Source organism: Trichomycterus rosablanca, chromosome 12, assembly GCF_030014385.1.
Source record: "Trichomycterus rosablanca isolate fTriRos1 chromosome 12, fTriRos1.hap1, whole genome shotgun sequence".
In the NCBI taxonomy this organism is placed as follows: Eukaryota; Metazoa; Chordata; class Actinopteri; order Siluriformes; family Trichomycteridae; genus Trichomycterus; species Trichomycterus rosablanca.
Window position 1 is genome coordinate 28,196,969 of NC_085999.1, and position 144,179 is coordinate 28,341,147.

Sequence of the window (144,179 nt, forward strand, 5' to 3'; positions counted from 1 at the left end):
CAGTATCTAGTATGCAGTATTAAGTATGCAGTACTAAGTCATACTGTAGAAATTCCGACCAAGAAATATATCATAATAAATATCATATTAATATCATATTAATATATTAATTAATCATATTAATATCATATTAAATATCATATTAAATATATCATAATATATCATATCGACCGAGAGGGATCGATAATGAAACATCAAAGGGATCCCGTGAAGTGTTTCTATGGAAACAGTTGTTGTTAATCCGAACTCTGCCTGTTAGCTTGTGGAGCCGCTGAGCTAACCGATATTCCTGAATACACAGTAGTTATTCTAACTACAATATCAGGACGCCGTGTTTAAACTACGTCCCAGGTAAATAACGGTTTTATTAAAATAATTCAGTTTTACTCTTTAGCTAACTCACAGAACGAGAATTTAAGAACGAGAATAACGTTAGCTGCTTCAAGTTCCACCGGTTCAATCCCAAACGACTCCTATTTCCATACATAAGGGCACTATGTAGGGGATTAAGTACTGGCTTTAGAAGTCTATATAGTGCACTTATTGTTCAGTGTGGTGTGATTTGTAATTCGGCGATTATTTTGCGCCAAGCTGCTAGGAAAAGCAGTACAAGATTTTAAATGTGGTTAGTGATGTACAGTAAAGCTTGACTTGACATAAATTACCTGCATGTTGGATTTTCTCTTCTCTTGTCTAAACAAATGACCTTAAAGCCTTATAAGCTTAATAAAATGAGCATGTTTAATGTACAAGTCAAACACTGGAGCTCAATGCAGTTGATGTCTGGTAAAGATTAGTGTTTCTCTATTCCATTCCTGGAGTTTAAAGTTCCCTGTCCTCCCAAGCTGGGTTCGAATCCCTGTCACTGCTGGTCCCTAAAACAATGCCTCTATTTCAGCTCCAGGAGAGGGGTATGCGAAGAAGAAAATCATTTTACTGTACACTTGCGGTGGCTCGGTGGGTAGCACTGTCACCTCAGGGCAAGAAGGTCCTGGGTTCGATCCCCAGGCGGGGCGGTTCCGGTCCTTTCTGTGTGGAGTTTGCATGTTCTCCCCGGTTTCCTCCGGGAGCTCCGGTTTCCTTCCACAGTCCAAAAACATGCAGTAAGGTTAATTGGAGACACTGAATTGCCTTATAGGTGAATGGGTGTGTGTGTGTGTATGTGTGTCTGCCCTGCGATGGACTGGTGCCCCGTCCAGGGTGTTACTGTGTCCCTTGCACCCATTGAAAATCTGGGATAGGCTCCAGCACCTTAATTGGATAAGCGGTTAAGTGAGTGAGTGAGTGAGTGTACACTTGCATAACGATAGAGAGATAACAATAAAGCGACCATTTATACTTCTTCTATCAAGCACTTAATAAATTGGATTAAAGGTCTGGACCAGGGAAAACTTAAAACTCTGCAGAGCAGTACACCTTCAGGACCAGAGCAGAGAAACCTTGGTGTATAAGTTACCTCTTTTAATGTCACGTTGTTGTTTTTCCTGTATATGTTTGTTGTGTTGGATCAAACTTAACCTATTTGTATCTCATTATTAGATTGTGACCTCAGTGCTGGAGCCAGTGAACTGTTGGCAAAGGGAGCATGTCTGGGGACCTGGTTGGGGTTTGGGACGTAGCCTTAAGTGATGGAGTCCACAGGATTGAATTCGAACATGGCACAACTACTGGAAAGCGAGTTATCTGTGTTGATGGCAAGGTAGGAATACTTATACCCGACACAGACTCATATGAGCTGATTTAGCTTTCTTATTTACATTGACTGGTACCTTTTACAGTGTATTAATGAAATTTTGCATTTGAATCCCAACTCAGCTCAGCATGGGTTCGAATGTCAGCTGTGAGATTTAGATATTGACTGGTTGAGTGCCCACTCACGCCCAGTAATCTGTGCCTTTGTGGGAGGTAAAAGGTTAAAGGTTCACTGGCACACTTGAGTCACAGCCAGGATGCCTGCACTAGCAATGTATGGCCTGGAGAGCTTAGTTAGTTTCTTATAAAGCAATGCAGCTCTCTCTGAGACTTCATTGCGGGCAGCGGTGACTACATGCGTGTTGGAGGGGGAGCGTCTTACCCCCCTTGGTCAGCACCATATGAATCCAATAGGAGGGATTGGGAAAAAGCAGAAACAAAAAATGAAGAAACTATGATGCTACTATTCAAAAACTAGGTTTTGTTATTAAATATAATAACAATATTATAACAATATTATATTAAGGGCCGCAGCGGTAAAGTACGCTAGCGCACCAGAGTTGGGGTTTCGAATACATCGTATCGAATCTCAGCTCTGCCTTTCCGCCTGGGCTGGGTGGCATGAACAACGATTGGCTGTTGTTCAGGGTTAGAGGGTAAGAAAGTCGGATCATAGGTCCTCATAACTGGTGCGACTGCGGCCCCTGCTGGCTGACTGATGGCGCCTGCACAGGGCTGAGGAATAATGCTGATAGGGGTGTGGCCCTCCGTGCACAGTGCCCGTCAAGTGTATGAACTCGACTCGTGCAGGTGAAAAATGCAGTCTGTACTGACTGTACGTGCCGGAGGGGGCGCATGTCAGTTGAGAGGCATCCTCAGTCAGCGGTGAAGGGTCGAATCAGTATAGAGGACGCAATCAGGGTAACTGGACACGACTAGATTAGGGGAGAAAAATTGGGGGGAAAAGTGGGGAAAAATAGAAAAATTCTAACAATTTTATATTAATAAATAAATTAACTATATTATAAATATATTACATTTATGATATATTAAATATATAAATATATTATATTTATACCATATTGTATTATAAATATAATAACAATATTATATTATATTAATATTATATTTTGCCATTAAATATAATATGTACAAATTTATATTTAAGTTAAAAGAATGTTCATCCACAATGTTTTTCTTGTAACCCAATATGCATCCTGGCATGAATGCAAAAGTTTGTCCTGGTAATTTTAAAGGACAAACAAATCAACTATGCATAACTTTAGGATTGACACCAAACACCCCTAAATTGTATTATTATTCTCTAGAGATGCATGAGTACCGATACTGGTATCGGGTATTTGCCCGATACCGCGCTCATTAACTTGTACTCGTACTCGCAAACGAGGCTCCGATACTAAACATCCGATACCGTGTTCCTAGTGCACGTTGCTGCGTTATGCCTGGTTCACACTACACGACTTTTGCCCTGATTTCCGCTCGGTGACTGGTTAGATTTGCCGGCTCGGGAGCAACTTGGCGTTCACTCGGCGATCAAAACTCGGCTCTCGATCGCTAAGTGTGAACTACCCAACAACTCGATCCGACCGGCTCACCGAGCGCTCGGCTACCGGATCGGGATTTCTAGCATGTCAGATATCTGAGATGTGCGACTGGGAATGAGTGACATGTCGAACAGCCAATGAGAACGCAGGATACGGTGTGAGGGGAAACGCAGGAGAGGAGTGTAAACAGGTGGGACAGGGGGATAATATAGTTTATATCAGAATACATCAGCACTCACACGTTTTACAGTATTTCTGACCTGATCGTTCTCTCCAAAACATAACAACAAAACACCAACATTGCAAAAATATTTATTAACCTCCAACTCACTACAGAACAAGCCATGCTATACGTGTTGCCAGATTCATTTATTTTTCCTCCTTGATTTCATCACGACAGCGCACAAACACTTTGATCACTCGCTACTTGTTGACGTGCATTTTTGGACGAGGTATCATTAAACTTCTCGTCACTTCTCACGTGTGTTTTTGTTTAAAAAAAAAAACGGTATTCTAAATAGGTATTGGTATCGGTATCGGCAAGTACAAAAATACTTGTACTCGTACTCAGTTGGGAAAAAATGGTATTGATGCATCCCTAATATTCTCATTTGCTCACTAGGAGGTCCTGAGGAGAGACTGGATGTTTAAACTGGTGGGAAAAGAGACATTTCATGTAGGAAACACGGACACGAAAGCGACTATCAACATTGATGCTGTGAGCGGCTTTGCCTACGAATACACTTTGGAAATCAACGGCCAGAGCCTGAGAAAATACATGGAGAACCGATCCAAGGTGACGAGCACCTGGCTGCTCAACCTAGATGGCGTAGACTGCAGAGTAGTCCTGGGTAAGTAGTTCCTATCTGTAAATTAAGAGTGAGAGTTTTTGAGTTTGCTTACCAACTTCTTAGGAGCTTTTTAGTGATGTGGGTTCCCTTTCTGTGGCAGTGATGCCTAGTCTGGTACACAAAGGTGATTTGGGTGCTGGTTTTCATAGCAGCCATCTACATGTACATTCAAGTTAAAAATCACTCCTGTGCACAATTCTGATACATGACAGTCGTTCAATACAGTTTTATGGAAGAAAGTATGTACTATATTCTTTTATTTATGTATGTATTAAGATTTTAACGTCATGTTTTACACACTTTGGCTACATTCATGACAGGACAGGTAATTACTGGTTACACAAGATTCATCAGTTCAAGTCCTTTAATGTTAAACACGGTCACGGACAATTTTGTATCTCCAATTCACTTCACTTGCATGTCTTTGGACTGTGGGAGGAAACCGGAGCTCCCGGAGGAAACCCACTCAGACACGGGAAGAACATCAAACTCCACACAGAAAGGACCCAGACCGCTCCATCTGGGAATCGAACCCAGGACCTTCTGGCTCTGAGAATTTGCCACTCAGGTGGCGCAGCAGTAAAAACACACGCTGGAACCAGAGCTGGGATCTCGAATACGTCGTATCGAGTCTCAGCTCTGCCTGCCGGCTGGGCTGAGCAGCCGCAGGAAAAACAATTGACCTGTTGTTCAGATAGGGGTGGGATATTAAAAGCCGGATAGGGTCTCTCTCATAACTAATGCAATTACGACCTCTGCTGGCTGATCGATGGCGCCTGCACAGAGACGGGAAAAGAGTGCTGTCAGGGTGTGTCTCTCCGTACACAGTGCTGATCCGCACTGCACTCGTCAAAAAGTGTAGGTGACAACATGCATACGGCTGCTGCCCACGTGTCAGAGGGGGCGTGGGTTAGCTTCGTTCTCCTCAATCAGAGTGGGGATCGGCATTGGTGGAGAGGAAGCATGACACAATCGGGCAGTTGGACGCACTAATAGGGAGAAAAAGGGGAGAAAATGCTATAAATATAACATCTGTCAGAAAAAAAACCCCCAAAAAACACTACAACCCTTTTCATCATACCACTTATCCACTAATCCCTTGACCTGTTTCAATCTGAACTGGTTGAGATCTTAAACAAAAACTCTCAAGCTAAAACCATTGTGTTATGCATTAGGCCTGAGACATTGTTGGACGTAATTGCACGTCTTTGTACTCTTGCTGCCTTTTTAGGGGTTGGCCTATAAACTAGTTGCAAACTTTCAAGCCTGACCAGCAAAACAGGAAATGCGGAGATGCTTTTATCTGCTTGCAAGGTGGTTTCCAGGACAAAGAATGTGGACAGATTTAACTGGTTACAAATCATCTCAGTTGTAAAGTAAAGGAGAATGCCACAGAAGTTAATGGAAGGTTGAGTTCTTTTTTTTTTGACAGATCACATTACCAGGCAATAATAAACCTAATAATACATTTAATAGAGACACTCGGGTAGTGCAGCAATTCTTTAATCTAGCCAGTTTCATGTATTATGAGAGAGAAACTGAAGTGTAAGATTAAATATAAAGTACAGTAAAGCAATCCATTTATGAGTGCCTGCATATGTGGCTACAATTTATCATCCTGTTTATCTTTACAACCGTCCTGACCTCATTTAATATGCTCTCCTCCTGAACAGAGAAAGATACCATGGACATTTGGTGCAACGGGCAGAAAATGGAGACGGCTGTAAGTATGCAGAAATAGTTCTGGGTTAAAAGTGATTGCAAGTCAGAGGTTGTTTACTTAGTAATAGTAGGCACCACTGAAGTTGAATTGCTAGAGGTAGGAATGCATGTAAAAATGCATGAAGTTTCCCTTCAGCCAGGGGTTCAGTTCTATATTTTTATTTTTCACAAGAATGGATAAGAAACATGAACATGTGAAAAGCCAAAGGTCCTATAGGGAGTCAAATTATTTGTCTTTAAAATAAATGAAAAACGCCGCTCAGGTGGCGCAGCGGTAAAAACACGCGCTGCAACCAGAGCTGGGTTCTCGAATACATCGTATCGTATCGAGTGGCTGCATGAACAACGATTGGCCGGTTGTTCAGATGGGCGGGAAAGCCGGATATGGGTCTCTCTCTGTCAGACTGGTGCAATTACGACCTCTGCTGGCTGATTAGAGGCGCCTGCACAGAGATGAGGAAAGAGTGCTCTTAGGGTGGGTCTCTCCGTACACAACGCAAGGTGGCACAACACTCGTCAATGTGTGGGTGATAAGATGCATACGGCTTGCTGCCCACGTGTCGGAGGGGGCGTGGGTTGGCTTCGATCTCCTCAGTCAGAGTTGGGATTGGCATAGGCAGAGAGGAAGCATGATGCAATTGGGCAATTGGACGCCCTAAAGAGGGAGAAAAAGGGGAGAAAATGCATTAAAAAATGCATTAATAAATGCATTAATCAATACTTGTAATAAAGCAGCACCTTTGCGTGAAAACACTTACAGTGCATTAATACTGTGCATATTTTATTTATTTAAATATTTATTTGTTTATCTTATTTATGTTCAGCCAAGACTGCTCGCCATGACTTTATATCTGAAATCCGTCTGACGTTGTATGCAGCCATCCATGCAGCCTCAAAATTATTTAAATCAGAATCAAAATATCTTTATTGTCATTATACCAGGTATAACGAAATTAATGGCGAAGAAAAATGTTTACCTTTGTCAGTATATTCCAAAATTATGAAGGAAAACAGGATATTTTAAATGGTTGTTTTAAGCTAAAAAGACTGGACAGGGAGTTTCATCAAAATAAGGATCACAAATCATGTTTAATTAAGCTGGTTAACGAAGCATAAACATATGTATAACTTCTATGTTATGGCTTAGCGGCACAAGTTTTCAGCAGTTTAGTAATCTATCAGCTGGGCACCTACACAGACGCATGATTGGCTGTGTGTCTGTAGGGCAGGGGTATTCAACTAAAATTTAAAGAGGTCCAGCTAGAGAAAATTTCTTAAAGCAAAGGTCCGGAATGTTTAACTATATATATATATATATATATATATATTGATATATATATAACATATATATTGATATATATTATATATAAATAGCCTAGTAGTTGTATCAACATCTGCATGTAATCAATAACTGACTGTCAAATCAGATGTGTCTTTGTTTATTAGGATTTTAACGTCGTGTTTTACACTTTGGTTACATCATGACAGGAACGGTAGTTACTCATTACACAAGGTTCATCAGGTCACAAGTTTATATCGAATACAGTCATGGACAATTTAGTATCTCCAATTCACCTCACTTGCACGTCTTTGTACTGTGGGAGGAAACCGGAGCACCTGGAGTAAACCCATGCGAACACGGGGAGAACATGCAAACTCCACACAGAGAGGACCCGGGCCGCCCCACCTTATCAAACCTTTCTCTTATCAAATTAGGAGAAAATAAAAATAAATTTTTTATTGATGCTCCAGTCTGAAGTAAGAACAGAAATGAGTCTCTCCATCACGGATTAAATGCTGTATTTTTGCTGTACACGTTTCTTTTTTGGAGAGCGCTATTTGTCTCCTGTCTCACTCGTCTTTTTCTCAACTTTCTCCTGCACAGTCGTCTGTATCTCTCCCTTCGTTTTTTCTACGTTCGCTATCTTTCTTTTTCTTTCCACCGTCTTTCCACATGTAACTCGCCTCTAACTCTCTCATCTGTCTGCACTGTAGAGTCGCAGTGTTTACCGGCTGGAATGCACAGACTTGATTGGCTGAGTGGTGTCACGTGATTGGTCTGTGCGTTTTCTCATCCGCTAAACCGCTACCGTAAAGACTACAAAAGCTGCGCCGGTTAAAATAGAAGCGCTCCGTCAGGTGTCAAATAATAACTGTTTTGGCTGTAGGTCCGGGTCCGTATGGGACAGCTTCTGGATCCGGACCGCGGTCCGCCTGTTAGTGACCTCTGCTGTAGGGGGAGGGACAATAGCTGAAATAGGGGTTTTCGTCGCTGGTCCAAAACCAAGGCAAAAAAAAGCTATCAGTAGCTGTGCGCATGTCGGAAAAGGCGTGAGAGCCTCGGCCCTCCTCGATCGGGGCTGGGAATAGCGGCAGCAACGAGAGAGATAAGTTCCAATTAGCCACAACTAGATAGGGTAGACTAATAATAAAAGAAAAATAGTAATAAAAGATAGGATAAAAATAATACAGAATCAATCAAAAAAGAAGTTTATTAAACTTTTGTGTATTTTTTTTATTGAACAGTCACATTTGGCTATTTGTAACAGCAAAACAGACAAATGGCGAAGAAAACAGAATCAATGACATGACAGGTTCTATAATATGCAAGGAGAAAAGGTCTCTCGACTCAGCTCTCAGTAATCAATTTTGTGGCTTTAACTAGGTTTATCGGTCTTAGCCTGTATGATACAGTATTACAATGTTAATGTCTTTTACTCTTTAATATAAAAAATTATGGTAATCCGGTTTAAATATGTTTTTTTTTTCTATTTTGCGTCTTACCTCTTTTTTTTCCCAATGTAGCGTATGTATGTACAGTGTATCACAAAAGTGAGTACACCCCTCTCATTTCTGCAGATATTTAAGTATATCTTTTCATGGGACAACACTGACAAAATGACACTTTGACACAATGAAAAGTAGTCTGTGTGCAGCTTATATAACAGTGTAAATTTATTCTTCCCTCAAAATAACTCAATATACAGCCATTAATGTCTAAACCACCGGCAACAAAAGTGAGTACACCCCTAAGAGACTACACCCCTAAATGTCCAAATTGAGCACTGCTTGTCATTTTCCCTCCAAAATGTCATGTGATTTGTTAGTGTTACTAGGTCTCAGGTGTGCATAGGGAGCAGGTGTGTTCAATTTAGTAGTACAGCTCTCACACTCTCTCATACTGGTCACTGAAAGTTCCAACATGGCACCTCATGGCAAAGAACTCTCTGAGGATCTTAAAAGACGAATTGTTGCGCTACATGAAGATGGCCAAGGCTACAAGAAGATTGCCAACACCCTGAAACTGAGCTGCAGCACAGTGGCCAAGATCATCCAGCGTTTTAAAAGAGCAGGGTCCACTCAGAACAGACCTCGCGTTGGTCGTCCAAAGAAGCTGAGTGCACGTGCTCAGCGTCACATCCAACTGCTGTCTTTGAAAGATAGGCGCAGGAGTGCTGTCAGCATTGCTGCAGAGATTGAAAAGGTGGGGGGTCAGCCTGTCAGTGCTCAGACCATACGCCGCACACTACATCAAATTGGTCTGCATGGCTGTCACCCCAGAAGGAAGCCTCTTCTGAAGTCTCTACACAAGAAAGCCCGCAAACAGTTTGCTGAAGACATGTCAACAAAGGACATGGATTACTGGAACCATGTCCTATGGTCTGATGAGACCAAGATTAATTTGTTTGGTTCAGATGGTCTCAAGCATGTGTGGCGGCAATCAGGTGAGGAGTACAAAGATAAGTGTGTCATGCCTACAGTCAAGCATGGTGGTGGGAATGCCATGGTCTGGGGCTGCATGAGTGCAGCAGGTGTTGGGGAGTTACATTTCATTGAGGGACACATGAACTCCAATATGTACTGTGAAATACTGAAGCAGAGCATGATCCCCTCCCTCCGGAAACTGGGTCGCAGGGCAGTGTTCCAGCATGATAATGACCCCAAACACACCTCTAAGACGACCACTGCTTTATTGAAGAGGCTGAGGGTAAAGGTGATGGACTGGCCAAGCATGTCTCCAGACCTAAACCCAATAGAACATCTTTGGGGCATCCTCAAGCGGAAGGTGGAGGAGCGCAAAGTCTCGAATATCCGCCAGCTCCGTGATGTCGTCATGGAGGAGTGGAAAAGCATTCCAGTGGCAACCTGTGAAGCTCTGGTAAACTCCATGCCCAGGAGAGTTAAGGCAGTTCTGGGAAATAATTGTGGCCACACAAAATATTGACACTTCAGGAACTTTCACTAAGGGGTGTACTCACTTTTGTTGCCGGTGGTTTAGACATTAATGGCTGTATATTGAGTTATTTTGAGGGAAGAACAAATTTACACTGTTATATAAGCTGCACACAGACTACTTTTCATTGTGTCAAAGTGTCATTTTGTCAGTGTTGTCCCATGAAAAGATATACTTAAATATCTGCAGAAATGTGAGGGGTGTACTCACTTTTGTGATACACTGTATGTAGCAAACGTAGCAATGTTCCCAAATCTGCTGCTGGGGACCCCTAGTGGTGCCAAGGAAGGGGGTGACTTGACTGACACACACTCCCTCCGATGTGTGCAATCTACTGATCCCTTCTTATACATTGACACCTCGGTGGATTTGTGTGTGAGGCCAGCTTTGTGAAAAGAGAGCCACGCCCCAATCTCTGCGCTCCTTCAACGCTGTGCAGGCACCCTGGGAAACCAGGTTCCTTTCACAGCCTCATCCTTCTGTTAAACTGGAGGCCAATTTGTCTGCTGCAGGCATTAGCCAGTTATGCCTGCTAAAGGGCGCCCAGCCGACCGGTAGCAGAGCCGAGACTTGAACCTGGGAGTTCAGAATCTCGGAGCTGGTGTGCTAGTTACTTATCACGCTGCACCACCTAAGCGCTTAAATATGAATTTTAAAAGCAAAAGTACGAGATATATGCAAATACTTTATATATTTATTATGCAAATATTTATTTGATTATTTATTTATTTAACAAAGCTGTGCAAATATTACCTTTGGCCACTGCAATAAAACAAAAATCTATTTCATTTTACTTCACATATACAGGAACAGGGTGATGGAAGTTCATGAATTCATACAGCACACAATAGTCACCTTCCGTCTGCACATATTTGAACCGTTCTGATGAACTCATGACTTGCAGTAGTCATAGATACTAACGAATACATTACATTTGTTTACTTGTGTCAATCTCAATCCAGGGGGAGTTTGTGGACGATGGCACAGAGACACACTTCACTCTGGGTGACCACGACTGCTGCATTAAGGCAGTGAGCAGCGGAAGGAGAAGAGACGGTATCATCCACACGCTCCTGGTGGACGGAAACGAGATGGTCGAGGCCAACGAATGAGCATTTCTGGATCCCGAAATCTGTGATAGTGGAAGTTGCCATAGTAACCCTTAAATTCCCCTCCCTGCAGCAATGGCTGTCACATCGTCTCAGGCTGTGTGTTTAGATTTTAAAGCAATAGAGTTGTTACATTCCATTAATACTCTGTATCTTATCTTTAAGTCTCTCAATTCCTGGCATTAACATACAGACTTATGGAAATAGACACACACAAGCTCCGGCAGGTGTGTGTACGCACAGGTAGCGGTGGAAGAAGCAGTGGTTCTCAGCCTGTTAGGTAAACTGGGCCAGAATTAAAAAGTTCAGCAGGCCACACTAATTATACACTGATCAGCCATAACTTAAAACCACCTCCTTGTTTCTACACTTACTGTCCATTTTATCAGCTCCACTTACCATATAGGAGCACTTTGTAGTTCTACAATTACTGACTGTTGTCCATCTGTTTCTCTGCATGCTTTTTTTAGCCTGCTTTCACCCTGTTCTTCGATAATCAGGACCACCACAGAGCAGGTATTATTTAGGTGGTGGATCATTCTCAGCACTGCAGTGACACTGACATGGTGGTGGTGTGTTAGTGTGTGTTGTGCTGTTATGAGTGGATCAGACACAGCAGCGCTGCTGGAGTTTTATATACCGTGTCCACTCACTGTCCACTCTATTAGACACTCCTACCTAGTTGGTCCACCTTGTAGATGTAAAGTCAGAGACGATCGCTCATCTGTTGCTGCTGTTTGAGTTGGTCATCTTCTAGACCTTCATCAGTGGTCACAGGACGCTGCCCACGGGGCGCTGTTGGCTGGATATTTTTGATTGGTGGACTTATCCACTCATACCAGCATAACACACACTAACACACCACCACCATGGCAGTGTCACTGCAGTGCTGAGAATGATCCACCACCCAAATAATAATAATGTATATGTATAATGTAGTGGTCCTTTGGGGGTCCTGACCATTGAAGAACATGGTGAAAGCAGGCTAAAAAAGTATGTAGAGAAACAGCTCTATATGTGCTTCTGTATGGTAAGTGGAGCTGATAAAATGGACAGTGAGTGTATAAACAAGGAGGTGGTTTTAATGTTATGCCTGATCGGTGTATAAGAATCAAGCTCATCTCAGTCCGACCAATATGGGTTTACATTTGATATTTATAATAATGCAGCCTCAAAGGCAGCTGTCGATAGCTTAAAGCTATCAAGTTTCCTTTAACGGAGCAAAGATACAACCAAGGCATTTGTCACTAGCCCTAGTAATAATAAACTATGATGATCATGAATAGTGAAGATGAATGAATGCTACCGAATGCTGATTAAATGGCTTCAATGATTCATCAAAGCCTAGCTGTTTCTGAAACAAATGTGAAGTGCTTACAGATGTTAGAACATTCCTTAAGGAACCTTATCAGTTCCAGCCTCCATCACAATGGATGGCAGTTACATTCCTATAGAATAGGACTTAGTGTTATTAATCTAAATGATTATTAGCAGTGTTTATATGCTCTGTATTTTTAAAGAGAATTCTCTTGCCAAATGAAAACAAATTTAGCTAACTGGTTTCTAAGTTTCTAAATCGTTTCCTGATCAGAGATTAAATGTAAAGGATTATGTAATGCGATACTTATTACAAGTTGATAACGTTGTCATACCACTCAGTATTGTTTTGTAGAAAACCCCTTGGACAGTGTATTCTTGTATTAAAATGTACAGTAGGTGCTCAAATGTAATGTTAACTCTGCTGTACTGTACAGTATTTGGATTATCAAATTAAATATTTATCTCAGATCTGATTCGTTTTGCCTGCTCATTTAAAACAGTTTGTCATGTGAATAAAGGGTAATAAGAAATCACACGCAGTAGAAATGAAATTTACTACATTTTATTGCATTGATTACCAGAAGAACAGAGTACAGCATACAACCAGGTTATTATTATAAACTATAATATAACATCATCACCCTTGGTACTTAAAACTAAAGCTTACAGTTGTCTTTCTTAACAGCATTTAGCAGACACCTTTATCCAAAAGGACTTAGAAATTAAGGGTCTTGCCCAACAGTGGCAACTTGATGGTAGGTCTTCAACCAACACCCTTGTGTTTACCCTAATCACTGAGCTACCACTGCCCTACTTAACTATTACACAACAGATTACAAACAAACTGGTTTAAATATCAGTGTGCATACACTCTAATGTTCTAAAATCTACACCTACTGATAAAGCCTTCATTTAAAAGTCAGTAAACTTCAATATACATAAGCAAGCCCAAAGCAATCTAAAATAAACAGCCCTGACAGATTAGTGTAACCCAACAGCATAAATCACCTGCACATATAAGCCTATTTATACACATTATGACCAAAAGCATGTGAACACCTCATAAATGTTAAGATCAGATGTTTCAGCCACTCCCATTACTAACATGTATGTGCATATCAATACTAAAAAAATGACAATTATATTTTTCCAAATTTGTGGTGAGAGTGTAAAGATGTTTCCTGCACTACTGTGCCCCTGTGCCCAGAGCTTTGGCCTCACAATCTCTGAAAACCTTTAGGATGCATTGAAACGTTCGTCCAACATCAGTACCTGTCATCACAAATGCTCTTTGACAAAATGGGCACAAATTCAGCTTTTGTAGAAAGGATCTCCACAAGAGTGGAATGGTTTGGGAATAATACGTCCAATAAAGTCAAATGTCCACATACTTTTGGCCATATAGTGCACATTTTTCCCAGTACATAAATTCATTCAGTTTCATTTAAATCTATAAAAATGTGTTTTGTTTTGCATCCTAATGGTGCATCAGTAAGTTTAAAGGGAAACAAGCAAAATTATGTATTGTTTCTGATAAAATACATAGGAAGTACAGAGAGTTATATTTGCCATATGTAATGTATGACCCTGTATAACCTGTATCTAGCTTTGGCCTCAAAATCTTTGAAAACCTCTGGGATGAATTGGAACGTTAGTCTAACATCAGTGCCTGCATCAGTACCCGACATCACAAATGCTTTTTTTGACTGAATGGGCACAAATTCAGCTTTCGTGGAAAAGCTTTTCAAAAGAGTGGAGGCTGTTATAGTTGCAAAGGCAGGCCAATTCCATGTGTCCGTGGTTTTGGAATAATACGTCCAATAAAGTCAAATGTCCACATACTTCTGGCCATATAGTGCACATATTTAATCCAAGAACTTAAATTGATTTCAGTTTCATTTAAATCTATAAAATGCGTTTTGTTTTGCATCCTAATGGTGCATCAGTATGTTTAAAGGTAAATTATTTTATGTGTATGACCCTGTATAACCTCAAATGAATGAAATTACCTGTCTGTATGTATTTATGTGAGCTCATGGAATGACTCAGATTTGAATGCCATGAGTGGCCTTGAGCTAAACACCAGTAGACCGGCTTCGTTTGCATGTGATGATGAACTTAGGGAGAGCCAGTTGGCCATTGAATATAACAAAGATGTCTTTTATAATATTGTTCACACTATCATGACGATGTAGCGGGTCATTTCCAATTGGAGGAGGTAAAATCAAACCTGATGAGCCAGATGTACTTTTGCCAGTGAGCACCTGAGCTACAATGATGTAGACGTACACTTCTTCACTGTCTGGCCACAAGTATTTTGCCTTGCTCAAATCTGTAGTGAAGTAGATTCCAGCTCCATACTTTTGCTCTGAAGGTAAAAGAGGAAGTGTTACGTGGCTATTAAAAATGATGTAAACATTCAATGTGCATTGGTTAATGTTTTATTGCTCTTACTATCATACACAAGTTGAAATTTCTTGAAAATGGCAATCAAATGGCACAGTTGTAAATTACGCTACTGCAATTAGCGCACTACATACAGACATGATTGGATTGACGTCCTGTCCATTGTGCTGTACTGTATTGCGCCCAGTGATGCCTGGAAACCAAACTCACTGTGACTCTGACCAGGATAAAGCAGTGGTAATACATGAAAATGAAGCGAATATTCTAGAATATAACTTTCTCACACATTGCCATATGGCCCATTCATGCTAGGTAAAGTTAAGCAACAATCTGGGCCATATGGGTACTTGTTTAGGTTTCCCTGGAATCACTGGGCACAATGCTGTAACATGATAGCACCACTGGGGATTCGAACCCGTGATTCCAGCGGTAGAGGGCTAGTGTAATGTACCACTGAGCCACCCAAGTGCCACAAGTTTTTTAGGCATGTTCAGTTTCCACCTCATTATAGCAAAGTTACAATTTAACTTGTGCACTATTGGCATCTTTAAGCCCAGGTTTACATCAAATATCCATTATAGGGTGACAAATAGTATTGAACAAATGAAATTTTTCATTCTATGTTTGACATTTTGTTTTGATGTATTTTGTACATTCATTTTGTAAATCCAAAAAAAAAGTTACAGTGCAACACAAATGTTTATAAATTTCAGGTTCAACTACCAGACCATTAGAATCGCCGGTGCTGTACAGTACATGCAGTTTACCTGTAGGTGGTGCATACTCCCTCTGAAAGCCCACCTTGCAGATCAGATTACAGAACTGTGCATTCACACGCTGGTACAGTGTCTTGCCTTCAGAACCTATTCGCTTTTTGTTCAACTCAAAGATCTTTGTTAGGCAAGGGTTGTTTATTTCCTCCACCTACAGCAACCAATACAAACAAAAAAAGCACACACTCCATCTGTTAATTTATTACATAACAAGTTACATGAGAGAACAACACAGGTTTACATGTGGAGGCAGATACATGCTGTACAAAAGGTTATAACCACTAAGGTGATTCATTGATAGGCCTAATTTTTACTGGACAATGAGATTTTTTCAAATGCATTTTGTCCCGTTTTCTCCCGATTTTAGCACGTCCAATTTTTTTTACCCAATTGTGTTATGCTTCCTCTCTACTGCAGCTGACCCCCGCCCCGATTGAGGAGAGCGAGACTGACACACGCCCTCTCCGACACATGTGCAGTAGCCGACTGCACCTTTTCACCTGCACAAGGCGAGTTCATATGTGGATCAGCTTTGAGCACGGAGAGCCACACCCTGGGATCAGCATTATTCCTCGACTCTGTGTGTTTCCACCGCCTTAACCAAACAGTAGGTGTTGCTGTAGAGCACCCAACCAGCTACTACTTCAACTCGGGTCGTTAGAAAGGTGGGCCAAGCACCCTATCAGTTTTAAAGTTTGCTTTTATATCATATTTCATTTTTACAATCAGTATTTTGAAAAAATAGACAAAGTTTTATTTATTTATTTATTTAATAAGAAATAGGACAGTAGTGATGAAGCTCACAGCTTACCTTCTCAACATACAGGCCTGTTTTTTCTAATTTGTCCACTATTTTTGTGCACTCTTGGCTGCTACGATCTTTAGGTCTTCTCTCAATTGATCCTGCTTTGAAACCAGGAATATTATACCAGTGGTTCATTTCTCTTTCTTCTGTTGCAGCAAATTGCTCTTGGGTCTTACACAGCAATGCTTCCACCTCCACTGCTGCCTGACTGACACTCACAGGCTCCCCATTAATGATAATTTCACATCTGCCCTCCTTGAAGAGCTCTTTGATGGTTACATTAAATGTGGCCTGGATTTTTGTGAGATTTGCATGATCGTCCTGGTCCAAGTGCGCAACGTGGTTGTTACTGATTGCCACTTTGTGTGATGATATGCCTAGGATGTTGAGAGACCATTGTTTTGCCTCTTTTAATGCCTCTGTTGAGTTTCCAAATAACATGATGCAAGGTCTTTTTTCTTCCACACTGCTATGAGAGACCTGGCCTGTCAGAAACAAAAGATAAAAGGATAGTTTTTTTTTCTCTGTGATCACAGACACGATATAATCTTCCTATTTAGATCACCGTATGCTCTTACTTTTGCTATTGGTGTGGCTTAACACTCCAGGATCAAGTCGTTGCTGAGTAAAAGCCATTTCTTTTTCAAAAGCCTGAAATGCATATAACTGGTTAACAGTGTTTAACCACAAATAACAGGTTGGCATTTCATGAAATACATTTAATAAACAATTAAACAAATAAACAAATGATAAACAAATAATAAAGTCTTACCCTTATTGTCTCAATGTCCTTTGGAAAAATTACAAAGCATACGTTCAATTTCCAATCACAAAATGGTGCAAAATCTGTTACGGCTTTGATCATTATTTGAGCTACTTCATCTCTCCTAAGCCCAAGGTTTCCAGTGCCAATCGCAGGGAAAGATATAGATGAAATCATTTTAGCGCTTGCTTTTTCGAGACATTTTTGTACCACATTATTAAGAATCTAGAAAACAAAATGTTTCATGAAGTTGGAATAAACTTAGCTTCAAATAGTAAACCACAAGGCTAATCAATATTAGTTTTAGTAAAATGTTTCAGTAAGTGATTATACATTAAGAAATCCAACCTGATTGGCATGAGTGTTATCTTTTGGAGCACAGACAGTGTGGAATACTGTCTTACAGTTAAGAGCATAGCCACTGGTTTCAAAAACTTCTCCCACAGGAACATTGGAATGCCAGGACTTAAATTGCTTTATTTCTTTTTGAAGACTGTTTCCAGCTTTTCCCAGTAAAGCAACCGATACCAACCCTTTTGATAAATCAAGGTCGGTGCCTGTCGTGTTTACAATGACATCTGTCTAATAATACAAATATATAAAATCAAACAACAGTAGAGGTAAATTATTGTTTATCTTGAAATCAAGCATTCAAAGAATATATACATTTCCAGAAAAGATGGCACACTTTATAAACTTTTATTTAACAAATAACCAAGTACAAAGAAAACTTTGTTAGAGTTTTCACTGAAAAACCTAATTGTATTTTGTAAATAAGTAAGTATTTTGTAAGTAAGTAAAAAACAATGACACCTGCAACACACTTAAAGAAAGTTGGGACAGAGGTAAAAATAAGACTAAGGTTATACAAGTGACACTGTAATGGAAAGTTATACAATAAGAAGTTTAACTGGTGACATGTAAGGTTATCAGGATTAAGTATAAAATGAGTCTTTGCAAGCAAGGATTGTTCACTTTGTTAGAGAACTGACAGTCAGTTGTGCTGTTTCTCAGCACAAGATTACAAAGAAATTGGGTCTTTTACCATCTACAGTTCATAATATCATAAAAAGATTTTAGGAAGTCATGGTAAATCTCAGTGCATTTAGGCCAAAAGCGTAAACCACTACTGGTCCTCAGGTGGTTACGTTTGAAAGAAATGGTTACTTAAAAAGAAATGCAACCTGAAACTGTGTTATGCAAAGAGGAAGTATATATATACTGATCAGCCATAACATTAAAACCTCCTCCTTGTTTCTACACTCACTGTTCATTTTATTAGCTCCACTTACCATATAGAAGCAATTTGTAGTTCTACAATTACTGACTGTACTCCATCTGTTTCTCTACATACTTTTTTAGCCTGCTTTCACTCTGTTCTTCAATGCACAGGAATTACCACAGAGCAGGTATTATTTAGGTGGTGGATCATTCTCAGCACTGAAAGGGGGCTAACAAAGCATGCAGTAAATATGGTAAGTGGAGCTGATAAAATGAACAGTGAGTGTAGAAACAAGGAGGGGGTTTTAATGTTATGGCTGATCAGTGTATAAGTACAATATTATTTATTTTACCCTTGTTAAAGTCAACACCAACACTCACACAGTAGAGAACAAATACATTACACACTAATTTAATCAATACAAAATAAAAAAGTATTTTTGTTTTTTAAACTTACTCTTTCATCCTCAATGGCCCCCTTTTTAAGGACAAGTGTCACATTTCCAAGCACCAGACTTGAGAGCACAGACTGTGTTGATTCCTGCCTCTGCCTTTGCACTGCACCACTCATATGTGGGGAGTCAGATGGCCCGAAAACTGCATTGCAGGCCCTCTCCATCTCGCAAACTGATGGATCATCGTTATTCACCAGACGGACGTCCATCCCACTGTGTCCTGATTTCTTTGCATAACTGTATGCCTTCACAGTGTTTACAATGATTTTTGCACAAAGGTGCAGTGGAAAGTTATAAATGCCTGAGCTAATCGCTGGAATCGCAACAGACTGCAGGTTACTGCGATCAGTTATCTCTAAGATGCGCCGAATTGCTTTCTCTAACAAGTCTGAGGCTTTTTGAATTTCCATTCCTGATGGACTTGATGACATCATGGGTCCAACAGCATGTATGATCATATCACAAGGAAGATTTCCAGCTGGGGCAAGAACGGCATCACCTGTGGGAACTTTACCATGATGTTTTATTATTTCTTTACTTGTTCTGTTTATCTCAGGACCTCCAGCTTTACTCAGCGCTAGAGCAAGTCCTGCTCCGTGACTTAAAAATTCATTGGCTGCATTAACCACAGCACCAACTGTATGTGTAGTAAGATCATCTTTCCAGACAGATATGTTGACACCATTAGGCAGCTGTTTGCTGTACTTAATTTGACGTGTGATTTTTGCTCTGCCACTTGCAAATGATGAAGCTGCAGCCACATTTTTGAACTCAATGGTACAACCAAATTTTCCTTGAACTGCAGAGGAAAATGCAGAGCGAGTCTGTTCAAGTTTTAGAACCTCAAGCCCTTTTGGGGAGAGGGGAACATGGATTTGCTCCGTCATAGCCAAGCTGTTTCAACACCACTATAGCAGATTAAAAGAAAAAAAAATTACATTAGTAAAAAATACGTAAAAGAACAAGAGAACATATAAGTATGCTTTCACTTTAAAAATAGATTGCCAGTTATTTTAGTATTATGTCAGTGGCTAAAGGACATTTTCAAAAAGTGTCTTCGTTGCAGATCATGGATCCTCCAGTAGGATTATGACCTAAAACATACCTCATTAACAGTCAAGAATTAATAAATAGAAAACAGTGGATAGTTCTCTTATACAAATCTTGATCTGAATGCCATTGAATGATATGAAAAAGTAACAGTGTGAATTTTGCTAATTTGGTGTTTTATGATTATGTATAATTACAGACATACAAAGGTAATCCTTAACAACCATTTTGCTTATAATATATACAAAAATATATTATAATATGCAAAAATGTTGAAACCATTACCATAACATTTCATAACAGCCTTGAAAAGCAATAATTGCAGTAAAGCACCTTCTGTACCTCTGCATGATATTTCCTCACTACTTGACTCGTAGTTTGTTCTTTTTAAGCAAATTGTTCAATTTATTCCATGAATAATGACATCCTTATTAGCATTTTTAGATTTTTCATATCGTTCAATGGGATTCAGATCAAGATTCATATAAGAGAACTATCCACTGTTTTCTACTTATTCATTCTTGGCTGTTTATGAGGTATGTTTTAGGTCATAATCTTACTGTAGGACCTATGATCTGTAACGAAGACAGTTTTTGAAACTGGGCTGCAAATTTCTTTCTTAAATGCCTTAACAGACTTTCAATGCCCAGCACAGATTTAAGACCAAAAGGCCAACCCTAAAATAGCAGCAAGTCTGCTCCACATTATTTTAAAGGCTGTCACAAAATGTTATTGGTACCAATAATTTTTGTTAATGCTATTTAAATGATTAAGTTACCTTCACGACATGAACTCAACCCCCCACCACACTGCCCACCCCGCTAGTAAAATATTAAAATAACTAAAATACATTGAAATATCGGAATACATGTAATCAAAATATACAGTGAGTGCACAGCAAGGGATTTTGGGAATCTGTGTAGCCTGCTGATCGGTTACATATATATATATATACTGGTGCTGGTCATGAAATTAGAATATCATAAAAAAGTTGATTTATTTCAGTAATTCTATTCAAAAAGTGAAACTTGTATATTATATTCATTCATTACACTCAGACTGATATATTTCAAATGTTTATTTCTTTTAATGTTGATGATTATAACTGACAACTAACTAAACCCCAAATTCAGTATCTCAGAAAATTAGAATATTACTTAAGACCAATACAAAAAAAGGATTTTTAGAAATGTTGGCCAACTTAAAAGTATGAACATGAAAAGTATGAGCATGTACAGAACTCAATACTTAGTTGGGGCTCCTTTTGCCTGGATTACTGCAGCAATGCGGCGTGGCATGGAGTCCATCAGTCTGTGGCACTGCTCAGGTGTTATGAGAGCCCAGGTTGCTCTGATAGTGGCTTTCAGCTCTTCTGAATTGTTGGGTCTGGCGTATCGCATCTTCCTCTTCACAATACCCCATAGATTTTCTATGGGGTTAAGGTCAGGCGAGTTTGCTGGCCAGTTAAGAACAGGGATACCATGGTCCTTAAACCAGGTACTGGTAGCTTTGGCACTGTGTGCAGGTGCCAAGTCCTGTTGGAAAATGAAATCTGCATCTCCATAAAGTTGGTCAGCAGCAGGAAGCATGAAGTGCTCTAAAACTTCCTGGTAGACGGCTGCGTTGACCTTGGACCTCAGAAAACACAGTGGACCAACACCAGCAGATGACATGGCACTCCAAACCATCACTGACTGTGGAAACTTTACACTGAACCTCAAGCAACGTGGATTCTGTGCCTCTCCTCTCTTCCTCCAAACTCTGGGACCTTGATTTCCAAAGGTAATGCAAAATTTACTTTCATCAGAGAACATTGGACCACTCAGCAGTCCTTTTTGTCTTTAGCCCAGGCGAGACGCTTCTGACGCTGTCTCTTGTTCAAGAGTGGCTTGACACAAGGAATGCGACAGCTGAAACCCATGTCTTGCATACGTCTGTGCGTGGTGGTTCTTGAAGCACTGACTCCAGCTGCAGTCCACTCTTTGCGAATCTCCCCCACATTTTTGAATGGGTTTTGTTTCACAATCCTCTCCAGGGTGCGGTTATCCCTATTGCTTGTACACTTTTTTTTTTTACCACATCTTTTCCTTCCCTTCGCCTCTCTATTAATGTGCTTGGACACAGAGCTCTGTGAACAGCCAGCCTCTTTAGCAATGACCTTTTGTGTCTTGCCCTCCTTGTGCAAGGTGTCAATGGTCGTCTTTTGGACAACTGTCAAGTCAGCAGTCTTCCCCATGATTGTGTAGCCTACAGAACTAGACTGAGGGACCATTTAAAGGCCTTTGCAGGTGTTTTGAGTTAATTAGCTGATTAGAGTGTGGCACCAGGTGTCTTCAATATTGTACCTTGGCACAATATTCTAATTTTCCGAGATACTGAATTTGGGGTTTTCATTAGTTGTCAGTTATAATCATCAACATTAAAAGAAATAAACATTTGAAATATATCAGTCTGTGTGTAATGAATGAATATAATATACAAGTTTCACTTTTTGAATGGAATTACTGAAATAAATCAACTTTTTCATGATATTCTAATTTTATGACCAACACCAGTATATATATATATATATATGAATGAACCACAAGACAGTTAAAAATCGGTGCACAAGTGAACGATTCAAATCGGTTATTCATTTAAGATGAATTAATATTCACTATTCACCTCACAAAGTTGCTAAGTAGGGCATTTTCTAGCCAAATGTATTTATGTGAGGATACTTTCTTTATTTGTATTATTCATTTATTTATATAATGTTGGATTTGTTTAAAAATTTAATTACAGTTTTTTCTACACAATAAGCATTATTCGGCATAGTTTGTACCTACCTCAGAAATAAAAGGGCATTCATTATTTAGATAAATAAAAGATAAGCACAAATACAGTATTTTATTTTTTAAAGAGAAATAATACAAGTAAACTTTGTCTTATTTTGTCTTCAATTTCATTTTGTTTAAAAAAATCAGGAAAAAATCGTATCATGAACCCAGTACCGTGAATCGTATCGCATCATGGGTAGAGTGTATCGTTACATCCCCAGTCCTTAGTGGACATATAGGGCATTGTTGTTAGGAAACAGTATAGTTGTTAGATCTTAGTTACACTTATGTCCATATACTTCTGGTATGATTAGTATTTCTGCTTTTCTCACAGCTTTTGAGCTGAGAATGCAGTTCTGAAAGTTTTGCTCTTGTTGATCAAAACTAGCCTTCTCTCTAAAATGTTCTCATGTTAGTTTAGCCTAAACACACAAACACTCACACACACTCTCTCTCTCACACACACAGACACACACTTTTCTGGTCTTTATAAAAACTCTCTTTTATTTTAATAAACTAAGGCATTCATACTTTGACTTGGTGTCTGGTCTGGGTGCTTTCCTCGTACGAGGTTCAACGAATGATTCTTCTCCAGGTTAAGTGTTAGTCTACTTTAAGGGACATGACTTTGAGTGAATTTGAGAAACTACCTAACAAATGTTAATATTTTTACATTTACATTTTCTGCATTTAGCGGACGCTCTTATCCAGAGCGACTAACAGAAGTGCTTCCATAGTAAACATTGCATTTCTCAAGTTTTAGTAAACAACAGTCAAAGAACACAAATCTGCTGAAAGCTGTTAGAACCAAAGTGGGGTTTTTTTTGTTTTTTTGTTTTTTTGGAAATGGAAAAAAAATGTTAGTAAATAGGTACAAGTCAGCTTAAGTGTTTAGTAAAAAGGTGGTTTTTAATCGTTTTTTAAAGACAGCAAGAGACTCAGATGTTCGGACAGACAGAGGAAGTTCATTCCACCACGTGGGTGCTAGAACAGAGAAGAGCCTTGATGCTTGTCTTCCTTTAGTCCTGGGTGGAGGCTCAAGTCGAGCGAGACTAGTGGCTCGGAGGTTGCGTGGTACAGAGCAGGGTTTGATTAGGCCTCGAAGGTAGCTTGGGGCTTAATACCTAACAAATGGTGGAGAATTGCGGACTTTATCCAGGTAAGTGATCTTCTCTAAGATTATTTATCTGTTGAATTGCCGATCTATTTCTCTGTTTTGAGGAAATATTGTGTTGAAATTGTTCAACATTGGGAGTACTGTTCAAAATACGTAGAGATTGGAGAGAAGTTCCAAAGGTACTTATCTGATTACTAGCTGTTTGTTATAAGGATCCTTGTTTATTTTGTGTATTTCCTCTTCCGGTCCTTTTTACTACTATTTTACAGATTTTATAATTCTGTAATTTTGGGAGAGGAGTCATTCCTTGAATTATATTTGTTGGTTACTAACACTGTCTTATTGTCTTGTAAGGAATGGGGACCCAAAATTCCAAAAATAAATATGATTGTCCTAAATTGCATGAAACACCTAAACAATGGCTTGATAGACATTGATTGATTGATTGATTGATTGAGTACTTTATTAATCCCCGAAGGGAAATTGTGGTGTATATAAAAGAATAAAAAAATTAAGACAAATGTAAATACAAGTAAGATATAAAAACTTTAAAAAAAATATATAAAGAAAATAAAATATAATTATATAAAAAATAAGAATATAAAAACATCTAACAGGACAAGAACAAAGAAAACTTCAAACTAAGAAGGGGGGAGCCTAAAGGTGCAGTTACAGACGTGCAATTTGCATTTCATTGTTAACTTTTTTGGAAAACTAAAGCAAGAATAAAATAAAACCTAACACTAAGTTAAATAAACTTATTAAAAGTAGTTTATTCGAGTAGTTGCAGCATGCTAATCATAGCTAGAGGCTAGAGGTGGGGAATTCCACACAATGGCTTAGTCATGTAAACACTGTACTGCACTGTACCGAACAAAAACCTACATTTACTTCAAACCGCGACCATTTCGTGCTACACAAGAGGTTATTAAGTTTTTAAAACTTTTAGTTCTTACCTTGTGTTTGTCAAAAGCAAGAAAAACGTATGTGAGTCGTACAGGGCGGTGAAAAACCGAAAGTAAAAGAGTTTGGTGATATCAGGTCAGCTCAGTGTTTACAGGAAACTTCAATTTATACTGAGAAATCCCGCCCCAGTTCGGATGGCGCAGCTAAAATGATCAACGTTATGCTTTTATATATATTAATATTTCAATATTACACTCATTTTTTGTGTCGTTGAGCTTCTAACGAATTTAAACTTTCGAATGCCGTCGACGGTGTGCTAAAAACATTCGCATTTATTCAGTTTATTCTAGGGCAAACACGTTATCCGTGTTAAGAGAAATGAAAGTGAAAGTTGGAGATTTGAGCCGCTTTAGCCTCGGTGACTTTAGATTCATTTAGCAAAGTAGAAACTCCGAGATGGCGGACGAGTTTCCATTTGCTGTGATAGTCGAAGGTAAATGGAACACCGAATCTTCAAAACTAAAGAACAAGCTTACTCTTTATTTCTCCAGTGTAAAAAAATCTAATGGAGGAGAATGCAGGGTGAAACACGAGGCTTCCGACTCTCAGAGAGCAACAGTGAGCTTCAAATCAGAACAAGGTACCAAACTATTGTTGTATTATATATTTTTAACCTATTTTTCAAAGTAAACACTTTCCTTGAATACACACTTCATTTGACAAACTATAGAACGACCAGAATTGAAACACCCAGCCAATTGTTTTGTTGTTTTTTGTAGCCTGTTTAAAAATGTCTTCTTATGTCTTACACATAAAATCAACCAAAAACCTAAAACATTATACCAGTTGTTTAAAGTAAACACTGTATAAATTGAGACTGACAAACCAAACTAGCTATGTACTTCTTCATAAAGTACACACCTACTTTATTAGACAATGTGGACTGAGACACAAACTTTGCTCTATAGAAAACTAAACTAACAATGTGTATGAATTCAGGTTTTTTACTTGTATAACATGATGGATCAAGTTTCATGTACAATAGATAATTTAAGGCAAATTAAGAATGCCAAATTCAGTTCGATGTCTGTCATGTGTTTTGCTTAATTGCATAAGCAAATTACTATAGATTTATACTGTATATTTCAAGGACTTTGTGTTTCATAAAGTGTGTATACAAGATCTAGATCAGATCACTGCATTTGTGATAATAATAATAAAAACTCCTAACTCCTTGGTCCTCAATTCAACATAAAATCATAAACCTTTATTGCCCCCAAATCAAACCACTTGAAGGTAATGTGAGTATTGTCATTATGCATTATATTCTTTCTTCTTTTCAATAAGAAATATTAAAACATGATTACGCATTTTACATTTTACACTGTCAGAAATAGTACAGTTATACATTTTTAAATTCCTTATTTTTTTATTTACTGGGTGGTCACTGAAATTTAGCACAATTCTTTAATGTAATAAACGGGTTCTATGTGAAGCGTTTGACATTATAACAATCACTTTTTTTATAAACATGAGGCATTTTTACTCATACATTAAATACATTTAAGGAGTTTTGTTAACATAACACAGCCCTTCTCAACCGGGGTGCTGTCAAAAATATTCTGACGTTACCGATATTATGAAATAAATTTAAAATACAAAAAAGTCACCTTATCATGAAAATGTAGACCATTAGCTGCCTCAAACATCAAAATTTGTCTCACACACCCCTTTCCCCATGCTACAACGTCAACGCGCCTCTCATCCATCCCTGCCAGAATAGGGTGATTGTGTGCATCATCCCAGGCTCAGGTTTCCCATTAAGTCATGTTTACCCCTCCCTCCCTAAATGACACTTTATGGTGTGTGTGCGTGTGTGTTAGCAGTCTGAGGGATGCAGAGTGTAAGTTGTTTAATACATTTTTGACTGGGGTGATTTGAGATTTTGCATACTTTTAAAGGGTGCCATGACTGAAAAAAGGTTGAGAAACACTAACACTGTCTTCTATAATAAAATTACTTAAAGTAAAACATACTGAATTTAAAACAACTGAAACAACTTAATTTAAATACAAACTATTAGAAATGTGTACTCTAACCACATTTTTTCTTGTATTTTAGTCAGACAGAATGTTCTTGCAAAAAAACATCATGAGATCAAGTTGGGTGATGTAAGTGTGACCCTTAATGTTCACATTCCTGAATCTGAGGCAGACACTAGTCAGGTAAATAATTATATCTGTATACATTTGTATTGATATTTCTAGTACACAAATTATGCCTAAAATGCTTTATTTATTTATTTATTTTTTAGAAAACAGAGTCTTCAGTCAGCACAAATCAAACAGGTGACTGCTTTTATGACACATCATGGGCTTGCACATCAGATTTTAACCCAGTCTTATTGTTATGTTATTCAGTTTGTGGTTTAGTTTTGAAACACAATGTAGAATTAAGATTAATTAAGTTTTGATCACTAGTCTAGTACATTAACCACTAAGCTACCACTGCAGTGTGGCAACTGTGTTAACAAAGCAAGGTCTATAAAGATGTGGTTTAGTTTCACTGGAGGAACAGTGGCCTGCACAGAGCCAATACTCAACCCCATTAAACTCCCTTGTGATTAATTGAAACATTGATTGAGTCTGGCTTGCGTGTCCAACACCATTGTCTGAACTCAAATACCTTGTTAACTAAATGGACACAAATTCCCACAAACCTGCTTTAATTCAAATTCTGAATTAATGCTCATGGTTTGGAATGGGATGTCCAACAAGCTTAAGGTCTGGTAAAGCCATTATTCTGGCCAGATAGTGTATAGAAATTGCTGAGTCAACTTTGGGGATTTCCTTGCCTATGTGAATGAAGAATTAATACCATGCCTCCATCTAGAGGTGAAAACCTGCAATCTACATGTACACACGTGTTTTCTTTTCACTAAGCATTTGAATTGTTACATTTCGCCTGGTAATCTTATAATACTTATGATGGTAACTGGGAAGAAAACATGAACAGCTGTGGTAGTTGACTTTGTAATCACAATTCTATCAGAGACAGGCTTAATGTACCGCAAAATACATGTATGTTGGTGTAAATGTAACAGATCTATATCTAGTCACACGTGTGTCACTAGCACAATATGTATATTATTAGCAATATGTGAGTATCTGACCTTTAAAACTATTTGAAGTTGATGAACATCCCATTTTAAAACCATGGGCATTTATATTGGTTTGGCCTCCAATTCTCTGGAGAGCTTTCCTCATGCTTACATTTTGTTTATTAGTTATTGGTAAACGATTGACTGGAATGTAAAAAGTTTAAACCCCACCACCACCAAGTTTCCAATGTCAGACCCTTGTGCAACCCTTAAACTTAAGTTATTTGAATCTTACTTTAACTGTAAGCCACTCTTGATAAAAAGAAGTCTGTTAATTTTGTAAACAGAAAAAACATCTGCCAAATATGAAGAACCAGCTACTACTGAATCTGGACCTGCTGAAGGCTCATCACGACGATCAGCTGTGATTGAAAACATCCAGACCATGAATAAGGAGATGCTGGTTATGCTGGTGGAGAATATCCTCAAGAACAGATCTGATTTAAACTTTAAAGTAGAAGTCATCCCTGAAAGCAACTGTGCTGTGGTTACTTTTGCTAAAATAAAAGGTAAACACCGAATATATAATTGTTTATTATTTTTTTTCTGTTTACTTACATTATGATTATTAGCAGTTATATTACCCTGCTTTACTATAAGCAAACTTTTTGTCTTATTTTTTAGATGCAAAAGACTTCATCCTTTTCAGCCCAGACAACTCATTGATTAAAAAGAAGAACCTGAAAACCAGGTTTCTTGAAATGACAACGAAAGTAAAACTTGAGGGTGTACCTCAATAATTATATGAAATCTGTATACATTTGTATTGATATTTCTTGTACACATATGACTAATTATGCCTAAAAAATGCTTTATTTATTTTTTAGAAAACAGAGTCTTCAGTCAGCACAAATCAAACAGGTGACTGCTTTTATGACACATCATGGGCTTGCACATCAGATTTTAACCCAGTCTTATTGTTATTTTTTCAGTTTGTGGTTTAGTTTTGAAATTCAATGTAGAATTAAGATTAATTAAGTTCCGATCACTAGTCTAGTACATTAACCACTAAGCTACCACTGCAGTGTGGCAACTGTGTTAACAAAGCAAGGTCTATAAAGATGTGGTTTAGTTTGCACTGGAGGAACAGTGGCCTGCACAGAGCCAATACTCAACCCCATTAAACTCCCTTGTGATTAATTGAAACATTGATTAAGTCTGGCTTGCGTGTCCAACACCATTGTCTGAACTCAAATGCCTTGTTAACTAAATGGACACAAATTCCCACAAACCTGCTTTAATTCAAATTCTGAATTAATGCTCATGGTTTGGAATGGGATGTCCAACAAGCTTAAGGTCTGATAAAGCCATTATTCTGGCCAGATAGTGTATAGAAATTGCTGAGTCAACTTTGGGGATTTCCTTGCCTATGTGAATGAAGAATTAATACCATGCCTCCATCTAGAGGTGAAAACCTGCAATCTACATGTACACACGTGTTTTCTTTTGACTAAGCATTTGAATTGTTACATTCCGCCTGTTAATCTTATTAATCTTATTATAGACAGGCCTCCAAGAGCCTGTCATGGCTGAAATCAATACATAGACAGGCAATGTTGCTAAATAGCTAGAGCCTTATAATACTTATGATGGTAACTGGGAAGAAAACATGAACAGCTGTGGTAGTTGACTTTGTAATCACAATTCTATCAGAGACAGGCTTAATGTACCACAAAATACATGTATGTTGGTGTTAATGTATCAGATCTACTGTATATCTAGTCACATGTGTGTCACTAGCACAATATGTATATTATTAGCAATATGTTAGTATCTGACCTTTAAAACTATTTGAAGTTGATGAACATCCCATTTTAAAACCATGGGCATTTATATTGGTTTGGCCTCCAATTCCCTGGAGAGCTTTCCTCATGCTTACATTTTGTTTAGTAGTTATTGGTAAACAATTGATTGGAATGTAAAAAGTTTAAACCCCACCACCACCAAGTTTCCAATGTCAGACCCTTGTGCAACCCTTAAACTTAAGTTATTTGAATCTTACTTTAACTGTAAGCCACTCTTGACAAAAGAAGTCTGTTAATTTTGTAAACAGAAAAAACATATGCCAAAGATGAAGAACCAGCTACTACTGAATCTGGACCTGCTGAAGGCTCATCACGACGATCAGCTGTGATTGAAAACATCCAGACCATGAATAAGGAGATGCTGGTTATGCTGGTGGAGAATATCCTCAGGAACAGATCTGATTTAAACTTTAAAGTAGAAGTCATCCCTGAAAGCAACTGTGCTGTGGTTACTTTTGCTAAAATAAAAGGTAAACACATCGAATATATAATTGTTTATTATTTTTTTTCTGTTTACTTACAGTGGTGCTTGAAAGTTTGTGAACCCTTTAGAATTTTCTATATTTCTGCATAAATATGACCTAAAACATCATCAGATTTTCACACAAGTCCTAAAAGTAGATAAAGAGAACCCAGTTAAACAAATGAGACCAAAATATTGTACTTGGTCATTTATTTATTAAGGAAAATGATCCAATATTACATATTTGTGAGTGGCAAACGTATGTGAATCTCTAGGATTCGCAGTTAATTTAAAGGTGAAATTAGAGTCGGGTGACATTTTAATCAATGGGATGACAATCAGGTGTGAGTGGGCACCCTGTTTTATTTAAAGAACAGGGATCTATCAAAGTCTGCTCTTCACAACATGTTTGTGGTAGTGTATCATGGCACGAACAAAGGAGATTTCTGAGGACCTCAGAAAAAGAGTTGTTGATGCTCATCAGGCTGGAAAAGGTTACAAAACCATCTCTAAAGAGTTTGGACTCCACCAATCCACAGTCAGACAGATTGTGTACAAATTGAGGAAATTCAAGACCATTGTTACCCTCCCCAGGAGTGGTCGACCAACAAAGATCACTCCAAGGGCAAGGCGTTTAATAGTCGACGAGGTCACAAAATACCCCAGGGTAACTTCTAAGCAACTGAAGGCCTCTCTCACATTGGCTAATGTTAATGTTTATGAGTCCACCATCAGGAGAACACTGAACAACAATGGTGTGCATGACAGGGTTGCAAGGAGAAAGCCACTGCTCTCCAAAAAGAACATTGCTGCTCGTCTGCAGTTTGCTACAGATCACGTGGACAAGCCAGAAGGCTATTGGAAGAATGTTTTGTGGACGGATGAGACCAAAATAGAACTTTTTGGTTTAAATGAAAAGCGTTATGTTTGGAGAAAGGAAAACGCTGCATTCCAGCATAAGAACCTTATCCCATCTGTGAAACATGGTGGTGGTAGTATCATGGTTTTGGCCTGTTTTGCTGCATCTGGGCCAGGACGGCTTGCCATCATTGATGGAACAATGAATTCTGAATTATATCAGAGAATTCTAAAGGAAAATGTCAGGACATCTGTCCATGAACTGAATCTCAAGAGAAGGTGGGTCATGCAGCAAGACAACGACCCTAAGCACACAAGTCGTTCTACCAAAGAATGGTTAAAGAAGAATAAAGTTAATGTTTTGGAATGGCCAAGTCAAAGTCCTGACCTTAATCCAATCGAAATGTTGTGGAAGGACCTGAAGCGAGCAGTTAATGTGAGGAAACCCACCAACATCCCAGAGTTGAAGCTGTTTTGTACAGAGAAATGGGCTAAAATTTCTCCAAGCCGGTGTGCAGGACTGGAACAGTTACCGGAAATGTTTAGTTTCAGTTATTGCTGCAAAGTGGGGTCACACCTGATACTGAAAGCAAAGGTTCACATACTTTTGCCACTCACAAATATGTAATATTGGATCATTTTCCTCAATAAATAAATGACCAAGTACAATATTTTTGTCTCATTTGTTTAACTGGGTTCTCTTTATCTACTTTTAGGACTGTGAAAATCTGATGATGTTTTAGGTCATATTTATGCAGAAATATAGAAAATTCTAAAGGGTTCACAAACTTTCAAGCACCACTGTACATTATGATTATTAGCAGTTATATTACCCTGCTTTACTATAGGCTGATATGATGAACTTTTCTAAAGCAAACTTTTTGTCTTATTTTTTAGATGCAAAAGACTTCATCCTTCTCAGCCCAGACAACTCATTGATTAAAAAGAAGAACCTAAAAACCAGGTTTCTTGAAATGACAACGAAAGTAAAACTTGAGGATGTACCTACAAACATGAACTCTCTCCATATCACATTGTATTTTGAAAGGTATTGTGAACCCAGTGACCTTCAAATGCTTGATGGTGAACAGTCCGCTATAATCACATTTGAAGACCCTAAAGGTGAGGTCGTGTTTACATTGTGCTTTACATTGTGCTTCATTGTGCAACTTTAAAATGTATGTGCTATAAATTTGCATTCTTAGTGTTATTTAATCATAATTAATGCAACTAAACCCTTGTATTTTTTAGTTGTGAATAAAATTCTCGAAAACTCACATCAGATCAACAAGCAGCCTATAAAGGTATTCCCATACTACGATTGTTTGGGAACGGCTCTCTACGGTGAAGAAAGACCAACTCTGAAACTCCCAGAGGCCTTAACAGAAAATATCGACACGTCTGTCCTAATATACTTTCAAGAACACCAAAAAGCTCTGAAATATATCAGGGACAGTTTGGCTGAACATTTCTGTGATCTGGATCTTAAAGTCCCATGTGTCAAAATTAGCCCTCTACCTTCAATTCTTCAACAAGGTCTAAAGACGAGACAGCTCATCCATTCATGGAGAAAGAGAGCATCTGATGCCTTTACTCACACAGTGTCCAAATATAAATCCATGGAGATTAAGATCGCTAAGAATGTATGGGCTGAATTGGAAGTGGAAATCCGCAAAGTTTTGTCATCTGAGCCTGTTACCCTGGTCTCTTATAAGGATCAGGGAACGATGGTCATAGCAGGCCTCGCAGAAGACGTAGATCGAACTAGGGCTGTTGCACAAAGTGTCATTACTACAATTACTCCAGTGATCCAAAGAGAAAAAGAAAGCATAACAGATAAGATGGACATGACTCCATCCATATATGGGATCACAATGCCAGGTGGTTTGGAGCAGGAAATCTGCAAATGTTTTCCGAAGCTAGAGCTGAAGTACCATACTGAAAGCAGGAAGTTAACTTTCTTTGGACTAAGGCAAGAGGTATTAGAGTCAAAAAATAAGATACTGCAAGAGATGATTGGTCTAAAGAAAAGAATGGTGAAACTACATCCATCTGTTTTTGAGTTTCTGACTAAGGTGGATCAAGAGGAACTGATAAGAGTCATATTTTTATCCAATGGGATCAATGCATCATTCGAAATTAAGGACAACGATGTATATCTTGTTGCCAAAACAGATAAGGATTTGAAGGATGGTGAGGATCAGCTGAAAGAACAGTTAAACAATACATGCTTTGACATCGAGGATACCAATGTGCTCAGGATGGCAGAGTGGCAGGTTCTTCTCACTTCCCTGACAAGCACTTTCAATTCATCAGTATTGACCATTGTATCAGACAGCCAAGTAAAAATTTCTGGCTTTGCTGAATCAGTTAAGGTAGTCCAGAAACAGCTTTCTGAATTTGTACACATCAATGCTCACATTACTGAATTACTTCAGGATAATACGACTATTGTGAAATTCATCAAGGAGCACAAACAGCAAGACTGGTATCAAAAGGTCAAAGATGTGACAGTTGACATTAAAGATGCCACAATTTCATTGGGTGGCCCAAGGCAGTATGTCAACGAGAGTAAGCTCGTCTTCAGTGACCTTCTGTCATCTGTTTACTGCAACAAAGTCAAAATAGATAAACCTGGTGCTAAAAAGTTGTTCAAGAGCAAAGAGTCAATGTTGGTTGCTACAGCAATGACCAGCATGGGATGCTTACTAGAACTAGTAGATGAACTTGACCTCAGTCAGACTGTTCATACCTCGGATAAAGTGAAGATAACAGTAAACAAAGGCGACCTGTGCTTCTATCCAGTTGATGCTGTAGTCAATGCAGCCAATGAGAACCTTCGGCTTGAGGGAGGACTATCAAAGGCACTATCTGATGCTGCGGGGCCACAGCTACAGGATGCCTGTAACGAGATCATTAAAACACGATCACAGCTGAACACAGGGGACGCTGTTCTTACTAAAGCAGGAGGACAGTTGCGTTGCAAATACGTCATTCATGCAGTAGGACCACAGTATAATAATTCTGATCCTCAAAAAGCAGTTGATCTTTTAAAGAAAGCTGTAAAAAATTGTCTGGGGCTTGCTAACAAAGAAAAATGCCAGTTAATTGCCATCCCAGCCATTAGTTCGGGAAACTTTGAATTCCCGTTGGACCTTTGTGCAGGCACTATTGTTGCAGCAATAAAGGAATTCTTTGAATCTGTAAGAGGCTCTAGTTTAACACAAATCTTTCTCATTGACCAAAATGATAAAATCATCAATGCTTTAGAAGCTGCAGTGCAAAAAGTATATGGAAGCACTCCCAAGGTTCATGGGACAACATTCAAGACCATTTTAAACAGGCCGTGGCAAAACCAGCCAAGATCTACAAATGATGGTTCCCTGAGTGCTACTACGAATGAAGGAATAAAAATAAACCTTCATAAGTGCAACATCCAAGATACATCTGTGAGCATTTGTCTTTTTTAATTAATTAGCAATGTATAATTCTTTTAGTAATATCCTCTATATAAATATATATATTTTTTCTCTTGGTCTTTAGTTGGATGTGGTGGTAAACTCTATTTCATCTGATTTGTCCCTTACCCATGGAGAAATCCCAAACGCCATTTCTAAAGCAGCAGGGCCTCAACTTCAAACACTTCTTAACCAGCAGGCTACAGCACCCGCAAGCATTGGGGCAATCTTTGTGACTAGTGGCTGTAATCTGAAAAACAAACAGGTCTTCCATGCTGTGGCACCACACTATAAGCAGGGACAGGGTTTGGAACAGACGGTATACCTATTTTACTACTTTCACCAAACATTAGACATTTTTTCTTTTTTTTTCGTCTTCAGTACATCATTCTGATTGGTTGTTGTGTCTACAGTTGGAAAAGTTGGTGAATGAATGTCTAGTGCTGGCAGAGAAGCAGAAGCAAAGTTCCATCGTCTTTCCTGCCATTGGTACGGGAAAATTGGGTTTCCCAAAGCCAACAGTGGCGTCACTCATGCTGGATTCAGTTGTTAAATTTAGCAAAAACAGGACCTCCAAGCATGTGCAAGAAGTAATGTTTGCTCTCCATCCCACTGACACCAGCACTATCCAGGTAAGTAAGAACAGCCAGTGGAGTTGGAAAGTAAAGCAAGCTTAAAAAAATACATATTCTACATGCTGCACATTTATAAATGCTTGTTTTATATTTAGGTCTTTTCAGATGAGTTCAAGCTAAAGTTTAACATCCAGTCACCCTCAACAAGCAGCTCCAGTGAAGGTGCACTGTTGTTTTAAATGAAATTTTTAAACTTTTGCTAGCTCTTTTAATTTATCTGTAAGTAATATTTACAATGTTTTATATTCTTAATTATTAGGTTACTTTTCAAAAATCACCTCACCAAAGACTGGGATTTATGAAACCAAGGTGGGAGAAGTTGTGCTGCAGGTTCTCGCTGGTGACATCACTAAAGAGACTACTGATGTTATTGTAAACTCAACCAATGATGACTTTACACTAAAATCAGGTAAGAGTTATGTACAGTGTATCACAAAAGTGAGTACACCCCTCACATTTCTGCAAATATTTTATTATATCTTTTCATGGGACGACACTATAGACATGAAACTTGGATATAATTTAGAGTAGTCAGTGTACAACTTGTATAGCAGTGTAGATTTACTGTCTTCTGAAAATAACTCAACACACAGCCATTAATGTCTAAATGGCTGGCAACATAAGTGAGTACACCCCACAGTGAACATGTCCAAATTGTGCCCAAAGTGTCAATATTTTGTGTGACCACCATTATTATCACTGCCTTAACCCTCCTGGGCATGGAATTCACCAGAGCTGCACAGGTTGCTACTGGAATCCTCTTCCACTCCTCCATGATGACATCACGGAGCTGGTGGATGTTAAACACCTTGAACTCCTCCACCTTCCACTTGAGGATGCGCCACAGGTGCTCAATTGGGTTTAGTCCATCACCTTTACCTTCAGCTTCCTCAGCAAGGCAGTTGTCATCTTGGAGGTTGTGTTTGGGGTCGTTATCCTGTTGGAAAACTGCCATGAGGCCCAGTTTTCGAAGGGAGGGGATCATGCTCTGTTTCAGAATGTCACAGTACATGTTGGAATTCATGTTTCCCTCAATGAACCGCAGCTCCCCAGGGCCAGCAACACTCATGCAGCCCAAGACCATGATGCTACCACCACCATGCTTGACTGTAGGCAAGATACAGTTGTCTTGGTACTTCTCACCAGGGCGCCGCCACACATGCTGGACACCATCTGAGCCAAACAAGTTTATCTTGGTCTCGTCAGACCACAGGGCATTCCAGTAATCCATGTTCTTGGACTGCTTGTCTTCAGCAAACTGTTTGCTGGCTTTCTTGTGCGTCAGCTTCCTTCTGGGATGACGACCATGCAGACCAAGTTGATGCAGTGTGCGGCGTATGGTCTGAGCACTGACAGGCTGACCTCCCACATCTTCAACCTCTGCAGCAATGCTGGCAGCACTCATGTGTCTATTTTTTAAAGCCAACCTCTGGATATGACGCCAAACACGTGGACTCAACTTCTTTGGTCGACCCTGGCGAAGCCTGTTCCGAGTGGAACCTGTCCTGGAAAACCGCTGTATGACCTTGGCCACCATGCTGTAGCTCAGTTTCAGGGTGTTAGCAATCTTCTTATAGCCCAGGCCATCTTTGTGGAGAGCAACAATTCTATTTCTCACATCCTCAGAGAGTTCTTAGCCATGAGGTGCCATGTTGAATATCCAGTGGCCAGTATGAGAGAATTGTACCCAAAACACCAAATTTAACAGCCCTGCTCCCCATTTACACCTGGGATTTTGACACATGACACCAGGGAGGGACAACGACACATTTGGGCACAATTTGGACATGTTCACTGTGGGGTGTACTCACTTATGTTGCCAGCCATTTAGACATTAATGGCTGTGTGTTGAGTTATTTTTAGAAGACAGTAAATCTACACTGCTATACAAGCTGTACACTGACTACTCTAAGTTATATCCAAGTTTCATGTCTATAGTGTTGTCCCATGAAAAGATATAATGAAATATTTGCAGAAATGTGAGGGGTGTACTCACTTTTGTGATACACTGTATATATACACCGATCAGCTTTGTTTCTACACTCACTGTCCATTTTATCAGCTCCACTTACCATATAGAAGCACTTTGTAGCTCTACAATTACTGACTGTAGTCCAACTGGTTCTCTGCATGCTTTGTTAGCCCCCATTTATGCTGTTCTTAATGGTCAGGACTCTCCCAGGACCACTACAGAGTAGGTATTATTTGGGTGGTGGATCATTCTCAGCACTGCAGTGACACTGACATGGTGGTGGTGTGTTAGTGTGTGTTGTGCTGGAATGAGTGGATAAGACACAGCAGTGCTGATGGAGTTTTGACCAACTCAAACAGCAGCAGTAGATGAGCGATCATCTCTGACTATACATCTACAAGTTGGACCAACTAGGTAGGAGTGTCTAATAGAGTGGACAGTGAGTGGACACAGTATGTAAAAACTCCAGCAGCGCTGCTGTGTCTGATCGACTCATACCAGCACAACACACAGTAACACACCACCACCATGTCAGTGTTACTGCAGTGCTGAGAATGATCCACCACCTAAATAATACCTGCTCTGTGGTGGTCCTGGGAGGGTCCTGACCATTGAAGAAGGTCACAAACAAAATTTGGGAGAAGGCTCCTTCCTGTTGTAGTATGAATTTACCCAGGTGCAAAAAGTGAGTGGTTAAACAAAATTGGTGTAGCTGTTATAGCTGCAAAACAAGCAGGTGACTAAATATTAATGGCAATGATTTTTGAATGAAGAGTTCAACAACTTTGGTCAGGTTTTTCATTTCATTATTATTATTTATGTGTTTTTATTATACAGTATATAGTGTAGATGTTTCAGAACATACACCCTATCATTTAGATATATTAACAGACATTTCTACTACTGAACATTCTTTTGAAAACTAAAGTATAGTGTGTTTCTTAAGGTGTCTCAAAAGCTATTTTGGATGCAGCTGGGGCAAATGTTGAGGCTGAATGCAAGCAGCTTGGTGAGAAACATTTACAGATCTAAAATCCATTTTTGAAGATGTCATTTTTTTGTGATTAACATTGCATTTTGTTCTTTACAATTTACAGGAACACAGAATAACAACGGTCTGATTGTGACTCAGCAGGGCAATCTGCAATGCAAAAAAATAATTCATGTTTCAGCAAAAAGTAATCCTACAATAATCAATGAACGAGTCAAACAAGCACTGGAAATGTCTGTGCAGCAAAACTTCACCTCCATTGCCTTTCCTGCCATTGGCACAGGTAGGCTCTCACTGCTTTATTGATACAATATATATTGATTAACCATTGACAAGCCTTATGATTTATTAATAAGCTTTATGTGTCACTCAGAGATACGTTATCATGTATGCTTTTGAGTTAATAATGCATTTCCAATAAGTCATGTGACCTCAAACAAAGTTATTTACTACCATTTAAAAGTTATTGACTATATGACTACTACCAGTGTGCTAGCTGTGTAAAGCTTCTCCAGTAAAGATGTGTAATATCTCATTTCTTATATTATAGGTCAAGGTGGTGCTAATCCAGGCCAGGTTGCAGACTCAATGCTGGATGCTTTTGGGGATTTTGCAACCAAGACTCCTCAGTCCTCCCTCAAACTAGTGCGCTTTGTGATCTTTCAGGCCCCAATGTTGAACGACTTCTACCAAAGCATGTTGCAAAAAATAGTAACTAGCCCCCAGAAAAACAGGGATACCTTTCAGAGATCAGGCTTAAGAAGATGTAAGTCTTTTGTGTTTCTTTTTATCTATAACCCCAAATCAGAAAAGTTGGGACAGCATGGAAAATGCAAATAATAAAAAAAAACTTTCTTACATTTACTTTGACTTTTATTTGATTGCAGACAGTATAAACCTGAGATATTTCATGTTTTGTCTGGTCAACTTCATTTCATTTATGAATAAACATCCATTCCTGCATTTCAGGCCACCACATTCTAAAAAAAGTTGGGACAGTAAAGCATTTACTACTTTGTAATGTTGCTATTCCTTTTCACCACACTTAAAAGACGTTTTGGCACCGAGGACACCAAGTGATTTAGTGTTTTAGCTTTTATTTTGTCTCATTCTTCCTGCAAACATGTCTTAAGATGTGCAACAACAGGTTGTCGTTTTTGCATTTTTTATTTCAAAATCCTCCACACATTCTATATTGGGGACAGGTCAGGACTGCAGGCAGGCCAGTCCAGTACCCGTACCCTCTTGTGGTTTTGCATTGTCTTGCTGAGAAATGCATGGATGTCCCTGAAAAAGATGACATATGTTGCTCTATGCACATGTGGCGTTCAGGTTAAGTTTGTACCTGTGGCCTTTACACACTGAAATTCCTCCCGATTCCTTAAATCGTTTAATGATATTATGCACTGTAGAGGGAGAAATATGCAAATCCCTTCTAATCTTTCATTGAGGTACATTGTTTTCAATTATTTTCTCACACATTTGTTGACAAACTGGAGATTCTCTGATCATCTTTGCTTATCAAAGACTCAGCCTTTCGTGGATGCTGCTTTTGGTAATCATGGTACCAAACCATGATTGTTTGAAATCACATCATTATTTAGTTTTTTAACCTCATTACTAGCCCTAAATTGCCTCCATCCTCCATTTTTTGGAATGTGTTGCAGGTCTGTAATGCAGGAATGGAGGTATATTAACAAACTGTCTGCAATCAAATAAAAGTCAAAGTAAATGTAAGGAACACTGCATTTTTATATTATTAGCATTTTCCATACTGTCCCAACTTTTTTCTGATTTGGGGTTGTAATTTTATAATGCTCATATGCATAAATAAACAATAAATGAAACAAAACATCCACTGCGATCAAGTTTCTCTCTACCAAATAATATTATTATATTCATATTGCGTGTCTCTTACTTATTAGCATTTTTATTGCTTCTATGATTAACAGATCAATCAATGTACCAACTGCAGGACATTGGATTTGAAATTGAGGAAAAGGTGGTGGATGCAGCTTTGTTCTCCATCTGTGGGCCCTCTCAAAATGCTGTGGCCGAAACCAAGCAGTGGCTAGAGAAATACATCTCAGATGAACATGGGTTTCAATCCATATCCGATCCACTGATCTACAGCCTGTCTGATAAAGACCAACAGCGTATCAAAGACCTTCAAAGAACTTTGGCTGTTATTGTAAAAAAGACAAACAATGCTCAGGGGGCAACAGCAGCAAACTCCGAAGGGGTCACACTAACAGTTGAGGGCCTCACTAAGGACGTTTTGGTGGTTGTAGGTGAAATCCAGGCAATGCTCAGAACAGCCAGGGATGAGCGGGAACTGCAGAAAGACATGGAGACAGCAAGTGACCTTGTAGACTGGCAATTCAAACAGAGTGGCAAGTTCACCAGCTTCAACCAAAAAACGAATTATGATTTGGAACAATCATTCCTTCAAAATGCTGCCCAAGTGGATATTACCTTTCAAGGTTCAGTGTACAAAGTCACACTACCGGATGGTCCTGCTGTGAGTGGTGGTAATCAGATGGAAATCAGACGTATTGACAAAAAAGGTACATGAACTTCTTGGTCTTCGAAATGTGCTTTTGTTTAAATCCACAGATTACTTACCCAGTATGGAAGAAATAATTAGCTAAAATCATTAAACAAAATGTACTTTTTGCTCATAGCCAATGAGGGTCTCCCAGAGGAATGGGACGCAATGACTGATGAGCTGTACAAGGTGTGTCCTCTTCAATCTGACAGCAATGAGTACAAAGACGTTCTTCAACTCTTTAGAAAAACCTGCCAAAATAATGTTCTTAAGGTATGAACTATCTATATAATAACCTTGTAATCAACCACCAAGCTCTTCCTGATGTCTGATGTTCAGTTTAAATTATTTATTGGTCTTGTAGATTGAACGGATACAGAATCCTGGCATGTGGAAGAACTACCAAAATAACAAGCAAGTCATGGAACAGAAAAATGGCCATCAGAACAACGAGAAGAGGCTTTTTCATGGAACCAGAGAGGATTCAAAAGAGCACATCAATAAGAGTGGATTTAATCGCAGCTATGCAGGGCTTAATGGTACTAAGAAGTATTTAGACTTTTCTAAACATAATTCAGTCCAGAATTTTTGGTTTCTGTACCTTTCCCTAATGTCTTTTGTTTGTTCATTGCAGCTACAGCCTTTGGAAAAGGCACCTACTTTGCGCTTAATGCAAGCTACTCTGCACAGAACACATATTCATTACCAAATGCACAAGGAGAAAAGCACATGTATTTATGCAGAGTTCTTTCTGGAGACTACACAGCTGGAAATTCTACAATGATCGTTCCTCCAAACAAAAGCACGAACACCTTAGATCAATACGATACTGTAGTGGATAACCCTGCAGGTCCAACCATCTTTGTGGTGTTCCGTGATTACCATGCTTATCCAGAGTACTTAATCACGTTTACATAACCTGCAAACTAAGAAGTGTTTTGAGTTAAATTCTTAAATCTGGTTGATTCTACTATCACAAGACTGAATATAGAAAAACGATCCACCGATTGGTTATTTTATCAAGACGTGACTTTATGATGCTGATATTACATTTAACCCAATGAGGCGTTAAACAAATATCTTTGGGGAAAATCTGTAATTAGGAACAAATACTGTCTAACTAAAACACCTTTTTTAGTAAATTAGTAGCATGACTGCTATTGGGTGCTAGACTGGTCTGTTCCAGCTCTGAGCATTACTGAGTCAAGTCATCAGTTAATGAAGACAAGATATACCTGGTTTGGGAGAAAACGTCAAGCGGCTCACAACTATGCACTTATTTACCTTGTTTATTTGTGTTATTAAGTCAGAACTGTTTATTATGACCACAAGAATACTTAGAATGCTTTCCCAATTTTCATAAATCTATCATTGTATGAACAGATTATTTAGGATTGCTTTTATGATGCTGATATTACATTTAGCCAAAACAATGTGGAGTGGGGAAAATCTGTATTTAGGAAACATTGAACAAATACTGTCTAACTAAAACACCTTCTCAAGAATGGAACTTAAGGTGTGTTATTAGTAAATTAGTGGCCTTATTAAGAAAATTGTGTTTTATAGACACGATTATTGGTACAAGCCTGTACGAGATTCAGCAGACTTTGGAGATTGTTCTGATCAAACACACCTGATTCACCTCACATACTGGACTCTAAACCCTGCTGTATGACTTAACTTAATGGTTTGCTAAAACTGTACCACTGTTGACCCATTACATATGAAAAATATGTTTCTTGTATGTTTAGTGAATACAACTTTGACTGTATGACTGTTTTTGAGAGTGATTTTACTTGTACTGTTTACTAAATTAGTCTTGATTATAGCACCGACTTTTGTTACTTTCAAAAGTGAAGTAATGTGTTTTGAAATTCTGCTGCTACTGTTATTAATGTCCTTATTAATATAGTTCTGATAATCCTTATAGAGTTTACATTGCATTTACTAGAGCATGATCCTGATATTAACTTGAATTGCAAAGCTCAGGTTTATAGCTCAGCTCTTACATACTGTTTAGATGTAACATACTTGGAGGAACACGCTATACTCAAGCGTTTTTCCACCGCTTATGCATGCTGACAATTTTGATGTATTTCACATTATATTTCCTATAGCATAATACTGACATACACTGATCAGCCATAACATTAAAACCACATCCTTGTTTCTACACGCACTGTTCATTTTATCAGCTCCACTTACCATTTAGGAGCACTTTGTAGTTCTACAATTACTGACTGTAGTCCATCTGTTTCTCGACATGTCATTTTAACCTGCTGTTTTTCTCAGCACTACAGTGACAATGACATGGGGGTTGTGTGTTAGTGTGTGTTGTGCTGGTATGAGTGGATCAGACACATCAGCGCTGCTGGAGTTTTTAAATACCGTGTCCACTCACTGTCCACTCTATTAGACACTCCTACCAAGTTTGTAGATGTAAAGTCAGAGACGATTGCTCATCTATTGCTGCTGTTTGAGTTGGTCATCTTCTAGACCTTCATCAGTGGTCACAGTACGTGGCCCACGGGGTGCTGTTGGCTGGATATATTTTTGGTTGGTGGACACATTCCAGCAGTGACAATGAGGTGTTTCAAAACTCCAGCAGCACTGCTGTGTCTGAACTAATTGTAGAACTACAAAGTGCTTCTATATGGTAAGTGGAGCTGATAAAATGGACAGTGAGTGTGGAAACAAGGAGGTGGTTTTAATGTTATGGCTGATCGGTGTAAGCCTGAAATACATAACTTGGATTTCAGCTCAACTCTTAAACTCTTAACAAGAGGTAACATGCTCAGAGGAACACACTATACTCAGGTGTTTTTCTACCACTTATGCACGCTTAAGCTTTTTTTTCCTAGTTTAGGGCTAACACATTTAGCAGCAATGTTTATGCTTATTTCTTACTGACAACACCCAATCCTTACGTGTTACAACAGCATGACTGCTATTGGGTGCTAGACTGGCCTGTTTCAGCTCTGAGCATTATTGAGTCAAGTCATCAGTTAATGAGGACAAGATATACCTGGTTTGGGAAAAAATTTTTAGGTGACTCACAACTATGCACTTATTTACCCTGTTTACATGTGTTATTAAGTCAGAACTGTTTATTTTGACTTCAAGAATGCTTAGTCTGTCTTTCAAATGTTATTATAGTTTAGGTAAATTAGCCATATTTAGAAATGACAAGGTAAATCAACAATTCACTGGTCTGCCTTTAAATCCATCTGTATAATTAGACATTAGAAGATGCAAACTGAAGAAGCACTCATGTTCTGAGTATTTCTTGTAAGCGTTGGCCCCAAAATGCCTCTATTTCTATCAACAAATATTACTGGTGTTTGCATCAACATAGAGTCTGGTAGTGATATTACTAGTGCTACCAAAGCTTGTATAGAAAATTGGCTGCAGCTTTGCATGAATTTTGATGAATAAAACTTCATTCTGCAAACACATCACATGGCTGTTTCAGTCCTGATTCATTTAAGGACAGTGGTTTAAAAGCTTTAACCATAGAATTGTATCAAATGTATTGCAGCTGAGCTTACAATGCACCTTACATGGTTCACAACTCTTCTCTCTAGCCAAAACTGTATTACACATCTGTAGGCTAATAAGGAAATAATCTAAAACTGAGCCAAATACCAGAAGAAGCAAAACGTCCAGAAGGGTGTTCCAAAAATCATACATAAGAGACAGCAGTGTCATGCACAATGTATTTAAACTCGGTGAAATAATACAAAGGGATAATTAAGGATTTAAGATCAAAACTGGTTTTAAGGAAAAAATAAAGCATGGTTCACAAATACCAAATGTGACTGATGACATTAAAATAAAGGTGATGATGGCCTCCGATGAACAGGTGGAATGGTTGAATGTCTTTCTTTTGATAACAATGACAATGTATAGTGGTGAAATTTGTTTGCTTTCTGGTCAACCTAATTGAATAACAGTTGGATATTTAAAAATCTGTCGATTTTTAATAAAATAACCCTTATAAATCAGAAATGGTTCCTTAATTGATTTTTTTAACTTTCTGTACTTTGCATTTCTGACCAAGTAAAAGTGGCCAAAGTTGCCATTCTGGTTCTTGTAGACACCCTGCCAGTGTTTGGCTGTTAACTGATCCATTTGCAACACTGACATATTTACGTACGTTAGCATTAACGTACTGTGCTTTTACAGTTCAAAAGTTGATAATTATAATTATTACACTGGTGAATGTTACATTTCTGGTGGTTGGTGGTGGGGCTTTAGCGTAAAGCTGAGTCTAACTTGTCAGTCCAAAATATCCATTAGCGTTGAATTTGATTGAGATCTGGTGAGTCAACAGACCCTCTTACTATACCTTTAACTCTTTCCTTCAACTCTTCTAAGCATAACTATTTTCCAATGAGGTGTTTCTTCTCATAATGTGTTCAAATTAAAAGACCTTCAGTTTGGTTATTTGGGACATAAGTGATAGATTAAGTTTGATTTGATCCAGAATCCATTTGTTTGTCTTCTTTGCCATCCATGACACTCTTAGAAGGCATAGATTTTCTTCATGTCTGGCTTTTTATTGTCCAGCTGTAAAGAACCACTGAGAAGACCATAGTCTGAAGATCTTTTCTAGTTCATTCATACTTATTCTGCCAAATGCTAATATATTGTTTATAACTAATCCAAGTAGACAAAATCTATCCACTACCTCAACATTTTTCCATCAGTGGTAAAGTCAATGTTTGTTGTCATGACTTATTTATACTGAGCTGAAGCTGATCTTTTCTTTAACTTTGCTTATAAAAATATTCAGATGTTCCTGATTTTCCACGATGAGTGTTTTATCCAAAGGTTATGGATGTTTCTTTCCATTAGCCTTGAATCCTCAATCATCTACGTCCAGTCCTGCTTTGCTTATTGTTCATGTTCACATACAGGTTGAACAGGAATGGTGATAGAATACAGTCTTGTCTATTTCTTTGCCATTTTCTGACATAACTTTGTCTAGTTTTCTCATTAGAACAATGAGATGCTCTGGTATTCCCATCATCCTGAGGACAATTCATGCTTTTGTGAGGTTAATACAGTCAAAAGCATAACTCTATTATAGCTTTCATTTAAAACACTATTGTAAATACCAACTTGTACTTTTTTCTGATGCAGTCACTTCAGACACTCGGTTTATTGTAATAAAACAGATTTTATTTTATGAAAAGTTAAAAGATTCTGCTTGACATATCCCACTGTTTACTGGCAATCACAGTTTACTGGAACAAAATGACAATACTGAAACAAAATTAAACACACATGTAACAGCACTTTACCATCAGTTAAAGTTACATCTGATCAGAGAATAAATTTTTTTCTTCGGAATAATAAAATAAAAATATACTTTCATATGTACTGAACATGCCAAGTTAATCTGCTTGACTTAATAGAACACCAACGTTTTTGCCTTGCATGTTTAACATGCACAGTTTATTCACATTCTATTTGTTCAAATATTTCAGTGATACCTCCTACACCAGTTCTTCTCAATCTAATCATAGAGAATTAGTAAAAATGTTTTTTTTTTTTTTAGCTTTAAGCATTCCTCAGATGTTACTGGTTGCTGATAACATGCCCAAACATTACCATAAGCATGTTGGACATCCTATTGCGAAACAATAGGCATCAGGCACTGATGTGGGCTTGATTTCCAATTAACATTCCAAATCAAATCACCTCAAAAGTGTTCAATGGAGGTGAGTTCCACACTAAACTCACCATCTTATGTCTTTATGGACCTCACTTTTTAGCACATTCATGCTAAAATGGGAAATGTCCTTTCCTTTACATGTGCTTATTTACTGCATACAAGGGATTTTGTATACAGCAAGGCAATATTTACAATAATTAGAGGGGGAGTGCTTATACTTTTGGCCACATATTGTATGCCAGGGGCTGAAATAGAACAAAAATTATCAGAGAGGATGAAGAACCTCGGTCAGATTTTTTTTTAGATTAGGGTTTAGAAATAAAAGGCAAAAGAATAAACACACTTTTGAAGAATAATGCAGCCAAAACAAGCTCACATTCAACTGCTTTTTTTTAAATGTGAAGGCATTTATACATAAATATTCTCACTAAAATACATTCATTCAAATACAAATGTACAATCCAGCCAAGCTTAGCAAGACAGAGCAGCAGTACTATAGACCTTATCAACACAGTGCATCCAGTACCATAAACTTCCCATTCAGTGTGCAGTGCAAAAAGAAGATCCTGTCTTCCCATCTAGAGGTCATACCCACTCACCCATTGCTAAAAAAATAAATATTTAAAATAATTTTTTTTCATCTACCTGAGAGAGAATAGAAAGTGAAAGAAATTCACCAATAAAGTTCATCAGTAAAGTTGTAAATAAAGGTCTGGAGTTGATTAATGATCTTGTGCACAGTTCACCTTTATTTCACTAAATAGTCTTCTTCAGCCCAGGGATCGTCAGCTCATACCTGGTTTTAAGAGAAAAGAAAAACAATTTATGTTCATTTATAGCCATAAACAAACAATTTTTTCAACTGTTTATGTTCAAGCAGTTGATTTTTAAGTAGATAAATTTAGAAATGCTGATTTTATTCAGCATTTTGGTTTATAAATCAACAGATGTCCAGGAGATGAAATGACACATTGGTCTACATTTATAATCTAATTATAATCTATAATCTTTGGGTAAAGAAAATGACCCTACACTCACTGTCCATTTTATCAGCTGCACTTACCATATAGAAGCACTTTGTAGTTCTACAATTACTGACTGTAGTCCATCTGTTACTCTACATACTTTTTTAGCCTGCTTTCACCCTGTTCTTCAATGGTCAGGACCACCACAGGACCACCACAGAGCAGGTATTATTTAGGTGGTGGATCATTCTCAGCACTGCAGTGACAATGAAATGGTGGTGGTGTGTTGGTGTGTGTTGTGCTGGTATGAGTGGATCACACACAGCAGCGCTGCTGGAGTTTTAAAATATCATGTCCACTTACTGTCCACTCTATTACACACTCCTACCTAGTTGGTCCACCTTGTAGATCATTTATTGCCGCTATTTGATTTATTTTTGGTTGGTGGATTATTCTCAGTCCAGCAGCATTGCTGTGTCTTATCCACTCATACCAGCACAACACACACTAACACACCACCACAATGTCAGTGTCACTGCAGTGCTAAGAATGACCCACCACCCAAATAATACCTGCTCTGTAGTGGTCCTGGGAGAGTCCTGACCATTGAAGAACAGCATGAAAGGGGGCTAACAAAGCATGCAGAGAAACAGATGGACTACAGTCAGTAATTGTAGAACTACAAAGTGCTTCTATATGGTGAGTGGAGCTGATAAAATGGACAGTGAGTGTAGAAACAAGGAGGTGATTTTAATGTTATGGTTGATCGGTGTATATAATCCTTAGATGGCAAATTTCATATTGCAATAAACATGTTTAAGTTCTGTGGTTACAAAAAAACTAACAGACAGTGGCAGTGAATTTCACACAAGGAAAACCCCCAGTGAGAGTTGTAAACATCAGAGATACAGCTTTGTTTTTGGACAGACTCAATATTCATGAATGACCCAGCAGCACTTAAAAGCAAAAAGAAATCCTGTGTGAGATTTTGATATTTACTCCACACTGCTGTCTTCACAGCCCAGTAGATTTATGGATCAATATCGAAAACAGGGAGCATACAGAACTCAATATACTTACACATTTGTGAAACCCTTCACCAGATCCACTTGGGCCAAATCAATCAGGACCTGCAGACGGAGGATGAATAGTGGTTTTACTGAGTTTTACTGGTAACAACCAATGAAATATGAATGTCTGATTTCTTACCATGCCAATCTCCTTTCTTTCTCTTGTGTGAAACATTCGATTGTTTTTCACAGAAACATCCAACTTTCTGGTCTTGGCCTCTTCCAATGGTACAGAAGTCTCAAACCTGAGTAAGTGTACACGTTCGGTTAGCAGGGTAATGTCAGCAGAGCTACAATCCCCCCATAATGTAATTTACTGGAACAAGTCCTTACTTCTCATCAAATATAGGGTCCACTGTCTTCTTCTTAACTTTTGTCCGCATGCGATTCTTCCATTTTTGGTCAGGAAGCAGGTAAATGCGAACGTAAGTGTCCGATCCACTGTCGCTACAGGGGAACAAGTTCCTAGCAAGCAGAGATAGAAGACATAGTGTTGTCATTTATCAGTATTGTACATTGAATCAGCGTAAATGCTATAAGCAGATAAAAAAATGCTAAACATTGCATTGTAAAGTTTTTCTAAATAGTAAAAAACTTATAATACAATCCATGACATTTTAAATACAATAAAACCAACTAAAGAATACTGTATATCCATAGTGGTTAGCATCCCACCTGCAATTATTGACTGTCACAATGAGCTTGTTTCTTAGTGTTGCATAGCGGATAGACATCTGGATCTGACCAAAGCTGCCCTGGTGATTCATAATGGCACTGCAATGCACACAGAATAGTCAACATGAAGGTAAGTTGTGCATTTTAAAAGTTATATTAGCTAAAAAACAAACAAACAAAAAATACAGATCACTCACTGTCCATTTTATCAGCTCCACTATAGAAGCACTTTGTAGTTCTACAATTACTGACTGTAGTCCATCTGTTTCTCTGCATCATTTGTTGCCCCCTTTCATGCTGTTTTTCAATAGTCAGGACTCTCCCAGGACCACCACAGAGCAGGTATTATTTGGGTGGTGGGTCATTCTTAGCACTGCAGTGACACTGACATGGTGGTGGTGTGTTAGTGTGTGTTGTGCTGATGGAGTTTTAAAAACACCTCACTGTTACTGCTGGACTGAGAATAGTCCACCAACCAAAAATATCCAGCCAACAGCGCCCTTTAAGCAGTGTCCTGTGACCACAGATGAAGGTCTAGAAGATGACCAACTCAAACAGCAGCACTAGATGAGGGATCGTCTCTGACTTTACACCTACAAGGTGGACCAACTAGGTAGGAGTGTCTAATAAAATGGACAGTGAGTGGACTCCAGCAGCGCTGCTGTGTCTTATCCACTCATACCAGCACAACACACACTAACACACCACCACCATGTTAGTGTCACTGCAGTGCTGAGAATGATCCACCACCTAAATAATACCTGCTTTGTGGTGGTCCTGTGGGGGTCCTGGGCATTGAAGAACAAGGTGAACGCAGGCTAAAAAGCATGCAGAGAAACAGATGGACTACAGTCAGTAATTGTAGAACTACAAAGTGCTTCTATATGGTAAGTGGAGCTGATAAAATGGACAGTGAATGTAGAAACAAGGAGGTGGTTTTAATGTTAAGGCTGATCAGTGTGTATATACATTAGGGGGGTAAATTAGGCCACCTTTGTGGTAAAAATAATTCAATGTTTGATTTTGGCCTTCAAAAACCAAACCATATTGACACAACATATCTTTTATTTACTTTATTACTGTACATAGTCTTGTATAAATTAAATCTTTCTCTTTCTCTAGCAGCAATGCTAATTACGGCACAGGAAAACTTCCTATTTTAAATATTTATATTTTAAAGTGTCAAAGTGCTTCATATTCTTAAAAGTAAACGTTTTTGTTCGCTTGCAATACATGGCGACCTCTGGTGGGGCAAATTAAACGTTTTTTAACGGACACCCTGACTGGTTTGCACCCTTTTACTGTAATATACCAGCGTTTTAACTCATTGTGTATTAGCTTATTAGCTTGTTGTACTGTTGAATTTATGTTCCTTACTTGGTGCACTAGATAATGTACTACATAATAGACTTATGTTTCTTACATAATGCTTTAGGTAGCGTATTAGTTAACAGATTTAGGTTCCCTACATAGTGCACTAGATAGTGAATTAGACAATTGGTTTACGTTCCCTACACAGTGCACTTGATTGTATATCAGATCACGGATTTATGTTCCCTACATAGTGCACTACATAGTGTATTAGATAACACATTCATGTTCACTACATAATGCACTAGATAGTATTTTAGATATGAATTTTTGTTCCCTACACAGTGCACTAGATTGTATATCAGATTACAGATTAATGATCACTACATAGTGCACTAGATAATATTTTAGATATGAATTTATGTTTCCTACGTAGTGCACTAGATAGTGAATTAGACAATTGATTTATGTTCCCTACACAGTGCACTAGGTTGTATATCAGATCACGGATTCATGTTCCCTACACAGTGCACTAAATAGTGTATTAGATAACACATTCATGTTCACTACATAGTGCACTAGAAAGTATAACTAGATGAAGATTTGTGTTTCTTACATAGTGCACTGAATAGTGTATTACATAATTAATTATGTTCCCTACATAGTGCACTAGATTGTATATTCGATCATAGATTTATGTTCCCTACATAGTGCACTAGACAGTATATTAGACAATTGATTTATGTTTCCTACACAGTGCGCTAGATTGTATATCAGATAACGGATTTAATACTCGATCGGGGGAAAAAAGTCTGTGTCGCCTGCGTGCGTGTGTGTGTGTCGCTCTTGGCCGCTCGTTCTAGATTCCGGGAGATTCTATCTGTCTTGCGGACATCAGGGAGCCGCTATGTATATGCGGGAGACTCCCGGAACTTGGGATGTCTGTGTATATCATTTAACTACAACAAAGTTTAGGGTGTACGGTCAATAAATAATGAAATACGAATCATCTTTTTCAATAACAAACCATGTTAAATACAAACTATCGCACTTATATGCCAAATGCAAACTGAACTATTACAACATACTGTAGCTAACCATGATTGAGATGATTTAGCACTCACTCTGGGTAAGGGACCCCTTCAGTCAGGTCGAAGCGTGACGACGCGATGGAGTTCTCCGAGAGGAGGCTGTGGGAGTCGTAGCGGCGCATTCCAGATGATTTGGTGGACCCTAAGCCGCGAGTCTCTGGGCTCAGGAAGGAGCCTCTCCGGGAGGGCATGCACTCGCTCTGGAGCCCGCCGGTGGAGCTGGCAGAATTGGGCATCTGGGACAGCGTGGAGGCTTGATTGTTCAGCTCAAGTTTGGAGGAGTTAAGACCATTCTGGGAGAAGGTTTGCTGGGGCTGCTGAGACTGAAGGGCATTGGCTTGAGGCCCTACTTGAGGTTTTGGTACTGGAGGGTTCTGAACTTTGGGCGCGGGCTTTTCCAGCTTCAGGATCTTGGATGGAAAAGAAGTTGTTAAAGAATCTGTATACAATGCGACAGACGTACGGAAGTAAGAAAAGGTATGTGCTAGGCAAAAGTATGTAGACACTCATACAATTATTTAGTTTGAGACGTGTGCTACCAAAACATTTGTTTGATGCACATAGCCAATCAATTTTAACTGTGTGTGGTATTAAGTCCAGAGCATTAAGGTCAACACTGTCAGCTAGCAAAGTCTGCCTTTTGCACGACAGCTACCAAACTGAAAGCGTGAGGGCTAACACATGCTTCCTCCAAGGCATGTCAGGCAAGCCACAGCATCTTTTCTGGGACACTATGGCATCTTTCTACGATAGCAGAATCCAATCCAGAGCCGACAGTCCTTATATATAGACATATTCAAATTGTTTAATGAGACTACAAAGCTTAAGACTTATTTTATTCATATTTAAAAATATGAAGAGTTTTGGATATTGCTGGAGGAAGTTCACATAAAAACAAGTAAACATGGAGGTCTTAATTTGAGAACATACCCTTAGAACGGCTTTAAGCTTAAGCTGGCTATTTGCTCCAGAGCGTTCCAGAGGTAAGCGCTGGTCCAGGGTCAGGTCTGAGATACCAAGCAGTCGACTCAGAGGCAGATTGAGCATGCCCAGTGATGTTTTCTTTTCAGGCACCATTACCTGAAAAAAAATTACAAAATATCAGAAAATTTATCCTCTGTGGAACTTATTTACTGGCATTTATGGTTAAAAGTACATTATATGACCACAATTATGTGGACACCCCTGCTAATTAAGCTCATGTGTTTTAGCCACAGTCACTGCATAGTCATATAAATTCAATTATGTAAAATATGTTCCAGCATAACTGAGCCCCTGTGCACAGAGTTAGGTAAATAAAAGACATGGTTTGACTAGTTTGCTGTGAATGAACTCCATTGACTTGTACAAATCTCAATCCCAACATCATTAACAACTTTGAAATAAATTAGAATACTGATTGTGAACAAGGCCTTCTTGTTCAATTGTCTATTGACTAAATTGAATAATCAAAATATTGTGGACAACCCTAAAGCAAGAGGGGGACAACTCCTTAACAATGCCAGTGGTTTTGGAATAGAATGTTCAACAAGTTTAGGTTTTTGGCCATATAATGTTTGTGATAACGGTAAAGGCACAAGATCCCTCAAAAACTGGTTTATATCCAATTCAAATCAATATAAATTGCATTAATATAAAGTCATCATACCTGAATGTTGAGCATCTGGCTTTCCAGATTGTGCACGAAGAATGTAAAACACTCCTCAAAAACAGGATCTCTGGAGTTATACACAATCTGAAATAGAAGAAACAAACATTGGATTTACAATCATACTTTTTTTTTGAAAGAATAACACTATACACCGATCAGCCATAACATTAAAACCACCTCCTCATTTCTACACTTACTGTCCATTTTATCAGCTCCACTTACCATAGAGAAGCATTTGTAGTTCTACAATTACTGACTGTAGTCCATCTGTTTCTCTGCATGCTTTGTTAGCCCCCTTTCATGATGTTCTTTAATGGTCAGGACCCCCACAGGACCACCACAGAGCAGGTATTATTTAGGTGGTGGATCATTCTCAGCACTGCAGTGACACTGACATGGTGGTGGTGTGTTAGTGTGTGTTGTGCTGGTATGAGTGGATCAGACACAGCAGCGCTGATGGAGTTTTTAAACACCTCACTGTCACTGCTGGACTGAGAATAGGTCACCAACCAAAAATATATCCAGCCAACAGTGCCCGGTGGGCAGCGTCCTGTGACCACTGATGAAGGTCTAGAAGATGACCAACTCAAACAGCAGCAATAGATGAGCGATCGTCTCTGAATTTACATCTACAAGGTGGACCGACTAGGTAGGAGCGTCTAATAGAGTGGACAGTGAGTGGACACGGTATTTAAAAACTCCAGCAGCGCTGCTGTGTCTGATCCACTCATACAAGCACAACACACACTAACACACCACCACCATGTCATTGTCACTGCAGTGCTGAGAATCATCCACTACAACCACCTAAATAATACCTGCTCTGTGGAGGTCCTGTGGGGGTCCTGACCACTGAGGAACAGGGTGAAAGCAGGTTAAAAAGGTATGTAGAGAAACAGATGGACTACAGTCAGTAATTGTAGAACTACAAAGTGCTTCTATATGGTAAGTAGAGCTGATAAAATGGACAGTGAGTGTACAAACAAGGAGCTGGTTTTAATGTTATCGCTGATCGGTGTATGGCTAAATGACAATAAATATGTGGACACCCCTGCTTTAAAGGTACTCTTTACAGAAGGCATTTAACCAGATTTTGAAGTGTGTCTTTGCAAACTGGGTGCCCGTTTAGTCAAGAGAGTATTTGAGATTTCAGACACTGATGTTGGATGAGAAGCCCTGGCTTATTATACCAGGTTCCACTGTATCCCAAAAGTTTTTAATAGGGTTAATTCCAGGGCTCTGTACAAACCACTGGACAATGTCTTTATATTTATTTATTTATTTATGCCCAAAGTCACAGTCATACTGGAACAGGGACATATACCTTTTCCAAACATTCGTATTTAATCATCAGGTGGTTGCTAAATCATCTGAACTTAATAATTAGACGTAATGTCCATATACTGTATATTTTTTGTCCATATTATCCATTTGGCTAATGTTAAAAAAGGCTACGTTTGTTTATTTTGTTTCTATAAGACATGTGATCCAGCAGAGGGCCCTAAAGATCTACATTTGTCCCAAATCAATGTTTACAGTCATGCAAACTGAATGCAAATTAAACCTTGCTTTTCTGGCTTTGCTCGTCTACGGAGAACTTCACATATGAGCTGGGGTTGCTTTGCCTTTTAGTGAGCTGCAATGCACAAGAAAAAAAGAGGAAAATGATTAATAAATACTAAAAAGAATGTAAGAAGAACAGTATTAAGAGATTCCTTTACTTTGTCTACCATACACAGAGTTTGGGACATTATAATATAAATATATCTGCTGAACGTGTTTCATTACCCTGTAGTCCAGCATTGTCTATAATTATTTTTTAAACAAAGACAGGTTTATCAAGTCCCCAAAGTGATTTACAAACCAAACCCGGTTTCTAAGCACAAGCTTCAGCTGTCCACGTGTCAGATTTCCCAACTGATATGTAACTCAAATGCTTTTTGTTTCTTTGACCAACACATTTGCATTCCTGATCTATGCAAGATAGTAATATATGAGTCATGTGAGGAATAACTGCATGGAAACAAGATCATGTGACACCCTTTGTGTCACAATTTGTCAATATGTTACATTCTGTATGTGGACACCTAGTCATAAACTTGATGGATACTGTTCCAGAACTGTGGACATTGATGTGAAGTGGTCTGCAACAGTTTGCATAAAAACTCTTTCCTGTTTCAGCATGGTTGTGTGCCAGTGACCAAAACCTTAATAAAAAACATGGTTCAACTCCAGGAAACACATATGGGATAATTTGGAACATCAGAGCCAAGGCTATCTTGTTTGACACCATTGCCAGACCATACAAATGGTCTGTTGACTACATGGGAACAAATACTTAAGCTTTTCCAAAAAAGTAGAGGATTAACTTTATATTAATGCCCATGGTTTTGAAATGGGATGTCAATCAAGTTCAAAGTCAATGTCTATTACTAACCCAGCTATTTACCTGCATTGATTTTTGGTTTGGTTTGTGTCCACCATTAACATTAGCACACACTGTCAACTGTGTGTCTTTACTGTCAACAAACCTCTAGGCGACGGAACAAATGCAAGTTGAAGCAGCACACAGAATACGAGAACACGTTAGGATGGGCCACACCTGCACCTACACCTATTTACAGGAAATTCAAGCCTGGTTTGTTGAGCCATTAAGCAAAACATTCACCTGACTCAGTTCTAAAGACAAATGTCTCTGAAGAAAAATGACTATTCTGATCAACAGATTTTTGACACTCTTAAGCTACAAATGGACTACAAATGTATTACATTTAGGCAAAATATTGTAGTTACCCTATATAGCCAAAAAAATGTGGACACTTGACCATTCCAAAACCATGAAACATTTACATTACAGCCTCCACACTATTTCTACAGAAAGAAATCTTTCCACAAGACTGCATTGTACACAGGGCCACATTGAAGATTTTTTTCCACACTGTTCCACAAAGTTGGAGGCATTTCATGTATTGTAAATACATTAATTAATACATCTCTTAACAATAGGTGTGGCTAAAACAGGGGAAAACAATTATTAGAAGGGGGGCCCCTCACATACTTTTGGTCATATAGTGCAAATTCTTTGATGACAAAATAGTGCATTGTAGCCCACAACTAATGACACCCAGGTTCATGTCTCAGTGGTGCCCCAGGTCTAGTTAAGTGCTCTACAGGCAAAATAGGCTGTGTCTGATGGAGGGAACCAGATGGAGGAATTCTAGAGTGCAGTGTATTCCTTTGTGCTTGTTTCGGCTTTATGTGTAAAACACATAAGAATCTAATAGCTAATGAGTGTCTGACAATGTGTGTGTGTGTGTGTGTGTGTGTGTGTGTGTGTGCTAGTCTGTGGTCACTTTGGCCAGGATAAATGTTGTGTATGAGGCAAAGGTTGACAATGCAATGCTGGGGAATACGGTATGTTCTTCTCAAAGGTCCCCTGAGCTTTTGATAATATAATGCATTGTAGATGGTAAAACGCCTAATTTCCCTGAAATTATTGCAATTGTTTAATAACACATTGTTCTAAGTGCATCCTTGCTCATAAATAACGTCTTTTACACCCACATTTCATATAATGTTCCAAATCCTCTGGAATTGAGTGAATCTGTACAGTCAGTTAACTTACCCTTGCCTCTTTGGACTGTTTTCGAGATTTTTCAAGCTGGGTGAATTCACTCTGGTCTTTCTGAAGGGAGAAACATAAGCAAAACAATTAGCAAAAACAACAGATTTCAAATGCAACCAGTCATACAAACTGTCTACCAAATCCTGTCAATTATTTAAGTTACATTTTGCATTTACAGTCAATCGATCTATCTATCAGACAGCCCAGCTGGACAATCTATTTAAAATTGTCAATTAGCTAGTGGAAGGCCATTGTCGTCATTTTGTAGTAAAATTTAGTAAAAAGGGCTGGAATAAAAATGTTAAAGTCTAGGGTCATGGTTCCTACAAATAAATTGCTCCCCTCAGGTTAGGGGGAGAACCTACCCTGTTGGAGTTTTGGAGTTTAAATAGCCCTGTATCTGGTTCTGAAGGACTCCGAAAATAGAGAGTCAGACTAAAGAACAATTTGGATCAGCAGCAGTTACTCTACAGTTCTGTGGTGTCGAAGCAAGAGCTTAGTTCGATGACAAAGCTTTCTGTGTACTAGTCAGCTAATGTTCCTACTCTCATTCATGATCGTAACCTGAGGGTAATTACTTAAAGAAGATTTGTGAATGCCAGGAATCTGTGGCCATAGATAATCTAGAATGATCTGCTTTGCCACCTTTAAGTACTTGTTGTACACATTCCTGCATAGATTTAGGTCCATCCTGAGACGATTGCATCACATAATTACTGCATATTTGTCGTCATCGCCATCTGCCATTAAGCCAAAGTCGAGCTGTAAGCGACTATCCAAAAACTACAACACATTCTAATGGCTGAAAAGGAATGACTAGATTTTAAGTTTTAAAGTGGCCAAGTCCCAAAGACTTTTGCCTATGCTTAAAATCCAAGCAGGAAGAAGCTGGAAGTCCCCTTTGTAATATTACGTTTCATTTAACAACCTGATATCATTCAGTGTGAGACCATTCAGGTCATTTTTGCTTGGCTATTTAAATGCTGCTAGTAATTCTCACGCGGACTGCAAACTAAAATCAGTTCATTAGTTTAATGATCAGTGTGTGCTAATATATTCACATAAAACATCTATATATGCAAAGAAATAAAATAATCTGTACAAATATTTTATACTACCAGAACATTTCCAGTTTTAACTGTCTACTTACAGGCAGCTGAGAAGCACTGTCCAAGTACACAGCAAGCATTGCACAAGCGCAGCCTTCAGGAGTCTGAAAGGGACAAAAATAAGCCAGACATTAAACAAATACAAATGTAGTCGTGTCATGAAACTGTTGTTTCTGCTGCATTCGGGTCACCTTTCAATTTGTTTTGAGTGACATTAAATCCATTTTTTAAAAACCAGGTGCAATTTGCATAAGAACATTTGCATTCTAGAACTCATTTAGTTTATTATGTAAATTTTATACAAACACACACACACAATTTAAAGTGGATACACACACAATGTATAGCAAAAAGCATCAATAGTCGACCCCCACAGGACCACCACAGAGCAGGTATTATTTAGGTGGTGGATCATTCTTAGCACTGCAGTGACACTGACATGGTGGTGGTGTGTTAGTGTGTGTTGTGCTGGTATTAGTGGATCAGCCACAGCAATGCTGCTGGAGTTTCTCTCACTGTCCACTCTACTGTATTAGACACTCCTACCTAGTTGGTCCACCTTGTAGATGTAAAGTCAAAGATGACCGTTCATCTATTGCTGCTGTTTGAGTTGCTCATCTTCTAGACCTTCATCAGTGGTCACAGGATGCTGCCCATGGGGTGCTGTTGGCTGTATATTTTCGGTTGGTGGACTATTCTCAGTCCAGCATTGACAGTGAGGTGTTTAAAAACTCCAGCAGCACTGCTGTCTTATCCATTCATACCAGCACAACACACACTAACACACCATTACCATGTCAGTGTGACTGCAGTGCTGAGAATGATCCACCACCCAATAATACCTGCTCTGTAGTGGTCCTGGGAGAGTCCTGACCATTGAAGAACAGAATGAAAGGAGACCAACAAAGCATGCAGATAAACAGATGAAATACAGTCAGTTATTATAGAACTACAAAGTGCTTCTACAGTGTATCACAAAAGTGAGTACACCCCTCACATTTATGCAGATATTTAAGTATATCTTTTCATGGGACAACACTGACAAAATGACACTTTGACACAATGAAAAGTAGTCTGTGTGCAGCTTATATAACAGTGTAAATTTATTCTTCCCTCAAAATAACTCAATATACAGCCATTAATGTCTAAACCACCGGCAACAAAAGTGAGTACACCCCTAAGAGACTACACCCCTAAATGTCCAAATTGAGCACTGCTTGTCATTTTCCCTCCAAAATGTCATGTGACTCGTTAGTGTTACTAGGTCTCAGGTGTGCATAGGGAGCAGGTGTGTTCAATTTAGTAGTACAGCTCTCACACTCTCTCATACTGGTCACTGAAAGTTCCAATATGGCACCTCATGGCAAAGAACTCTCTGAGGATCTTAAAAGACGAATTGTTGTGCTACATGAAGATGGCCAAGGCTACAAGAAGATTGCCAACACCCTGAAACTGAGCTGCAGCACAGTGGCCAAGATCATCCAGCGTTTTAAAAGAGCAGGGTCCACTCAGAACAGACCTCGCGTTGGTCGTCCAAAGAAGCTGAGTGCACGTGCTCAGCGTCACATCCAACTGCTGTCTTTGAAAGATAGGCGCAGGAGTGCTGTCAGCATTGCTGCAGAGATTGAAAAGGTGGGGGGTCAGCCTGTCAGTGCTCAGACCATACGCCGCACACTACATCAAATTGGTCTGCATGGCTGTCACCCCAGAAGGAAGCCTCTTCTGAAGTCTCTACACAAGAAAGCCCGCAAACAGTTTGCTGAAGACATGTCAACAAAGGACATGGATTACTGGAACCATGTCCTATGGTCTGATGAGACCAAGATTAATTTGTTTGGTTCAGATGGTCTCAAGCATGTGTGGCGGCAATCAGGTGAGGAGTACAAAGATAAGTGTGTCATGCCTACAGTCAAGCATGGTGGTGGGAATGCCATGGTCTGGGGCTGCATGAGTGCAGCAGGTGTTGGGGAGTTACATTTCATTGAGGGACACATGAACTCCAATATGTACTGTGAAATACTGAAGCAGAGCATGATCCCCTTCCTCCGGAAACTGGGTCGCAGGGCAGTGTTCCAGCATGATAATGACCCCAAACACACCTCTAAGACGACCACTGCTTTATTGAAGAGGCTGAGGGTAAAGGTGATGGACTGGCCAAGCATGTCTCCAGACCTAAACCCAATAGAACATCTTTGGGGCATCCTCAAGCGGAAGGTGGAGGAGCGCAAAGTCTCGAATATCCGCCAGCTCCGTGATGTCGTCATGGAGGAGTGGAAAAGCATTCCAGTGGCAACCTGTGAAGCTCTGGTAAACTCCATGCCCAGGAGAGTTAAGGCAGTTCTGGGAAATAATGGTGGCCACACAAAATATTGACACTTCAGGAACTTTCACTAAGGGGTGTACTCACTTTTGTTGCCGGTGGTTTAGACATTAATGGCTGTATATTGAGTTATTTTGAGGGAAGAATAAATTTACACTGTTATATAAGCTGCACACAGACATTTTGTCAGTGTTGTCCCATGAAAAGATATACTTAAATATCTGCATAAATGTGAGGGGTGTACTCACTTTTGTGATACACTGTATATGGTAAGTGGAGCTGATACAAGAAACAAGGAGGTGGTTTTAATGTTATGGCTAATCAGTGTATAAGTGGCTCTCTTGATGCATGCTCAATAATCCAGGTACACAAATCCACAAAGTTGAATAAGTTCATCTGGACACAAGTTTGTTGTAGAGATATGTTTCACCACTCAGCTGAGTGGTAAACATATCTCTACAACAAACTTGTGTCCAGATGAACTTATTCAACTCTGTGGAGTGTACAAGTCAAATTTATTAATATTATGTTGGCTTGACAGACCCAACAAACTGTTTTCCTCTTCTTTCTAATAACTAGATCATATGGCCATGAGGTGTGCTTGTGCTTTTTGGCAACCCATATATATTGAACTCTCAAATGCTCATGAGCCACAAGCATTGAGACACCCAGATACAAAGACAGAAGGTTAAATATGCTTATATGTTAATGAGCCATAAGTATTGAGGCATCTAATGCCTCTAAGCCATTAATATTGAGACAGCCCCTCCCTCACCACCATCACCACCCCTTACCGTTTATGTAATGCAACGATATTATAGAGGCCAAACTGGTGAAATCACATCTAATTATCTACATTTCACCCTGCTGATGTGTGCTTACCTCTTTCAGTAACTCTAGATCTGTCTGTAGAGAGAGCCACTGCAATTTCATGAGCACTTTTCCACTTTCTATCTCCTGCAGGGGGAACCACTGTAAAACGAAATACATTATGGGTAAATAAACAACATGATACGCAAAGTCTGTGGTGGCAAAAAGTCATGAGGACATATAGTAAAGCCAAGCTCTGATTGACCAGGTGCCTCAACTACATTTTGCATAGTTTCCTTCTGAAAGCCACATGAATTGAAAATAAAGGCACAAACAAAACAGAACATGCAGCATCAATGTTTAATTTAGTTAGCAGTAATTGGCTATTTTATATTTCTAATGAATTAAAGAGTTTAAAAAAAGCTACAGATGCTTCAAATGTAATTTGGTATGAACATCACTAGTGTCAGATATCGAAAAAATGCTGCTTTTTCTATACGGAGAGAAAAGGATTCAAATATTTAAGCACTTTTTATTTGTAATTTATTCTACCAAAATGCAAATCCTGTTAAAAGAATGGCAGCTAAGCCAGTAAGACCCAGTAACGTTGGATAAACTATTAGTAGCACATACCCTCTTTATCTCTTTGTCTTTCTTCACCTCCCCAAAATCCAGCTTAAACCTATAGAACATCATTTAAAGTTATCCACATTACTATGAAGCTCTCATATAAACACAATATACAGTATGTTAACACTAAAATACGTCACCTGCCCATAAAGTCATCCTTGTCTGTGTCCTTATCAAAAAGCTCCACTTCTAGTTCCTGTCCTGGAGCTTCATGAACTATAAACTGTACACACACAAAAATGTTAATGGTGTTACTTCTAGGTGAATACAGGAAAATGAATAGGGCCTAACATACTTACCTGTGGAACCCCTTGATCCTAATATATATAACTGCTCTGTTTTTACATGAGCTCACAGGCATGCAAGATTGCCCAGTGTCACTCTGACGGGGCTTCTCTATCAAGTAAGATTTTAGCTGAAAATGTTTTGTCATTCTGGTTCACTTAGCAATTTAGCTATGACTTTGTATTTATGAACTTTATTAAGAATGAATTCCCAATTTATAAGTAATTATGGAAAAAAACATGATGTGCAATCCCAAGATTAAACTGGAGAACAAAATGAGGTTCTCTGTGCAAACTAGGGTTCTTTATACCTTCTTTATATACAATCATCCTCACCTGTCAGAGACACGGTTAGCATTCTAATACATTTACACATTCTAATCTCTCTTTTTTTTTCTTTTTTTTTTTTAATGCATTTTTTCCCCATTTTCCCCCCGATTGAGCGCACTCAATTTTGTCTTCTTCGCTGCTGAGAGATACCAGATTGCATCCGATGAGAGCACGTCGCTGCACACGCCTCTTCCGACACGTGCACAGCCCTCCTCTTCTCGCCCCTGCTTTCTGCACAGGTGTCTCTTCCGCCAATCAGGGTCCTTACACAGCGTATGAAGACCCACCCACCCACACATAGTCCGACCCCCACCCTGCATAATACGGTGGCCAATTAGTATCTGCCACAGGCACTGCCAGTTATGCCCGCCAGATGGTGCACAGTCGACCGGTGGCAACACCGAGTTTCGAACCGAGGAGTTACGAAACTCGGTACTGGTGTGCTAGCAGAATATCCCGCTGCACCACCTGGGTGCCAATTCTTTTATCTTTTTATTGGTACTAAAAGGCATTGTGAAATCACATTCATTGGCTGTGTCTGAGGGAGAAGGATGCTAAAATGGATTCTTTGTTGCTGCTGTAATCTTGGGCTTTACTGGCTTGTCAAGGCACTTGCATTAAAGATAATGTTGATTTACAGGTATATGTGCATAACTGTACACGATAGTCTGTGACAAGTGAAAATTAGCGACTGCACATGTGTTTAAGGGGTATTAAGGTTCTATAGTAGGTTAAATAGTAAATAAGCAATTAGTTTTTGAGTAATATCGTCCAAGGTTTACAGACACTTGGAAGACATATATTTTGGGATTTCAATGATTTCTGCAACAGCTTTTTCTGTGACTGAATGCTTTAACACACATCTAATTTGAGAAAATACAATTAGCAGTTACCTCATACACCTCGTTCCACCGAGGGTTTAATGTCTCTTTAACAGTCTTTGTTCGGAATCGCTGGTTGCCAACCCTCAGAACTGCGTATGGATCGGACTTGCCCTTGACCAGCCCCAACATCACCGTGTCCATGGCTACCAACTCCTGAGCCTCCAGCACATGGACACGCACCACACCCTAAAAAATGTCATGTTTTACACACTTTGGTTACATTCATGACAGAAACTGTAGTTACTCATTACACAAGATTCATCAGTTCAAGTTTTTAATGTCAAACACAGTCATAGACAATTTTGTATCTCCAGTTCACCTGACTGCATGTCTTTGGACTGTGAAAGGAAACCGGAGCTCCCGGAGGAAACCCACACAGACACTGGGAGAACATGGAAACTCCACACAGAAAGGACCCAGACCGGCCCACCTGGGGATCAAACCAGGGCTACCCACTGAGCCACTGGACACTTCTTATAAAGTTTGAGTCAAAATTATGCCTCAAAATTTGTTGCGATAGTTTATTTAAGGCAGTTTTCTGTTTCCTGACCCTAACCTCACCAACCATCTTTGAGATTCATTGGAACATCAATATGACATCTACTGTGTTTTGTGTCGCTAAAACGGTCACACTTAATATCTGTTACAGTTTTATAGATACAATGAGTCTTACTCTGGGTAGTGGAAACCTCATCTGGTCCACTTTGACCTGGTCTATCAGTGGGAAACACATACGGTTCGGCAGAACCATGTATGAAGCGATGATGTCCAAGATAGCAGATTCTGAAAAGGGACTGTGGAAAAGTGGAAAACACAAAATGTTGTTTATTTAACAAATTAACAAATGGCTGTGATTAAAATATAGATTTTAAAATAAAACTGTACATGTACAAACACCATTATCAGAAAAGTTGGGACTTTAAGTAAAATGCAATAAAAGGAAGAATCTGTGATTTGTTAATTCTTTTGAATCTTTATTTAACTGGTAAAAGTAGAAAGTAAATATTTCCAGTGTTTTCACTGATGAGCTATTACATTTTATAGATGTAAACAATTTGCCTGCAACACTTTCCAAAAAAGTTGGGAAAAAGTTGGGCATGTGTATTAATTCACATTTATTGTTTGTTCGTTTATGTTCATCAATGTTCAATATTAATGAGACTTTTATTGGTTTGGGTACTGAGGACACTAATTTCTCCATTCTTGCTTGATACAAGAGAGCTGCTCAACAGTCTGGGGTCACCTTCATCTGATTCTTTTCTTCATAAAGCTAAATACATTTCAATTAGAGACAGATCTGGACTGCAGGCAGGCCAGTCAAGCATACACACTGTCTCAAAGCCTTGTTGTTGTAGCGTGTGCAGAATGAGACCTGCCATTGTCTAGCTGAAATAACCATGAACTTCCCTTGATGGTAGCATGTGTCTCTCTAAAATCCCTATATACGCCTTCACGTCAGTGGTACCCTCACACATATACAAGTCACTCATGCTGTGGGCACTGATGCACCCTCATACCATGACAATGTTGGCGTTTGCATAATTTGCTGATAATAGTATGGATGGTCCTTTTTGTCTTTGGTGTGGAAAACTCCACGCTGAAATGTGGAGTCATGTGACCACAGCACGTTTCTACTTCAGTCCATCTGAGATAAGCTCAGGCCCAGAGAACTTGGTGGCATGTGTGCATAGAAGTGATGTCTAGCTTTCTCTTTGTGTTTCAGGTTTCATTTCTTGATGCAGCGGTGTTCTGTGTTAAGTAACAATGGTTTTGTGAAGTACTCCTGAACCTGTGTGGCTATATTTAGCACAGTAGAATGAAGGTCTTGCACTTTCAGCAGTGGCTTCCATTTATGTCCTACACAGACTGAGATTGTCCTAGATTCCCTAAATGTTTTTTACAACATTAGGTTCAGTCAGTAGTAAAGTATCTCAGGTCACAACTTTTTTGGAATGGGGTTTGTACATCCACCATAGGCACATAGACACACACAGACAAACAACAATTCTAGATTTTTATACCGTAGTGCTGGACTATCCAGAAGATTGGTCATCCCAGTCCAATTTAGGTTCAAGGTCTGAAAATTCAGTAATATTAGTCATTTATTCAGCCCATAACTTTGCACTATATATTGTAAATGAAGATTATCTATAACAAAATTGTAACCTACTGGGCGGCGGATGAAAAACATGGAGACCCCGCCCACAAGTGGCGACTGTCCAATCAGAGGTTGGAGAATTACGCGGAGCAGGCCCTGAAGCTAAGTAAAGAAATAACAAACTACAAATTAGTTGTAAGTACATACAGTATATGACACCACAATGCAAAAGTGCTGGAGCTACTTTAGTCTATTATTTAAAGTAGGACTTGTACGTACACTATATGGCCCAAAGTATGTGGACACCCTTTTTATATGAGTTCCTGTGTTTGTCAAATCCATTGCTAACCTGTTTCAGCATTAATCTGAAAAGTTAAACCACACACAAGCCAGGTGCACAGTACAACGTGTACAAATGTGTACAGAACAACAAAGTTCTTTCTTCACATATCCCAGCTTGTTTGGAAGCTGAGGTCAGAGTGCAGCGCCCCTGGAGCAAAGAGGGTTAAGGGTCTTGCTCAAGGACCCAACAGTGGCAGCATGGCAAAGCCTGAATTCTAACTCTCAACCTTTTGATTGATAGCCCAAAGCTCTACCCACTAGGCTACCACTGTCCCATACCATTTTACTAGATGTACTAAAAGGGACCTACATCATTTTGATGTAGTCTTTCAATTAGAGTCCCACAGGGTTCTGTACTTGGTTCTCTCTTTTATTCTATTTACACCTGTTCTCTTGGTAAAGCCCTATTCTCTCATGAAGCCATGTTTTACCTTCTCTTAAAAATTCCTGTGCTGACAATACTTAGTATATTCTATAATTTCCTTCTTTAGACACCCGAGTCTCAGCTCACAATCCAGCACTTCTACCAGATATCTCATTATAAATTTTTGTATATCATCTCAAACTAACACCTAGTATGACTAAACTAATACATAATCTAAGACAAGAGTCAGCCATCTTGCTTAATGAACTGATACATTTAATATTGTAGCCATTCCTCTCTGTCGAAGCCACTCAAGTCATTGTCTGATCTCTTGACATTTTTAAGCTGGACTACTGCAACCTCATTCTGGCAGGTATTCTCATGGTTAAACCACGAGAATCAGACCTCTGCAACTGATTCTAAAAGCAGCTTCATGCCTAGTTTTTAATCAACCCAAGTCCTGTCACTTCACCCCACTACTGCATCCTCTTCACAGGCTTCCTGTAACTGTGACTCTTTTCTGCACTATGTTCCCTTTAAGCCACAAATCTCATCATGTTCCACCCATTAGAATTCAAGGAAGACAGACATCAAGGCTCTTCTCTGTAACTATTACCAAGGCGGTGAAATAAACGTCACCTCTCTACTGCAGTCTTCAAAAGACATCTAAGGTCCCTCATCCCCTCTTTACCAAGTACCTAAATGGAAACTAATGCCTCTCTCTTTGGAAGAGAGATTTTATCTGAATCATTCAAAAAAAAAAAAGGGAGACTCAATTCTACCTAAATATCTTTATTCTAACAAGTTATGGCTGTCTACTCATACTAGAGAAAAGAAATATTTACTGATGAAGCAGTGTCTGTGACCACTGCCCTAATTTCAGAGAAGCTTTAGTCTTTTAGCACAACCTAAAAAAGTGTCAAAATTTCATTTTATAGTTAAGTTAACACAATGTCACATTCTTACATCAATGTCATCTTTACACTTTGCTGACAAAAAAGTGACAGATGGGTTACCTGAATTTCTTTGACTCCTACAGAGATGCGTGGCTTTAAATCTGCGTCAATGTTTATATCACCCACATAGCTAAAAAATAATAACAAACGTTATAGCAGGGACAGCACCCTGTAAGACACAAATCTATAGATTTTGGGGTAAATATTCAAGTAACACAAAAGCAAATTAATATTTATTATGAATACATTTGATAAATGTGCAGTTAATATGTTGTCTAAAGACCCTTTGAGAACTAGAATACACAATACTCCTGCGTAACAAGAGCATGGCCTTTAACCCTAAATCACTTGAATTGTATTCTGAATGTTAAATATTTCACCTCTTTGGATCAACTGTGTATCAATCTGAACCACCCCTGCTTAAGAGGCTGTTCTACTATTTGCAGATACTAATTTGCAGGTCAGTGTTTACCAGTTTTACTAGTGAATTTTATATTCATTGAAGGTCGAGGTATGATAATACACTGCCTGGCCAAAAAAAGGGTCACCACCTGGATTTAACTAAGCAAATAGGTAAGAGCCTCCCATTGAATAATTACTGCATGGGTGATTATGTTTCAGCTGGCAACAAGTTATTTAACCCTAACTGATGCTGTGAGTAGCTTCTCATTTGTTAAACAACCATGTGGAAAGACACATCCTGTGGTCGAGAAAAAAGATGTTAATCTGTTTCAGAAGGGTAAATTATTGGCATGCAACAAACAGAGAAAACATCTAAGGAGAAGCTGAAACTACTAAAATTAGGTTAAGAACTGTCTAACGCATTATTAAAAAGTGGAAGGACAGTGGGGAAACATCATCTTCGAGGAAGGAATGTGGTTTGGTAAAATCAAATGGTAGAAAAACTACAGTAAAACTCAGGGATATGTTTAATAGTGAAAGTAAGAGCATTTCCACACGCACAATGTGAAGGGAACTCAAGGGATTGGGACTAAACAGCTGTGCAGCCTTAAGAAAACCACTTGTCAGTGAGCAACAACGGCTTCAATTTGCTAGGGAGCATAAAGATTGGACTCTGGAGCAATGGAAGAATGTCATGTGGTCTGATGAGTCCAGATTTACCCTGTTCCAGAGTGATGGGCGCATCAGGGTAAGAAGAGAGGCGGCTGAAGTGATGCACCCATCATGCCTAGTGCCTACCGTACAAGCCTGTGGGGGCAGTGCTATGATCTGGGGTTGCTGCAGTTGGTCAGGTCTAGGTTCAGCAACGTTATGTGCCCAAACAATGAGGTCAGCTGACTACCTGAATATACTGAACGACCAGGTTATTCCATCAATGGATTTTTTCTTCACAGGCAGATGGCACGGGCATATTCCAAGATGACAATGCCAGGATTCATCGGGCTCAAATGGTGAAAGAGTGGTTAAGGGAGCATGAGACATCATGTTCACACATGGATTGACCACCACAGAGTCCAGATCTGAACCCCATTGAGAATCTTTGGGATGTGCTGGAGAAGACTTTGAGCAGTGGTACAAATCTCCCATCATCAATAGAAGATCTTGGGGAAAAATTTATGCAACTCTGGACAGAAATAAATGTTGTGACATTGCAGAAGCTTGTGAAAACGATGCCACAGCGAATGTGTGCTGTAATCAAAGCTAAAGGCGGTCCAACCAAATATTAGAGTGTGTGACCTTTTTTTTGGCCAGGCAGTGTATAATGCTATGAATACCACTGACATTTATGTGAGTTTAACATTATAAAACCTGGTGTGATTTGGGCCCAAAGACAAAACGCTGTTAATAATCTACAGTTATTTTGTCCATTACTGCATAAAAATGCCATTTTCTACAGAACTTACGTGATTTTAAGGTCCAGGATGACTTCCCTTTTGTCCACTTCATCAGTGTGCACTTGCACACCGGTAATGGATGGAGCCTGAAACACAACCCGGCAGATGTGAACATTAATGAATGACTCTCACACTCTTATGCAAGCTCACAGAAATATACATCATAATGAATATTCCACCATGCATTATAAAGTCAATTTTTGTGATCCTCACCCTATGACCAAAGTGGACCCTGGTGAAGTTGAAGGTTTTGAGATGAGGGCTGGATTGTCTGATTGCTGGCTGGATGCTGTCTCTCAAGAGCTTGTCCATGAAGACTCCAAAGAATGGCCAGGCATGGGTAAGAATCTGAAAAAAAAAACACTTTAAAAATTCAAACAAACAGTTTATACTTTATATAGAGCCTGAACATGGTCACCTGTGCATACAGTATTTAGTTTCACAGATCTAATGTAATGAAAGCCTGGTTTCAGTTTATTGTTGCTACCAGTGAAAACCTGCTGAAAGAATTTACCAGTTCATAAATCAGAAATTGTGTCGACCAGTCATTCATTCACTGCCTGTTTTACCAGCGCTTTATCCTATCCAGGGTTTTGGTGGATAGGATTCAAAGGGCGAAATGTAGGAAACACCCTGGACATGTCACCAGTCCATCACAGGGTAAACACACACACTCACATTTTTCAGTAGGCACAATTAACTTAACTGCATGTCTTTGGACTGTAGGAGGAAACCAAAACTCCTGGAGGAAACCCATTCAGACACAGGGAGAACATGCAAACTCCACACAGAAAGAATATGGGCCGCTCTACCTGGAAATCGAACCTAGGACCTTTCTGCTGTAAGGTGACAGTGCCACCCACTCACGCTGTATGGTCGCACCACAAACAACTTGCATCCAAACAATTAACAAGTGTTAATAAAGGAAAGAGATACTCAACCATGGGTAAACATACTTGTGTCCCAAATATCTTTCTTAAGCTGACACATATGTTAATATAAGCAGAGCATTAACACACTACTAACGGAGCATTACATTATTTGTTTACTTACCTTGTTAATCCAGGCAGCCTTCTCAACTTCACTAAACTGAATCTGTTGGGAAGGAATAAAGACATGATAAGTGGGACACATATGACGACCTACTACATACATCATTTATGTAAATAATGACAATATTTAAGTATTGAAAAAACAGTTGTAAATATGATAATCAAACATAGCATGCTTTTTCAGATATTTATTAATCGGCAACTGTTTTGTTCTGCTGAGGGTTATAGTGGATTATTAGTTCAGCACCTTGGTGCCCTTGTAGTGGACAGTGTACACTAATACACTAATACATAACCTGACTATGAATTATTCCATACCATTCATTCATTCATTCATTCATCAGCAACTGTTTTGTTCTGCTGAGCAGGGGCGATTTAACGCACGGGCTTACCTGGGCTTCAGCCCAGGGGCCCCGAATAATTGAGGCTGTTTTATTTTTTATTTATTTTGTTAGTTATTTTGGTTAATAAGAATGGGGAAGCTTACAAACCAATTATTTTGTAAATCATTTACATGTTATTCATATATCTGACTGTTGATTGGCTAGATAAACTCTAACGAGCTGCTGTAATTCTGATTGGTGGTTTCAGTTAAGCAATGTGAATGTTAGAGCTAGTGTGTGAGTGACATTTAGCTCAGCCAATCAGAATGCAGCACCAGGTTTATACATGTGTGTTCGGACGTTCTGTAGTTAGTTAGTTTATGAGACTCGCCTTATGGTCCCAGCATTGAAGTTCGGGTTCTGGAACTAGTCGGTCTAAAGTGTTGTAACGCTCATTGAAGTCCTGACTAAACAGTTAAAGTGACTCTACCCTGTCGTGTGCTTTAATTCCCACACCTTCACCACCGCACAGCAAAAGACCCGTAACATCCCCACCGGACAGCGGCTAGGTGAGCCGACCCTCTACAGTAGCAAGTGGCTAATGCTAGCGGTAAAGTGCCGCGATAGCGAAAGTAAAAACACGACAATGTTCTCGTTAAGTAAAATATAAAAATAACTAAAAGACAATGAAATATCAGAATACATGTAATCACAATACACAGTGAGTGCACAGCAAGGGATTTTGGGAATCTGTGTAACCTGCTTAACGTTAATTATTTTTTGCACTGGGGCCCATGAGCTCCTAGTTACGCCACTGAACTCTGTTGTCTTGCGTTGTGTACTGATTTTATGAAAACTATACGTGGGGGCCCACAACCAGCCGTAGCCCCTGGGCCCACAGGCAGGTTAAATCGCCTCTGCTGCTGAGGGTTATAGTGGATTATTAGTTCAGCATCTTGGTACCCTGGTAGTGGGCAGTGTACACTAATAAACTAGTACCTAACCTGACTATGAATTATTCAATACTATTTATTCATTCATCAGCAACTATTTTGTGCTGCTCAGGGTCATAGTGGAACACTTCATTTTATTGTTAGGGGGGTGGTTTCCCCGGAATCACTGGAGCACAGGCAGCAACACACCCCAAAGAAGACGCCAATCCATCATGTGGCCTTGACCCAATAATGTCTGTGTATGTAGATGCCCAACTGATTAATAGCACAGCTGGAAATTCAAACCCTGGAACCCAGCGATAGTGGGCTAGAGTCATTTACAACTGCGCCACCCAAGTGCCTGTAATACACAATAAACAGGGTAAACAAAGCAGCTTTGGGAATGTTCTGTAAGACGAGACTTTGATTTTTACATTTGGAAAACTTGAGGACACAGAGGCTGTTATTTGGCTAGAGAATTTAAATATAAGCAAAAATGCAGTTGTTACTTTGGCTGTCTGTTTTAAGTCTCCAAGTCATTTGCTATTTTTTTAATTCTTCTACTAAAATGCTACTGTAAGCCATGAAAGTAATTACCCATGTCTATTTGCCTACTATTGTATATTTGTCACCCAAATTCCATATCATTAAACTTTAAAAAAACACACACTGTATGCATGGCTGGATTACTGACCAGGCCAGTGGGGCCAGCGCCCAGGGGCCCTTGAGGTCAGGGGGCCCCGGGGGGACCCTGGCTCAAAACATTTTGCGATGCCTATCAACATTTATGATACAATATATTTTTATTTCCGAGGGCCCTCCATTTTAAGGATCCTCTGACTATTAGGGACTTTGACCCCAGGGCCTCTTGGGGGCCCTAGCCATGCTTTTGGGGCCCCTAGCCATGCTTTTGGGGCCCCTAGCCATGCTTTTGGGCCCTAGCCATGCTTTTGGGCCCCTTATGAAAATGGATGAGGCGTTGTGGCACTGCTCTGACTTCGACTTCTGGCTATTAGGGGTCCTAGGAAAGAGGGGGGCATATTTTTAGAGGGCCCTGGTTATGAGAGCCCCTACCAGGGGGCCCTAGAAAAGAGCAGGGCATACCATTAGAGGGCCCTTGATCACGAGGGCCCCTTGACTGTCTAGGGACCTACAAATTGCCAGGCAAGCTACCATATTTCATAACAGACGTTTTGTTGCAAATATGCGATTCAGGCCCTTACTTAATGTTTCTGAATTTGTATTGTTTCAAAATTATTATGTTCAATTTCTCTTAACCGCAGAGACACAAATTAATTTAGCAATTTTGCAATTATTTAAATTTAAGACAAGCAATTTCAAGCAGTTTGAATGCATACACACACTTAACTGAGCTATTTGATGTTCTTTTCATGCCTGACAATATGTCCAACAGTGAGCTCACTTTAAAGGCTAACTCACTCGCTGCAGCATATCCTTCAGATCTGAACATGAGCCTGGCAGATGACTTGCCCAGGGGCCCAGACTATCCTTAATCCGTCCTTGACTGTATGGCCAAAGGTATTTGGACACCTGACCATGAGCTTGCTGGATTTCAAAAACAAATTGTATTAAAATAGAGTGACCTCTGTGTGATCTTTTCAGCTTTAACAACAGCAACTTTTTAGAGAAGGCATCTCATAAGACTTTGAAGTATGTCTGTGGGAAGTTGTGTCCATTCAGTCAAAAGAGCATGCATGACTGGGCACTCATGTCGGTCAAAAAAGCCTCAAGTGCCGTTCAGTCCGGCTGAGGTCAGGGCTCTGTGCAGACCACTACAGTTCGGGTCCTTTCTGTTTGGAGTTTGCATGTTCTCCCCGTGTCTGCGTGGGTTTCCTCCGGGTGCTCCGGTTTCCTCCCACAGTCCAAAAACATGCAGCCAGGCTAATTGGAGACACTAAATTGTCCTATAGGTACATAGCCGCTAGGATGCACAAACCAGTGCATTGTAGTGTTGGTGCCAAGCCCTGATAAAATAGGGAGGGTTGTGTCAGGAGGGGCATCTGGTGTAAAAACTGTGCCAAATCAATAATGCGGATCATGATCCGGCGGCGACCCCTAATGGGAAGAAGCCGAGGAAATTGATTTATGAATCTTGCTCTGCACACAGGAAAAGGGTCATCCCTAAACTATTGCTGCAATATAATTGGAAGCAAATAATTTCCTTTACATAATTTGTAGGCAATTGTTATGGCTGAAACAGAAAAGAGTTTTTGAAAAGTTTTTGTCCCAATATTGAGTGACCGCTAGAGGTGCCAAAGTGTAACACTTCGAATGCCAAATAGCCACAGTCTTCCAAAAAGGCTTCTCACAAGATTTTGAAGTAGTTCTATGGACATTTGTGCCCACTCAGTAAAACTGGCTCGAGACAAAATTATACAAGAAATATTCAGTAAGGCGTGATTCGATGGGCGTGGTTTAAAATTCCTGAACTTAATAATTACGAGGAGTGTTTAAATTCTCCCTACAAAGTATTTTAATTATGGCATGAGGGTTGCACAAAACCACTCATGCTCTGATTACTCCACACATGCTTGTCAATACTTGATTGAAGGTCAGAAAACTTTTTACATGGTAATTAATGTCTACTGTGCGATGATCAGTTGTTTTGTTTACTTTCTTTGGGTTACATGCACACAGACAGCGTCACCATGGGCTACGCCATCTACCCGTCATCAAGAGCAACAGACAGAGGTGGAGCTTACAAGCAAAACCGGCTTTGCCTGTCAGGTTCCCAGGCAACATAATGAGAACCACACCCCTGCACACACACACACAATAGTGAAATACCACAAAATCCTAGATCTAAGATCATAAAGATATATATGAAACAGGAATAGAAACAAGGTCAACATAGTTTTAATTCTTTCTTATTTAAACACATCTAATACAGTAAATGCAATCACGCTCTGATAACTGAAGCTGATGGGTAAGAACATGAAAACACCAGGTCCCATCGGTAGAGCACAGTGCAAACATAACATGCAAATGTAAATACATTTCTACATAATGCAGTAAGGATTTCAGTGAAAACCTTTAATATAAAGAGTATTATTATTTAACATAATGGAATATTTTGACCTGAATTGTATATTTTGAATGAAATTCTACATCAAAAGCTTTTTGTTAATTGAAGCGGATCAGCGGAAACATACATGCAAACGATTTTCATTCATTGGTTAGAAATATGAAAAACCGTATGTAAATGACAGCGCAGTAGTGCATGTTCTTGGGTTGTGTATGTTCTTGGGACCTGGGTTTAATAGTCAACAATGGTCAGAATCTGGTCAGAGTTCTTGCACTATGAATAAAGGTTTTCTTTACATTATACAGCATTTATCCGAAGCGGCTTTCATTTGAGACCAAATACAATTTAGGCAATTAAGGGTTCAGGGCCTTGCTCAAGGGCCCAACAGTGTCAACTTAGCAGATGTGGAGTTTGAAGCAGCAACCTTTAGACTGATTACCAGTTCAGTACCCTAACCGCTGTGCTACCACTTTAAGCACACTAGTCTTCTTCTACCTCCCAAAACGTGCAGAAACTAGATAAGCTGCTCCAAAATGTCCCCAGGCTAGGATAAACTCCTGTTTTGCACCCAGGGTTTCAGAGTGGCTAAGATATAATAAAATATCTTGGGGACACTCGGCCATTAGCCTTTTGGACATTCCATTTCAAAACCATGGGCATTAATATGGTCTCCCCTTGCTTTAAGACTGTAACAGCATCCACTCTTCTGATAAGTGGGTTTGAAGAAATTTCTACCTATTCCATTGAAAGAGCCTTTGTGAGGTCAGGTATTAACGTTAGATGAGAAGGCATTTAAAATGGTTTGAGGTCAAAGCTTTGCGCAAGCCTTTGGAGATCCTCCACACGAGACTCATCAAACCACGTCTTTAGTGACATGGCTTTGAGCAAGGAGGCGTAGTCATGCTAAAACAGCTAGTTTGTAATAAAAACACATAAATATACATAAATATCAGTAAACACTGACCACTGTAGATCTGTCTATGTTGCTTTTTACTGTCTAGGGAGTAATTTGCATTTGCAAATTCATGCAGAAGTAACCAATCCTTGCATATTTATTTATTCATTAGGATTAATGTTACACAAGATTTATCAGTTCACAAGGTTATATTAAACACAGTCATGGACAATTTTGTAACTCCAATTCACCTCACTTGCATGTCTTTGGATTGTGGGAGGAAATCGGAGCACCCGAAGGAAACCCACACAGACACGAGGAGAACATGCAAACTAAAATTGCCTAGAGGTTTGTGTGTTTGCCCTGCGATGCACTAGTGACCTGTCCATGGTGTCTCCTAACTTTCGCCCAATTAATTGTACCCACCGTGACCCTAAATAGGATAAAGCGATGGTACAACAGACAATGAATAAATGAATAAGCTTCCACACTTTAGGAACTCTACCTATCTGAGTAGTTGAGGGCTAGCATGTGCTTCATCTGCATATGCAGAGAGCCACTGGATGTCTAGCAATAATACATTTACCTACTCACTAACATACACATAAATTCAGTTTAGAGAAGCCAGTTTATAATAAGGCCATAATAAGAGTCCCAACCACACAGAACACCCTTAGGATGAACTGAAATGCTGATTGCAAGCCAGTCCTCATCCAGCGTCAATGGCTGGGCTCACAAATGCTATTTTGACTTGTTCACAAATAAACTCAAGCACATGTCGAAATCTTGAGAATGAGGCACAAGCAAAAGGGTTCAAGTTTATATTAATGTCTATGATTTTTGAATAGGGTGTCTAACAAGCTTACGATCAGGCGCCCACATAGTCTTGGCCACATAGTATTAGTCCTAATCCTGCCTTGTGAAATAATTCACCACTGAGGTTCATTCAATAGAAGCTTTGCTTCTGGCAGAAATCTTGCGTAATATGTCAATTTGTTTCACCCAGTGGTGCTATGCTCACACATTTGACAAATAGGTGTACTGTTGGCATCACTCTTGGGTGTTAAAAGTACCAGGACCAGTAAACTACATATTTTACATACCGCAAATTGTTAGTAAATTACTGTGTTCAATACTAGAGTTCACTAGTATTTTTCCAAGTGCTTTATCCTGGTCAGGATCATGATGGGTCTGGTTCCACCAGTAAAACACCTAATGCAGGGCAAAAACACACCCTAGACAAGGTGCCAATCCATCATAGGATGGAACACACTTATACTCACTCACTCACCAAATCACATTCTGCATGTTTTGGAAAGAAAAACCAAAGTTGGTTTTGGAGCGAAACCAAGGTGGTTGAAGGAAAACCACTAAGGACCTCAGGAACCACATTGCTATTCCCACAGACAAAGAGATTTTGGCATAGCTGGTAGAGTGGCCCAGCACCTGCGTGCAAATTAGGGTGCAAATTAGGATTACAACCTGGACAAGAGATGCCATCAGTTAATTGCAGGGCAGCACACACACACACACACACACACACACACACACACAAACACACACTTTCCCATTCAGTTCGAATCACCAATTTAACCTTTGCCTATTTTCAAAGGTGGGAAGAAACCAGAATGCCTAGAGTACATAAAGAAAAACTTACACAGCATAAGGAGAACATCTGCAACTCCTCACAAAGAGTGATTGTTAATAACAGTAGTCTTTGTTTCAGTGCTGTTGTTGGAGATTACAGCTTTGAAGCATCTACAATAAAAAGTTGCAGTTGTAGTTTAGTTTTGGCCCACTGCTCTTGGGCTTCCAACCCTAATTTCAAAAAGTTGACGAGGGTCCTTTCAGTGGCTTTCAAAGGCTTTCCTTTTCAAAGCCTTTCAGACTTTATCATCGCACCTTGTCAGTGGATTGAAATCCTTGAAATTTAGAACGTATTAGAACTCTGGTCTTCTCACTTTACACGCTCCACCACCATGCCAGCCTAGTTATAGCACCAATCTCACCAACTTTTACATGGCACCCCCTCTTTTCAGCAGTACCCACCCTGGTGGGTGAGACAGTGCACCTCAGTGGTCCAGCAATGGGCTATTCATTAAAAGGTTGAGAGTTTGAATCCAGGCTAAACAAAGTGGCCACTGTTGGGCCCTTGAGCAAAGCCCTTAAATCTCTCGGCTCCAGAGTGCAGTATAATGTATAAAAAACCAAGCTGGTCTATGCAAAATAAAAACTGTACTTTCTGACCCTTGAATCCGGTCACTATTAGTAGTTTGTTTTCTTGTTATAAGCCTGTCCACATCACTACTTGAGATACGATCTAGCATCCAGACTCTAAAATAACAATAATAATAATAATAATAATAATAATTGGCTTTTTGAAGCATATTGGTTAATCTATTGGCCATATCTATCTATAATCTATAATCATATTGGCCCATCTTTCCTGGATAACCATATTTAATTTCCCAAAGTTAATAGACTTGCAAATTTGTCTTTTTATTTAGCACCTGGACAGCAGATAGAAATTTAAAACTTGCTAAAACTTTATAGTTCAAGTTGTACTTTTTATTTATTATGATTGTATTTTATGAATATAACTGTTAACATTAAAAGTGTTTGTTTAAGTTTTGAATTGTGTTATGATTCTGTAACCTTTTTTTTTTTGTAATATTTTTTTAATATTTTAAATGTACTCTACTAGGTCCACCACTGTTCCACCCTAGGTATAGCACCAATCATTAATTTTTGCCAGACTTAAGTGGTATAAAATAACATCACGATAAAGATGCACAAACGATACATCGCACACCCCTTTGCATTCAGCTGTACCCACCCAGGCGGGTGAGACAGTGCACCTCAGTGGTCAGGCAATGGGCTATCAATTAAAAAGCTAAGAGTTCAAATCCTGGCTACACAATATGGCCACTATAAAGTCGTTAAACCTCTCGGCTCCAGGGGTGCAGTATAATGTATTTAAATAAAAGAACAAGCTGGTCTATGCAAAAGAAGAAACTGTACTGTGCATGTCTAAATGTACTTCCTGACCCTTGCATCCGGTCACTATTAGTAGTTTGCTTATTTATAATAAGCCTGTCCACATAAAATGAACACACTTTTTACTAATTGAGATACAAACTCTAAAACAATAATAATAACAATAATAATAATAATAATAATAATAATAATATTAATAATAATAATAATAAAATAATAATCATAATAATAAATAATAATAATAATAATAATAATAATAATAACAACTGGCTTTTTGCAGCATAGTGGTTCATTTTTGGCTCATCTCTCTTGGATAACCATATTTAATTCCCCAAAGTTATATGGGTTCCTTTGATAGACTTGCAAATTTGTCTTAGTAACTTAGTAAAACTTTATAGTTCAAGTTGTACTTGTTTTATTATGATTGTATCTTATGAATATAACTGTTAACATTGATAGTGTTTGATTAAGTTTTAATTGTGTTTTTAATATTTTAAATGTACTCTACTAGGTCCACCACCTTGCCACCATAGGTATAGCACCAATGACTAAGTGGTCATTAAGTGGTATAAAATAACATCGCGATAACGATGCACAAACGATACATCGCCCACTCCTTTCTTTCAGCTGTACCCACCCATGCGGGAGAGTTGAGCGTCTGTACCATCTCTTTCTGGATCACATGCCCCTCGTTCTCCACGAAGTGAATGGCATCGTTGACTCGCCGGCCCTTACGTTGCCTGTTTTTCTCCCACAGTCCCCACAGCAGCACCGACAGCACGAGCCAGCTAGCACTCAGACCCAGCGCTCCACACACATACACCGGCCAGAGCAGCACTGCCCCCCGCAGCACAAACATCCCGAACTCGGTCAGAACCCGGTTCACATCCCCGGTGCTCAGCTCCTTCTCACTCTCCATGTTTTGTTTTGGACGCAGTTGTTTGCTGATTAAAAATCCATCAGGGAAAGCATCTCCTCATCTCCTCCTGAAATCCACTCTTGTCCACGATTGTGGACGCGGTTTGAGATGCGTGCGCTCCAGGAACCCTGACCACTTCTGAACTGTCCTGATGTTTCTCCAGATCAGGTGGAGTTAAAGCAAAGTAAACGAACTGCGAGTGCGATCCAAAAGCTTGTTGACTTCCGCGTTGCATGCATTCAGTTGGACTGAGATTTGTTTCTCACCTGATACTAATAGGTGGAGGAACGCCCGTGTTCCTCCTTACTGTCTCAGTGGAGGCTGCAGGTATACAATTACTACACGCTGCAGCTGGCACGGTGGCATGGGTGGGTGCTGCATGCACTACTGGATCTGGGTTTGATTAGGACAGTGCAGCTCAGTGGTCATGCAATGGGCTATTAATTAAAAGGCTGGCTACACCATGTTGAGAAGGTCCTGGGTTCGATCCCCTGGTGGGGTGGTCCAGGTCCTTTTTGTGTGCATGTTCTCCCCGTGTCTGCGTGGGTTTCCTCCGGGTGCTCCGGTTTCCTCCCATAGTCCAAAGACATGCAAGTGAGGTGAATTGGAGATACTAAATTGTCCATGACTGTGTTCGATATAACCTCGTGAACTGATGAATCTTGTGTAATGAATAACTACCGTTCCTGTCATGAATGTAACCAAAGTGTAAAACATGATGTTGAAATCCTAATAAACAAACAAACAAACACCATGTTGCCACTGTTGGGCCCTTGAGCAAGGTTCCTAAACCTCTCGGCTCCGGGGGTGCTGTATAATGTATATAAAAAAACAAGCTGGTCAGTGCAAAAGGAAAAAATTGATTCAGTTATACTGTACACATTTAAATGGAATGCTTGACCCTTGCACCCGGTCGCTATTAGCAGGTCGTTCTCTTAAGGTCTGCCCACATAAATGAACCCACTTTTTACTGACTGAGATACAATTAAGCATCCAGACACTAAAATAATAATAATAATAATAACAATTATAGTAATAAAAGTAACTGGCAAGACTGTTGTCAGCTTCGAAGTGTCTACAATCAAAAATAACTGACTTTTTGCAGCATAGGTTCATTCTGGCCCATTCCTCTTGGCTAACAATATTTAATTCCCCAAGGTTACACAGATTCCTTTCATAGACTTGCACATTAGTCCTTTTTATGTAGCACATTGACAGCAGATGGTGTACTTGTTTTTATTATAATAAGTTTTTAAGTTTTTATTATTAGTAGTTTTTAATTATGTTATGACTTTGTAACACTTGGTAAAATATTCAATATTTTAAATGTTTTAGTATTGTAAATGATTACTGAACTCTACATTTGGGTTGGGACTTAGTGAAAATGGACATCTGGTCTTCCCTGCATACTTTGTTAGAATTACATTTACATTTACATTTTTGGCATTTAGCAGACGCTTTTATCCAAAGCGACTTACAGTACACAGTCTAAGCAATTGAGAGTTAAGGGCCTTGCTCAAAGGCCCAACAGTGGCAACCTGGCAGTGGTGGGGCTTGAACCGGCAACTTTCTGATTATTAGTTCAGTACCTTAAGAATTGCCAACAAGAACAGAGCTTAACGCCAACGTTTCACCTGTCGCTGGTGTTGGGCAGTGGCGGTGACACCGGTGCCAATGTGAATTTGCTAAAATTGCTAATGAGTTTTTAGATATTGATATGGGCTGCATTGTGGCACGGCAAGGCCTGGGACATGGGTTTGAATCTAGGCTAGGTCACTGTCTAAGGTGTTTGCCATGTTGCCTCAGGGTCTATGGGTTTCCTTTGGGAACATAGGGTTTAATCCATAAATATGACAGTAGGTGAAATTACACCTAGATTTAACTGCGTCTTGTTTTTGGGTGGCACTAATTGTAACCCTGACTACTATGACATGGGTAATAAATGTAAATGAATGAATGAACCTTATAAAAAAGCTGGAACACAGCTGATGACCAATCCAACTACACATGAAGTTTAGGCCTTATATAGATAAATGTGTTTATGATTAAATTAATAAATTCGTTTGTTTTCTGACTCCTCTGCTCGGATGTAATCTGATTACTGATTCTGTTTTAGCCAAACTGTTTTCCTAAGCCATTTGTTTATAGAACACTTTGTTGTTTGCATACTTTAAGTCAGATTATTACAGTGATGGCATTAATTCCAGAGTAGTTGCATTCATTGAGGTATTCTAAAAACAAAATACGTTTTATTTTGATTTTAAACAGCGACTAGATGCACATTATCTTTTAAATGAGAAACTTTTCTTGTATAAACAAAGTTAAAATGCATTAATGTGAATGTACTGAGATTAGAAACACGGTCACTGCTGCCCTCTAGTGGATCATTTAAAGATCACAATAGATGCCTATACCACAAACCAAGCTTTACACTCAGAGCATTTTATCAGGTACACATGTCTGGTCCATACATTGAACATTTTATAAGCTCATAACCTTGTGGTTATACATTTACTGACTGTAGTCCATCTCCCAAAAACACTGACTGACCAGATGATGTATGGGTCACTGCATAGTAATGACATGTTAGTGTGTATTATTCTGGTGTAGGAGTGTTGTTGGGATTTTTAATCATGTTTAAACTTAAACTTCTTGCACTATTATACCAGATGCATCGCGACCCTGACCAAATGCAGCATTTCTTCAAAATAAATGACTAAGAAAAGTACAAATAAGTAAATACTTGTTTAATATATAATAGCCTACACATAGGATAAACGTTCTATTAATTGGGTGGCTGGTAGAGTGGGTGCCTCACACACCTGGAACAGGCTTAATCAATGTTTGACAGCATTGTTCTCACAGCAAGAAGGTCCGGGTTCTTTCTGTGTGGAGCTTGCATGGTCTCCCCCTCTCTGCTTGGGTTTACTCCGGGTGCTCCGGTTTCCTCCCACAGTCCAAAGACATGCAAGTGAGGTGAATTGGAGACACTAAATTGTCCATGACTGTGTCTGATATAACCTTGTGAACTGATGAATCTTGTGTAATGAGTAACTACCGTTCCTGTCATGAATGTAACCAAATTGTAAAACATGACATTAAAATCCTAATAAACAGCCGCTCAGGTGGCACAGCGGTAAAACACACGCTGGAACCAGAGCTGGGATCTTGAATACATCGTATCGAATCTCGGCTCTGCCTGCCAGCTGAGGCTGAGCGGCCACCTGAACAACGATTGGCCTGTTGTTCAGGTAGGGGCAGGACTAAGCCGGATGGGGACTCTCTCTCAGACTAGTGCTATTACGACCTCTGCTGGCTGGTTGGTGGCGCCTGCACGGAGATGGGGAAGGAGTGCGGTAGAGGGTGTGGCTCTCCGTACACATCGCTGAGCTGCACTGCACTCGTCAAGTGTAGGTGATAAGATGTTCGGAGGGGGCGTGGGTTAGCTTCGTTCTCCTCAATCAGAGCAGGGATCGGCATTGGTGGAGAGGAAGCATGACGCAATCGGGCAATTGGACGCACGAAAAAGGGGATAAAATGCATAAAGAAAAAATATATATATATATATATATATATAAAAATCCTAATAAACGAACATTGTTTGAGTTTTGCATGTTCTCCTCGTGTTTGAGTGGGTTTCCTCCTTCCTATCGAAAACATGCAAAAGGTTGAAATGGGTCCAGTAATCAGAAGGTGGTCTGTTCACACCTCACCTGCCAGGTTGCCACTGTTGGGCCCCTGAATTAGGCTTTATACCTTCAACTGTATTTTGTGATTGTATTTGGTCACGACTGTTTTGGATAAAAGCCTCTGATAAATGCTAAAATGGCAAGTGTTAACGCGCTAATGATTAAAAGTCGTTCAAGTGGCTGCGTTCCCCGGTGGTACCGGGTCCACCGCGACCCAGAGCATGCAAGCGAATGCCAAGAGACTTTGTTATTGTCCAACAAGAGCGTGTTCTCCTAGTGCCCGGCTTAGCAACGGCTCGACCAATCAGAACTCGTTCCGCGAGGCACTACGTCTCCTTGGTAACGGCCTTAGCAACGACAACTTGGAGAAAGTGGTGCTGATACGCTAGTGTAGACAGTTCAGTTCAGATTGTTACAATACAAACAAACAACTGAGTTATTAAGACCGCATACACACACACTTACTTACTCACATATATAAATACAGGATTTATTTACAGCTTTAGCTTCAGCTAGTGGAAGTTGGAATAAGTAACTAATAACAGTTATTTTACTAGTAAAGTTATTAACATTATGCTGGTTAGCTTAGCGCTAGTGCTACACTAGCATTCGATAACGGCTACATGGACACTAAGGTAAGAATAAATCACTTCTGCTTCATTTCACCTCTGACTGAGAAATAACTTCAAATTAATAAAAATACTTACATTAAAACACATTTTACTACATTATTTTTCTCACTGTACAGTTAAAGTGAAAATATTAAAACCACCCCTCAAAAAGTTCATTTTTTAACAATTGTGCATTTGAGGGTCAGGGATTCTAGGGTTATTAAATGCTGGGCTAATGGTATTTACTTATAAATTACATTATTTATATTTATTTATTAGGATTTTAACGTCAGGTTTTACACACCTTGCTTACATTAATAGCAGGACAGGTAATTACTGGTTACACAAGATTCATCAGTTCAATTTCAGTCATGGACAATTTTTAATTTTTGTCTTCCGCTGCTGAGAGATACCAGATTACATCCGAGGAGAGCACGTCGCTGTACACGCCTCTTCCGACACGTGCACAGCCAATCAGGGTCCTTACACAGCGTATATAGACCCACCCACCCACACATAGGCTGCGTCCGGAATCGCATACTTCCATACTCAATAGTACGCGAAATGAGGACGCGAGAGCGGTTAGTATGTCCGAATACATAGTATACACAAAGAGGTACGCGAGAAGTACCCGGATGACCTACTTATTGGGCAGCCATGTTTGAGTATGCAAGCGATGCACAATTGTATCCCATAATGCAACTGGAGCTGCGTAGGCGATCGAAGCGTAATAAGAAACAAGAAAGATAGCGGCCCTCTGAGTCCTCTGTTTACAAGTGTAAGTAAGATAAATAAATAAAATTTTTTAAAGACGAATAAATAACAAAAAGACGATAAATATCCAAAATTTTGGTGAGTGGTGTTTGTATTGAGTCTGTAACTATGGTGATATTACATCATCACGTCCCCACGTCATCACTTGACGTTGGTAAGATGGCGGATGTAGTACAGAGCGGTGTTGTGTGCATACTGCACACTTCTGTACTGAAAGTATGTACTTTTTTACCGGCAGAGTAGTGCATACTTCCTCCAATCTAGTACGTACTCTCTAAGTATGCGATTTCGGACGCAGCTGTAGTCCGGCCCCCACCCTGCAGATACTTTGGCCAATTAGTATCCGCTGCAGGCACTGCCAATTATGCCCGCTAGATGGCACCCAGCTGACCAAACCGAGGACTTAAGAAACTCGGTGCTGGCCGCTCAGGTGGCGCAGCGGTAAAAACACACGCTGCAACCAGAGCTGGATCTCGAATACATCGTATCGAATCCAGCTCTGCCTCTGCCGGCTGAAGGCTGAGTGGCTACATGAACAACGATTGGCGGGTTGTTCAGATAGGGGGCGGGACTAAAAGCCGGACTCTCTCTCAGACTAGTGCGATTACGACCTCTTCTGGCTGGTTGGTGGCGCCTGCACGGAGACGGGGAAGGAGTGCGGTAGGGGGTGTGGCCCTCTGCGCACAGCGCCGTACCGCGCTGCGCTCGTCAAGTGTAGGTGATAAGATGTTCGATTGCCGTGCACGTTTCGGAGGGGGCGTGGAGCAGCCTCGTCCTCCCCAATCAGGAGCAGGGACCAGCATTAGTGAGAGGATGATTGACGGGTAGAAATTGGATGCGCTAAAAGTGGGAGAAAAAGGGGTAAAATAAAAAGAATAAAAAAAAAGAAACTCGGTGCTGGTGTGCTAGCGGAATATCCCGCTGCATCACCTGGGTGCCATCATGGACAATTTTGTATCTTCAATTCACCTCACTTGCACGTCTTTGGACTGTGGGATGAAACCAGAGCTTTTGGAGGAAACCCACGCAGACACGAGGAGAACATGCAAACTCCACACAGAAAGTACCCGAACCGCTCCATCTAGGGAATCGAACCCAGGACCTTCTTGCTATGAGGTGACAGTGCTACCCAACAAGCCACTGTGCCGCCCATAGATCATGTTGAGGCGCACAAGCTGAGCAACAAAGACCCACTGACAATGGTGTAAGTAGGGACGACCACCAACCGCTGACATGTTCTGGGGCAACCAAAACTATAAAGGCTATGGTGTCTTGTTTGGACCAACAGAAAAACTAGTGTGGCTCAAATTGCAGATCATTTTAATCTTGGTGATGAGGTGAATGTGTCACAATACACAATGCATCAAATCCTGCTGTGTTTGGGGCTGCACAGTTGCATGCCAGACAGAGTGCCCAAGTCCACCGTCCAACTCAAAAGCTACAATGGACATGCAGACCTGTCAGAGCAGTTGTAGCCTAGCGGTCACTGGTTCAAGCCCCACAATAGCCAGGTTACCACTGTTGGGCCCTTGAGCAAGACCCTTAACCCTAAATTGCTTAGACAATATACTGTCACAGTACTATAAGTCGCTTTGGATAAAAGCGTCTTCTAAATGCTGAAAATCTAAATCTAAATTAAATTGAATGTCCGAGCATTGGAAGAAGGACGACTGGTCAGACAAACTCTGCTTTGTGCAAGGTCATGTGGACAGAAAAAGGAAAATGTTTGCCTTGCAGTGATGCTTTTTATTTCTGCTTTTATTTAATAACTTCTTTAATATTGTTTGATTGCCCAACCTTAGTTTTGATCTTGCAATTTCATCATCCTCGACTTTTGCGACTTTGCTTGTTTCTTTACTTGGCTAAGCAGCACGTAATGGGATTAAAATAATGCATTCTGCAAGATTATTAAATGTATCAGTATTTATTTGTTCATTAATTAGGATTTTAATGTCCTGTTTTACACTTTGGTTACATTTATGGCATGACAGGAAGTTACAGGTTACACATGAGACATCAGTTCAAGTTCAATGTCAAACACTGTCCTGGCTAGGGCTGTCGCGAGCTAACCGCAATTTTGAAATACCGCACTATAGATCAGCCAACCGCAGGGCATGCCAAGCAACCGCACGTTTTTTTTTTACGCTTACATTCGGGCGTAATAAATGTTAAATGAGTTCATAATGAAAATTAGCTAAGTGATTTTCCCGCAACCTGTTCGCATGCGTTGCTGCTGAGTGTCAGAGTTTGTGTTTTAAAATTGAAACAATGGCAACAGGAATTATAGGCAAGTTTATTAATGATCAAATTGAGATCACGCTCAATAAATACTTGTAATTTAGACTATAATCAAACAGCCTTGGCGTACTAAAGCACTTAATGACGGTTAATATGGCATTGCAGCCTGCAAATATTCTCTTGCTGGCTTGCTGGAATGATTTAAATGTATTTTTTCGTTGAATAAAAATGTATTGAAACAAATAATAACTTGAAATGTAGTATATATTGTTATGTTAATTATACCTACTAAATAGATGGTTAATAGTGGTGCATTAATAACCAGGCTAGATTTGCTCTGCTCTGTAAAGTCGCATGCAGGTACAGTACGTGTGTATTAGTGTAACGAGCACCATCAGAGAGAGTTTTAGTGCCATCGGGAACATCGCTACCCCACTCAGATCCTCTCTGGAACCACATCAGGTGAACATGTTGGTTTTTTAGCGCGCATGATAACGCAGGTTTAATGTCTTACAGACTTTATTCTTTATTCAATTTTTTTATTTTATTTTTTTTGATTAGATGTGCATTTAAAATATTTAGCCTAAACACTTTTTTTTCATTTCACAGTGTATATCTAGCCTAGGCTAGAAGCTAAATTTAAACCTTTTTCAGTAGAGAAAAGACGCGCATCCCTGCTCTGTTCTGATTTTACAATAAACACGCATTTCATTGGTCTTAAAGCTGTCTCATCTTTGTCATTATAAAGCAATAATACAGGTCCTTCTCAAAAAATTAGCATATTGTGATAAAGTTCATTATTTTCCATAATGTAATGATAAAAATTAAACTTTCATATATTTTAGATTCATTGCACACCAACTGAAATATTTCAGGTCTTTTATTGTTTTAATACTGATGATTTTGGCATACAGCTCATGAAAACCCAAAATTCCTATCTCAAAACATTAGCATATTTCATCCGACCAATAAAAGAAAAGTGTTTTTAATACAAAAAAAGTCAACCTTCAAATAATTATGTTCAGTTATGCACTCAATACTTGGTCGGGAATCCTTTTGCAGAAATGACTGCTTCAATGCGGCGTGGCATGGAGGCAATCAGCCTGTGGCACTGCTGAGGTGTTATGGAGGCCCAGGATGCTTCGATAGCGGCCTTAAGCTCATCCAGAGTGTTGGGTCTTGTGTCTCTCAACTTTCTCTTCACAATATCCCACAGATTCTCTATGGGGTTCAGGTCAGGAGAGTTGGCAGGCCAATTGAGCACAGTAATACCATGGTCAGTAAACCATTCACCAGTGGTTTTGGCACTGTGAGCAGGTGCCAGGTCGTGCTGAAAAATGAAATCTTCATCTCCATAAAGCTTTTCAGCAGATGGAAGCATGAAGTGCTCCAAAATCTCCTGATAGCTAGCTGCATTGACCCTGCCCTTGATAAAACACAGTGGACCAACACCAGCAGCTGACATGGCACCCCAGACCATCACTGACTGTGGGTACTTGACACTGGACTTCAGGCATTTTGGCATTTCCTTCTCCCCAGTCTTCCTCCAGACTCTGGCACCTTGATTTCCGAATGACATGCAAAATTTGCTTTAATCCGAAAACAGTACTTTGGACCACTGAGCAACAGTCCAGTGCTGCTGTTTCTGGTTCAAAAGTGGCTTGACCTGGGGAATGCGGCACCTGTAGCCCATTTCCTGCACACGCCTGTGCACGGTGGCTCTGGATGTTTCTACTCCAGACTCAGTCCACTGCTTCCGCAGGTCCCCCAAGGTCTGGAATCGGCCCTTCTCCACAATCTTCCTCAGGGTCCGGTCACCTCTTCTCGTTGTGCAGCGTTTTCTGCCACACTTTTTCCTTCCCACAGACTTCCCACTGAGGTGCCTTGATACAGCACTCTGGGAACAGCCTATTCGTTCAGAAATTTATTTCTGTGTCTTACCCTCTTGCTTGAGGGTGTCAATGATGGCCTTCTGGACAGCAGTCAGGTCGGCAGTCTTACCCATGATTGCAGTTTTGAGTAATGAACCAGGCTGGGAGTTTTTAAAAGCCTCAGGAATCTTTTGCAGGTGTTTAGAGTTAATTCGTTGATTCAGATGATTAGGTTAATAGCTCGTTTAGAGAACCTTTTCATGATATGCTAATTTTTTGAGATAGGAATTTTGGGTTTTCATGAGCTGTATGCCAAAATCATCAGTATTAAAACAATAAAAGACCTGAAATATTTCAGTTGGTGTGCAATGAATCTAAAATATATGAAAGTTTAATTTTTATCATTACATTATGGAAAATAATGAACTTTATCACAATATGCTAATTTTTTGAGAAGGACCTGTATACTGAATCGTAGCCTAACAATAAAGCTTGTTTATAAAACGGATAGTTCCGGTCCTAAAATCTGATTGGCTGAGCCGCGTTCGAAGCCGTTGTAAAATCCCCGATAAACGCACACCTAGGACCACCTCACATCATTCCATATTAATACGCCACAGAATAGAGAAAGTTAATGTTATTTTCGCCCTCACGTTGCCTAGCAACACTGTTAATCGGATTACCTTGCGTCGCGGAAGAATGCTTTATTGTAAGTTTATACACAATAAATACATTTATGATTAAACATTGTTGTATTTATTGTATTTTATGTTGACCGCCGTTTTATAAAAGCAATAAGCCACTCGAGACCGTACGTTACTGTTACGATTTTAGCACGGGGAAAGAAGTTTTAGGCACTTCCGCTTCGCGTCGTGGCAAAAACGTCATCCCCGTGCTAAAATCACAGTAACGTACGGCCTCTCGTGGCTTATTGCTTTATTATATAGCTCTAAAATCCAGATAAATTAAGTAATTTTCAAAAAAAAAAAAATATATTACCGTATACCGCGGTGTTCAGCCACGCTGAATACCGCAAGGGGAAATTCTTTCACCGCGACAGCCCTAGTCCTGGCAGATCTCCAATTCACCTTGCATGTCTTAGGACTGCGTGAGGAAATCTGAGCTCCCATTTTTATTTTGGACACAACAGACATGAAGAGAGCATGCAAACCTAATATATTAATATAACCTTAATATATTAAACCCAGGACCTTCTCACTGTGAGGCGACAGTGCTACCCAACGAGCCACTGTGCCACCTTTTTATGTATATGCTTTGTGGTCAGAACTGAATTGATCCTATTGGTGACCCTTTCTCTAGGCATTTTATTTAAGCTTTAGGTGGCCACTGATCTTACGCTCGGCTACACCAAGCCTCCAGATAACACCGTTCTATGTCGTCCTGGGCCCTGCGACTTCATTTCCACATCTCTTAAATACATAAATGTTGCTGCTGGTCCCATGAGGGTCTATCTTGGGCTGCTGGGTTGTCAGCTTATTCCCCTTATCGGGATATTCCCACGCAGAAGCTCTTGTGTGGGTGCAACTCAGAATGAAAATGAGCAGATATGACTTGGTGGGTAAGAGTATGCTTCTTGAATACATCATACACACCAAGGTGGCAATTTACTGAAGGTTTGCAAGTGTAAAAACACATGGGAAAATGGGAACACCTGGAAAAGTGCAAACTGAGTTATTAACAGGACCTTTAGAGAATTGGAACTTTCAAATGAGCAAAATAACACTTCGGATCTGTGGGTTTGACTTAAATGCCAGACTCAAATATCAAGATTTATTGTTGCAGTGTATTTTAACAGCAATCTAGTTTTACCCTGCATGGAAGATTTATTATTATTATTTTTTAATATCATGTACTCCTTTTATGTATTTTATTTGTCTGTTTTTTTGTTGTATTTCAGTGTTTTTATATTATATTTGTGTTATTTACTGTGTATAAGTGTCAAAAACAACCCCATTATTTTACATTAATCTAAAATATGTGCAGTTCCATGGGACCATGGAAAACGGGTTTCCAAACATCCTTACCTTGAAACTCAACACCCTTTAAACTCAACACCACTCCCAAAATCAATTGACGTTGAGTTTCAAGGTATCAATGTACACTCACATACACTATATTGCCAAAAGTATTCGCTCACCTGCCTTCACATGCATATGAACTTGGGTTCATCCTGAAAAACTTACCATGTAGAAGCACTTTGTAGTTCTACAATTACTGACTGTAGTCCATCTGTTTCTCTACATACTTTTAAACCTGCTTTCACCCTGTTCTTCAATGGTCAGGACCCTCCACAGGACCACCACAGAGCAGGTATTATTTGGGTGGTGGATCATTCCAGCACTGCAGTGACACTGACACGGTGGTGGTGTGTTAGTGTGTGTTGTGCTGGTATGAGTGGATCAGACACAGCAGCGCTGCTGGAGTTTTTAAACACCTCACTGTCACTGCATCAGTGGTCACAGGACGCTGCCCACGGGGCGCTGTTGGCTGGATGTTTTTGGTTGGTCCTGTGGGGGGTCCTGACCATTGAAGAACAGGGTGAAAGCAGGTTAAAAAGTATGTAGAGAAACAGATGGACTACAGTCAGTAATTGTAGAGCTACAAAGTGCTTCTATATGGTACGTTTTTCAGGATGAACTCAAGTTCATATGCGTGTGAAGGCAGGCGAATACTTTTGGCAATATAGTGTAGTATTAATTAAACATCTCAGTGTTTGTATGTGTGTTAATGTAATGATTATTTTTACCACAGGGAGCATCTGGAAGTAAAAACCTCCCGTCAATCTCAGAAAGCTCTGCATATCTTTTACCACAGCTACCCAAGGTGAAAGATGAATAACATTATGATCCAGTGATTATTTCCCTGGTGGTATCAGTGATTAAATATGGATGTTTGATACCTGCTGTTCATTTTTGTCATTTCCAGGTTAGAGTGAAGCCTCAGTGGCAGGATGCCACCCCAGCCTTTGTACTGCAGGCCAGAACAGAAACCGCCGGTGAAGGAGTGTCAAGTGGAATTTCCAGTATGTAACAATGTATTTACAATTTGTCATATTTTAACCAGCATAAACTTGCCACAGTAGATCTTCCTTATTCACATACCTGACTTGGCACAGTTTTATGCCAAATACAGTTTCTAACCAACCCTCATTATTTTATCTGGGCGTGGGACCAGCTGTTCAGCCATTCCCCACCAGATTTAGCAATCATGGCTGTGTAGACTGCTAAGATTCAAACCCCAAAACACTGATACTCCACCCGAGCACCCTATTTTAACCAGCATTAGTGATGGTGCATATTTTGTTTGGGGCAAAAAGTATTTTTTTGGACATGGACCACTCTAATCTGACCACATTTTTCAGTAACGAGTAATCTAACGAGTTACTATTTCCAATCCAGTAATCAGATTAAAGTTACTTATCCAAGTTACTGCGCGTTACTATTTTTGCAACTCGGTGAGTGACGTCTGGCCTATGCGACAATTAAGTCACGCGCTGCGTCCGGAATCGCATACTTACAGAGTATGCACTAGATTGGAGGAAGTATGCACTACTCTGCCGGTAAACAAGTACATACTTTCAGTACAGAAGTGTGCAGTATGCACACAACACCGCTACGTACTACACGTGGGGACGTGATGACGTAATATCACCATAGTTACAGACTCATTACAAACCCCACTCGCCAAAATTTTGGATATTTATCGTCTTTTTGTTATTTATTTGTCTTTAAAAATGTTATTTTATTTATCTTACTTACACTTGTGAACAGAGGACTTTCCGCGTCTTTCTTGTTTCTTATTCCGCTTCAATCGCCTACGCAGCTCCAGTTGCATTACGGCAGCTGCTGAATGTAACTAATAAAGTAACTTGTAATCTAACTTAGTTACTTTTAAAATCAAGTAATCAATAAAGTAACTAAGTTACTTTTAAAATCAAGTAATCAATAAAGTAACTAAGTTACTTTTTAAAGGTAACTATGCCATACAGTATATGGCCAGAAGTAAGTTGACACCCGACCATAATTTTATTGCACATCATACTTAAAGCCCTACCTATGAGCCATTTCCTGTGTAGTATGCAATTTGCTGTGAAATTCAAAATGTATGGTTTGTGTTTAGCGATTTAATGTTTTTAATTTGTGTAGCATTCAAGTGCCTCACATTTACCGCCTCACAGTTCATTTGCACTATGAGGCGGTCCTAGCCATCCTACGGCAATTCAGTTAGCAACCGCTTAGTCAAAATTCCCAAAATGTTGAAGTTTAAAGCAGCTAAAAACACAACTCGGGTAGAACTCTCAACCGATTATGTGGATGCAGGGGGCGGTGGGGCGGAAGGTGTCAAAACACAGACAGGAATTTTCGTCTTTGAGATGTTTTAGGTTTACATTCAATCACTAATGTAGGCTATGCTGGGTATTGTAACTTCCATTTATTCTATCATTCATTTAATGGCTGCTGTGAAATGTTGGGCCCTAATCATAAAATATCTCTATCTCTTTTTCCTCGGCTGCTCCCGTTAGGGGTCGCCGGCGGATCGTGATCCGCATTATTGATTTGGCACAGTTTTTACGCCGGATGCCCCTCCTGACACAACCCTCCCTATTTATCAGGGCTTGGGACCGGCACTACATAGCACTGGTTTATGCATCCTAGCGGCTATGTACCTATAGGACAATTCAGTGTCTCCAATTAGCCTTGGCTACATGTTTTTGGACTGTGGGAGGAAACCGAGCACCCGGAGGAAACCCACGCGGACACGGGGAGTACATGCAATCTCCGCACAGAAAGGCAATTGGACCGGCCCACCTGGGGATCGAACCCAGGACCTTATTGCTGTGAGGCTACCCACTTAGCTACCGTGCCGCCCTCCAAAACTATAAATATAAATAACATAAATAATATATAATTTAAATAACATAAATATAAGCCCCCGTTCTATTACTGCAACTAAATCAGCTCCTGCTGTTCTGGGATCTTCCACAAAGTCTATGAGTGTTTGTCTGTCTGTTCATCTGTGCCCGCTCAGTCAAAAGAGCAACTGTGAGGTCAGATACTGATGTTTCAGATAAGATGTTTAGGGCTCTGTGCACGTTGCTAAAGTTTCTCCATGCCAAACCATGTCACAAGGATTTTTTATCTGTTAGCATGGGGTGTTTCTAAAATATCCAAACTCACTAATTAGGAGGGGGCGCCACACAATTTTGGCTATATAGTGCATATTGGCCTTAGGGTAAACTGACTGGTTAAAATGTCTGGTGTTTTTTTGAAATTTTCAATATGGGACTTTCCCTGCATAACAACTGTTTATTAATTCATAAATATTATCCTCAAAAAAGTAAACTGAGTACTTCATACACTGCAAATGAACATTTTTATTCTCTCAAGCAGATACCCTCAGAGGGACTGTGTGGCGCAGCTCAAACAAAGATGGCACGTTTTTGTCAGAGTCCTCTAAACAACGCAGCAAGGTGAAACCTAAAAAGGAGCTCCAGCAGTTTCGCAGCTCTCTTGTCAGCATTATTATGTAAGTGTTTTTTTATTCAAACTATCTCACCCATAACTCAGCACTAATTAGTAATTAGTACAAATTTTATGGTTTGTTTCGCTCATTAACACACGCAGGAAGAACATTTTTGTTATGATAATTGTTTCCCGAAATAAGAGATCTGTTAGTAATTGGAGAATTTACATAAATGTTGCTCCCTATGGGTCATAAATAACACTAAGAAATACACACTCAAGCAGGAATTATTTATTTATTCTTCTTTACTAACTGCTGTATTTCTGCTGGTTCTTGGGTGCCCCAGAAACACTTAGCAAAAGGCATGTAAACCCATGCAGACATGTCAGTCTCCTCACAGATATGGACCAAAGGTGTAGGCCAATTGTCTTCTTGCATCATCCAGTTGCACTTAAGCTTTAATTTATGTTTGTAAGATGAGCCTTCACATTCCCCTTGGTTGGCAGTGCTTTTTGCCCTGCAATTCACCCATGGATAACATTTTCACACAGTCTGTTTCTAATGGTGGGATCATAAATGCTCATGTGAAGTTTCTTTTGTGACTTTCTGGATAAGCCAAACATTTTAAGGAATCACCACTTTTACAAGTTTTCTCTATACAGAGATATAGGCTCTCACTGTGGTTCAGTGGAGCCTTAGAAATGACTTAGTAACCATTACTTTACTTAGTAAACCACTGCAAACTGTACTGCTTGTTAAGACCTTTTAGTGACTTTACAATGCTGGAAGGGTTTATGTTAATGATGGAAGTAACCAAGCCTGAGTGTGTCTAGTGTAATTCAATCAAACTGTTTATTAAATTGAGTGGGAGGGGGGATTACTTTTTCCCCAACACAGGGCTAGTTTGTCTCAAATAACCTGTTTTTCTTGATGAAATAAAACGACCGTTAAAAACAGTACTTGGGGCGCTCAGGTGGCACAGCGGGATATTCCGCTAGCACACCAGCACCGAGATTCTGAACTCCTCGGTTCGAAACTCGGCGTTGCCACCGGTCAGCTGGGCGCCACCTAGCGAGTATGATTGGCAGTGCTTGCAGCAGACTTGGTTCTGCTAGGGGGCGGGATGACCGGACTATGTGGGTGGGGTCTTCAAACGCTGTGTAAGCAGATAGAGAGGCGCCTGTGCTGAGTGCATAGGTGAAAATGGGTTCTGCTAAGGGCAGCGCGCGGGTCGGAGAAGGGGTGAGCAGCAATATACCCACCTCGACTGTAATCAGGGATCCCCCAGCAGCGAAGACAAACTGACTACGCTAAATCGGGAAAAAATGCATAAATAAAATAGAAAACGGTACTTGATGTTTACTCAGGTTGTCTTTTTCTGTATAAAATTTTACTTGAGGATTTAAAAACCAATTCCTTTTAAGGACATTAAAAAGCACATTATCAAAGTTGTCCATGATATCTTCTTTAAGCTGTACAAAGAAAAGATTACATTTTGGGCTGCTGTGATGTAAACAGATGTGAGCACTTGATCACCTGACATCTGTGACCCAATACTGTGACAGATTTTTTATCAGTTATGTCTTACTATGTATTATTTTATCATCAAAGGCAGCAGGATCCTGCCACTGGAAAACGTACAGATGAAATCTCACCACTGGCATGTCGTTCACTTACTCCATCTGAGCAAGATATGCTGGTAAGTAGCTGATCTAAGTAGTATTTTATCACTACCTTTTATCAGTCGGTGGTGGCCAGTGCTCTTTTCTTTGGAGTGGTTTGCTGGGGTGAGAGTGCTAGAACAATGGACACAAACCGAATAAACAAACAGATCAAAAAGGCCAGCTCCATAGTGGGGTCTGAACAGGACTCAGTTCAGCAGGTAGCAGAGTTAAGAATGCTCACAAAGCTTAACTCAATTATCAAAAACCATTCACACCCACTTCACTCCCTGGAGGTGTTTCGACAGAGCACCTTCAGTCACAGACTGATTCCTCCTAAATGCAGGACTGAACGTTACAGAAAATCCTTTCTTATAACTGCTATCAGACTGTTTAACAGTTCACAATAATTCAAATAAATCATTTATAAGAAATACTTACTTCTGTATGCTATGCATGCACCATAAAAAGTTTACATGTATATAGTACCATACTGTACATTTTTATCTTATTGCTTGTTTTTGCACTGTAAGTTAATGTTGTATGTATACAAGAAGTTGTTGTTGACTGTTATCTGAGCTGCTGTAACAAAGAAATTTCATGCAAAGGATCAATAAAGAATCTATCTATCTATTGCACATAACCCTGCTAAAACTTACTGTTATGTGATTTTGCCTTTGCTTTGTGATCCAAGTGAGGACATGGATGGTTTTACAATGAGCTGTTGTTAAATACTACATTTAGCTTATTTGAATATTAACACACAGCTAGGGAAGGCCCTCTTTTACAATACATGAACAAATATTAAAGAAATCACAAGATTCATGGTTAAATTCCACGTTTTGTTAATTATAACTTATGAATAAGTTCATACATCATCTACAGAGCACAAAGTCATAGTTTTACACATTTTAATGCATAATTACTGCGTTAATGCATAATGAGGCATGTTTAATTTTTTAATTCTATTCTTTTTATGCATTTTCCCTTTTTTCTCCCAATCTAGTTGTATCCAATTACCCAGTTACATTTTCCTCTAATGCTGCTGACCCCTACTCTAGCCGAATAATGACCTATTTAAAACACTCCCCCTCCGACATTGCCAAACGCTTCTTTATACCAGCACACAAGGATCAGTATAGCGTACAGAGAGTCACACACTGACCTCTATTATCTCCCATCTCTGTGTAGACGCCATCAGCCAGCCAGCAGAAATAGTAATTGCAGAAGTGATTGGCCAATCATGTCTGCATGTAGGTGCCTGGCCGGTCGTTAGGAGAGCTAAGATTAGGGTGTCTATATTTTTGGATGGCTATATGTCTAAGAATCATTTTTTTTCAATCACACACAACCAGGTTATATATCTAATTGTAAACATACAGTCAGAAAAAGACAAAGATAAAAAACAAACATACTTATAATAGGTTCTACATACAACCCACTACATGGCTTAATGTAAAATACTGGCAAATTGCATTATGTGATGAGTCACATGACAGTGAATCTCTCTTACTGTTTGATTCTTTGATCCTGGAGATGACTTTCACATGTGCTGTTCTTTGTTTTCCCCAGAGATATTACTACTACATCAGAAATGGGATTGACGTAGAGCACGTCGCCACTATGGAAGATTCCTGGCTGGAGAATGTTCTGCGTCTGGTGCCGAATCACCTGCAGAGATTAAGCAGAAGCATTGAGCTTCTCTCAGATGAGATGAGGGATGATTATCTTCTCAGTGTAAAGAAAGCCATAGGTATACTAACATACAGATGTTATATATTAATAATAATAATAATATCATTAAAGGTGAACCGTGCAACTTTGTTATTCAGGACGTTTGTATAAAACAAGTAGCCGTTCGTATTACTCAGTACTCTTGAAGTAGCTCTCAGTTTCAAAAAGGTTGGTGACCCCTGGTATAGAGCTTTAATAGGTTAGTACAGAAGAGCTTTCTACCTGCACACATATTGAGCCTGTATGCAGGGCAAACTGCTTTAAAAAGAGCCAGGAGTTTAAGACAGCCTGCTCTTTGTTATGGGAATAATAAAATTCTCTCCTCTATTAATCAGTGTACATAGCCTAATTACAGGCATATGGGAGGAAGGTAGTACTTCGCTCCAGGCTAGTTCAGGTTTTCTAGAAGTGAAAGGGGGGAAATATTTCATGACTTGCTTAAAGCACAAGTTAACTTCTCTGTAGAGGCGAGATTCCTAGTTGCTTAGATGACTGGTTGTAGGTGTACAGTCTGTGTAGGAGTATGTGTTCCTAATGAACAGGATTTAAAAATCCCAACAACACTGCTGCACCAATATAACAAACACGTCATTATCATGTTAGTGTCATTGCATTGCAGAACCACACAAACATCATCTGGTCAGCGGGGGTGTTATGGAAGTACGATTTAATTGATAAATGAGGTACGGAGGCATGACAAAGTGTACAGAGCTACAGATGGGCTACAGTCAGTAATTGTATAAGCTTGAAAAATAATCAGTGAACCAGCGTATCAGATTGTGTAGATGGTGTTTGTCTAGTTATTGCTAAAATGTATCGATTGTTTTAGATGTGTTGTTGTTACAACAGCCAAAGTAGCCCTACTGAAATATTATTAGCATTTTAAAATGATTTAATTAATGCTAAAATCTCAGTCCAGTCTGCTGTTTTTAATGAATTTTATTTGAAAGGAACAAGTAATGAAACACCTGGAGAACTGTAATGAATGAGAGTACTCTTATCTACAATTAAGCTAAAAAAGAAATGATATGTGAATAGGCCACAGTAACAGCTTTGATTTTCTCCTGCTTGCTTTTGAAGTGGATTTTGTGCTTCGTGACCCGAGAGATAATGAAGAAGAAAAGGTGAAAGATCTGCCCCCTCATAGACAAGAGTGAGTCTAACTGAACATGTTTTTAAGATCTAAAAATAATTCCTTAACTTGTGTTTAAGATCTGGTTTATATTATTGAAGCATTCTTGTCTTTCCTGCTCTCAGTATGGACATACATTATTTAAAAAACATCTTTTTACACATATATATTTAGTTTCAGGCACTTGGGTGGCACAGCATTAAAACACACTAGCTTACTACTGTTGAGATCCAGGAACCCGGGGTTCGAATCTCATTGGTGCTATGTAGTATGCCAGTAGGACATCTACACACACATAAGCCCTGATAGGAAGGGCATCTGGCGTAAAACTGTGGCAGGTCAGGTATGCAGACCAGGATGATTCACAGTGGTTAGCTGTGTTATCAGACAGCCAGGCATTTATACTGACATGATCGGTTATGTCTGATGGCCAGAGTTGATGGCTGAAGCCCTGTAAAAGATTGATTCCCTGTTCAGGGTATTCCTGCCTTGCCTTGCACCAAGTGTTTCCCAGCGGAACCGGACCTGGCACACCCTGACCATGATAAAGCAAAGGAAATAAACAATAAACTTAATTGTTTATTAGACATCTAATCACCGTAAAATTAATCAAACCATGTAATTAAAATAATACAACAAATAAATGATAGAGAAAATTAATAAAAAAAACTGATTTTCAGTTTAAAAAGGTTTTTTTTGTAAATAAAATAATTTAGTAAGGTAAAATAAGTAAAAAAAAAAAAATAGAAATATACTATTAAAATAAATAAAACCCTGCTCTATGCTTTCAAATGATATCAAACCATCATGTATCATTTATGGGATTATTGTGGCAATTTATGTAACAAATTCAAGCTGATAGCAGTTATTTTAATTTTTATTTGATTTACATCGACCTTTTTATCCTGGTCAGAATTATGGTGGGACCAGTTTTACCATAAAACACTGGGTACAAGGCAAGAAAAACCCTGAAACCCCCCTTCCTCAGACATAGCCAGTCATGTCTGTGTATATGCCCGGACATTGCTACTAATACTGTGATCCTGTGAATGAAATTTTTGACTTGGCTATGACATGTGACACTGTGATACAATAAGACTTCTAGTAAACATTTTATTTTATACTTGGGGTGAGTTTATGAATTAATAATATTAAATATGGCTTCATTTATATGAACTAGGGCTGTCGTTAACGTCGTAATCGCGATTAAAAAAATTAATCAAGATTAAAAAATTTTATCTAACTATTTTTATTTGGCATATACATGTGTGTCTCTGTGCTAATTATCTGTATTTCAGATGAATTAGGATGTAAAGCACATGAACTGTCCGATGATAAACTACTTTTAGCGGTTTTCACTTTTTTTACGTGTTGATGAAAAGATGAATGAAATCACGCAAGCTTTGTAACGAGTATCTCCATTGGCTGCTAGAGCTGTCCATCAAAACCGTGTAGCTCTGCCTCCTCCCCCTCCGGTAAAAAGTGAAACTCTGCGTGATGTTTCATCTCTACAGTTTATTCAGCTTATTCTATCACATGGTTATAAACATGATTTATATTTGTGATGTTTGTAGTTTTCTAAAAACACATTCGTATCTGATATTTATATGGACTAAGCGTTTACATGGACTGTTTTAATTAACACTTTTTTTTATATAGCTACAGTCAATTACTTATAGATAACGTCTGCTAACTTGACTGTTTCAGGTATTTATAGATGTTTAAATGGTAATTTAGAACATTATTTCCCAGTATTCTTTCTGAACAAACACAGTATTAAAGGGTTTTCTTAATAGATCTATGAAATAATCATATCTGTGTTTTGATGCATTATTGATGCCTTATATTAGATCAAAACATTATGATTGGTGCACCTGTTTTCAGTGTCAGGGTCATGAACAGGAAAAGATCCTCACTTTTGTCAGATAATGTCCTTTCTACAATGAATTTAGATTTAATAATTCTATCATATTTTATGAATGTTTTATTGGTAATAATAATGTGCATAACTGTTCAAATTTTGCTTAATTATTAGTTTGCGATTAATTAAGATGAATACATATATATTTAGGGCTGTCACACGATGAAAAATTTTAATCGAGATTAATTTTGTTCTTTAATCGCGATTAATCTCGATTAAAATTTTTAATCGTGTGACAGCCCTAATATGAACCCATTAAAAAATGAGAAGCTCTACCTAAAAATGTCTTTCAGGATGGAGGTTGTGCCAAAGCCATGGAAGAAATCATTCTATCAAGCACGAAAGAAGATGTTCGAGCATCTTCATGCCATTAACCCCACCATGCTGTCTGTGCTGGACCTATGGCACGCGTCCTTTAAGTGAGTGATGAAGGTTTTAATGAGGCATAGTGTGCTGCTTGTTATGATCTTTTAGCTTTACTATACATGCTGGAAATGTTGTACAATCCCAAATCAGAAAAAGCTGGGACAGTATGGGTAATGCATTTTGACTTTTATTTGATTGCAGATTGTTGTCATTAAACCCAAGATATGCTTGTCTGGTGCAAATGGATTGATTTTGATTTTGATTGATTTACTTTATTGATCCCCGAAGGGAAATTGCGGTGTAGCAGCAGCAATTACAATTATTACAAACATCACACAATGACATTACAATGAGGTAGGAAAGAATAAAAATTAAGATATAAAATCTAAAAAAATATATAAAAAAGAAAATAGAATATAATTATTAAAAAAAATAAGAATATAAAACATCTAACAGAACAAAAAATAAAAAGGGGGGATCCTAAAGGTGCAGTTACAGACATCATTTAATTTGTTAATATACAGCCAATCTTTCAACATATTCAACTTTTTTTGATTTGTGGTTGTATTTAGGTTCACCTGGACTAGCAGTAATTAAGCCTAAGTGTACCTAGTTTAATTAAACCCAAATATTAATTCAGTTTGGTTAATTGAGTATCTAAGGGGGCTTTTTCATTGTACTATTGAAGCATCAGGTGCTGAACAGTACAATCCAGGCAGTGCCTCTGTTGTTATTCTTAAGCTCAATATCTTCTTGTATAGGAATTTACGGCTTGTTGATGTGACAGAGTTCCACACGAGGGAGGAGTCCATGGAGCTGTCAGTCTTTCAGCAGTTGGTCAACAAACACATCGAATATGCCAAAGACGTTCTTATGAAAAAGTAAGACATAGTGCAGCTGCTTTTTAGATTCCTCAATGTGGTAGTTCTTTTGCTCAGTGAATCAAACCCATCATGATCCTGTTGAGGATGAATTGGTTGTAAGAATGAATGAATGAATGAATGAATGTGGTAGTTCCTTAAAAGTCATGTTTTCATGCAGGTACAAGTCACACAAAATTGTGTAAAGCAATACTAAATATTAAGGGAAAGGTCATATCCTGATATACCACGACTCTGAAGTGCCTCTGTGAACAAATTGAGGTCCATAAAGACTTGGGTAGACAAGTTTTTTTTGTGGACAGGTCAGTGGTTAAAGTACTGGACTAGAATCAAAAGGTTGCTGGTTTGAGCCCCACCACTGCCAAGATGCCACTGTTTGGCTTCTGTGCAAGGACCTTAACCCTCGGTTGTTTAAATTGTATTACTGTAAAGTGTCTGCTAAATTCTCACTCTTAACCGCTTATCCAATTAGGGTCGTGGGGGCGGGTGCTGGAACTTATCCCAGCTTTTCAATGGGCGCAAGGCACACAGTAACACCCTGGAGGCGCCAGTCCATCGCAGGGCAAACACACACACACATACACACCCATTCACCTATAGGGCAATTCAGTGTCTTCAGTTAACCTGACTGCATGTTTTTGGACTGTGGGAGGAAACCAGAGCTCCCGGAGGAAACCCACGCAGACACGGGGAGAACATGCAAACTCTGCACAGAAAGGCATAAAGGACCTGGACTGCCCCGTCTGGGGATCGAACCCAGGACCTTGTTGCTGTGAGGCGACAGTGCTACCCACCGAGCCACCGTGCCGCCCCTGCTAAATGCTATAAATGTTAACGTGTGGAGGAACTCCATGTGCTTGCATGATGTCCAGATGTCAACCCGGTAAACAGGTTGAAGATTAATGGTAACATCAATCGCAAGCCAGACCTTCATGTCCAACATCAGTATTTGACCTCATTAATGTTTCTTGTAACTAAACAGCAACAGTGTTCCCCTAGAAACTCCAAAATCTTGTTGAAAGCCTTAGTGAGAAAAGTAGAGACTGTTATGCCATGAAGAGGGAGGGGAGGGAAACTCCAACATAATGTACAACAAGCTTATTGGTCAGGTGTTTACATACTTGTAGCCACATAGTTTCATCTTATATGATTCATCCATTAGTTGTTACTAAAAAGGTGGTAGATTTGCATTTTCTCTACATTCAATCTCACTGAGAATGTGTTGTGTCTGTTGTGATTAGTATTTCTATTATTAATAACTAAGATGACTATATGCATGATGGCAATTTTTACAATCGGAATTAGAAGGCACAAAGCTGTTGCACTGGTGATCAAGCCCAGGAAGGTGAATAACAGGACAAACCACTGCAAAATAAAAAATGAAGCTTGTTTTGAATGAAACAGGTGGTTTCCCGATGTGCAAGTCATCTACTACCAAGGGAGCAAGCACAAACTACTACCCAGCAACACCAATCCAGTTCGACTGCTGTCTTTCTTCAACTGTGTGGCTGCTCTAATGACTTCTCAGCTTCAGAGTCTGGCCCTGGACTCCATCCATGACTACACAAGGCTGATATCTCAGGACCCAGTAAGACAATCACAGTTATTATGCAGAAGAATTACAAATCGTTTCATCCACCAATTAAACCAAGCAGAAACCAGGTCTGTTTATCAGGTCTGTCTAATTACTTACAGGACACTCCATTTGAATAGCAACAATTTTAGCAAGTATACCAGTACAGTGGCACCTCGATTTAATGGACCTCCATTTAACGGATTTTGGATTTAACAGACAAAATCTAGAAGATTGTTTAAAATTCCTGCGAAAAGTGTACCAAGACCAATAGTTCAGCAATTGTCCTCTATGAGAGATAGGCTTTATTTTGTCAGGAGGCTCGCTTTGTTCTTGCCTTTTTTTCTGTGTTTTATGCTTTATTTTTACAAGCTCCAGTGCCTAGTTATGCACCAGCACTGCTCTAGTAGCCATCAGCAGTGCTTTAGACTCAGTCCCCACTATACGATCACGGCAAAAAAAAAAACACAAGGTAGATGAAATTTACTGAAATGTACTGTTTATGTGCATGTACTATGTGCGTGTTTAGCACTTTTGTGGACATTAGTGATGTGCTTTCGGACATTTTATGGACCAGTGCTCCCCCCTTTTAGTCCATTATATCGAGGTTCCACTGTCTACGCATAGCATTTATTAGTTCAGCCTAGCTGTTGTACTGTAATATGGTCATTACAATGTAAATGTAGCTAATTAGTTCACATTCAATTAATAATATTAAAGAATCAGTACCAGATAATACAGACAAATTCTTTTTGCCAGCATTTTTAAGTTAATTGAGTTGTTTACATGTTGAACAATACACTAAACCATAGCTGCTATAGCTGCTATATATATTTATATATATAATATATATTCCTTTAGACAAAACGACAAATTAGCTTTTGCTTAATACAGTAGTTACTCTGAAAGTCCAAGCTTTTGGGTCAGAGCATTTTTAATCTCAGTACTTTTTGAATTTAGTAGCTTTATTCAGCCGTGTAATTCAATTCATCTTTCTCTAAAGTGTTCGGTCAGAGCCTTTGAGCATCCAGGCTTCGTTCTTCGACTGACCCTGGAGCAGAACGAGATCAAGTTTGAGCCGGATTTCAAAGAATTTGAGGTCATCTTGCTGAACGTGTATGACATGATGTTAAAATCCATCAGCTCAGTGCCTCGAGTGGAGACGAAACTTTACTCGGAATGGGTAAGGTTCTGCCTGGTTCTGTACTTTTAATGTATTGATTTAAAAACAAGGCAGGATGTATTACATCACTTTTTGTCACATTCACAATCTCATTATTGTTCTTTTATTTCATCTAGCATGTTATATTTAAGCTAAAATGATATGACAATGTATACCGATCAGCCATAACATTAAAACCACCTCCTTGTTTCTACACTCACTGTCCATTTTATCAGCTCCACTTACCATATAGAAGCACTTTGTAGTTCTGCAATTACTGACTGTAGTCCATCTGTTTCTCTACATACTTTTTTAACCTGCGTTCACCTTGTTCTTCATTGGTCAGGACCCCCACAGGACCACCACAGAGCAGGTATTATTTAGGTGGTGGATCATTCTCAGCACTGCAGTCACAACATGGTGGTGGTGTGTTAGTGTGTGTTGTGCTGGTATGAGTGGATCAAACACAGCAGCGCTGCTGGAGTTTTTAAACACCGTGTCCACTCACTGTCCACTCTATTAGACACTCCTACCTAGCTGGTCCACCTTGTAGATGTGAAGTCAGAGACGATCGCTCATCTATTGCTGCTGTTTGAGTTGGTCATCTTCTAGACCTTCATCAGTGGTCACAGGATGCTGTTTCATGTGGTGCTGTTGGCTGGATATTTTTGGTTGGACTATTCTCAGTCCAGCAGTGACAGTGAGGTGTTTAAAAACTCCAGCAGCGCTGCTGTGTCTGATCCACTCATACCAGCACAACACACACTAACACACCACCACCATGTCAGTGTCACTGCAGTGCTGAGAATGATCCACCACCTAAATAATATCTGCTCTGTAGTGGTCCTGGAAGAGTCCTGACCATTGAAGAACAGCATGAAAGGGGGCTAACAAATCATGCAGAGAAACAGATGGACTACAGTCAGTAACTGTAGAACTACAAAGTGCTCCTATATGGTAAGTGGAGCTGATAAAATGGACAGTGAGTGTAGAAACAAGGAGGTGGTTTTAATGTTATCTATCTATCTATCTATCTATCTATCTATCTATCTATCTATCTATCTATCTATCTATCTATCTATCTATCTATCTATCTATCTATCTATCTATCTATCTAATCTATCATTTCTCATCAATTTTAGAAGTATGAAGACATTTGTTTCTCATCACGGGTTACCATATTGTATGTTAAACCACTATTATCTGGTAAACAATACCACATTAAGTCACATGTTCTTCACAATGCATTAGTTTAACAGTAAAATGCTGTTTTTATTTTCAGAATAACGGCTGTTAAATTACAGCTACAACTGATTTTACAACAGAAATTGGTTTTTGAGAATAACAGGATGATACTGTTGACAAATGGCTGTTTATTAACTGTGTACATGCACAAAATTCTATGGGCAATTTCATGGCCATCCAAGAACAAATCAAACTGTTATTAGCAACAAAGCACCCCACATTCATTATCTTCTTTTTCCACTGTCTGTTTTAGCCTGGCACAGAGAACGGTGGTGTCCTAAACCCAGTCATCCTGCCCGAGATCCTTGAAGCACAGAAGGCAGAAATTCATCATGTAATACGCGAAGAAAGCGCTGGTCCAATTGAGCATGTGCGCCTCTATGACAAATATGCACCGCTGGTATCACAGCAGGCTGAGCAGGACGTAGATCACTTCCTGTGTGACCAGCACTCTTTTCAGGAGATAATGATAGAGGTGTTACGTTACCAACAGCTTGCTAATGAGATCCAGTATGATCTTACCAAGGTTAGTTAAAGTGTAATTTTACATTTTTTGTTAAGGGAGAACTTTTTGAATTCAGGCCAAAGTCTTATTTTAATTATTGTTTGTGTGAATTTTTTATTTAATTAATTTTGTAAATCAGATGCAGTACAAAGGCGGAATTCAAATCTAATCCTAAAAGGCCACAACATTAAGCTTTTGTATTCTAAGATTTAATTAACGCTTTAAATTTGTTAGATTAATTTAAATTACACCACACATACACCGATCAGGCATAACATTATGACCACCTTCCTAATATTGTGTTGGTCCCCCTTTTGCTGCCAAAACATCCCTGCAACTGTGACACACTGTGTATTCTGACATCTTTCTATCAGAACCAGCATGAACTTCTTCAGCAATTTGAGCTACAGTAGCTCGTCTGTTGGATCAGACCACACGGGCCAGCTTTCGCTCCCCACGTGCATCAATGAGCCTTGGCCGTCCATGACCCTGTCGCCGGTTTACCACTGTTCCTTCCTTGGACCACTTTTGATAGATACTGACCTCTGCAGACCGGGAACACCCCACAAGAGCTGCAGTTTTGGAGATGCTCTGACCCAGTCGTCTAGCCATCACAATTTGGCCCTTGTCAAACTCGCTCAAATCCTCATGCTTGCCCATTTTTCCTGCTTCTAACACATCAACTTTTAGGATAAAATGTTCACTTGCTGCACTTCATAATGTTATGCCTGGTCGGTGTATTAGCCTGTTTAAATTATAAAAACGTATAGTTTTGCTTATTTGTGTTTTTTTGTACCTGTTTACGTATTTCATGCTTTTGTTTCAGAGCTTTTAAAAAGTAAAGGATTTGAAATGTAGCAAAAAACATTCAAATGTGGTATTGTTAACACTACTGTAGTGCAGCAGTCTAATGCACTAGCACACCACTGCAAAGAGATCAATCTTGCAAGTTCGCATCTCAGCAGAGCCACCGACTTATCCGGGTATCCACACAACCATAATTGGCTGTATTTGAGGCAGGGACGGTCAGACAGGGTTTCCTTTCATTTCTGCTGCATTATTTAACTGATCACATGAGAGTGTGTGTGTATGAGTGTGTAGTGGGTGATAAGAAGCAGCCTCAGATTGGACACATTTACATTTTTAGCATTTAGCAGACGCCTTTATCCAAAGCGACTTACAGTACTGTGACAGTATATTGTCTAAGCAACTGAGGGTTAAGGGTCTTGCTCAAGGGCCCAGCAGTGATAACCTGGCAGTGGTAGGGCTTGAACCAGTGGCCTTTTGATTACTAGTCCAGTACTTTAACCACTAGGGTACAACTGCTCTACGCCCTACGACACAAGGTTGGAGGGGTCCTTGATCAGTTCAGATCAGATTAGGTCACATTTGGGAATTGGAATTGACTATATTGGGAGATAGAGCAGGGAAAACACTAGTGTAAACATGTTTAAAATCATTTTGATAGTTAGTACACTGTGGGGAAAAAACTAATAGGGTTTCTGTGTGGAATATTTTTCACTAAAGGCAAGTACAGTGAAAAAGAGAAAACATATCTTGGCAGAAATATTATTTCATTTTATAACAGGTTTTTGGATTTACCAGCTCTCCTACATATGATCTCAGAACTGTCATGCAGACTTCCACTCTCACCCGCCTGTTAAATTTGACAGGTTGTACGACTCGGCATGTTTGAAGTTCATTCCCATGACCTAATCCGTGCTCTGGTGAAGCGGGCAGAAGACCTCAAGCAAAAACTGGTCACATGCATGCTGGAGGACCACCAGAAGTTAAATATGAAGTGAGTGCTAACCTTTTCCAACATGAGAGTCAAGAGCGTAAAGAAATATGGTTCCTTAATAATTTGTGCACATTATTGTTTGATCTCAAACAACTCTATCCCATCGTGTTCCATGCATGCAGGTTAATCGGCGAGTTTGAGAAGATTGCCGAAAAAGCTCTCGGCACTCCTTCAAACACTCAGGAGCTCATGGATCTTAAGGTTGTGCATTTAAGTATACAGACTCTAGTTCTGAACATTTATCAGTTTATACACTGTACAGTAATTATCTAATACACCTTATTAAAAAAGAAATATACTGTAGATACTTGTCCATTTTGACCATCTTTCCATGGCAACATGGAATTTTTTCCAAGGCATTTTTTTAAAAGTCTTCTCAAGCCTTATGGATCTTAAAATCCTAAACCACCAAGGATTGGTCAGAAAACACTGCTGCTGAGGCGCCCTCTAGCAGGCACAATTGGCTTCCAGTCTGCTGGGTGGGAAAGACCAAAATAAGGGGTGGGGTTATCAATGCTGTGTAAGGACCTTGATGGCCCAGGGTGCATGTACAAAAGGGAAGAAGTACAAAGATCGGGGTGGGGCTTACCGTACAAGAAGCCGACATCACGCGCAAATCCAGTGTGGGAGGATATTAGGGTATTGGTGGACTGTGCACACGTCGGAGGGAGTGTCTGTCAAATATACACCCTCCTTGATTGCCATTGGGGTCCCCAGCAGCGGACTGGGGAGAAAAAGGGGGTAAAATGCATAAATAAATACTCTAAAACTCTACTGCATCTGATACACTTATACTAGTACAACACACACTACTATATTATTACCATGTTAGTATTATTGCAGTGCTGAGAATGGTCCAATGTCCAAATGTCATCTGGTCAGTAGATGTCCTTTTATACTGTATGTATAGTAGGTGTAGCTGATAAAGGTGTATCTAATAAAGTGCTGAATGAGTATGTATATACACCGATCAACCATAACATTAAAACCACCTCCTTGTTTCTACACACTTTGTCCATTTTATCAGCTCCACCTCTCATATAGAAGCACTTTGTAGTTCTACAATTACTGACTGTAGTCCATCTGTTTCTCTGCATGATTTGTTAGCCCCCTTTCATGCTGTTCTTAAATAGTCAGGAATCTCCACAGGACCACTACAGAGTAGGTATTATTTGGGTGGTGGATCATTCTCAGCACTGCAGTGACACTGACATGGTGGTGGTGTGTTAGTGTGTGTTGTGCTGGTATGAGTGGATAAGACACAGCAGTGCTGATGGGGTTTTTAAATACCTCATTGTCACTGCTGGACTGAGAATAGTCCACCAACCAAAAATATCCAGCCAACTGTGCCCCGTGGGCAGCGTCCTGTGACCACTGATGAAGGTCTAGAAGATGACCAACTCAAACAGCAGCAACAGATGAGCGATCGTCTCTGACTTTACATCTACAAGGTGGACCAACTAGGTAGGAATGTCTAATAGAGTGGACAGTGAGTGGACACGGTATTTAAAAACTCCAGCAGCGCTGCTGTGTCTGATCCACTCATACCAGCACAACACACACTAACACACCACCACCATGTCATTGTCACTTCAATGCTGAGAATGATCCACCACCTAGATAATACCTGCTCTGTGGTGGTCCTGTTGTGGTTCTGACCATTGAAGAACAGGGTCAAAGCAGGCAAAAAAAGTATGTAGAGAAACAGATAGACAGTCAGTAATTGTAGAACTACAAAGTGCTTCTATATGGTAAGTGGAGCTGATAAAATGGACAATGAGTGTAGAAACAAGGAGGTGGTTTTAATGTTATGGCTGATTGAGGGTTAAGAACATCAGGAATAAAACCTCTGTATAACTATATAATTTCTACTTCATATTTTTCATTATAGGTTTATACAGAAAAGGTCGAGGCAGAGGAGATGCCCAAAGTGGAGCTTAAGCTCATGGAGTCCAAGCTGCGTCTCTGCTTTCTGGTCGACTATGTTATGTTCTCTCTGACTGACATGCGCCTGAACAAACAGACCTTCCAGTGGCACCAACGAATGCCTCTCATATTTGATGAGCACCGACAGATCATTAAGGAAAAGTCTGCACTGTTCCAGGATGGCCTCAAGGTCAGGTGGACAGAAGGTCACATCAGAGCTGTAACCAATGCAGCAATGTGTGCATTATATAGATTTATAGTTACAAAAGCAACAGTGACTGTTCAGAGAGCAGAGTCTGCTGTCTGAACATACACCAGTTAGGCATAACATTATGACCACCTTCCTAATATTGTGTTGGAACCATTTTTGCTGCCAAAACAGCCTGATCCGTCGAGGCATGGACTCCACTAGACCCCTGAAGGTGTGCTGTGGTATCTGGCACCAAGATGTTAGCAGCAGATCCTTTAACTCCTGTAAGTTGTGAGGTGGATGGCATGGATCAGACTTGTTAGTCCAGCACATCCCACAGATGCTCGATTGGATTGAGATCTGAGGAAATTTCTTGGACCACTTTTGATAGATAGTGACCACTGCAGACTGGGAACACCCCACAAGAGCTGCAGATTTGGAGATGCGTCACTTAAATCCTTACACTTGCCCATTTTTCCTGTTTCTAACACATCAACTTTGAGGATAAAATGTTCACTTGCTGCCTAATACGTATATCCCACCCACTAACAGGTGCCGTGATGAAGAGATAATCAGCGTTATTCACTTCACCTGTCAGTGGTCATAATGTTATGCCTTGTCGGTGTAAGTGGAACGAGTAAAAAACTATCTATAATACACGCAACAAGAAGATAAATTACTACTCTCTACGCACAGTAGCATCCCGCATACCAAAATCATGTATTAATGAGCCAACGTTTTGTTTACAGCTGCGGTGCGAGAGGTTTGTGGAGGAGCTGGAGAGCTATGCAAAGCAGGTGGAGGAGTTTGTCACTTTCGGGGAACTGTCTGAGCTTAGCAAGTATTTGAAAAAAGCTCAGGTGCTCAACTCCAAACTGGAGACCGCCATGGAAAAGGTCAGTTCAGACCGAAATAATTGGTCATGCATTATTTTGTTAGTGATTTACCACAGTGAATGACTGTTCTAAGCAATTTGCTCATTAACCTGGACATTTCCTTTGTACAGTTCAGGTTAAAGTTGCATGTAAATTGTTAGAACTAGAACATGAGCACTATGTTGTTTCAAGATAATTTGTATTTAAATGACCATGTGCTGGTATTCAAATATGCTGGAAAAAGGTCTTTGTTGGCCTGTTGGTCCACACTTAATCACTGTCCAGTCAGCAGTGATAAATATTCCATTACATGCTAAAACAAACGAGTAACAGCTCCCTGTGAGCCTGCCAAGTTGCACATTTTATGAAATAAACTTCATAATGTGTGAAGAATATCGTTCATGAGTGTGGCCTTTTAATGAATTTCTGGGTTTGCAGGGTATAAACATAATGAATTGAAAAATGAAAAGTTGACCTACAGATATCAGCATGATCATCTTACAACATGGCCTATAGCCTAACCCAGGGTTTTAAACCCATGGTTTACCATGATTGTCCATGATTTTTACCGTGACCCAGGCATCACAATGTATCAAACTGAAACACAAAATTAAATATACTTAATTAATTAATTAATTAATATAAAGCAAGAAGCTTAATTAATTAATTAATTAATATACAGCAAGAAGGTCCTGGGTTCGATCCCCAGGTGGGGCAGTCCGGTTCCTTTCTGTGTGGTGTTTGCATGTTCCCCCCGTGTCTGCGTGGGTTTCCTCCGGGTGCTTCGGTTTCCTCCCACAGTCCAAAAACATGCAAATGAGGTGAATTGGAGATACAAAATTGTCCAAGACTGTGTTCGATATAACCTTGTGAACTGATGAATCTTGTGTAATGAGTAACTACCGTTCCTGTCATGAATGTAACCAAAAGTGTAAAACATGACGGTAAAATCCTAATAAACAAACAAACAGTTAATATAAATAGTGACAATCTGGTCCCACTGTGGTTTACAAGATGTAACATAAAGCCTCCACAAGGGGGCTTTTGGGTACAAGTTCATTTTGTGTGTATGTTTATTTAATAATTTGTTTCTATTTGTCTATTTTCTCATAATTTATCGTAGCCAATTAGTTTTCTGCTGCTGGGGATCCTGATTGCGTCCTGAGAGGGTATATTCGCCTGCCCCACGCCCCCTCCTATGCCTGCGCGGTTCATCAACCCCTTCTTTTTAACCTGTGCCTCTGTGAATTAGCTCGTCCACGTCTGCACAGACGCCTCGGGCTGCTAACCAGGGTTTTGCGCAGCGTTTGAAGACCCCACCCACTTTATTAGTCTGGCCTTTTCCCACCCAGCAGACTTGATGGCCAATTTTGTCTGCTGCAGGCACTGCCAATTGTGCCCGCTAGTTGGTGCCCAGCCGATCACAGCTAAGATTCGAACAAGGGAGAGCTGAACCCAGGAGAGCTCAGATTCGAACCAGGGAGTTCGAAATCTCAGCGCTGGTGTGCCAGTGGAAAATCTCGCTGCACCACCTGGGCGCCCTCGTTTAGTTAATTATTATTATTTTTCTCTGTGACCCATTTTTTTGGCTCACGACAAACCTATGGGATGTGACCCAGGGTTTCTGTAATCATCATAATGTCTTCTGTATTCCCATCACTATGCTCTGTTTTCTCATGTTTCTTCTCTCTCAGATTGAAGGCTTCAACTTAGAGGAAGAAGCGTATGGATGGCCCATCTCCCAGTACCCTCTACGCAAGCAAGTACAAGACAGACTGGTCCCATACCTTCGCCTGTACCAGTTAGCCACCGAGTTTCAGGAGCAACACCGGCAGTGGATTCATGGTCCCCTCGCTTCAGTCAACCCAGACAAAGTGGAGGGTGATGTCGGCAACTACTGGCGCTCACTCTACAAACTGGAGAAGGGTTTTCAGGACTCACCCAAGGCTCTGCATATTGCCACTCAAGTAAAGGCAGAGGTGGAGGCTTTTAAGGAGCACATCCCCTTAGTACAGGTACTGTGCAAAACAGAGTAAATATTAATTTCATCTAGATGAATTTATACGCTGGCTTATCTAATATTTTTTGGAGACCTTCCAGTCTGTTAAATGAGCTATTCATAACAGTCTAATTTTGAGGGAACCAGTTTAGTTTTTTGCATTTTTCCCTCCAATTGTCCTCCCAATTGAGTCGTATCCAATTACCCGATTGCATTTAGCTTCATCTATAGCTTTTGATCCCCACCTCTGACCAAGAAGAGCTGTGACTAACACACACCCCCTCTGACGTGTGTGCAGTTGTTCAGTAGTGGCTTCTTTTTTTCACCTGCACGAGGCAGGTTCATATGGAAATCCATATCACGCATGGAGAGTCACACACTGAACTCCATTACCCCCATCTTTGTTGAATTAATAACAAAAAGAGCATTTTGCCAGGCTGCATCCCTCCCTTCCTACTCTGTAGCTGAGATGCTAGTTCATACGTTTATTACATCTAGACTGGACTACTGTAATTCAGTTCTGTTTGGGCTTCCTGCCTGTAGCCTAAAGTGGCTGCAATATGTCCAGAATTCAGCAGCCAGGGTTCTTACACACACCAGATCCACAGAGCATAACACCCATACACTCAAACGGCTGCTTTGGCTCCCGGTTCATTTTTCACATCCAGGACAAAATTCCCTTTCCTGGTATTTAAATCTCTCCATGGTCTAGCTCCCCCTTATCTCACTATTTTTTTGGCTAAGCACTTACCTTCTGAGTCCCATCTCCTTTTTGTCCCTCCCTCTAGGTTACGCACTGTCTGTGATGGAGCTTTTAGTATTGCAGGGCCCAAACTTTTGCAAAGACCTACCTTTTTCTTACTGCTTTTCCTGATGAGTAATTTGAATTTGCTTACAATTTGTTGTATTACTATATACACTGACGAGGCATACCATTATGACCACTGAAAGGCATTAATGGGTGGGATATATTAGGCAGCAAGTGAACATTTTATTCTCAAAGCTGATGTTAGAAGCAGGAATGGGCGAGCGTAAGGATTTGAGCGAGTTTGACAAGGGACAAATTGTGATAGCTAGATGACTGGGTCAGAACATCTCCAAAACTGCTACTCTCGTGGGGTGTTCCCAGTCTGCAGTGGTCAGTATCTTATAAAAGTGGTCAAAGGAAAGAACAGTGGTAAACCGACGACAGGCTCATTGATTGGTGGGGAGCGAAGGCTGGCCCATGTGGTCCGATCGAACAGACGAGCTACTGTACCTAAGCATTGTTGCAGACCATGTACACCCTTTCATGGAAATGATATTCCCTGATACCTGTGGCCTCTTTCAGCAGGATAATGCGCCCTGCCACAAAGCAAAAATGCTTCAGGAATGGTTTGAGGAGCACAACAACGAGTTTGAGGTGTTGACTTGGCATGCAAATTCCCCAGATCTCAATCCAATCGAGCATCTGTGGGATGTGCTGGACAAACAAGTCCGATCCATGGAGGCCCCACCTCACATCTTACAGGAGTTAAAGGATCAGCTGCTTCTTGGTGCCAGAATCCACAGCACACCTTCAGGGGTGTAGTGGAGTCCATGCCTCAACAGGTCAGGGCTGTTTTGGCAGCAAAAGGGGGACCAACACAATATTAGGAAGGTGGTCATAATGTTATGTCTGATTGGTGTATTTCCCTAAATTTTAAATTGATTGTTGTCTGCTTTTATTTTTTATTCATTTTATTTATATATGTTGATTAATTTGATGCTGTTTAAGGCCTGTAGTCATACAGTGTCCCTGAGTTTCTTGAAAGGCGCTTATAAATAAAATTTTATTATTACTATAAAAGACAGACAACCCACAAAGTTGCTTATTCGCTAAAGATGACTTTATTATTGCTATGACTATCTGTCAGACTGTTGCTCTGAGCTCGAACGGGCTTTGCCGTGAAATAAATAATGCATAAAGAAAAAGTGTGAAAGTTCAAACCATTAACTGTGAATAACAGATACACACTTGTATAAAATGCCAAGCCTCACACCTTGTAAAGGTTAAGCCGTCCAGATCAATTTGAAACAACAAGTAGAAGTAAATCAGGTCCACTGAACTCTTATCTCTATTTTGTTAAGCTTAGTACAACTCACAACAAACCTGTTTTAAATCTAAAGAGGCCCCCAACTTAAAACCTGTCTCCTTGTCTGTTGGCCCCTTTAGGTACTGTGCAACCCAGGCCTGCACGATCGTCACTGGGATGCCATGTCGGCCGTGGTGGGCACGTCTCTAAAGCCGTCAGAAGAGGAGACAGCCTGCATTTCCCACTTTATCCCACTAAACCTCGAGCCTCACTTGCCAAGCTTTGAGAGCATCAGTGAAGCAGCCAGCAAGGAGTACTCACTGGAGAAGGCCATGGAGCGGATGGCAGGCGAGTGGGCAAACATGGAGTTCAGTCTTCTGCCCTACCGGGAGACTGGGACATCCATTTTGTCGTCAGTGGACGAGATCCAAATGCTGCTGGACGACCATATTGTGAAGACTCAAACGATGCGTGGCTCGCCCTTCATCAAGCCCTTCGAGGCAGAGATACAGTGAGACATTCTGTGTGTTTGTGTGTGAATGTGTTTGTGTGGGGGTCTAAAATTACTGGGATATAAAAACTAGCTATGAAAACATTTTTTACAATGTGATTGGCTATGTTTGAGGGTGGGCGGGTCAATGGGATTCCTCATTGCTGCTGCAACTGCGACTAATGGAATAATGGAGATCAGGGAGTGATTCTCCATACGTGAACCTGCCTTATGCAGGTAAAACGAAGCTGTTCGTGTTAGAGGGGGCCTGCGTTAGGTACAGTCCTCCTCGGTCAGGGTAGGGGTCTGCAGCAGTGGAGGTGAGACAACCGGGTAATTGGATACAACTAGATTGGGAGAAAAGGGAAAAAATGCAAAAAAAAAAAAGAATGGATAAAATTTAGTTTAGGGTTTTGCTAACTATTAACAACCCAAACATTTTGGCAGGGGGACATGATGAAGTGTATGACTGGAACAAAATGAATTTTTATTTATTTATTTTTATGCATTTTCTCCCCTTTTTTTTGCCGATCCCTGCTCTGACCGAGGAGATCGAAGCTAACCCACGCTCCCTCCGTCACGTGAGCAGCAAGCCGCATGCATCTTATCGCCTGCACATTGACGAGTGTTGCGCCACCTAGCGTTGTGTACGGAGGGACACACCCTAAGAGCACTCTTTCCTCATCTCTGTGTAGGCGCCTCTAATCAGCCAGCAGAGGTCGTAACCGCACCATTCTGACAGAGAGAGACCCATATCCGGCTTTAGTCCCACCCATCTGAACAACAGGCCAATCGTTGTTCATGTAGCCGCTCAGCCCAAGCCGGCATAGCAGAGCCGAGATTCGATACTATGTATTCGAGATCCAGCCTTGGTTGCAGCGTGTGTTTTTACCGCTGCGCCACGTTAGCGGCCAAGAAATAAACAATTTGCTTAGGGTTTTGCTAACTACAACCAGAACATTTTAGCAGGGGGACGTGATAAGTTGTATGACTGGCACAAAAGTAAACACTACATTTTTAAAAGGAGTGGGTGTAAAAACTTGAGATGTCAATGTTAACAATGCTCATGATTTCTAAATTGAATTTTAGTCCTATATATCTTCTAACTTTATGACAGATGTAACGTAGCGCTAAGGATTAAGAGAAGAATGAAAAGTCTTGGGTTTGTGTCTCAGGGACTGGGAAAGCAAGCTGCTCTTGCTCCAGGAGATTCTGGACGAATGGCTGAAGGTGCAGTCCACATGGCTGTACCTCGAACCTATCTTCAGTTCGCCGGACATTATGGCCCAGATGCCTGAAGAGGGACGCCGCTTTACCACTGTGGACAAGACCTGGAGGGAAACCATGAAGCAAGTCAGCCTGGTAAGCCAATGTGATGTAAAGCGAAACCTCTTATATTGGAAGTCTATAAAGTGACATTAAAACTCTCTGCATTTGTTATTGTTTTTGGTGCAATATAGGGACAGCGTGCTCAGTTCCCCTAAAAGTATTTGTCTACTGCATGTTTAAAAACATAAACCATGAACAAACTGAACTAGGTCTTTAGTAGTCTCTACGGGTGCAGGAACTATGTGTTGACTCCTAATGACCTGCATTTTTTTTTAATTAATTATTTACTAATTATCTACAATCTGGCTTTCGTCCATGTCTGGCAGAGGGAGCGTTGTTTAGGGCTGCTTTGCTGCTTTAGGGATCGTTTGCAGTCACTGAGGGTACATGAATTTTAAATTTCATTAAGAAATTAAACTGTAGTAGCATAATAAAAGTACGATAAACTGTTTTTAAAAAGAACATTTGTAGGCGCTGTTGAGGAAAAATAAGGTCAGATAATAGATGAAAACAAAGATTACAGTTCACTGGATTAAAATAATTTATTGGCATGATCGTGGGTTCTTACAGCAGTGGAATAGCTGAAGAACAAGGAACAGAACTGTGGGCCTCCCTTTATACTGCTCTAGTCACATCACATTGGGTGTTGGACTTTGGAATCTCAACATTTTACAACTTTGTATTTTAGACTCACATCCATATCTCAAGCACAGTATAACTAAGGACTTAATACACAAAGCAGCACAATAATATTAAGCATAAAATCAAAAATTTCCATAACGGCGCTCAGGTGGCGCAGCACTAAAACACGGTAGCACACCAGAGCTCACATCTCGAACTTGTCCGTTCTAATCTTAGCTCTGCCACTTGAACAATGATTGGCTTGTTATTTAGGCAGGTATTTTGGAGGGGATTCCTTATATCTGATGCAGTTACGACCTCTGCTGGCTGATTGATGGTGCCTGCACAGAGACGATAGTGTGATAGTGTGTGATCAGGGTGTGTCTCTCCATACACAAAACTGATCCACATAGGAACTCGCCTCGTGCAGGTGAAAAGATGCAGTTGGCTACTGCGGGCGTGTGTTAGTCACGGCTCTCCTCGGTCAGTGTGGAGGTCAACATCAGTAGAGAGGAAGCACCATGTAATTGGCAATGGTCTAAACATGTTACCCATACTGGGAACACTAATACACCCCTCAAACCATACCTGGCTTTAAAACTTTACACAGGTTACTAACTAGACAGTCATTTTCTTTTTTGGTCAGATGAACACATCATCGATTATTTCCACAAATAATCTGCAGCGTTGACTGATCAGACCATAATAACCTTTCCAGTCTGCATCATTCCATTACAGCTTTCAGGTCCATTTTGGCTTTAGGATGGGGCCTAGTTGTAGCCTAGCGGTTAAGGCACTGGGCTAGTAATCGAAAGGTCGTGGTTCAAGCCCCACCACTGCCAGGTTGCCACTGTTGGGTCCTTGAGCAAGGCCCTTCACCTTTAGTTGCTTAGACAATATAATGTCAAAGCACTGTAGGCTGCTTTGGATAAAAGCGTCTGGTAAATAATGAAAAGGGATAGCCAATTTTTATTATGAACCCTGTACATTTGGGACTTTTTCAGACTGGAACCTTTAATAATAGAAGTACTGGAATTTTATACCTTCAGTACCCCTAGAACCGAAAAATTAACATTTGCATTATGCTTCATCTCTACTGGTGCTGACCTCCACCCCGGATTGAGGAGAGCGAACTAAAACACGTCCCCTCCGATACGCGAGCAGTAGCCGACTGCATTTTTTCACCTGCACCAGCCGAGTTCATATGCGAATCAGCCCTGTGCACGGAGAGCCACACCCTGATCAGCATTATTCCTCTACTCTGTGCAGACGCCATCATCCAGCCAGCAGAGGTCGTAATTGCATCAGTTATGACGTCCCTTTCTGGCTTCCTAGCCCTGTATGAACGACAGCCAAACGTTGTTCATATAGCCGCCCAGCCAAGCCGGATGGCAGAGCTGAGATTCGACACGATGTGTTTGAAATCCCAGCTCTGGTGTGCCAGCGTGTTTTACCGCTGTGCCACCTGAGCGGCCCAACATTTACTATTGTTAATGGGTCATGTACTTTCGAGACTGGAACAAATACCTTTAGCACTGCGAATGATGCATTTCATTCTGGAACTGGTATCATTAGTACTAGACTGATGTCCAGTGGCAAAACACAGTTTCATTACGCATGTTCCTAAAGTCTCAGTACTCAGTCTCAGTGCAGTGAGAAAGTACTCAGGCTATTGACAGCGTTATGATCAGTCTTAAAACTTTACTGCCCCCAGCACACACACGTACACACACACACATGCACATTCACCTGCACACCTGCACACACAGCTTCTCATCTTGAGATTCTGAAGGGCGCAATTGCCGTCCGTTCTCAGTCGCTGTGAAATGAGACACGTCGATAGCCTGTTGTCTCACAAAGAAAAAAAAAGCCGCCAGGCAGCAGCATCAAATGGAAATTATAGATTTTGTCTGAAGGCCTCAACCCTGGCACACCATCGAGAAAATGGGATCACCAGAGTGGAAGCTGTGCTTAGAAGTGTGTGGGTATGTGCGCCTGTATGCGCCTTCATTTTTTTTTCTACAAATATCACCATAATTCAGATATCAGAGCCTCTGATGCTCAACATAGCCTAGAATTTTACTAGAGCCTGTTGTTAATGACATTTCTTTTAGTGCTGAACAAGTAGAGGAAGAGAGCTCTACTCTAAATTCTACAACTGTAATAATTAGGTTTTAGTTCTTACATGGAACAACAGGGGTGTTTTTATTGAGGCTGCACTAAGACATCGGCATAAACCCTGGTGCTGAACTCACCACATGGTGGCTCTCTTCACCCACCAGCTTCCTAACTTTTCAGCCGTGCTCTCTCTTCTTAAACACTGGGCAAGTTTAAAGACAATCACCTATTAAACATGTCTCATTGATTAAAAATAGGGTCAGTGATTTTTAATTCAGGAACATTTTCATTATGTTCCAGGTTCTGTATGATCAGAGTTAAAAAACAATAACCCAATCTATCCGGCGTCCTTTATAACAAGGGTGTCAAACTCATTTTCACCGAGGGCCACATCAACATTATGTTTGCCCTCAAAGGGTTGTTTATAACTGTAAGACTGTATGAATGTAATTACTTCTTAACATTTACATTTTCGGCATTTGGCAGACGCTCTTATCCAAAGCGACTTACAATTATGACATGAACATGATTTTGAGCAGTTGAGGGTTAAGGGTCTTGCTCAGGGGCCCAACAGTGGCAACTTAGCAGTGGTGGGGCTTGAACCGGCACCCTTCTGATTACTAGTCCAGTACCTTAACCACTGAGCTATCACTGCCCTACATATATGTAATATGTAATAATATTACATATTAACATATTGTTAAATAACCTGATAAACCATTTCACACACCATCCTTATCATTTGAACATAATGACAACAAACACAGAACAAAATGCATTTTTAGCGTATCCAGTTACCCAATGCTTCCTCTCTACTGATGCTGATCTCCACTCCTGATTGAGGAGAGCGAGACTGACACACGCCCCCTCCGACACGTGTGCAGTAGCCGACTGCATCTTTTCACCTACACAAGACTAGTTCATATGCGGATCAGCTTTGTGTACGGAGAGCCACACCCTGATCAGCGTGTTATTTCTTGACTCTCTTGCCATCAATCAGCCAGCAGAGGTCGTAATGGCATCAGTTATGAGGTCCCTTTACGGCTCCCAGCCTGTATGAACAAAAGCCAATCGTTGTTCATGTAGGCACCCAGCCCAGCCGAATGGCAGAGCTGAGTTTCAAACCGATGAGTTTGAAATGTCAGTTCTGGTGTGCTAGCGTGTTTTACCACTGCACCACCTGAGCGCCTTTATTATATTTTTAATTCATGTTTTAAAAAATGTTTGCTTATTTTGTTTTCCGGCTGAATGTCTGACCCCGTTTTTCCGTGGTCAGTGTTTCAATGCCCGGTGCCATGTCTTGTGCTGTAGAAATTCGTAAAACAGCATAGAGGTTGTCATCAATGATGCGTGATCTGTGCTTAGTCTTCATTCTGCATCATTGTTTTTCGTCTTGGACATTTTGGGATTATTTGTAGATATTTCTCAACCTCACTTGTTGGAAAGCCACTTTAGTTAAACGCTGATGTGAAAACACTGCAATCTTGTGGCGGGATGCAGGAGATGTAGTTCATGTACGATTTTACAATGTACACTTTAAAAAAGCATAGACCTTTATTTTAGGACAATCATACGCCTTTTAAGCTCTTGCGGGCCACATAAAATGCTCCATAAACAGAAGAAACATTAGGACTAGGTAGACCACCAACATGCAGCCGATGTGCACATCAATAGATTGACCTTAAAAGATTATGTTGCCTGGTATTACAAAGTTCTCACTCTTCCACTAGAATGCCTTTAAAGGTGGACTAAAATTAGGGACTTTTAAAAAATTTTTTAAAACCTGAACCTAAGACAATTAACTTCTTCTTTTGGGTGGCACGGTGGGCAGTACTGTCGTCTTACGGTAAGAAGGTCCTGGGTTTGATTCCCAAGTGGAGCAGTCTGGGTCCTTTTATGTGTGGAGTTTGGTTTCCTCCCTAAGTCCAAAGACATACAGGGTCTGTTTGAAAACCTATTGAGCTGCCTTGCTGTCACCTGCCAACCTAGGCAGCTGCCTCGTAAATAGGATTCTAATAAGACACCAACCTTTCTTTTTAAATTTTTCCCCTTTTTTGCTTCCTCTCTGTCTATGCCGAACCCTGCCCTGACCGAGGAGATCGAAGCTAACCCATTTCCCTTCCCAAACATGGGCAGCAGCCAGATGCATTTTTGCCACCCACACATTGATGAGTGTGGCACCACCTAGCGTTGCATGCGGAGAGACACACCCTAAGGGCACTCTTCCTCATCTCTGTGCAGGCGCCTTTAATCAGCCGGCAGAGGTTGTAATCGCATTCTGACAGAGAGAGACCCACATCCGGTTCTTTGTCCCGCCCCCCAACTGCAACCGGCCAATCGTTGCTCATACAGCCACTCAGCCTCGAACCGGTAAGGCAGAGCTGGATTCGATACGATGTACTCAGAATCCAGCTCTGGTTGCAGCATGTCTTTTTACCACTGCGCCACCTGAGCGGCATAAGACGCCGAACTTAAGTCAGGTTATTTAGACACACTACTCAGACAGTGATTACATCACTGCAGCTTTCGCTTACCAAACTAACACAGTTAGCCTCAGGCCATTCAAACCAATAGACTCAGGTGGCACGACCTGCTAGCATGCAAGCTAACATCTCTCCCTGTGTAGGAAAAACGGTTAAATTGTCACTAACAAGCCCGAATTTATACCAATTTCAAAATCAATGAGAGTTTATTTACATTTAAAAACAACTCAGTGTGTTGTTCTGCATTCGTCCGCCATATTTGAAATCTTTGGTGAGAAAAGTTGTGCTGCACTGAATTCCGGGATCGCCTTCACCACTAAGAAAGAATCAGATTCTTTCCTCATTATTAAGTCAGTTTATCGCTTCAAATTAAGGCACCTTAGTAGGCAGCATTTTGAGGCATCTTAGAATTCGGACAGCCTTCTTCTCCGGAGTGGGCGTAGAATGGCGTAAAATGCTGTCGATGCAGAGAGCTCTCTTGGTTTTCGGACAAACCCATAGTCTGGAGCTGCGTCTGAAATCGCATACTTACAGGGTACGTACTAGATTCGAGGAAGTACGCACCACTCGGCCGGTAAAGAAGTACGCGCTTTCGGTACAGAAGTGTGCACTATGCACACAACACCCCTACGTACTACGTCCGCCATCTTACCAACGTCAAGTGATGACGTGATGACGTAATATCACCATAGTTGCAGACCGCGTGCTCATTACAAGCCCCACTCGGCAAATTGTAAAATATTTATCGTCTTTTTGCGCTAATCATAACGTTATTTAGGGTTGTATGCAATAATAAAAATTTTATTTTGTTTATCTTACTTGCACTTGCAAACAGAGGTGTCTCCGTTTTCCGCCATCGTTCTTGTTTCTTCTTCCGCTTCGAACGCCTACGCAGCTCCAGTTGAAGGATGGGATACATTGAAAGTGTGCATCGTTTGCATACTCCAACATGGCTGCCCAAGAAGTAGGTCATCCGGGTACTTCTCACGTACCTTTTTATGTATACTATGGGTGTGTTCGAAAACCTAGTGCACTCTGTACATAGGCAGCATTTTACGTCATCCTAGATGCCTTAATATCCTCACTGGTTAGGCATCTTAACATTTCAATGTTATTTTGACTCAAGAACGAGTGAGCATCGGAAGCCTCCTTAGTGATCAAGGCAATCCCAGCATTCAGTGTGGCAGCTCTTCTCTCACAGAAAAATAATAAAAACAAGGATGAAGGGGCGGAGAATTATTTTCAAACGTAAATAAATTATTAATGATTTTTTACTTGTATAAACTTGTATGAGTGTTTTTATTTGCAAGTTTGGGCTTGTCAGTGAATGTAACCATTTTCAGTACACGAAGGGAGATAGGGAGAAGAGAGTTAGTTGACATGCTATGTGCTGTGCCACCCCATCCCATTGGTTTGAATGACAAGATGCTAAATGCAAAACCCGATGGAATCGCTGTCTAAGTAGTGCGTTCGAATAACCTGACTTATAAGTCAATGACTTATTAGAATCCTCTCTACTGAGGCAGCTGCCTATGTAGGCAGTAAGACAGCAAGGCAGCTCCCTAGGTTTTCGAACACACCCTATGTATTCGGACATACTAACCGCTCTCGCGTACTGCTTTCGCGTACTACTGAGTATGGGAGTATGCGATTTCGGACGCAGCATGGGTCATTGGAACTACAAAAATGTCCCTAGGTGTGTGTGTGTGTCCTTCCTTTTGTAGACTGGTGTTTTATACCTTTTACCTGGTGAATCACCCTTTAAGTTCTAACCCTCTTATCTTCATTTAACGCATAGACAACTGAATAAGAAGAATTACAATGCAGGGTCCAACTTTTTATTTCCACCGAGCAGTTTTGTCATCACTCAGACTTCATTCCACCAGAACTATAAGGGTATAAATACAGTACACAGTCTGAAGAAATACCAGCACTGTGCACATTAAGCAGGAGTTAAATTCTCTACTGGATCAAGACTGAAATTTCCATTCCTTCATTTAACAGTGGGTGTTAATCTCCATGTGTAGGCAGCTGCTTCCTTCCATTCACTTCCACTCCAGTGTAATAAAAGGTGTCTCCTAATCTGGCCGCTCCACGCTTTTTCATTAAAAGCACCTATCTCAAACACAAAAAGGTGATTTAGAGGAAGCTTTAGGTTATTACCATCCCTTTATTACACACTCAAAGACTCGCCTTTTAGAAGTCATGTTAATTTTTCCCCCCTCTTCCCGTGCGTTCTAAAAGTGATGATTAAGCTTCGCATCTCTCACGAACACTTCAACTCCGAACCACCCAGACGTGGTTAATAGAAAATCAATAGCAATCAGGATTCAGAGGGTCGGTCGGAAATTATTCGCTTCCCACTAACTTCAGAAAAAGTGGAAGGACGGATAGGAAGGAAGTGTCTCTAATTGTTTTTTGTATCCTAGATGAAGGACAGACCTTTAAAGCAACCCTTTGGAGAAAGGCTGCTGTTATTCTATGCAACCTTTTAGACTTAAAAGCAGTGAATTTGAGGTGCCTGTGCTTTTTTAAATGAAAGCACAAACCTGAGTCGATCATGCAGCATAGCCTTTTCCATCTCCTGCCAATTTGTCTGAACCAGTAGTTATAAGATGTACGGTAAAATAGAGTTCCTTTTTATATCAGGTGCTTCATGCTGTGAATACAATACGGTCATTTGAAAAGCATTGATGTTTATTTTCAGACACTGAAATGTAGTCGTGCCATTTATAATCCCTTCATGACGTTTAAAAATGTACCCAGAAAACCTATTTAGGTCCGTAGTGTCCAGTGGCTTTTATACACTCGTCTCACTAGCCTGAGTACCAATTAACAAGCTAGGCTAACATTTTTTGTGAACAGTAAAAACATAAGCATAAAATGCCTTTACATAGTTGTACAATCAATTGTAGAAAATAAATTAAATGCCTTTAACTTCCTGGCAGTTTTAAGAAGGAACAGAAAAGTTCATGTTCTAGCAAGACCATGCACAAAGCGATATCCATCAAAACATTGTTTGGAGAGTTTAGTGCAGAGGAACAAAAATGCCCGACATCAGTGCTTGACCTTTAAAGGCTATTTAACCAAACGGGGGCAAATTAGCACAGCAAAAATGCCCATGTACAGTGTATCACAAAAGTGAGTACACCCCTCACATTTCTGCAAATATTTCATTATATCTTTTCATGGGACAACACTATAGACATGAAACTTGGATATAAGATATATTGGATATATTAGAGTAGTCAGTGTACAGCTTGTATAGCAGTGTAGATTTACTGTCTTCTGAAAATAACTCAACACACAGCCATTAATGTCTAAATGGCTGGCAACATAAGTGAGTACACCCCACAGTGAACATGTCCAAATTGTGCCCAAATGTGTCGTTGTCCCTCCCTGGTGTCATGTGTCAAGGTCCCAGGTGTAAATGGGGAGCAGGGCTGTTAAATTTGGTGTTTTGGGTACAATTCTCTCATACTGGCCACTGGATATTCAACATGGCACCTCATGGCAAAGAACTCTCTGAGGATGTGAGAAATAGAATTGTTGCTCTCCACAAAGATGGCCTGGGCTATAAGAAGATTGCTAACACCCTGAAACTGAGCTACAGCATGGTGGCCAAGGTCATACAGCGGTTTTCCAGGACAGGTTCCACTCGGAACAGGCTTCGCCAGGGTCGACCAAAGAAGTTGAGTCCACGTGTTCGGTGTCATATCCAGAGGTTGGCTTTAAAAAATAGACACATGAGTGCTGCCAGCATTGCTGCAGAGGTTGAAGACGTGGGAGGTCAGCCTGTCAGTGCTCAGACCATACGCCGCACACTGCATCAACTCGGTCTGCATGGTCGTCATCCCAGAAGGAAGCTGACGCACAAGAAAGCCCGCAAACAGTTTGCTGAAGACAAGCAGTCCAAGAACATGGATTACTGGAATGCCCTGTGGTCTGACGAGACCAAGATGAACTTGTTTGGCTCAGATGGTGTCCAGCATGTGTGGTGGCACCCTGGTGAGAAGTACCAAGACAACTGTATCTTGCCTACAGTCAAGCATGGCGGTGGTAGCATCATGGTCTTGGGCTGCATGAGTGTTGCTGGCACTGGGGAGCTGCAGTTCATTGAGGGAAACATGAATTCCAACATGTACTGTGACATTCTGAAACAGAGCATGATCCCCTTCCTTCGAAAACTGGGCCTCATGGCAGTTTTCCAACAGGATAACGACCCCAAACACAACCTCCAAGATGACAACTGCCTTGCTGAGGAAGCTGAAGGTAAATGTGATGGACTAAACCCAATTGAGCACCTGTGGCGCATCCTCAAGTGGAAGGTGGAGGAGTTCAAGGTGTCTAACATCCACCAGCTCTGTGATGTCATCATGGAGGAGTGGAAGAGGATTCCAGTAGCAACCTGTGCAGCTCTGGTGAATTCCATGCCCAGGAGGGTTAAGGCAGTGCTGGATAATAATGGTGGTCACACAAAATATGGACACTTTGGGCACAATTTGGACATGTTCACTGTGGGGTGTACTCACTTATGTTGCCAGCCATTTAGACATTAATGGCTGTGTGTTGAGTTATTTTCAGAAGACAGTAAATCTACACTGCTATACAGGCTGTACACTGACTACTCTAAGTTATATCCAAGTTTCATGTCTATAGTGTTGTCCCATGAAAAGATATAATAAAATATTTGCAGAAATGTGAGGGGTGTACTCACTTTTGTGATACACTGTATATGTTAACAGTATGTACACTACACCGCTAACACCACTAACACCCTGGACTACACACTGGACCTATTATTTATCATTTGCACCGTTAATACCATCAACACCCCGGATTACACTCTGGACTGTTATTATTATTTATTATTGCACCTGCACTTTACCATCACCCCGGACTGCACACTGGACTGTTATAATTATTATTCATCATTTGCACCTGCATTTTACACAACCGTCATATGTACAGTTATAGCTATTTTTCACCATCCTTACATAGTTATAGTTACAGTTGTATAGTTATTATTTACACATCTTTAATTTATACTGTTATTATTATAATGTATACCTAACTAATCTTTATTATTTTTACTATTATAATGTATACCTAACTAATCCTTTATTATTATTATTACTGTTATTATGATAATACGTACATACCCATTTTTATTCGTATGCTTATCATTATTATTTTTGTTATGTATATCGTACTATGTATATAGATATAATTCCATATATGTGAATAGCTATAGTTATAACTTTATATTCATATTAATCATAGATGTACAGTGTATCACAAAAGTGAGTACACCCCTCACATTTCTGCAGATATTTAAGTATATCTTTTCATGGGACAACACTGACAAAATGACACTTTGACACAATGAAAAGTAGTCTGTGTGCAGCTTATATAACAGTGTAAATTTATTCTTCCCTCAAAATAACTCAATATACAGCCATTAATGTCTAAACCACCGGCAACAAAAGTGAGTACACCCCTAAGAGACTACACCCCTAAATGTCCAAATTGAGCACTGCTTGTCATTTTCCCTCCAAAATATCATGTGATTTGTTAGTGTTACTAGGTCTCAGGTGTGCATAGGGAGCAGGTGTGTTCAATTTAGTAGTACAGCTCTCACACTCTCTCATACTGGTCACTGAAAGTTCCAACATGGCACCTCATGGCAAAGAACTCTCTGAGGATCTTAAAAGACGAATTGTTGCGCTACATGAAGATGGCCAAGGCTACAAGAAGATTGCCAACACCCTGAAACTGAGCTGCAGCACAGTGGCCAAGATCATCCAGCGTTTTAAAAGAGCAGGGTCCACTCAGAACAGACCTCGCGTTGGTCGTCCAAAGAAGCTGAGTGCACGTGCTCAGCGTCACATCCAACTGCTGTCTTTGAAAGATAGGCGCAGGAGTGCTGTCAGCATTGCTGCAGAGATTGAAAAGGTGGGGGGTCAGCCTGTCAGTGCTCAGACCATACGCCGCACACTACATCAAATTGGTCTGCATGGCCGTCACCCCAGAAGGAAGCCTCTTCTGAAGTCTCTACACGAGAAAGCCCGCAAACAGTTTGCTGAAGACATGTCAACAAAGGACATGGATTACTGGAACCATGTCCTATGGTCTGATGAGACCAAGATTAATTTGTTTGGTTCAGATGGTCTCAAGCATGTGTGGCGGCAATCAGGTGAGGAGTACAAAGATAAGTGTGTCATGCCTACAGTCAAGCATGGTGGTGGGAATGCCATGGTCTGGGGCTGCATGAGTGCAGCAGGTGTTGGGGAGTTACATTTCATTGAGGGACACATGAACTCCAATATGTACTGTGAAATACTGAAGCAGAGCATGATCCCCTCCCTCCGGAAACTGGGTCGCAGGGCAGTGTTCCAGCATGATAATGACCCCAAACACACCTCTAAGACGACCACTGCTTTATTGAAGAGGCTGAGGGTAAAGGTGATGGACTGGCCAAGCATGTCTCCAGACCTAAACCCAATAGAACATCTTTGGGGCATCCTCAAGCGGAAGGTGGAGGAGCGCAAAGTCTCGAATATCCGCCAGCTCCGTGATGTCGTCATGGAGGAGTGGAAAAGCATTCCAGTGGCAACCTGTGAAGCTCTGGTAAACTCCATGCCCAGGAGAGTTAAGGCAGTTTTGGGAAATAATGGTGGCCACACAAAATATTGACACTTCAGGAACTTTCACTAAGGGGTGTACTCACTTTTGTTGCCGGTGGTTTAGACATTAATGGCTGTATATTGAGTTATTTTGAGGGAAGAATAAATTTACACTGTTATATAAGCTGCACACAGACTACTTTTCATTGTGTCAAAGTGTCATTTTGTCAGTGTTGTCCCATGAAAAGATATACTTAAATATCTGCAGAAATGTGAGGGGTGTACTCACTTTTGTGATACACTGTATGTTACTGATATTCTCAGTTTTTTTGCACATTGCTATCTATCTATCTATCTATCTATCTATCTATCTATCTATCTATCTATCTATCTATCTATCTATCTATCTATCTATCTATCTATCTATCTATCTATCTATCTATCTATCTATCTATCTATCTATCTAAATGATGTTTTCCTACACTGTAGATCAAGGCTTAAAGAAAATAAAAGAATAGATATTATTATAAAATAATTATAGTTAAGATTATACACTGTCTTTTAACAATGCCATTTCCGTAATGAGCTTGGTACAAACTTTATAATGCAATGCGTTTGTATTTGTGTCTTGTTTTAGGACAGGCACGTCCTGGCCGTCGTGGCTATCGATAAGATGCTGGAGAAGCTGAAGAAAAGCAACGAATTGCTGGAGCTCATCCTGAAGGGTCTGAACGAGTACCTGGAGAAAAAAAGACTCTTCTTCCCTCGGTTCTTCTTTCTTTCCAACGATGAGCTGCTGGAGATTCTTTCTGAGACAAAGGATCCAACGAGGTGCATCTCTAATTACAATTTATTTTTACTAGTTAGCTTTGGCTCAGGTTGAATTCTATTTGGTTTCGTGTTTGAGGATGTAATAAAAAGTAATAATAGAAAGTAATTTTGAGGCAGGATTTAAAATAAGCTCAAACAAACTTTCCAAATGAGTTTATCACTGTAAATTTGATCACCTCCAGTTAATCTACTGCTTCTTTTTGGAAATTAGCAGAAAAAGCAAACACATCTATTTTTCTAAAGGTTTTGAGTTAATTTTGAAGCTTTTGATCAGATTAGTTGGTCTATTCTTAGAAACACTTTATACACAAAAGCTGAGACTATCACGTGCCTCTTCAACTTGTGCCACATTTTTTTACCTTTCCACAATGAGCTCTTATAGAGCGCTGCATCATGCTTTGACAGACATGCTAAGCTCTACAGATCAATTGTTTCTAGTGCAGGCACCTCAACCAGACATCAGATGCTGCAATCATACAGTGGCAATAAATTAATATATAATATTTAAGCTAATGTTAGCACCACCTAGGCAAGTGGTGGCTCAGCCTATAAGGTAACCAACTAGTAATCAGAAGGTTGCTGGTTTAAGCCCTCTACCACCTAGTTGCCTCTATCAATCCCCTGATCAGGGCTGTTACCCTCAATTGCTTGCATTGCAGTTGGTCACAATTGTAAGATCATTCACTCACTTTCTTAACCGCTTATCCAATTAGGCTTTTCAGTGGGAGCGAGGCACATAGTGCCATGGCAGTCACACATACACACACCCATTCACTTATAGGGCAATTCAGTGTCTCCAATTAACCTGTGGGAGGAAACCGGAACTCCTGGAGGAAACCCACGCAGACACGTGGAGAACACGGCAAACAACAAAAGACCCAGACCGCCCCGCCTGGGGTTCGAACCCAGGACCTTCTTGCTGTGAGGCGACAGTGCTACCCACCGAGTCACCGTGCGGCCGACAATTGTAAGTTGCTTTGGATAAAGGTGTCTGCTAAATGTAATTATTTTATCCATTTGGGACAGTGGACTCAGCGGTTAAGGTACCAGACTAGTAATTATGAGGTTGCTGGTTCGACCCCACTATTGTGGGCCCCTGAACAAGGCCCTTAACCCTCAATTGCTAGAATTGTATTCAGTGATAATTGTAAGTCGCTTTGGATAAAGTGTCTGCTAAATGCTGCAAATGTAAATTATGCATCTGCATGTTTATGCACCAAACCATGAGCTCATTGGACAATGGGCATTATTATGGAGTTGCCCTACAGCCCGCACCTGACGGCTTTCTATATGAATTTGGAGTTAATCTGTGGAAATTAGTACCTGTTTAATAATGAAAAGCGTTTGTGATGTCAGGCATTAACGTTGGGTTACTTAGTTGGGTTGACGTCGGCCACACCACACATGTCTTTATGGACCTTGGCTTGGCCTTTCCACATTTGCCGCAAAGCTGGAAGCATAAAATACATCCAAGGAGGGTATATTCGCCTGGTCTATTCCCCCTCCGACACATACACAGTCCCTCAACCCCTTCTTTCGCACATGAGGCTCCTCCACTTCTGCACAGGCGCCTCGGTCTGCTAACCAGGGTCGTTGCACAGCGTTTGAAGACCCCATCCACTTTGTCCAGTTTCTTCCCGCCCAGCAGACTCAATGGCCAATTTTCTGCTGCAGGCAACTGCCAATTGTGCCCAGTCCACCGGTAGCAGAGCTGAGATTCAAACCTGAGTGTTCAGATTCTCTTTTTCATCTGACATTCTGGCCTCCTTCCTATAGCAGAATTCTCTTGAGCATGGCCTCAACTGATAAGCGGGCCTTGTTTTATTTTACATTATTTGTTAATAATGAACGCTGACTTTTACCTCTCGTATTCACCCTTTTTATTTCAGCACTCTCCTGATCTTTGTCTCCTTTTATTCTCAGGCTCATTTGCCACTCTTTTCACTTACACACTCACACATCATTCCTTTGTTCTGTCCACTGTCCTTCTTCTGAATTCTGAGGAAATGCGCAGCAATGTTAGGACTGTTTTTAAAAAGAGAATATAAAAAAAACTCTGCTCGTTATAGTTGGAATCTAAACTCAAAATTAAAAAGCTGGATAAAATAGGTGTGATCAAGAGCGACTTATTAAAAGTTCACACTACACGACTTTCTGATTTGCCGGGTCGCTGTACAGTTCACACTACACGACTGAATCTTTTGCACTTGGGAGTCTTTCAGTCGGGGTGTATTTCACACTACATGACTGATCGGTGATAGGGGCTTTCACACTACATGATCTATCACCAACTGGAATCGCAGGCGAACTTCTCTGATCTCCCAAACTACGTTTTGTTTTTTTTGTTGACGAGAGGTTTAATGATACCACATCCAAAAATGCACGTCAACAAGTAGCGAGCGATCAAAGTTTGTGCGCTGATGTGCAGCGTAAAATCAAGGAGGAAAAATAAATGAATCTGAGTGGATTTGGCAACGCGAACAGCATGGATTGTTCTATAGTGAGTTGGAGGTTAATTAATATTTTTGCAATGCAGTGTTGGTGTTATGTTTTGTAGAGAACGATCAAGTCAGAAATACTGTAAAACTTGTGTGTGCTGATGTATTCTGATATAAACTATATTATCCCCCTGTCCACCTGTTTAATAAATAATAATAATAATACATTTTATTTATATAGCGCTTTTCAAGATACTCAAAGACGCTTTACATAAGACAAATAATCAAAACAAATACGTACATACACCATACAAATCATAGTACAAAATCAAAATAGTACATCAACATCAAGAATAATTAAGATAAAAACAAAGAGAGCAGCATAAGACAGTTCATTAAAAATTAGCTAAATTATGAGAGAGAACAACAAATATAGAACAATTTCTTTTACTATTCGTTTACTCTCCTCTCCTGCGTTTCCCCTCACACCGTATCTTGCGTTCTCATTGGCTGTTAGACATAGCACTCATTGCCAGTTGTGCAACTCAGATATCTGACATGCTAGAAATCTCGATTCGATCGCGAGCCAGTCGGATCGAGTTGTTGGATAGTTCACACATAGCGATTGAGAGCCGAGTTTTGATCGTCGAGCGAACGCCGAGTTGCTCCCGAGCCGGCAAATCTAGCACCGACCAGTCGCCGAGCGAAAATCAGGGCAGGAATCGTGTAGTGTGAACCAGGCATTACAGAAGTGCTTCCATAGTAGACATTACCTTACTTGAGTTTAAGTAGACAACAGTCCAAAAATATCTGCTGAAACCCTGTTAGAACCATTTTTTTTTGCAAGAAATGAATAAGAGCGTTAGTATATGTCAGCTTAAGTGTTTAGTAAAGAGGTGGTTTTTAATCATCTTTTGAAGACAGCGAGAGACTCAGATGTTCAGACAGACAAGGAAAGCTCGTTACACCACTTGGGTACAAGCACAGAGAAGAGCCTTGATGCTGATCTTTCTCAACACAGAGTACAGAGTGGGGTTTGATTAGACCTCGAGGGTTGCTTGGGGCTGGTCCATTTTTGGCTTTGTAGGCGAGCATCAGTGTTTTAAACTGAACGCGTGCAGCTACAGAAAGCCAGTGAAGAAACGCAGCAGTGGTGTGGCAGTGTTTAGGTTGACCTTTTATTATTATTATTACTTATAATTATTATTTTGTGGCAGTTGAGAAAATTATGTTTTGTTTTAAAGTAGAGGCTGTTAGAACTGCAAAGGTGGCCAACTTCACATTTATGCCCTACAGTGGCTATGGGGTAGATATGTAAATATAAATGTGATCAACAAAATTGGCACAAGATGCACAGACATTGACAACACCAGTTTCAAAAGTTGAGACAACAGGAAAAATGTAAATGGAGTATGGCTGAACAGACTGGGAGGTGCACTTGTCAGTGTGGTCTCAGTGCTGGTCCAAGCCTGAATAAAGTAAGGAGGGTTGAATCAGGAACAGTTACGCTTTGCATTAGATGAACTTGAGTCCACGCCCACGCCCTTTTTCACACGTGTACAGCCCTCCTCTTCTCGTCCGTGCTTTCTGCACGGACCTCTTTTCTGCCAATCAGGGTCCTTACACAGCGTATGAAGACCCACTCACCCACACATAGTCTGGCCCCCGCCCTGCAGATACGGTGGCCAATTAGGCACTGCCATTTATGCCCGCCAGATGGCGCCCAGTCGGCCGGTGGCAACACCGAGCTTCAAACCGGGGAGTTCAGAAACCCGGTGCTGGTGAGCTAGCGGACTATCCTGCTGTGCCACCTGGCACCTTCACCAGATTTTCTAATTTACTATTTTTATGTTATGGGCTAAAAATGGTAAAATCTGAAATTCCTTGCAATTGCATGTTGGGAAATGTTGTTTTTAAAGTGTTTAAAAATGTAATCGAATGTCACAGATTTTCTCAAGGTTTTAAACTATGACAACTGAACCTTTTGCTAATGCCTTTTTTTTTTTTATCTCTGATTATGACATCAACACTTGCCATATTTTGCCCTGTCACAAGCTTTTAGTAATGTGTTGGCATTAGCTGCCTGGATGTGTACATAGACAAGATTGGCTATGTCTCAGTGGGGTGGTCCTGAGACATATCCAATCGGTCCTGTGATGGATTGCTGCACTATACTGGGTATTCCTACCTTACATCCAGTGTTTTTTGGAGCCTGTGGAGCCGGGCCCACTGCGACCATAGCCAGGATAAAGCGGTTAATAAAAATAAAATAAAATGAGAAAATTCAAATCTTTAAAATACATTTACAAAGCACTATTTTTTTTTTTTTTTGCATTTTACCTACCGTATTTTCCGCACTATAAGGCGCACCTAAAAGCCTTAAATTTTCTCAAAAATCTGCCGTGCGCCTAATAATCCGGTGCGCCTTATGTGTGCACTGAGTTCCAAAATCTGTAAAAATGTTGTTGTGCGACTTTGGTAAGCGCTCCGTTTGATTGACTATCGGACCATTTCCCGCTGACACAGGGACGTAATACGTACACTACGTACGCTGGCAGCGATAAACCAATCAGAGAACATTACGTAATACGTACGTACGTACGCTTACCTCCGCCACGCCTCCTTTGCTTCCGTTACCTTTTTTTTGTAGACCGTATGTTTTAGCATGCGCCTTATAATACGGTGCGCCTTATGTATGTGTTAAGTACAGAAATAGACCCCGTAATTGAGACTGCGCCTTATAATCCGGTGCGCCTTATAGTGCGGAAAATACGTACTGTCCCAACTTTTTTGGAATTGTGTTTGTAGCATACAGTAATCCACTGTATGCTATTCCATCTTGATAAAAGCTAGGAAAAAAGCTAACAAAAGTTTTTTTTGGACCACAGGGTGCAGCCACATTTAAAGAAGTGCTTCGAGGGCATCGCCAGTGTTGAGTTCACTGATGTTCTGGACATCACACACATGAAGAGCAGTGAGGGCGAGGTGGTGGAACTGCTGGACGTCATCTCCACCTCTAAAGCTCGGGGCCAGGTGGAAAAATGGCTTCTCGAACTGGAGAGCGGCATGCTCAAGTCCCTGCACAAGGTACCATTCATTTTCATATTTATGATTATTGATGTTTTTTAAGTATTTGGACACTTCTCTAACATTGTAGACATGTGCTACACCATATTATGTAATTTCTTAAAGATTACTTCCTCAATTATTATGTACAAATGCATGTTTTTGAATGATGATAAATTATTTATTGTGAATTGCAGGTGATAGGTGAGGCGATCGAGGCGTATCCTAAAGAACAGAGGATTAACTGGGTGAGAGCCTGGCCGGGTCAAACGGTGCTGTGTGTGTCACAAGTGTACTGGACCCAACACATCCATGAAGCCATTGCTACAGGACCTCAGGTCGCGCCCTCACTTACACTTACTCCCACACACACAGATGCATTTCACTGCCGAAAACCTGTAATTATATAGCGTATCAAGATGTAGCTCCCAATACCACACTTACTTCTGTCTTAGCACTAGTCATTAGCACTACCATTTTCCCTCAAACCAGTCCATTTCCTATGATATAACGGTGGAATGATAGAAAATGTATTCAGTAATAACCATAACTGTCAAGCATCGACAGTCACTGGGGTGCTTGGGTGGCGTAATGGTGAATCACCCTATCCCACTAGTGCTGACACCTTAAGATTGCGAGTTACAATCTCAGCTTTACTAACGGCTGGCCGGGTTGGCTGATCCAATGATTGGCTGGTCCAAGGGAGGCAGGGCCATATGGATTCATCATAACATCTGCAATTTCAGTCTCTGCTGGCTGATTGATGATGTCTGGAGTGTCAGGACTGAAATGTGATTGGACAATTGGATACTACTGATCAGCCATACCATTAAAACCACCTCCTTGTTTCTACACTCACTGTCCATTTTATCAGCTTCACTTTGTGGCTCTACAATTACTGACTGTAGTCCATCTGTTTCTGTGCATGCTTTGTTTGCCCACTTTCATGCTGTTCAATGGTCAGGACACCCACAGGACCACCACAGAGACATGCAGAGACATGCAGTGACACTGACATGGTGGTGGTGTGTTAGTGTGTGTTGTGCTGGTTTGAGTGGATAAGACACAGCAATGCTGCTGGAGTTTGTAAACACCTCACTGTCACTGCTGGACTGAGAATAGTCCACCAATCAAAAATATCCAGCCAACAGCGCCCCATGGGCAACGTCCTGTGACCACTGATGAAGGTCTAGAAGATGAGCAACTCAAACAGCAGCAACAGATGAGCGATCGTCTCTGACTTTACATCTACAAGGTGGACCAACTAGGTAGGAGTGTCTTATAGAGTGGACAGTGAGTGGACACGGTATTTAAAAACTCCAGCAGCGCTGCTGTGTCTAATCCACTCATACCAGCACAAGACACACTAACACACCACCACCATGTCAGTGTCACTGCAGTGCTGAGAATGACCCACCACCCAAATAATACCTACTCTGTGGTGGTCCTGGGAGAGTCCTGACCATTGAAGAACAGCATGAAAGGGGGCTAACAAAGCATTCAGAGAAACAGATGGACTACAGTCAGTAAATGTAGAACTACAAAGTGCTTCTATATGGTAAGTGAAGCCGAAAAAATGGACAGTGTGTGTAGAAACAATTAGGTGGTTTTAATGTTATGGCTGATCGGTGTATACAAATACACATGCACAGTACTATGACATGTTTCTTCCGCAAATCCGAGCTTCTTTGGAAGTTGGGATCAGAGTACAGGAGCAGACAAGCCACATCTCTACCCACTAGGCTACCACTGTCCCTTTTCATTCTATTGTAATAAAATATAAATATAATAAGGTTACACCGTAGTTCAATACTTGTTATCCCCACTGCATGAATGTATAAGCCAGACATAGTAAAGGGAAAGTTTGTTTTAATATTTTTAATGTAATTTAGGCTTGAGTGATTTAGATACAGGTAGAGGAGACTACATGTCTAATCAGTTTTCAAATTTGCTTTGTGCCATTTGTGCCACAGCAGAAACTGTAGTGTCACCTACAGTCAATTCAATGTCTCTGCTCCTTTTCTTCTTAGGCCCTGGAAGCCTATTTGCAACAGAACAACAAGCAGATCGAGGACATAGTGACACTGGTGCGTGGGAAACTGTCCAAACAGAACCGGGTGACTTTGGGTGCCCTGGTGGTTCTGGATGTGCATGCCAGAGACGTTTTGGCAGCCCTCGTGCACAAGGGCGTAGACGATGAGAACAACTTTGAGTGGCTCTGCCAGCTTCGTTACTACTGGATTGTAAGTGTGCTAGTGAGGTCATTAATCCTTCAAATAATACATTCAATACTTTTACTCCGTCTTCACCTAAATTAAATACAAATTTGAAATTGTATTCACTGTCATAGTTCATTTTACTAGTTCCTATATTTATCTGTGTTCTGAAGATACACGTGAGCAGTTTGTTTTGTTTGTTTATTAGAATTTTAACGTCATGTTTTACACTCTGGTTACATTCATGACAGGAACGGTAGTTACTCATTACACAAAGTTCATCAGTTCACCAGGTTATATCGAACACAGTCATGTCACAGTCAATTTAGTATCTCCAATTCACCTCACTTGCATGTCTTTGGACTGAGGGAGGAAACCGGAGCACCCGTAGGAAACCCATGCAGACATGGGGAGAACATGCAAACTCCACACAAAAAGGACCCGGACCACCCCGCCTGGGGATCGAACCCAGGACCTTCTTGCTGTGAGGCGACAGTGCTACCCACTTAGCAGTGCTTACACTCATAGCATAGTGTAATGTATGTGACATCCGGTACTTATACTGGACAATAAGGCTTGACTCACAATCAGGGTTCCAATTAATCTCAAAGGTTGTCAGGGATCTGTGCATGCCACTATGCTGTGCACAGGAACACAGTAATGCTATAACAGTAAAGGGCCTTTTCCAAACAGTTGCTACAAAGTTGCAGCCGTACTGATTTAAACAATGGCATTACAGATGTTTTCCTGCTTTTCAGTGGTAGCCTAGTGGGTAGAGTTTGGGCTATCAATTGAAAAGTTAAGAGTTCAAATCCCAGCTGGTTGGGCCCTTAAGCAATGTATAATTGGGCTCTCTGCTCCAGGGGCGCCGTACAATGGCTGACCCTGCGCTCTGACCCCAGCATCCAGACAAGCTAGGATGTGCAAAAAAGAATTTTGTTGTACTGTACACCTGTATATGTACAGTATATATAACAAATGAAGGCATACTTCATTCTTATTCATGGCCAATTAGAGCTTCTCTCTCTTGTCACTGCCGCCACCCCTAATCAAGGACAGCTGAGGCTGTCACGCATCTCCCTTCGACATGCATGCAGCTAATTGCTTCTTTTTCAGCTGCCAGGGGCCATCCATGATCAGCTGTGATCATCCGAGGAACCCTCTTTCATCCATTATCCCTCCCCTTACAGATCCCAACAGCAAATCGTGAGCAGAGCTAGGATTTGAACTATAGAGCTCAAGATCTCAGCACTGTTGGGCTAGCATATTTTACCACTGCACCATCCGAATGCTAAATTAATATTTCTTTAATGTCCACCAATCTGACAGTAAGCATAATGAATGAATTACAGCAAGTGAACAACAAGCGAGGCACAGAAACCAAAGTGTATAATCAGTTTTTTTTATATTTATAGGAAAATCAGCTTCAGACCAAAATGATTAATGCAGGCTTGGCTTATGGATATGAGTACCTTGGTAACACTCCACGTCTGGTCATCACACCCCTCACTGATCGCTGCTACAGGTCGTGATTTATATTCTCAATTATTAATAATTAATACTAATTTAGTATTACTAAATTACTAACAATTATACAATTCAATCTTTTTTTAACTGTAATCATTCCTTTAGTAATCAACAATTCTACATATTATACTGTAATAGCTACTTTCAGGTTGATAATATGGCATTTCACAAAGCACGAGCCACAGACTGCTTTCATGAGCATAAGAATATATTTAAATGTATTTCAATCAGTCCTCAAATCGAGCACTGCACTCTTATTTCTTCAGAACCCTATTTGGGGCACTGCATCTACACTTAGGAGGAGCTCCTGAGGGTCCAGCAGGTACTGGGAAAACAGAGACCACTAAAGATCTGGCTAAAGCTGTGGCTAAACAGTGTGTGGTGTTCAACTGCTCCGATGGATTGGATTACATCGCGCTGGGCAAGTTCTTCAAGGTCAGATTGAGTCAATATAATATTTGTTGTTTTTTTCTTTGTTTGTTTCATGTTTATCTCAAGGTCAAGTGAAGGTGTTTGGAAGGAGTGCTGTAGAACCACTCAGTGGAACACCATATAAATAATAATGCTGAAATGTGGTGCAACTACTAAAAAATAAGGGTGCCAACAATTGTGGAAGGGACAATATGTGGTCTAATGACAAAAATCTAACTCATGCATAGAGCAGCAAGCACTGAGTCAGTTGACAAACAGCCATAGCTTGTCATCTGGCTTAACCATCCCTGTGGTGAAACATGGTGGTGGTAGCTTCATGCTATGGTGGTGGTGCAGGGACAGAAGGCTGGTAAGAATTGAGGGTCTGATGAGTAGTGCCCTTCCTAGAAAAAAACCCTTCTGAACGCATGCAAACACAGACTGAAATGACAGTTCACCTTTTAACACTACAAAGACTCGAAGCATACAGCCAAAACAACACTGGAGTGAAAAGCTTTAGATGTCCATGTATGGCCCCAGACGAACCCCAGTGAACATCTGTGAACAGACCTGAAGATGGCAGTTAACAGAAGCTTGCTATCTAATCTGACAGAGCCTGAGAGAATCTGTCATGAAGAAGGGGATAAACTGCCTAAATCCAGAGGTTGTCTACCAAAACTGTATAGACATATCCACGAAGACTAACAGCTGTAATTGCTGCCCAAGGGGTTTATACAAAGTATTGCGTAAAGGGTCTGATTACTTTTTTGATTTGGAGACTTCAGATTTATGGTGGTGCATGCAAATTCAGACTGAGATGACAGTTCAACTTTTACCACAACAATGACCCAAAGCATACAGCCAAAACAACACTGGAGTGGAAGTCTCTAAATGTCTATGAGTGGCTCCAGACAAACCTCAGTGAACATCTGTGAAGAGACCTGAAGATGGCAGTTAACAGAAGCTCGCTATCTGATCTGACAGATCTTAGAAGAATTTACCATGAAGAATGGGATAAACTGCCTGAATCCAGATGTTGTCTACCAGAACTGCAGAGACATATCCAAGAAGACTAACAGCTGTAATTGCTGCCCAAGGGGTTTATACAAAGTATTGCGTGAAGGGTCTGATTACTTTTGTGATTTGGAGACTTTAGATTTATGGTGGTGCATGCAAATTCAGACTGAGATGACAGTTCAACTTTTACCACAACAATGACCCAAAACATACAGCCAAAACAACACTGGAATGAAAGTCTGTAGATGTCCATGGATGGCTCCAGACCTGAAGATTGCAGTTAACAGAAGCTCGCTGTCCAACCTGACAGAGCCTGAGAGAATCTGTCATGACGATGGGGATCAACTCCCTAAATCCAGAGGTTGGCTACCTAAACTGTATAGACATATCCAAGAAGACTAACAGCTGTAATCGCTGCCCAAGGGGTTTATACAGTATTGAGTAAAGGAGTAAAACTTCAGATACTGAGTTTATTATGAGTGGCTAAAATTGACATTTACTGTATATCCATGTAAAATGTAATCCATAACTGAAAGTGTGCTTAAATTCAATGGGTTTGAATACTGAATCCACAGAGCAGCTGCAATCTCATCAGTCCTACATAGCTATTACTGTTACTTAAGGTCTTTACCTATTACCCACATACAGAAAGGACAGGTTTGGAAGAGCTCCTTCTCATTTGTATTATGATGCACTATAGGCAAAGCTCAGGAGATGATCAGAAGCTAGAAAAGAACATTGCCAGTTGCTGTGGCAACTAAGATGTTAGCAACACTGGCAAGGCTGGCTTCGAAGCATTTAACCCATAAAGAGATGGTAAAACTTCAACAGGAGTAAAAGCCATCACAGATTATAGACATATTATATCTGGTCAATTGCTTAAAGTGTTTAACTTACACACTTCACTCAGACTTTGGATGAGATCTTATATCCAGTTGCCCAGTTATTTCCTCTTTGTTTGTGCGCACAGGACACACACATTATGAAGCCCTTTACCCTCAATTGCTTAAAACTGTATACTGTAAGTCGCTTTGGATAAAAGCATCTGCTAAATGCCCAAGATGTCAGATGATGTATATTACATGGGTCACGTCACTTCGCCAACTTTAGGGCAGCTGTAGCCTAGTGGTTAAGGTGCTGGACTAGTAATCAGAGGGTTGCCGGTTCAAGCCTTACCTCTGCCAGGTTGCAACTGTTGGGCCCTTGAGCAAGGCCCTTAACCCTCAATTGCTTAGACTGTATACTGTCACGACTGTAAGTCACTTTGGATAAAAGCGTCTGCTAAATGCTGAAAATGTAAATGTAAATGCAGATTCGTCTCATATACGCACTTTGATGACGTTTTACTGCACTGCTCAAGCCAAGCGCTGAACAAAGCGGCTGTTCATTGTTAATTGAATAAATAAAATTACAAAAAAAGCTGAACATGTTGAGTTTAAGGGAAACATCGAGTTCAAGAGAACAAATTTTTCCACAGAGTGTGAGTTTAGGGGACATCGAGTTACAAGGTACTACTGTGATCGAGTTTCATTGTCTGTTCTTTTTTTTATAGCGTATGGTATAGAAACAGAATTGATTGCCATGCTCTTGTTGGTTGTGTTGTAGTTTCTCATTGTTTGCTGCTGTTCCTGCTGTTTTCAGGTCATCTAGCATTTCTTTTTATGGTTACTGCCAGCTTCTTTTTTTATTGTGTAGCTCACCTGTCAAATTGCCATTCCCGTAAACTTTGTACTTGCACATTGTCAAAGCCGAAAATATTTAAGCTGTTGAGTTTTTAATGGTTTAATAATTTGCTCCCTAAGAACTTAAGAAAGCTCCTTCACTTTAGTCATGACTGCTGGTTGTTGCGTAAATAAATTCCCAGCATATGGCAACAGCTTGTATAATCAGCCCAGGAGCAATTTGCATAAAAATGTTCTTATGTTTTTATTAGCAGCATAAATATCTAGAATGTGATTAATTTTAACATTTTCTGGTGCACAGACGCACTGAAAGAATGTTAAAGAGTGAAAGTGGATGAATGACTTTGATACATTAATTCTCATGTACATTCAGTTTCATTTATTCTACCAGTGTTTACCCTAAATGTTTCTGATCTTGTACATTTTTCATTTCAATGTTTAATTTAGTCTTTTATTTCGCTTAAGGCAAAAGAAGTAAAGCAATAAAGAACTTTATGTTTTTAGCTTAGAATGTATTATTGCCCAAGGGATTTGGTTTTGATCTGATTCATTCGATCTGCTTTTTCAGGGCTTGCTGTCTTGTGGTGCATGGGCCTGTTTTGACGAGTTCAACCGCATCGACCTGGAGGTGCTGTCAGTGGTTGCACAGCAAATTCTCACCATTCAGAGAGGTGCGTTTGCACTTAAAGAAAGCTTATCTATGGCTGCACTACGGTGGCCGAGAAGTGCAAAACAAATTAACGTTTTTGAAAACAAAATTACAAAAAAACAAAAACAAAATTACAAAAAAACAAAATTACAAAAAAACAAAAACAAATTTACTAAAAACAAAAACAAAATTACAAAAAACAAAAACAAAATTACAAAAAACAAAAAACAAATTTACAAAAAACAAAAACAAAATTACAAAAAACAAAAACAAAATTACAAAAAACAAAAAACAAATTTACAAAAAACTAAATTACAAAAAAACTAAATTACTAAAAACAAAAACAAAATTACAAAAAACTAATTTACAAAAAACAAAATTACAAAAAAAACAAAAACAAATGTACAAAAAACAAAAACAAAATTACAAAAAAAACAAAAACAAAATTACAAAAAACAAAAAAACTAAGACAAATTTACAACAAAACAAAAACAAATTTACAAGAGGGTTGCACCTATAAAAAAAATATAACGGGTCTTACACCGTCATGAGAACATTATCAAAATGTTTTATTTAGGGTGTTTAATTAAGCAATAGAACACGAGAGGGAGTGTGTTATGGCGAATAACACAATTCGCAATAACACACGACCTCGAGTGTTCTATTGCTTTTATACAACAGTTTTTACAAAATAAAGAAAGAAAATAAATCAAAGAAGCCCTGAATTTCATATTAAATATGCTTTAATATTGACAATACCTTCCGCCAAAAAGTAGTTCCACAATGAATATAAAGTTTAACACTACAAAGCAGACATCCCAAGTTGCAAAAACTCATTTCAGGGAGGTAAGAACAACAAGAAGAAAAAGGCAAGAACCTCCGAAGGGAAAAAAGGAAATAAAAAACCTCTCACACACACCAAAGGATTATGGATGATAACAGAACTCTTTGGAGCCGCTAACTGTTCGCGTCACAAACACATTTATGTTCCCTACATGGTGCACTAGATTGTGTTTCAGATCGCGGATTTATGTTCCCTACATAGTGCACTAGATTGTGTTTCAGATCACGGATTTATGTTCCCTACATGGTGCACTAGATTGTGTTTCAGATCGCGGATTTATGTTCCCTACATAGTGCACTAGATTGTATATCAGATAACGGATTTAAAACGAGATCGGGAATAAAGGTCTGTGTCGCCTGCGTGCGCGTTTGTGTGCATGAAGCTTGTCGTTAATGGCAACGCGTCAGCAGAGTAATACGGTTGTGGTGTGAAAAGGCCGTGCTGTTATCACGAATATCAGCACGGTTAGAACGCTTCTCAACCAATCAGATTGTAAGGTCGGAACTAACTGTTGTATAACGTATTATTTTCATTCTTTATAATAATAAGTCAGAACCATATTTTAGGCAAAACAACGCACTCTGCCCACTGCGCTACTCATACAGCGGTGTATTAAACAGGTTGTATTGCTGATATAACCGGCGCGCACACACCGCGTTACTAAGAATAAAAGTGAATATTACTTAATATAATAACCAAACGCTTTCTAATTCCCACTGTAGCAGCAGTTTCCTTCTGTTTCTTACATATCGCCCTGTCTCCCATTGATAAAAATACAGAACAAAGCATCCTGTATCAGTTCAATACGGAACACGGCGTTTAGTCTCCAAATAAAGAACGATTCTGTATTTTACGGGACGGTTGGCAACCCTAGATCAGCCGTTTGTAAATGTGTTTCGGCATTGGTAAAAGTGTTTCAGCTCTTGTAAATTTGTTTTTGTTGTAAATTTGTTTTTGTTTTTGTTGTAAATTTGTTTTAGTTTTTTTGTTATTTTGTTTTCTAAAATGTTCATTTGTTTTGCACTTCTCGGCCACCGTACTGCACTGCAGAACAGCTCAATCACACTTGTTTAAAAAAAGCAGTCAGTGCCAGTCAGGTAATAAATGACTCTTTTTAATCTGGATCCCAGTTCCATTATGGTTTATTCTTCTATTCCGTGTCCTTCTGGCAAGCCTGGATTGTTTGGCCAGATAATTTTTTTTGCATTTTTCCCCCCAGTTTTCCT

General features: G+C 40.1%; 5 protein-coding genes across 5 annotated transcripts in view; 3 read left to right on the forward strand and 2 right to left on the reverse strand.

Annotated features, from left to right (window-relative positions):
- The first annotated feature begins 234 nt into the window (after nucleotides 1-234).
- Nucleotides 235-11,561, forward strand: faima (Fas apoptotic inhibitory molecule a). The gene is made up of 5 exons (XM_063006376.1): nucleotides 235-351; nucleotides 1,540-1,699; nucleotides 3,880-4,108; nucleotides 5,782-5,831; nucleotides 11,027-11,561. The coding sequence occupies exons 2-5, from the start codon at nucleotides 1,586-1,588 to the stop codon at nucleotides 11,174-11,176; spliced, it is 543 nt and encodes a 180-aa protein (XP_062862446.1). The 5' UTR covers nucleotides 235-351; nucleotides 1,540-1,585; the 3' UTR covers nucleotides 11,177-11,561.
- Nucleotides 11,562-13,039: 1,478 nt separating this feature from the next.
- parp9 (poly(ADP-ribose) polymerase family member 9) lies at nucleotides 13,040-19,803 on the reverse strand. The gene is made up of 7 exons (XM_063005404.1): nucleotides 18,919-19,803; nucleotides 17,589-17,822; nucleotides 17,250-17,465; nucleotides 17,056-17,128; nucleotides 16,484-16,962; nucleotides 15,667-15,823; nucleotides 13,040-14,861 (listed from the first exon to the last, which is right to left on the reverse strand). The coding sequence occupies exons 1-7, from the start codon at nucleotides 19,801-19,803 to the stop codon at nucleotides 14,569-14,571; spliced, it is 2,337 nt and encodes a 778-aa protein (XP_062861474.1). The 3' UTR covers nucleotides 13,040-14,568.
- A 5,340-nt stretch (nucleotides 19,804-25,143) lies between these two features.
- On the forward strand, nucleotides 25,144-42,469 carry parp14rs1 (poly(ADP-ribose) polymerase family member 14-related sequence 1). The gene is made up of 20 exons (XM_063005867.1): nucleotides 25,144-25,448; nucleotides 26,930-27,033; nucleotides 27,123-27,156; nucleotides 28,256-28,477; nucleotides 28,593-28,681; nucleotides 28,796-28,829; nucleotides 30,022-30,243; nucleotides 31,992-32,216; nucleotides 32,346-34,543; nucleotides 34,638-34,871; nucleotides 34,966-35,184; nucleotides 35,283-35,349; nucleotides 35,447-35,596; nucleotides 38,106-38,168; nucleotides 38,257-38,433; nucleotides 38,701-38,916; nucleotides 40,103-40,717; nucleotides 40,835-40,971; nucleotides 41,063-41,237; nucleotides 41,333-42,469. The coding sequence occupies exons 1-20, from the start codon at nucleotides 25,265-25,267 to the stop codon at nucleotides 41,614-41,616; spliced, it is 5,649 nt and encodes a 1,882-aa protein (XP_062861937.1). The 5' UTR covers nucleotides 25,144-25,264; the 3' UTR covers nucleotides 41,617-42,469.
- A 4,654-nt stretch (nucleotides 42,470-47,123) lies between these two features.
- esyt3 (extended synaptotagmin-like protein 3) lies at nucleotides 47,124-78,913 on the reverse strand. The gene is made up of 23 exons (XM_063006352.1): nucleotides 78,632-78,913; nucleotides 69,803-69,844; nucleotides 68,963-69,097; nucleotides 68,759-68,835; nucleotides 66,954-67,023; nucleotides 65,304-65,393; nucleotides 65,155-65,210; nucleotides 63,807-63,927; nucleotides 63,143-63,319; nucleotides 61,776-61,858; nucleotides 61,639-61,687; nucleotides 61,078-61,167; nucleotides 57,917-57,979; nucleotides 56,767-56,826; nucleotides 54,706-54,777; nucleotides 53,139-53,225; nucleotides 52,421-52,570; nucleotides 51,524-51,900; nucleotides 49,089-49,187; nucleotides 48,747-48,878; nucleotides 48,553-48,658; nucleotides 48,424-48,473; nucleotides 47,124-47,174 (listed from the first exon to the last, which is right to left on the reverse strand). The coding sequence occupies exons 1-23, from the start codon at nucleotides 78,911-78,913 to the stop codon at nucleotides 47,135-47,137; spliced, it is 2,508 nt and encodes an 835-aa protein (XP_062862422.1). The 3' UTR covers nucleotides 47,124-47,134.
- A 4,236-nt stretch (nucleotides 78,914-83,149) lies between these two features.
- dnah7 (dynein, axonemal, heavy chain 7) overlaps nucleotides 83,150-144,179 on the forward strand; it is a 190,681-nt gene continuing 129,651 nt past the window's right edge. Inside the window, exons 1-26 of the mRNA XM_063005568.1 lie at nucleotides 83,150-83,237; nucleotides 90,869-90,940; nucleotides 91,043-91,139; nucleotides 93,508-93,643; nucleotides 95,192-95,279; nucleotides 96,814-96,994; nucleotides 98,056-98,128; nucleotides 100,322-100,447; nucleotides 101,156-101,275; nucleotides 102,680-102,863; nucleotides 103,852-104,031; nucleotides 105,509-105,781; nucleotides 107,434-107,561; nucleotides 107,684-107,762; nucleotides 109,453-109,677; nucleotides 110,427-110,573; nucleotides 112,247-112,567; nucleotides 114,746-115,116; nucleotides 116,271-116,457; nucleotides 128,910-129,103; nucleotides 134,430-134,628; nucleotides 134,805-134,945; nucleotides 136,638-136,850; nucleotides 138,239-138,348; nucleotides 138,617-138,785; nucleotides 142,029-142,131. Of these exons, the coding sequence (XP_062861638.1) occupies nucleotides 83,226-83,237; nucleotides 90,869-90,940; nucleotides 91,043-91,139; nucleotides 93,508-93,643; nucleotides 95,192-95,279; nucleotides 96,814-96,994; nucleotides 98,056-98,128; nucleotides 100,322-100,447; nucleotides 101,156-101,275; nucleotides 102,680-102,863; nucleotides 103,852-104,031; nucleotides 105,509-105,781; nucleotides 107,434-107,561; nucleotides 107,684-107,762; nucleotides 109,453-109,677; nucleotides 110,427-110,573; nucleotides 112,247-112,567; nucleotides 114,746-115,116; nucleotides 116,271-116,457; nucleotides 128,910-129,103; nucleotides 134,430-134,628; nucleotides 134,805-134,945; nucleotides 136,638-136,850; nucleotides 138,239-138,348; nucleotides 138,617-138,785; nucleotides 142,029-142,131 (4,129 nt within the window). The 5' untranslated portion in view covers nucleotides 83,150-83,225. The remainder of the gene's footprint in view (nucleotides 83,238-90,868; nucleotides 90,941-91,042; nucleotides 91,140-93,507; nucleotides 93,644-95,191; nucleotides 95,280-96,813; nucleotides 96,995-98,055; nucleotides 98,129-100,321; nucleotides 100,448-101,155; nucleotides 101,276-102,679; nucleotides 102,864-103,851; nucleotides 104,032-105,508; nucleotides 105,782-107,433; nucleotides 107,562-107,683; nucleotides 107,763-109,452; nucleotides 109,678-110,426; nucleotides 110,574-112,246; nucleotides 112,568-114,745; nucleotides 115,117-116,270; nucleotides 116,458-128,909; nucleotides 129,104-134,429; nucleotides 134,629-134,804; nucleotides 134,946-136,637; nucleotides 136,851-138,238; nucleotides 138,349-138,616; nucleotides 138,786-142,028; nucleotides 142,132-144,179) is intronic.

Bases quoted from the DNA above. Each gene is read 5' to 3' on its own strand.
- parp9 (XM_063005404.1), bottom strand. From the start codon at position 19,803: ATGACGGAGCAAATCCATGTTCCCCTCTCCCCAAAAGGGCTTGAGGTT. The intron at 17,129-17,249 runs GTAAGACTTTAT...TATGCATTTCAG, and splicing joins AGGACATTGAGACAATAAGG to GCTTTTGAAAAAGAAATGGC. The intron at 14,862-15,666 runs GTAAACTGCATG...TTTTACCTTCAG, and splicing joins GGAGTATGCACCACCTACAG to AGCAAAAGTATGGAGCTGGA.
- faima (XM_063006376.1), top strand. From the start codon at position 1,586: ATGTCTGGGGACCTGGTTGGGGTTTGGGACGTAGCCTTAAGTGATGGA. The intron at 1,700-3,879 runs GTAGGAATACTT...TTTGCTCACTAG, and splicing joins TTATCTGTGTTGATGGCAAG to GAGGTCCTGAGGAGAGACTG. The intron at 5,832-11,026 runs GTAAGTATGCAG...ATCTCAATCCAG, and splicing joins GGCAGAAAATGGAGACGGCT to GGGGAGTTTGTGGACGATGG.
- parp14rs1 (XM_063005867.1), top strand. From the start codon at position 25,265: ATGGCGGACGAGTTTCCATTTGCTGTGATAGTCGAAGGTAAATGGAAC. The intron at 27,157-28,255 runs GTGACTGCTTTT...TTTTGTAAACAG, and splicing joins AGTCAGCACAAATCAAACAG to AAAAAACATCTGCCAAATAT. The intron at 40,718-40,834 runs GTACATGAACTT...TTTTGCTCATAG, and splicing joins CAGACGTATTGACAAAAAAG to CCAATGAGGGTCTCCCAGAG.
- esyt3 (XM_063006352.1), bottom strand. From the start codon at position 78,913: ATGGAGAGTGAGAAGGAGCTGAGCACCGGGGATGTGAACCGGGTTCTG. The intron at 54,778-56,766 runs GTAAGTTAACTG...TGTGCATTGCAG, and splicing joins AACAGTCCAAAGAGGCAAGG to CTCACTAAAAGGCAAAGCAA. The intron at 48,879-49,088 runs GTGGGATGCTAA...TCTGCTTGCTAG, and splicing joins GTGACAGTCAATAATTGCAG to GAACTTGTTCCCCTGTAGCG.